Below are 108,828 nucleotides of genomic sequence, written 5' to 3' on the forward strand. Positions count from 1 at the left end.
TTGGTTCAGAGGGACAGGTGCAGAGGTCAGCACTTAACAACATGCTGCTGCTAATCACCCTGCCTCTAGAGTTCCTGTATGTGCCATGTTTGTGATAGAAAGGCATTGAAAATATAGAGAGGACCCGCAAGGCTTTGAATGAGTAGGAAGGGGCAAAACAAAACTTAGGGGCTTTACTCCAAGCCAGTGTGTGTGTGCCTCAAGTTCTGTAGTGTCCATAGATCTCACTTCCAGAGTCACGTTATTTGCATGCCTAAAAGAGGTGTGTTTTTTACTGTCAGTGAATGTTTTCTGCTTTCTTCTAAATCTCGAACTACTGAGTGAGGCTGTTCAAGCAGAAAATTAGAAAAGTTAATTCCTATAGCAAATAGAAGGCACACCAGTGCAGGCTGAGTTTGTAACACAGGGCAGCAGCAAAGAAATGTCATTATTTTTATTTCCTTAGCAATACTCATCACTTTCCCTTTTACGAGGAAGGTGAGAGTTCCACAAATGCTGTTTCCACCTTCACATCTTCTGATCCGTATGTAACATTAACCATTTCTGTGCTCATTCAGAGGAGTTCCCCCACAGAAAGGGATGTGTTGACTGGCATATGATACACTCAGCAGCAACTACCTCTAAGCATGTTGAAATCACAGCAAATTTTAGTTATGTTGAGCTTGGAACAAAATGAATATACATACAACTGGATTTCCTATCAGAACACAATGAGAAATACCAACAGAAATGCTCTTGGAAAGAAGACAACTGGAAAATTTGCTAGCCATGTGGCTGCCTTCCCAAGATTGCAAATTGAAAGATCATGTCCTCCTCTAAGCTGGCACCAGGGCTCTGACTGTGCTCAACTGATTCCCACAGAGCTTCTTCCCACTGAGCCATGAAATAAAGGAACAAAAGTAGGCAAAGTGCCATAAGTGAAAGCTACCACCACTCATTCATCCCCTCTACCTTCCTTTGAAGCCCCACTTTTCTACAGGATGCATATTTGGATCAAGGCAAATCACAATCTCATAATGTGCATCATGGCAATAAAGTTCTAGCTACAGATTAACAGCAGTACCACAAACCCACACTTCACACCAACTCTCAGCAAATGAAACAAACCAGCCTTTCCAGTTTCCTTGAATGAGGCAACCCTAAAGGGAAACTTACCTTAATTCGAGGCATAGTCACGGTGAGTGGCTTTGCTTCAGCAATGAAATGATCCAGAAAGCCAAGGTGCAAATGGAAGTGAACTTGGTGAAGGATGTGAAAAAAAACACAGGTCGGAAGAGACAGATCCATCCCCTCTGATGAATGAGAAGGGAGAAATTTCAACAGGACATAGAAAAGGCTAAGGTACTCAACTAACTCCTACCCTCAGCAGCCTCCAGTGGCAGACAGCTTCCCATGTCCCTCATGTGCCTCAACCTGTAAGAAGAGATTGAGGAAGCAAAATCCCTCCCACTGTAAGAAAAGAGCAGGTCTGAGACCACCTGATGAGCTTGAATGCAAACAAGCCTGATGACATGCATCTCAGAGTACTGAAAGAAGTGCTTGGTGAGGTTGCCAATACACTCACCATCGTAGCAGAACAGTCATGCAGTCAGCAGACATGCTCCCACATCACACTGTTAACTCATTTAAAAAGGAATTAGCTTCAAAACCAGCTGCAGGTGCCTGGTGTTCAGTAACTGTCTTTGGTTAACTTGAAGGATATTTATCCATAGTTAAACACCACACTGCATATGTTAAAAAATAGCAGTGTATAATGTAAGCACACCTTGCTTTAGAAACAAGACTCTTCTCTGACAGCACTTATCACAAATACACATTTCCAGGAGGGAAGTCTTTATGCGCTGCTTTTCACTGCTGGCAGATAGCTTGCTGATCCAAGCTGGCATCAGAAAACTGCTCATCTTAACACTCAGACCTGATTGAACCATTTAGATTAAAATTATATAAGTGAGAAAGGCAAGCAGACGTAAGGAGTGCAGGCTCTTTGTCTATTCATGCTTTGTTTATCAAGTCTGACACAGAATAGCCAAACTGTCACCAAAGGAGAAGCTGAAAGAAAGATCCTTGCTCATATCTGTCAGTGGCTGCAGGGAGGTCAGGAAGTACATTATCATGCAGATACAGCAAAGAACTAAGTGTCGGAGGGTAGAACTGGTGGTGGGGAGGACACAGTAACTTGATTGCCTTCTAGTCTTGCAAGGAACATAATGAGCACTGTGGCATCAATACACCGTCAGAGAAGATAGCAAGCACTATACTTTTAGGATAAATCTCGTCTGATGCCCAGTAGCTAAAAGTTGTTGTCTTGCTAGCTTCATCACCAATTAGCAGCATGCTAAGCCAGTGTCCCTGCTTCTTTGTAGGAAAAGAAGAGATGGTTGTCCATGTACCAGCCAGTGAGCGAGACGCATTCTGTGTTGGGCCTGAGCCTACTCCCATCCGTGCTCTAAAGCAGCCAAGATTCCAAGACCATTGCTGTGAGTGCTGCTTGTGTTCAAGAAACTTTTAGATGTTGTTCTGAGGGACATGGTTTAGTGGAAAATATTGATAAAAGTGGACATTTGGACTGGATATTCTTGGAGGTCTTTTCCAACCTTGGTGATTCTATGATTCTATGATTCCCAGCTTGCCTCTGCCATGGCAGGGTGCTGTGTCTTCCATGGGGTGAAGCTGAAGGCCAGCAGGTGCCCTGGGAGGAGAACAGGCTGAACATGGGAACTTAGCATGGGTTGGATGGTTGCAGAGACTGGCATGTTGTGGGTTCATCTCATGGAAACCAGCCTCCAAAACAGATTGCTTGTAGCACCTCGTATGAGTTACCCAGTTTGCTTCTGGAGGAGAACATGGGAGCGAATCAAATACATGCAAATTCAGACTATCTAGCATGAAGATATGGGAGCTGAGTTTTGATCAGTGCAGACGTTCCTGAGCATGGTGCCTGGATAAGGATTGCCCCAGCTTCTGTCCTCCCATTCATTCCTGTCCATCACTGCCCTGCTGAGAAAACAATAGATTGCCAAGCGAAGTAATGAAACCATCCAATTTGTCTACAGTTTCACTTAATCATAGAATCATAGAATGGCCTGGGTGGAAAAGGACCACAATGACCATCCAAGTTTCAACCCCCCTGCTAATGTGCAGGGTCACCAACCACCAGACCAGGCTGCCCAGAGCCACATCCAGCCTGGCCTTGAATGCCTCCAGGGATGGGGCATCCACAGCCTCCTTGGGCAACCTGCTGCAGTGCGTCACCACTCTCTGAGTGAAAAACTTCCTCCTAATATCTAACCTAAACCTACCCTTAGTTTAAGACCATTCCTCCTTGTCATATCACTATCCACCCTTGTAAACAGCCATTCTCCCTCCTGTTTATACACCTCTTTCAAATATTGGAAGGCCACAATGAAGTCACCCTGTAGCCTCCTCTTCTTCAGGCTAAACAAGCTCAGTTCCCTCAGTCTTTCTTCATGGGAGAGGTGCTCCAGCCCTCTGCTCATCTTAGTGGCCCTCCTCTGGACCTGTTCCAAGAGCTCTGGACGCAGTGCTGCAGATGGAGCCTCACAAGAGCTGAGTAGAGGGGGACAATCACCTCCCTCTCCCTGCTGGCCACCCCTCCTTTAACACAGCCCAGAACACAGCTGGCCTTCCAGGCTGCAGACTCACACTGCTGGCTCATGTGCAGCTTCTTGTTCACCAGACCCCCAAGTCCTTTTCCGCAGGGCTGTGCTCAAGGTGCTCTTCTCCCAGTCTGTATAAACACCTGGGATTCCCAAGTCCAAGTGCAGCACCCTGCACTTGGCCTTGTTGAACCTTATTAGGTTCTCATGGGCCCACTTCTCTGGCCTGTCCACATCCCTCTGGATGGATTCCCTTCCTTCCAGTGTATCAACTGCACTGCTCAGCTTGGTGTCATCCACAAACTTTCTGAGGGTGCACTCAATGCCATCGTCTGTGTTACTGATGAAGATGTTAAAGAGCACCGGTCCCAAGACTGACCTCTGAGGGACAGACACCACCTCTGACCAGCCTCCACCCTGACACAGAAACACTGATCACAACTCTTTGGCTGTGTCCAGCCAAACAGTTCTTAATCCATTAAGCAGTCCATCCTTCAAATCCATACCCCTCCCATTTAGAGAAGGGTGTGGTAAGGGACCGTGTTAAAGGCTTTGCACTATTCCAGGTAGATTACATCCATTGCCATTCCTCCATCCATCGAAGCTGTCACTCCTTCATAGAAGGCCACCAGATTGGTCAGGCAAGATCTGCCCTTGGTGAAGCCATGCTGGCTGTCTCGAATCAGCTCTTTATCTCTTACGTGCCATAACAAAGCTTGTTAAGCTTTCCTGGGCACAGAGGTGAGGCTCACCAGCCTGTTTTTCCCCAGGTCTTCCTTTCTCCCTTTGTTAAAAATGGGAGCAATATCTCCCTTTTTTCAGTCATCGTGGACTTCACCAGGCAGCCAAGATTTTTCAGAAATGATGTAGAGTGGCTTGGCAACCACATCAGATTAATGAGATGTCTAGAGCTCTTGCTTTTTCTGCTGTAAGAGGTGAGGTATTTATGGAGTCTCATGAATTTCCAAACCTAATGAGACAGAAGTTTGTTCTACTGCTTCCAGCCTTAATGAGCTTCTCCCCACTTTACTAGCCACCAGTTTCCTCAAGACAAGTGGATTATGAAACTGAAGTGAATTGATGTGGATACATACAGATGCTGGGAACCTGTGCCTTATTTCTAGAGGATATCAGGCAGAGTCGTTACATCTGATGGCAGGCTGCTAAGCTTACCTGCTTTTGTAACTGACAAAGTTTCCTTGTCTGAGTTTTCCTTTCATTTCTAAGACAGCTTCTGGAATAGCCAACAAGTGAAGCAAAGCTTAAGCTCTCTCTTATTTTGGTTATTCATAATGACTATTTTCTCCAACTGAAGATGGAGAATTAGACTTGGATCACAGCAACAAAGAAATTGGCTGAGCTTTTAGAACATTTTTTAAGGTTGCCAATTTCTCTGATATCGGGGGGAAAAAAAAGCTGGAAGTATTTTGTGATCTTTCCAATTACCTCTGAAACTTTTCAGTAAGGACAAGAATTACTCCAACTAGGAATTGAGAATTGTCAAGGAAGTTGAAGTTTCTATGTAGTCCTTAATAAAAATTTTTTTTCATTTCCTAAATACCTTTATGAATAGGACAGGCATCTGAGTGTTTTCTTCTATTGATACCTAAGTCTTCCATTGCCCACTTCACTTAATACTGCAGCAAACAACTATGAGTTTAATTATCAGCATATCCAAATAGCTACTGTTGCAAGGAGGCAAGATACTTCTTTCCACCCCCCTTTTTTGTTTGTTTGTTTTTACTTATTGTAATGATTAAGCTAAGCCCCCAAAACTATCTGATTCATAGAATCATGAAAATACAAAAGTTGGAAAAGACCTCTAAGTCCAGCAGTCAGCCCATCATAACCATGCCCACTGCACCCTAAGTTCCACTGCTACGTGTGTCTTGAGCACCTCAAAGAGCACTGACTCCACCACCTCCCTGGGCAGATTGTTCCAATACACTGTCACTCCTTCTAAGAAGACATTTTCCTAATATCCAAACTGAACCTCTCCTGGCCCAGCCTGAGGCCATTCCCTCTCATCCTATCTCCGGTTACATGGAAGAAGACCCCCACCTCACCACAACCTCATTTCAGGTCACTGTACTGAGCAATAAGGTCTCACCTGAGTCCCCCCCTCTCCAGACTGAACAATCCCAGCTCCCTCAGCTGCTCCTCATAATACTTGTGCTCCAGACCTTTCACCAGCTTTGTTACCCTTCTCTGGACACATTCCAGGGCTTTAATGTCTTTCTTATATTGAAGGGCCCAAAACTGAACACTACTCAAGGTGCAGCCTTGCCAGCGTTGAATATAGGGGGTGATCACTCTTCTAGTTCTGCTGGAGACATTAATTCTGATACAAGACAGCATGATGATAGGCCTCAGCCCATTGATCCAGTCTTGTCCAGATTGCTCTGTATTGCCTTCATGCCCTCAGACAGATAAGCACTTCCCCCCACTCTGGTGTCATCTGCAAACTGAGCGTGCATTCAATTCCATCATCCAAGATTATCAATAAAGATGTTAAACAGGACTGGTCCCAGTACTCACCCCTGTGGAACATCACTCATGACTGATCAGCAGCTGGATTTAAATCCCGTCATCACTACTGTCAGGGCTCAGCCATCCAGATGCTTTTGTACCCAGCAAATAATATTTGTCTAAGCCATGAGCTGCCAGGAGAATACTGTGGGTGACAATAACAAAGATTTTCTTAAGGGCTAGGTAGACTGTGTCTACAGCCTTTCTCTCATCCAGCTTACATCTCTTTTTTCTCAAGTTCAAAACTGCATATGGAGAGGGCAACCCCTCAGTCACCGGAGTTATACCTTTCCCATCATGTTATATTTTCCATAAACTTGTCACATTGCATCTTGTTATTTGGGCTACTTAGACTATTTGAAGAAGATGGCTTGCAGTTGCTAGAAAGCAACAATTTCCCCCCAAAGCATATTGGTGATCTCTTGTTCATGTGCCAGCACAACATGTCATCCAGCTTAGCTCATCTCACTCCCAGCTGTTTTTCCTTCCCTCAGCAAGGATTCCTTTAAAGAAGGCACTGTCACTGCACATTATGCTGCACCTGCCATGATCATGATTCGTCATGCTGGGCCACATTCTGACACTGCAAGTGACCCTTCAATGCACATTGTGTTTCAAAGGAGGGCTCAGTAAATGGTTCTTTCTGCTGAGAGTGGCTGTGACGTAAATGAAAAGCTTCTTTCCACCTGTGCCCCACCAGTAGTCTGATCATCACGTAATTGTTATGGTATCACTTGTTCTGTTACTCCTGCATCATCTATAACTCAATTCCAGGTGATTGCAAGGATTTCTGCTGCTGGTTCTCAAGAGCATTATCTTGCCACTTTGTTACTGACACTATATCATCATTCTCATCTTTTTAAGTAATCCAGCTCCAATTATTGCACCAAAATAAGTAATAAAAAGGCAACTGAATATGCTATCACAGTCAGTGCCCACCACCTCTTTCTCCTCTGCTTTAGGAGCAAGTATTCTTCAGAATCTAAACCAGGTAGTGCCTTCCTCATTTTGTTGCTTTAAAGTGACTTTCAATCCAAACTTCAACACTTCCCCCCTTACTAGATGGTGAAAAAAAAAAGATGATAATTACTAAGGAAGATATCAGGCTGCATTATGCTACAGAATATACCACCAGTACATGTACAGTTACTTCTTGCTATTAGTGTCTTGTTGCCTGCAAAAAATGAGGAGTGTTCACTGTGTGAGAAGAGACTATTTGTTACAGGAAAAGGGGGTTTGAGGAGGGTAGAGAATAGTTAAACATTGATATTCAGAAAGAATGGAACCATTTCTCTCCTGAGATTCCAAAAGCACCAGGAAATTATCAAGTCAGTCAACAAGGCCTAGTTCCTAGGAAGCAGGTCTTTCTTATATATGAAAAAATACAGCATTTCTTCAAAGATTGTACACTACTATAAACTTAAAAGGAAAGGGGAAAAAAGAAAAAAAAAAAAAAAAGAAAAAAGAAAAAAAAGAAAAAAGAAACCAACAAGGCTTATATAAAACGGCCAAACAGTGCCATCTGGGGACTGCTGCTATATCATAGGATGAGAAAAAGACAAAGTTAACCAAGACCAGTTTTTCTCACGGTGAGCAGAACTTTGTTCTTTTGGAAGTCAGTTGATCTTCATGGAGCCAGTCTTGGAGCTGGGTCTGACTGGCAGTCAGAGCTGCTGCAGGAAGTCCATACCAGTGTGCCTCTGGATGCAAAACAGCAGTCAGCAGAAGGTCTGTTAGGTATTCTCAGTACAGATAATTGTGTTCATTTGAAGTTTGTAGGAAAGAGAAGTCAAGGGAAAGACAACATGGCAAGCAACCAAGGTAGAAATTTTCAGACATTTCCTTTTTACTGCATTATCTAACATTTTATTTTACAAAGTCTCCAATGAACAGTGTCCTACACTTAAACCAAATATTTTAAAACAAATCCATGAGATTTTGCACTGAAATGGAAGCAGCTGACAGGCACTTTCATTTACTGAAAAAAAAGTAAGTATCTGCTGAAAGCCATATTTTCTTAGAAATCCTGCACTCTTTTAACTGGGAGAAGCTGCATTGATTTGGGTCTACTTCTTGCACAGTGTATCACCATTTTGCAAGATAAGATTGTTTTTTAGGCTAGCACAGCTGCAGGGATCACTTGGAAGAACAGCTGTGATTTTATGCCTGGCACAGGGGCAAAGGACAGTGGAGGAGCAAACCACCAGGCCAGCTGGAGAGCCCACGTTGCTGGAGGCAAGAGCACAGCCTGACTGCAGCCCAAGAAACCCTGGGGAAGCTTGCAGGCTGCTCAGCAGAATGTTGAGACCCTGGAGATGGGCCAGCTCTGCTGAACTGATGTGCAAACGCAACACAGATTGGCTATTCTTATCCTGGAGGAATTTTTTGTTCAAGAAGTGGAAAAGCAGTGAAGACAATCCTTTAGGGGCCTTTGATTTTTCTGAAAGAGTATAAGTATTCTGTTAAGACTTTCAGCCTAACATAGATCAAAGAGGATAGAGGAACCAGAGGACATGCTCTTCAGCAAGAAGCTGTAGAAGTAATGCAGGCTTTTTATGTGTTTGATTTCCCATACAGTAGCTCAAACTGACTGCAAGATGTAGAACCAGGCTAGACCATGTAGAAACAGTGACAAAACGAGGCTGCATCAGAAGTTTGTGCTATGCCTGGCTACACATCTGTGGTATTGTAACATCTTCTAGTTTTCAAAATGTTCAATACAACTATTCCCTTCTATAATGTTTATATAATTTAAAACATGTGATATTATTTCTGTTTAATATCTATATAGCATTCATTTAAATTAATGTGCTACACTACAGTTTGTATTGTATATGTAGCTTCTAATTTCCATTCCTTTCAAATACCTGCCATCTAGCAAGCTAAAACCTGGAAGTAATCTTAAAACCAGGAACTGAGAAATTAGCTTGAACAATAGTGCCTTGTCTGTCGCTTTCTCAATCTACCTGACATTTAGGATCACTGCAGAGCTGGTATTACATTGCTGGGTCTGGAGGGAAACAAAAAGCACCAAATTCTTTCCCTCTTACCTGTCGAAAAGGAGCAGAATACAACATCCTAACTTTGCTGCTGGAGTGAGCCCTGCCTTTAAGTCTGCTTTGCTGTATCCTTATCTCTGATTTGTGTTTTCCTGCACATACCTCTGCAAGCTCTGCTTCTCTGGGCTCCTCCAGTATGCAGTACAACAAAACCGCTGCAGCCAGAGCCCCCTCAGTCTATGGGGAGAGTTTTTCACACTGCATCCTTGCTGAGGCTGAGCTATGGGCCTTTCCACAGCCCATACCTGAGCCCACCTGTGCAGCTTCTTTGGCCCTTCTTTGTTCTAGGGGTCTTATCCCATCACACTCTAATAAGCAGATCCTTGAAAAGGCCAGAGCCTTTTCAAGACCTGTCAATGAGTCCCAATAATTCTTCAGCTAATATCCTCTTACCCCTCAGGGACAGGCTGCTTGCATCAGCAGCCAACATGCCAGGTGCTGTGTAAATTGCCCCATGGTCAAAAAAGCCAAAATTCTTGTGTCTGCACCGGCTCTTAAGCCATCTATTTAAGAGTAGGGTTTTTTGGATCCTCCCTGTACCTTTCCCTGACATCACGGGCATAGAAGAAAAGACCACCTGCACCCCAGCTCCTTCAAGTATTTGCCCCATTCCCCTGAAATCTTTCTTGATAGACCTCAGGCTTTCCTTATCAACTTCCTCGCCGCCAGCCTGAATTATTAAAAGTGGGTAATAATCCAAAAGCTGAATCAACCCAAGAATTATCTTTGAAATGTCCCTGGCCTGTGCCCCAGGAAGGCAGCACACCTCTCTGCGGGTAGGGTCGGGCCGGCATATAGGGCCTTCTGTTCCTTGCAGAAAGGAGTCACCTATGACAATCACCCTTCTGTCCTTACGGGTAGAAGCAGTCTTGAGGCTTGGGGTCGACCGCTTCGCCTGAGGCAACCTCATGGGTGAACCTGTCTCCACACTCTCACTCGTTCCCCCCTCAAATTCCAGGGCCTCAAACCTGTTTCGCAGAGGCACCTGGGGAGCCGAGGATGGTTGGGATGGGGGATGCCCCCTCTGCTGAGCAGGTACAAGTTTCCACTCCTCCTCCCTTCTCAAGTTGCTGCTGGGGGGAAGAGAGGACAGGGGGCTCGTTGCAGCGCTGCCAGCTGGCTAGTTCCCCTTTACCACCTGTTTGTGAGGTGGCAGGGGCTGACATGCTCCATTAGGAGCCTCGGCTGTGTGCTGAGAACCTGAGGCTGAGAGGGACTGACACCACCAGTCAGTCTCCCTCTCACACTCTTCTATAGTCCTCAGCCTCTCCACTTCCTCCTTCAGGTCAACTACGAGGCTGAGCAAGTAGTTCACCTGGTCGCAGCGAACACAATCACTGCCTCCCTCACCCAGCACTGCAAGGGCCAGGCTCTGGCACTCAGTACAGCCAGAGACCTGCACACCAGCATCTCGGGTTGGGGGCTCAGTCTGAGTCTTCTCAGACTTTCTGGCAGCAGAATTCCTATCAGGCATGTGCAGGACCTCAGTCTGGGTCTCTGCAGTACTCTTGGTTGCTGCCTCCCGTTTCTGAGAGCATGGGACCCTTGTCGGGGCCTCCTCAGTATTTCTGGCAGCAGCCTTCCGCCGGGGAGCACCCATGTCGAAGCAGAAGACTTATCAGCACTGAAACAGGAAGACACGAGGTGCACGTGCACGGACCCGGACCCGGACCCCTCGTGTCCGTCCCTGGTGGAGTCGCTGCCCTCCCTGTGCCCGTTTAAATCTCCCGCCCTTGCCAGGCACCGCCCACGTCACGTCTCTCCCGTCAGTCCCGTCAGTCACGTCACGTAGCCGCTCCCGCTCAGCTGCCGGCCTTCTCCTCAGGCTGGGGGTTCCCTGCTCGAAGGAACCGCCCGAGATCCCCCTCGAACCACGCCGTCAGTCGCTGCTGATCGGTCCGGGACGGCTCCGAGTCAGGCGACTTCAGCGATCAAAAGGCAAAGTGTTGTTCCTTTCAATAGTTTATTGTCCAGTTCTGATACCAAAGACCATCAGCAGCACCTGGAAGGAGCTGCACACTGAATGCCATCACTCCTTCCCATCCAAAACAGCCTTTTCAAGCTGTTTCAAGCCTGGGAGAAGTACTGCTAATGGGGGTGCACCTCTGCACTTCAGCATCAGCAATTCTGGGGTCCTGCTATCTGTGACTCCGTCAACTCCCACCCCAGTGGCTGTTGCAGTGCTGTCATGAGCCTCAGTGTACTTTTAACCACGTTGTTCGCTCTGGGGAGAGTGGAGGGGACCCAGGAGGCCAGAGACAGACTCTAAAGTACCAAAAACAGAGAAGCACTTACTGGTTTCGCTTTAGAAAAGAACTTTAGGTTTTTACTATCAATATTCTGCGTTGTTCCTTTCAATAGTTTGTTGTCCAGTTCCGATACCAAAGTCCTCAGCAGCACCTGGAAGGAGCTGCATTAGTACTCCTTCCCATCCAAAACAGCCTTTTGCTTCTCCAGTGGAAAGCTGCCTCTCAACCTTCTCTGGCACTGCCTGGGAGCTGCAGGAGCTTGAGGCTGTCTGCTGCATTCCTCCTGATCCCGACGCAGCCGCTGAGAGGAAACCAGTCCCAGTCCTGCCCTCTTCCTCAGGACTTGCCTGGAGGCCTCAGGAGCTTGGGGCCATCTGCTGGACTCCTCCTGTTGTCCCGGTGCAGAAGCATAGAGGACAGCAATCCACAGTCCTTCCATTTGCCTCAGAGTTTGGGAAAGAAGAGGTGGGAGGCCTTGGATAAGGATGAGGATGGGGACAGGGAAGAAGGGGTTACAGAGAGCAGCAGCTGGCCCAGGGGCTCTCTGGCAGACGATGACTCTTCAACGCCAGGATGGAAACCGAGAGCCCCTGCTGCGCTGCCAATGGATGGAGTGACGTCTCCAGGCAAGCATGATGTTATATTGCTTGCCCGGGCCCAAGGGAGGTGGATCCATTTCCATTGCTTTGTCCTCTGGAGGTGGGTCCACCTCCATGGGCTCCACATCACTCTTTGGAGGATCTACATCCATTGGCTCCGGCTCACTGCTGCTCTTGAGAAGCCAAGGCTTCTTTGGTGGAGGAGGATCCATCCTGCTCCACAAATGCTCCACAATGGGAGAGAAGGCTCTCTCTGCAGCTCCTGCTCACAGATGGGTGCTTCCTCAACACAAGTCGGTCAGCGATTGGCATTCTGTTGTCAGGGTCCCCGTATCTATAGTGGTCAGCAGGAAGGTGGCTTGTGACACCACATGGCCACGGTGCTGTGACCCTGAGTGTCCTGTGACAAGCAAACCATGGTGTTGTTGGGTGAAGGCAGGCTGTGTTGCCTACTTGCCTCCAGTGAGATTCTGCAGGGCTCCATTTTAGGGCCCGTTCCCTTTTGTGTTTTCACTGTTGATTCCAATAAAGAGCTGGAAGTTATGTGAAGTAAATTTGTGGATGATGCTAAACTGGGAGGGGCCCTGACTCCCTCGAGGGTAGAATTGCCTTGCAGCAAGATCTGGCCAAATTTGAGCATGGTCACCATCTACGCGAAGAAGAGCAGCCGCTGGGTTCTGCAGCTGGGATGGGCAGCCCTGGCTCTGTGTACAGTCTGGGGGAGCAATGGGTTGGAGAGCAGCCCCAGAGAAAGGGATCAGGGCGTTCTGGTCGGTGGCAAATTGAACCTGAGGAGGACATAAAGCTATTGGAGAGTCCAAAGGAAGGCTACAAAGATGGGGAAGGTTTGAGGGAATGGTCTGTGGGAAGTGGGTGAGGTCGCCGGGTGTGCTCAGAGCAGAGCAGAGGAGCTGAGGGGAGCCCTCATGGCGGCTGCAGCTCCTCACAGGGAGCGGAGGGCAGCGCTGAGCTCTGCTCTGTATGACAGCGACAGGGCCCGAGGGAACAGCATGGAGCTGTGCCGGGGGGGTGTGGGGGGGTGGATGGGGGTGAGGGAAAGGGGCTGCACCAGAGGGAGGTGGGCATGGAACGGGCTGCACAGGGCTGTGGGCACGGCCCTGAGCTGCCAGAGCTGAGGGAATGTTTGGACACCACTGTCAGACATAGGGTTTGAGTTTTGAGAGGTGCTGTGTGGAGCTGGGGGTTGGACTCAGTGATCCTTGTGGGTTCCCTCCAACTCAGGATATTCTGTGATTCTAAACAACTTTGCAAATTGCCCAGTTCATCAGAAATGTTGCACTCAGGCTGACAAAACTGTGGGGGCTGAGTTCCATATCCCAGGTTGCATTTAGAGAATATTCCCTCCTCTGTAACTGTTGTTTACCTCCTTTCTGTTCATCATAACAGACGCTTGTATGAAAGGTCTTGGTTACCCTTGAGGTCAGTTTCCTGAATAAATTTCAAGTACTCCTATGGTAATGTTAGCTACAGGTAGCCAGCAAACAGCATATCTCAAGGCACATCTGTGTTTCTATTCAGCACCAAAAGCCTGTGCATCTCTCTCCCACCTACCAGCATCTTACTGATCAACATGCCATGCAGGTGTACCCAGGATGGCAGTGTGTCATGTAAGCTGCTGTCTTCTTACATCAAAATCAGTCAAGGAACCACTGGGATTTTGGTTTCCGTGCAACTTACTCCTACCTAGAAACCTACTTAAAGGAGAGGGAAAAAAGCACATTTATTCCTACCAGCAGAAAGGAAATTTTGTGAGCTACTAGGTAACAGGTGTGAGGGGGTGGTGAGGAGTTAGTGAGTTCATAGGATTGTTTTTAAGAGCTGCTTGGCTTGTAGTGTCTGCTAGCAACAACTGAACATAAGTGTCATCTCTGCTCCTTGGGGCTTCCCATGATCAATCCACACACCAGGACTGAGAGAAAAGCTAAAGACTTGTCAAAGAGCTTTAGGCTTTTCCTATACAATGAGTAGGAACTAAAAGGAATTTCATCTTATGGGCTATCGTGCTATCAGCATAGTGCAAGACTACTGAGCTGTGCACAGGCCCTCAAAGAAATCTTCTGGTTATAAACAGGCTGCAACACTCAAGGGAAAAGCTGCCCAAGTGAACAAGGGAGTCTCTGTAGGAGGGCTGATGGGTCTGTGTCATTCAGCTCTCCTCCTCTCTGGTGCAGAGAGAATCTCTTCCTGAGAAGAACCTGTCTGTGTCTGATTAATGCAGTGACTGTGGCCCTTAGCCCACTGCAGTTCAAGCAGCATTTGGACAATGCTCTCAGGCATAGGATTTGAATTTTGTGTGATCCTGTGTGGATCTAGGAGTTGGAATCAGCTATCATCATGGGACTCAGGATATTCTATGGTTCTGCAATTCAAACAGCGTTTTAGGCATGTGGTGAGAAACATGCTGCCTTGTGTTGGCCAAAAGAAAACCTGCTGTTGCTTGGTTGTTATAAAGAAATCCAAATCCCTTTGTCAAACACTCCTCATCAAGCAGGGAGGATGAGGAAGCAGTGTATTTTCCCTGTTCTATTTGCTCCACCAGCCTGAAGAAAAAGCCTTCTAGAGGAACCAGTTCCCAGCAGTGGAGGAGAGGGGCGGCACATCTCTGAGAAATACTGCTGTGCAGCACTCAGTAGCATAAGGTTCATCACTGATTACCTGCCTTCCTCCTCAGCTGAGCTACACTGAGATGTGGAACTTAGAGAAACAGTAATAGCAGAGAGGACAGTGACTGCATGGGTTTAAGAGTATCAGAAAGACCAAATGTGCATATAGAGTTAGCAAAACTGCAACCAGTGGAGAAGAAGTTAGGAGTGAGTTGTTTTATGTGGGAGGGTATCAAGCTAGGAAAGGGGAGGATGAGGCAGCAAAAAGATCCTGAAACAGGAGTACTATTGTATGTGATCATACATACAGAGACAACCACCATGCAGCTCTGCACCTGACCACTGCAGTCTGGTGCAGAGAAATAAACCAGATCTTGTTCATATCACATGTAACTGACTGCAGCCAGGAAGACAAGGAGCAGAGCAGGCAGCAGAGACCCAACAGCCTCAGCGTCTGCTGGATTCCTAATGTTATAGCCTTTGGTCTCCACTTTTTTACTGAAGGCACATCCACATATGAGGGCAAGCATGCTTTGAACCTCCGCATTAATATGTAGTCCCATGTCAGCTTCAAATGCATGCGCAGGGAAGCAGGGAGACCTTCACTGTGTGAGATGCTTCTCAAAGAGCTCTGGTTAGGTTGAATATGTTGAACATTTCCATGATAGAAAACCATTCCTCTCATGTGAAACTTCAAACTGAAGCTCTAAAAAGGGATAAGAAGAAAAACATTCATCTTTGTCAAACTCAGCAGGAAAGTTTAAACACAAAGACAGATAGAAGAGTTTTCTTTGCACTAAGCAGAAGGTGCAGGTAACCAGAAAGAAACCTGAAGTCAAAGGCATTTTCTGAGAGGTGAGACTGAAGTGGATCAAAATGAAAACTGAACTGTTAGCAGCCATGAGTGCCTCTTTAAGTTGCCTTCAAACATTCCTATTTTCATACAGTTAGCCCCACTAGAGCAGCAAGTGCTGCCTGAAGTCCCCTTCATTTAATCACTGCTTGTGGGAATTTTCTCTTGCCTCTCTGTTGTGGTTTCTCACACAATATTTCTCTCTGGATTTGTGAACATGGAGTGGGAGTAAACATCTGGATTTATCTGGTTCAGTTAAAGTGCTTTGTTGCAGATGAAGAACGTATCATTTTCTGTTCATCTTGTTGTATTTCTCACTTTCATCTGAAATAAGAGCACACTTGGAGATGCTAATTATTTCATGAGCCATCTAACATCATACTTAATATATCTTGTTTTTGTTATGCAGAACCCTTACTCCCCCTTTATTTGTCCACCTATAACAATATAGAGCTGCTTGGCTTATCTTACTTTGCAGCTGTCAAAACTCTCCTTGCAGTGTAGCAGACGATGCAGCAGGCAACACACCCCACATATTCCAACCATCCTGTTAGCAAATTCAGTCTCTGTGTGCTTCCAGGTGCAGTCACAGAATGTGGGAAGACACTCCTGCTGCAGTACCAGCAAGTCCTGAAGCACACTGCAGCAAGAAGTACCCCCTGCAAGTTGCTGAGCTAGCTCTGTGCCAGATGCGAGTGCTGAGCCCACAGCAGCAGTAGAGGTGCCAGTCCTGCACAAAAGAATTTCTGCACTTCCAGCACCACTCTGCACAGCTGCAGCCCCTCAGGCTTGTGCAAAGCCCCATGGTTTAACCAGCCATCAATATGTACCTAGTCCTGATGACTCTGCAGATGCTCCAAGGAGAGGGAAGAGCTCGTGCCACCTCATCCACAGAGCCCCTAGAGCTGAAAGGTCCATTTCAACAAATGTGAGAACAGGAAAGATGCTTAAATGAATGTTATTTGCCAGGGATCAGTTATGATGCTGTGTAAACAGCTGATCTACTGAAATCATTTACTTGTTACATAATATTAGAAGATTATTCAGGCAGCTCAGCTGTATCTTTTTAGCTCTACAATATTTATTCTTCTCTTCAGTGGAAAGGAGAAGTGCAAAGCACACGTTTCCGACTTGTTCCTCCTACTGTGAGGAGACCCTCACTCCTTCCTCTGCCTCACATCGCCACCAGGGCTCGGCCACACTTCTAACAGGCCCTGAGCTTTAAAACAGTGATTTACTACACTAACTGCACCAGTCCTGAGTGTTTGTCAGGCCTTGAACATAGCTTGGCTTGATTTCAGCCATACCTACAACATGAGTTCTGATATGTCACCCACATCTCTTTCACCTTAGGATGAGGGAATCATGTCCCATTTTTCCTACCTCTGACAGTAACACTGCTCTTTGTCCTGTGGTCCTGAGCTTCTTTTGATTGCCTTATTGCCCACCTTCTTTAGCTTAAGTGTTGTTTATCTCTTGCACTTGTGGTTCTCCCTTCCTAAGAAATCATGCCATATGCAAAGAAACAGCAAACCTAAACATTTGTTCTAACCCCCAAGCTCCTCAGATGAGACACAGTCTTTTACCAAATCCTTCCTTGTATGCTTCTGAACAAATAGCAAACACTTGTGCTAAGAAGAAAAAAAAAAAAAAAAAGCCTTTAGGATAAAAATTTGCATGTCAGTGTCTCTGTAGTGAAGAGTAAGTATTAAATATCATTATGGATCATGGTAGCAGATTTTTTCCAGCCGATGCTCATCTTCCAGCACATCACTGATCTTCCAGCATCGGGGGCAATCTTCTAATAGTATTTGCACAGCACTGAAATTAAAGAAGAGCATTTATCATTTCTCAGTAAAAGCCGCTACTTTATACTTGACGGCAACAGAATTAGAGGTTGAAGCTCCTCTAATTTTATTCACCATACACAAGATTTTTTATCACATTAATGATTCATTTTCTAGACATTTCTGCAAGTAAATCTCAAATTTAGCTGGTATCAACTTCCCATGAACTGCTGTCACTTTTACACCTTCTTGCATAGAGGCAAACAAATCCTTTCTAACAGGTCCTTCTTCAGACAGAACTAAATTCAGCAGTTAAGTACTTCAAGTTCTGAGAGGATGAATTTCATGGCATTCATGATGGGGCATAGGAACAATGGGAGGATATTGGTCTTTACTATGGACGTGCACAGTGCTTGCAACTACCTGGGAAAAGGTCACGCTAAGAAGCCTCACCAGGCCACCCCCACCACGTCCACCAACAACATCGCTCAGTGCCACATCCATGTGGTCCATGAGCACCTCCAGGGGCAGTGACTCCACTACCTCTCTGTGCAGCCTGTGTTGCTGCCCCACCACTCAGTTGTTTTTCCCAATATCCAGCCTGACCCCAAACAACCTCTGGTGCAACTTAAGGCTATTTCCTCTCATTCTATTGCAGTTATGCTGGATGAGAGGCCAAACCCCACCTCACCACAAACTCCTTTGAGGAGTCACAGAGAGCAACAAGGCCTCCCCTGAGCCTCCTCTTCTCCAGGCTGAACAATCCCAGCTCCCTCAGCCGCTCCTCATAAGGCCTGTGCTCCAGACCCCTCACAGGTCTTTTGCCCTTGTCTGAACACACTCCAGGGCTTCAGTGTCTTTCTTGCAGTGAGGGGCCCAGAACTGAATGCAGTACTCAAGTTGCGGCCTCACCAGTGCTGAGTACAGAGGAAGAGTCACCTCCCTGTTCCTGCTGGCTTGCTCTATGTCTAATATAAGCCAGGATGCCATTGGCCTTCTTGGCCACCTGGGCACACTGCTGGCTCTTGTTTTAGTGTGACACTGCTTAGTCTGCAAAGCACCACACGGCACAGCTCGAAATGGCCATGCAAGTCCTTCACTGGAATGCACTGCCCAGGGAGGTGGTGGAGTCACCGACCCTGGGGGTGTTCAAGGAAAGACTGGATGTTGTGTTGAGGGGACATGGTTTAGTAGGAGCTATTAGTAAGAGGTGAACAGTTGGACTGGATGATCTTTTAGGTCTTTTCCAACCTTGGTGATTCTATGATTCTACCAGCAGGTGGCAATCAAAAAGCACAGTTCCTTCTGAGAATCAACTCCAGCCCTCAGTAAAGCCTGCCCCGGGCAGCTCCTGCCCTGCCACCCCCCTTCTGACCACTATGGGGCCTGAAGTGGCAAGTACAGACAGGAGGCCTGCACCAGGAAAGCAGAGTGAGGTCCCTACAACCGCCCTGCTATAGGTACGAGCACCTTCCACTACACCAGGTTACTTGAAGCCAATCCAGCCTGGCCTTCAGTGCCCCACAGGAGATTGGTAACCACAACCTCTCTGGGCTATTGGTTCCAGTGTCTCACCACCCCAGCCCTTTATAGCTGAAGATTCATCTCCAGCTCAGAGGTATGACTATAAGGAGCTGAGGATGCAAGCCTTGCACATAGGGAAAAGAAGCAGCAATCTGAAGGCAGCCCCTCAGCCTTGCACACCTGTTCTAATGCTGATGTAGAAACATAGAATGGCTTATGTTGGAGAGAACCTTAATAATCATCCAGTTCCACACTTCTGCTGCGTGCAGGGCTGCCCCCACCAGCTCAGCTGCCCAGGGCCTCATCCAGCCTGGCCTTGAGCACCTCCAGGGATGGGGAACCACAGCTTCCCTACGCAGCTGTGCCAGGGCCTCACTGCCTTCTGAGTAAAGATTTTCCTCCTGTCATCTGTTTGGGTTCTGCTTTGCTGAAGAACAGTTTTCCTGTGAGGCCTGGTCAATCCTTTGCTTTAGAAATTCCAGAAGCCCAGGGGAAGCTGATATCTTGGAACCAAATATGACAAAAAAGGCTCAGGGTCAAACACCTCATTAAACATACTAGGGAAGACTGCAACATCACACAAGATTTTTGGGTGTTTTTTGACAGGAGCTCGCTAGCAGGGAGGAGCGGAGAAAGGGAAGCTGTTAGGAGCCCTGTGGAAGCATTGAGCTCAAATGTTAAGCTAGAGAACACCGAGCAATTCACTGTCCACAACACGCTTTCACTAACTCTGGGCAGCCTGTTCTAGTGGCTGGTGAACCTGCCTACAGCAGGAAGGTTGAAACCAGATGATCTTTGAGATCCTTTTCAAGCCAGACTCACCAAACACAATCAGAAGTTCACTGATGGTAACCTTATTCACATGAGCCCCAAAATCGCTAATTTTCTGGACTGCTATAAGCGTTACAGACCAGAGAACATCCCAGCCATTATTTTGTTTACATCCAAAACTTCATTTAGGAGCATAGGCCACTCCTAGAAGGCAGTCAGCCCTGTCCTAGAGATGACAAGAGATGTCAGACAAGTTGAGCTTGGGAGGGACCTTTCAAGGACACCTGTTAAACCTCCCCCTGCTTCTGCAGGCTGAACAGCATTTTCTCACTGGAAAGCTGCTCCTCTTTTAGCCTTTCCTGGCTGGAAAGCTGCTCCAACCCCTTTGTCGTTTTCATGCCTATACAGTTGGGCCTGTTCTGTTGCATCTGTTTATTGGCGTCCTACTGAACTTTGCACCACTTACTACTATGCTCTGCACCTCACAGTCCTGCTAGATTTTGACACTCCTTGCTGTCTGCTCATTCAGCCCATACTTCAGCAGCTTCTCTGTGAGGATCTTATGAGGAGCAGTGTCCACCTGGACTCCAGTAAGGCCTTCACAACAGTCACTGCTCTCCCCTCAGCTGTCAGCTGGGCACTTTACAGAAGTCTGTCCATATAGTCAGGCATGACTTTCCCTTTGTGAATCCATGGTGACTACTCCTGGTGATTTTCTTGTCCTTTGTGTGCCTGGAAACATACTCTCAGGATTAGCTGTTCCAACACCTCACCAGAGCTTGAGGTGAGGCTGACAAAGGAAGAACCTCTTGCAGTATATACTGCATACCACCTTACTACTATGGCAGGCTTCTGGGAACCCTGCTAGTACCATGCTAGCCCAGTTCTCCCTTCTCCGGTATTCCAGCCACCCACAGTGCTTCACCACAACCCACCCACCCAACTCCCTCCCCACATGCTGCTCCATTCCTGTCCCTTTGTTCCTGGTCCCATCCCAATTACTGCCCTGCCTATGCACTGCACGGGCTCCTTGTCACAGCCCAGCACAGATGTAGTCAAACTGCAGGAGATGCTGCAGGGACTCCTCTATCAAGAGAGATAAAACCTTCTGAAGACGACATTTCTCCTTTGCTAAAGAATGAAACAAGTCTTTTTTAAATTTTTGTTTGATGTTTTTTTTTAATTGATCACTGATTAAGTCATAATACATTTCAAAGCAAAATATTCTGTTCAGGAACATTGTGCCAAACATGAAATCTATTTTTCAACAATGTTTGATTATATTGCCTTTATATACATACAGGTATATAGATTTTTGTTTTTACTAGTAGCAAAATTACTCAGTACATTGCGTTTCCTGAAAGATGGCAAAAAATAGGACTTCGGTATCTGTTCTGTCCTTCCACACAAACCAAACCGGAAAAATCACAGGTATAGAAAGTACAATCACAAGTACATGTAACTACAGCAAGGACCTCGGAGCAAGCTAAGTCCTCACAGAGAGAAATGCTTCTAGAAGTCTACATTGCAAAAATACAGTACATTCCACTAAAGAGTTTCAGGAGTCTCTCACAATGCCTCTTAATCCTCTTTTGGTAATAAAAGCTTCTATGTCACAATGTATCCTTCATAAAAACGACTGGATGAAAATCTCTGGAGTGTACGTCTGAAGTCTGATGCAGTCTAAACTGCAGCTAACAATAATGAGCTCACCCCAACAGAGCAAGCAAACACTGAGATTCACCAAGGTGGGAACCACAGCTCAGCTGAGTCCTCCCCTGCTCCCAGTCACCACACACTGGTAGCTGGAGCTGCTCTGCACCAGGGACAGACTCAGGTGATGGGAATTCATACATTCCTTCAACAGCTTCTGCAGGTCAACCACCCGCAAGTTCTTGACAGAAAGTGTCAGATTCAGAGAACAGGCAACTGTACAGAACTATTCTGAATCTATTTACAAAGCATTCATCGCAACTGTTAAGACAAAGAGCTAAGGAGCAACAAAGTTCCACAGTTATGTATCCCCTGAAATTTTCTTGTGAGCAGCAAAGAAAATGATGGCCAATAACCACCAAGGTGTATTGACACTGCTGAGAAACTGCAGCCTGGCTGTGGGAGCTGCGTGCTCTGAGCAGCCCAGTGATCCCAAAGGGCAGCTGAGATTGCAGTTACGCTCAACCTCTGCTTTGGTTCATGCAAAACATTAACCCCTTGCATACAGCTTAGAGATGGTGTGCATTCAGGAAGGAGCTGCTACTTTGTGCTTGGCAAACAACTTTAGAAGGACTTTCTACAATCAGCATGAAAATGGAGGTAAAACAAGGCATTTTTCCATGCACACTTAATTACCTTCACAGGTGTAGCGCCAAAGACCTTGCCACTGCTCCAAGGAAATGTTAACACATACGGAATGGAGAGGCTACAACAGTGCTATGACTAATGAGCAAACTGGGCTTTAAGTGATAACAATGAAGAGGAACTTCTCCTCCCAACCTTGATGCCTGGAAATCCATATCCGCACTCAACACTGAGCTCAACTCTGTGATTTTAATAGCAATGTTAATGCTTAACCTCTTGCTTTCTTTTCCCTTCCCTGCTGTTAAGTTCAGAGAAATCTGACAGCACTAGGAAGCACAAGACAGGCATGCACAATGTTAAAGACACCAAGTGATTTCCCCAACACGCACAAAACATTACCCTTCCCCATTTGGCAGGTCCCTGCCACATGCACTCTCCACTCCAACTCCCTTCTTTGCAGATTTCTATTCTAAAAGAGAAGTTGCCAGATTCTCCAGACCTAACAACAATATAACACAAGCAACTTAATTCAGAAATAACTAGTGGAAAACTACCCTAATTCAGAAATAACTAGTGGAAAACTACCCTGCCATTTCATAGGCCCTACTTCATAGAACCTTCTGCAAAAACCCCAAGCACCTGGTTAATGCCACCTATCCATAACCAGTCAGGAACACTTCTGAAAGAGCTGGAATTGCAGGCAACAGACCTACTACCCTAAAAACACAGGGACAGGTCAGTAAAGGGAGAACTAGAACACATTTGTGACACAGTACAGTTATAGTCCAGGTGTCTTTCTCTACTCCTCCCTTAATTTCTGTGGCACGCTTTTCCTTTGCTCTCAATACTACCACGTGAAGCTACTCAATTTTAGGAACTGGATCTGGGAAGACTGCAAAGAATGAACTGTAGCAACAGTCTGTCATTACGAAGTAACAACAAACGTGGGCCAGAGGCATCAGGACCTGCTGGAAGAATTCAGGAGATGCTTCACAATACCATTCAGCATTCCCACAATACCAGGATTTACCTCAAACCTTGCAATCAGCAGCAGCAGGCAAAAGGCCTCGCTTTTGAGACTCACACCACGCAGCTCTCAACTAATAACGAGCTTGAGGAAGGGAAAAGCCCTCACTGCCTGTCTGAGTTGTGGGTTTTGTTGGTTTTTTTTTGGCTTTTTTTATTTTGTTTTGTCTTTAACCATTTTTAATTACTGTTTCAAGATAAATTTAAAAAAGAATTCTTAGACATCCTTCTTCCAAATTACCTTCTCATTTAAAACTAGTATCAGAAGCCAGTGTAAGCCTACATACAATTTTGAAGTTCCTTCTTCCCACATTCACTTAACTCAGAACACTTAGTTTAGGCTCTAACTATGAGGCTCCTTTTCTGGTCTTCCTTCTCCTTTATCTTACACTGAAAACACAATTTCACTTTACTGCATTCATCACTTAAATCTTGGCAATTTAAACATTTTTATTTACTTTTTAACTGTGCCATTTAACTGAATTGAATACAAGGACGCAAAAGAACCATATTTCAGTAAAACCCAAACTTCAAAAGTTTACTGAACTCTGAGCCTCTCCCAGATCCCTCACACCAGAACTTCAGCAGAAAGGAACAGGGCAGAAGAACCAGACAGCTCCTTCACTGAAGATGGGAGCTGAGTAAGTGGTAATTTAAGGGTTTCTGTACAAATGGCTGTGGATCATTCCAAGAGCCAAATCTCATGAGTTTCCATAATATTTAAAAGGGGGAAACCAATTTGCAGAAACCCTCAGTTCCATATAAAAACACTCACACTCTTTTTTCCCTGCTCAATTGAAAGCCTAAAGTTCTTCCTTGATGTTCAAGAAAGCTTTTGCAAACAGGAGTTGACAAAAAAAAAACCAGAGAAATGTAGTCACCATACAAAAAAAAACCACTGCCAAGCAAACAAAGCAGAGGAAGATACTTTCCTCCAAAACTTTAGTTGTTTTTAATTGTGCACAGTTCAAGAAGAGCACAAAAATGCCTCAGTTTAGATTCTCGTATGTGTTGAAAGTGATCTGGACTTTTAAAGTACACTTCACATCTTTTCCTTTACAATGAAGCAGCTCTTTAGAAAGATTTTCTCTCAGATGAGCACAGCAGTGCAGACATTACATGCCTGTTTTGTAACTTATTACTATATATGGTTTACCTTAGAACTGTAAAAAAAAAAAAACCCACGCAGGTCTCTGACATTCATCTTGCCACAAGCCTTTGATTTCTAATGATGCAGACAACCAGGGAGAAAAAAAAAAATCCTAAATCTCATCAGATTTCTTGCTTTTTGGCTGTGTCAAAGCCACAACTGAACTACAGCTGATACTGTGAATAACATACAACCTTCCTGATCCATTGTGGTTCCAGGTTTCCAACTCCAAAAAAATTACAGTAGCGGAACATATATATGCAAATATACATAACTCTGTTGACAAAAGACTGTGCAAGTAGTTAAATGTGTCAGAGCTTAGAGACTGAATTGTACCCTGCATTCACAGTCTAAGTCACTGGCTTGGCAGTAGAAAACTGCATCCAACACACTATCCAGGTGGCATTAGAATATTCTTTTCTCCTGTTCAGATGCTGCTCAGCTGATTTTACCATAGGTTGTTACAGCTTCCCTCTCAGTTAAGCATGAACAACAGCTAAAATGTCAAGATTAAATGACTTTTACCATCTGAATGCCAAGCTTCACTGTTTTGAGAGACTGCTACCAAGCCTTAATACAACAGTACTGATCTTTTCAGTACTGACATTTTCAAAGTTGATTTGAGGATTGCATTCTGTTATGGTACAGAGCATAACAGTCACTGGTCAACTGTATTCACCTACCCCAAACCAAGTGAGCAGCTGCTATCCAAATGCAGATGAAGAAAACCATGGCAAGTTCTGTTGTCAAGCTGAACTAGATCATCTTGTATTAGCTGGTGCATGGAAGGGGATGAGCAGAAATACAACACTACCAATACATCCCTGTTTGCACATACACTGATGTCATGCATATCTCCAAACACAGAAATCCAGACATGCAGCAAAATACAAAATACTTTCTACATGACAACAAGTAATGTAGCTTTCTCGTAAGAAATCAAAGCAGAGCAAAATGTTCTGTGCTTCCACATCAAGTCTCAAAAAAACATTTCTATCAGAGTATCTTAAGCCCAATGGAAGCCACGTGCCACTGAAATCAGAAGAAAATGATACTTAAAGAACTAGTAACAAAAGCACTGGTAAGAGTAATGCCTCCCAAAGGTTCACAATAAATAACAAAACAGCAAGAGCATGCAGACGTTAAAGCCAAGATTTGTTTCTAGCTTCATAATGTAAAGAATAATTAAAAAAACTAAAAAAACAAACAAACAAAAAAAAACCAACAAGAACAACCCTGGTTGACTTTCCCCACAATTGAGTTCTTTTTGGCTAACCTATTAATTTATTGTAAAGAACACAGGTATTGTCAGAAAATATTTACAGAATGATTATCAGATTGATTACATAAAACACAGATGAAAATATACATCTTCAGGTTTGAAACAAGCCAAAGAAATTCACTGTTGATAACTAAAGCACTTCAAATAAGGCGACAGGCACAAAACAAAACTGAATCTCAAAAACTACTGAAAAAAAAAAATAAAAGGAAGTGTAAAGGGAAAGGTAAAGCAAAGATCAATAGAATTGGAATGATTTAGAATTGATCCAAGTGTGCCAGAGACCACGGAAAAAATTCTGTTTTGCTATATATAAAATCTGAAAGAAAACGTTTATCCCCAGACCATGATTTCTTCAAGTACTGAGCAGCTGTTTTCTTAATGCATCTACGTAATGCTTTGTACTTTACGCCTTACAAAATAAGTCACCACATTTAAGTGCGTACTGCAAACCGTGCTGAAATCATGGAAAAGCACTTCATAAATCATAGGCGAACAGATCGCAGCAATGCTCAGCTCCAGTTTTTGGAAGTAGTTCAAAAAGCGATGAACTTTAGAAGAGGGACTTAGACCCCTGGTTTTCAAATTCCGACCACGCATCACTCAGTTCCATGAAGATCATTTTGGCATACTGCTCATAAGGTTGTCCTGTTGCCTGAAAACAAAGAGAACATTAAAACCATAAATATACCAGGGATCTGTGCCTTGTGAAGCATCTCAACCTTTTTTTTTTTCCCCCTCACTTGCTATCATAGTAAACAACACCAGACTGCAGCGTGAGTAGCATTTTCAGGCACACAGCACTGCCTCCTTTTACCCAACATTGCTATGAGTGCTTCAAAGCCTTGTTTTCCTAACATTACTTCAAACTTCAGTGCTCCCCCGAAGTAATTCAGACTTAAAGATTATTTACAAGAAGAAGAGCTTAGAAAATGTTTCAGCTAACAGCTCAAAACCCAAAATCCAGTCATTTTAGAAATAGCTTCCTGACAGTCCTTGTAGTATCATACAGTAATGCAGTCAGCATTAACTACACATAACTGCCTGTTTGTTTGTCCCAGTGCTTGACAGAAGAGAGACAGCACATTCCTGATTCCCTGCTTCTGGGCCAGCCCAACCCCGTGGTAATTAAAGATGTATTTCCACATGACACAAAGAGCAACAAGGCTCTTTACAACACTGAAGAACAGCCTCAAAGGCACCTCTCCATGCCTCTGCCCTTCTGCTGCTTGGCTCTTGCTACACACAACACACTGATGCTTTTGTGTGCTGCTGTAACTCTGGATGTCTGAAAGAAAAATAAGGCCAAAAACAAGAATGCTTCAGAAAGGCCTTGCAGAAAGCACCAAGAATGGCACTAAGTTGGATGGAACCACACAGCCAGGAACAGGAAAGAGGGAAGGAAAGAAACGTCCTGTTTCTTTATTATGGATGCAACAGACACAGGACTTTGACAGCTACTCACTAAACCATCAGAGGTAACCTTGAAAATTCAAACTAGGTATTATTCAACACTTACCCTTAATACATAAAACACAGCCTAGAGGAATAACTCAAAGCAAGAAACTATCTTCTTGTGCTGAAATACAGCAGGAAAGTGTACTAAATACTTAAAAAAAAAAACAAAAAAACAAGTAAAATATTATGTTTAGTGCACTTTTTTTTTCAGTTGGCGAGTAATTTCCAAGAAGGATGTTTCATGGGTTTCCCTACCAGTTTTGCTGTGGCAGTCCCTTGGTCTTCATGCACTGGCAAAAGCCCTAGAAAACCTAAATGCACAGATGGCAGAAATAAAGCAGGATCTATTTGTTACCACTAGATCTGCCAGAAGCCAGACAAGATCACCTGATTTCAGTGGCTAATTACCTTCCAGAGATATTTTACTTGATAAAATTTTATCCGGTGAATTTTGTGCTGTGTCAGGGTGACATAAAAATCATGCACAACATGGATACAGCACTTGAGAAGACAATGGGATTGAAGCCAAGAGCACCTAGGATCCCTGACAAGATGGACACTGCAGCATCCATCAAGGACTTGTACAGCACAGTAAAAAGAGTTTCTGTTCCTTCTGTCTACAAACACCAGAGGAAAACACTTACCTTATCTGGATGAACTACAAGCACTGCTTTCCTGTAGTACTTCTTCACTTGTTCGGGAGTTACTAGATCTGCCATGCTAACTGGTTTCCATTTATTTTCCCCTTCCCAAAGGACTGTATGAAGAGTAGATATTAATGCTCTGATATTCCTCTCCTTTCCTTCAATCCATTCCAGGATCTGGGAAAAACAGAATGCAAAAGAACTGAATGCAGCAGTGCAAGCATTATCTGCCTGTTTAGAGATGCAGCTCTCATGCTGCACAAGATTAAGACCCAAGTACAGTAGTGTTGTTGTATTCAACACCCCAGTTCAGTTGTCTCACTACATTCATTCTTGAATCCAGATATTAGCAACCAGAAGTGATACATTCGCTATTACGTTAACTTGTGCTTATCAGCTTAGTATAGAAATTATCATTAGAAAAGAAACTGAAACAGTTGCACATTATAAAACCCTGTACAATTAATGACAAGATAACTGAAAGGAGTAATTAAAAACATCTGTTGATTACACTACCTCCCTGCCAGGGCAAAATATTTGTTTCCTAAGATTCTCTCCTGATTTGTACAGAACTTTCAGTTCATGTTTGCCAATAGTTAATACTTACTTAACCCTTTGCACCCCTGCAGATTACTTCTTTCAGACATCCCCACAAAACTCAGAATAACTATTCACTCCAGTGACTTCACAACAACACTAAAAACATATTATACGTAATATTATCAACAAAAAATCCAAACAGGCGATCACCCCTCATTCTGGCACCTATTTCTACCAACAGAAGCAGCACTGGCTAACTGTCCAGTGCAGGTGGTCACCCTCAAGAAAGCTATTCTCATTTGTCCTTTAAAAGTTTTGTGTTACTTGTTAAGTCCATCTTTGTTTGCTAAGGGGATGCTTGGGAACACTGAAGACAAAGAACAGTTCGGACATCAGAAAGTGTACAAGGTACATTCTTATGTTTGCCAGGCTCAGTTGAAAGAGGAACTTGCATTCCTTTCACACACTTGTTGCTCTTGTTCCTACTGCTTTATTACAAGCTGACGCTTGTTCATGCTAATTAACTTACTACTGTGTAAGATACAGTTATTTAAATATAAACAAAACTTTCCCCCCTCTGCTTTACTATATTTTGTCTTTCAATGTATCCTTCTACTTTGAACAAAGTATCTTAGACATACACTTAAGTATGTCTTAAGTCTGTTTTAACAAACCTTCAGTTTTAAGGGGTCCATATCTTTAGACATTTCTTGTTTCCTCATCTCAGCAATAGTTTTTGGCCCCTTTTTATCAGATTTTGCTGAAAAGCCTTGATTAGATAAGAGATCCTCAAAGTCATTGGCTGAAACTTTTGGCTTTTGACCTGTGAGAGGAGAAAAATGGTAAATAAAATTAGGTGGGAGAACACATTAGCTGTGGAAACACACTGCACTCAGATATGCCTGCATGACATTTATTACTACCAGAAATATTCCTCAGCTTAACAAACTCCATAAGGTAACAGAAGGACAGAAATAAAAAGTCATTGAGAAGTTTTCAGTCCAGTAAAACAGGTAATCTCCAATGCATATTTGTGACTAAATGCTCGCATGTTCTGTTCTCTCAAAAACTGAGTAGATCTGAGGGAATACACATTTGTCTATTAGTGAGTTTGGAAACAGTTTTGTTATTCTACTATGCAGTAACTTTAAATGTTGTGCTGCAGTTTTTCAGATGACTGAATACTTAATGGTTTAGTCAGAAATGTCAGTGAATTTAAGTACGTTGAAATTTATGCAGAATAACAAACAACCAACAAGGACAGTTATGGCACTGCTATAGAACACACATTTTAGAGAACTGCAGGACTGAAGTTGGGTGAGATCTCTGCATGTTACCTCGCACAATCCTGATTCAGAACAGGGACAACTCAATGAATTGCTCAGAATTGTATCATGCTTATGTTCACCTGTTTTTGAGGTATTAATCACCTGCTAAATCATTTAATGTGACTGGGGCAAATAAGTGTCTCCTGCAGAGGCCTGGTGTCACGATGGGGCAAGCACCAAGTGCTCTAAGGGCATTTGGTCAGGCCCTGGTGCAATGCTCCCTGGAACAGGTGTGTGGGGCAACCTGCAGAGCACCAATGAGGTTGGAGGGCATGCCATGGTATTCTGGGGGCATGGTAGGATATATCAGGGCATGATGTGGTACAATGGAGCATTCTGAGGGCTCATGGCCCCATTCTGAGAACTCACAGCCCAACTGCCAGGAGTTGGACACATGATCCCTAAGAGTACCTTCTAACTTGGGATATTCTGATTCTGCAAGTAATTGCCACATTCCCAGGACAGTTTCAGCTTTCGACCTTGCTAATTGCACTTCCTTCCCCATTCTCTAATTGCATTTTCCTGTGCTGCAAACTGTGCCCACCAGTCTCACTCTGTCACCTCCTCCCAGACCTAGATCAGTATAGTTTCAACTTATGGAAGTACTTGCTCACCTATGTGCCAATGAAAGGACAGAACAATCCCAGCATCAGTATATCTGGGATTTATTCCCACCCCTGACAAAGGCTAATACAGAAAGAGAAAACACCCATTCTAAGAAATTTATTCCAAAAACAAATTTATTTGCTCCCCTTCCCATATGTTTGAAACAAAGGGAATCCTAGTAAGTTTAAGCTTATTTATGACCTATTATTCTTCAGGTAAGAAAAAGAGGTGCATCCTTTTGTCTATAAGCAACGCTATCAATCATTTCTCCTCACTACACTCATGCAAATTTACATTCTCAATCTACAAAAACTACTACCCGATTGGATAAGAGATTTTTCTGGCTTACGCCCAAACTTGCTAATATTTGGTCCATGGTCAGCTTGTCTATGATATTCTAGCATAGCTTTGCACCAGATTTGTCAAACATCCTCCTGACTTACACTAGATATGATCTAAAAGTAAACAAAGAAAAAGACCAAGGTACAAAAGTTTGAGGCTAACAGTGAATCTGACTTTGCACAAGCCATTGTAAGTAATGCTCTAAGAAAACTTACCAAAGCCTGGGGTTCTGACTCCTCTTTCTTCTCGTCCTCCAATAACACTAAAGTTGACTGTGTAGTTAGGTTTAGCTTGCGTACTAGGTTTAGTCTGGGACTGCCATGAAGTAGTTTGTGGTTTTGTGGGTTTCTGCCATTGACCTCCTGACTTCTGCGATGGAGCAGTTTTCTGAGCAAACCCACTAGTGGAGAATCCACCTGCAGAGGAACCTAAAGATAAGAACTAAATTAGTTGCTTAGCTTGATATCTGTCACTTGTTTAACGCAAATAAGACACTATGGCCTTAACATCGAACCATACAGTTTAGAGTGAATGCACTGCACAACAGAAAGCATTAAAAGATTCTCATTAACAACCTGGGTACCGGGAGCTAGAGCCATTATTAAAAGTCTTCCAGTCTTACACTAAGTTCCCAAGTGTTAGTTTATTCCAGAAGCATTCACTCCGTCTGAATGTGTACTTGCCAGAAAATAGCTCAGTAGTGACAGCAGTTCCGCCTTCAAATTTACTATACTTCAATGTCTGTTAATAGTGGATGCCCCATCCCTGGAGGCATTCAAGGCCAGGCTGGATGTGGCTCTGGGCAGCCTGGTCTGGTGGTTGATGGCCCTGCACATAGCAGGTTGAAACAAGATGATCTTTGAAGTCCTTTACAGCCCAGGCCATTCTATGATCCTATTATAAAAGACATTGAAAACTAATTGTTTTTACATCTATCAAGAAGATGCAATATATTGAGGATATTTTCACATGAATGCTTTCAAAGCCTCCTTAGTGGTCTCTCACACATCTGCTTGAGAAAGATATGTTTATATTACAGTAGCATTACCAACAAATGCTACACAGAACATAAAAAAACCCTGAATCCTGTACAAGACAATGTAATGAACCATCTGTAAACTATAAGCCCATGTCTTATCAACTTAATACTGACCTGATTTTTTAGGACTTCATTTCCCTTCTTTTAGGGTGGTACAGAGACAGCTGCTTAGCAGCTTCATCAGCTACACACTTTGGGAAGAACATCCAAGACCTCTTTTCCTGTCCACAATACTCATTATAAACAAACTAAGCTAAATAAAAAGCTCCAACCTTTTAAATTAATTATTTAGCTTTTTGCCTAACTGATGAGAATGAATTCTAGGTACATTCTCAGCCATGCTGCCATTAGATTGCTCTTCACTGAAAGATTTCAGGAAATTCAGTTCCTTTGATAAGGTGCAGCATGAAACTTCCTGGCATACACCCACAAGAGGGAGAAAAAATAGTATGACTGCAGAATTTAGACACATCTGGATTTTCCTGCAAGGGGAACATTCCACATTCACACTTATGGTACTCCAAAGCAGAAAGCAACTTCTATCTGAACAGTTTCCTAAAAATTACAAGACAAATTCCAGATCAGTGGTCAAATACAATATTCATACAATAGAAAGCCAGCGATGAAGTTCAATACAAAATAAATACTAATGCTTGAAAGATGGAAAGCCTTCTTTGATCACTCAGTACTCAATGGCAAACTTACAATCCAGTCTCATTTGCTGGAAGAAGGTAAATGTTTATTTCCATCTCTACTTGTCTTCTTATCTGGCTGCTGCTGACTAGAACTGAACTTTCAGTACAAACTAATCCCAGGCCAGTTTAAATTGACTTGTTCTTGTTTCTATCCTTTTCCCCCTTTATTCACCCTAAAAATTCAGAAAAAACACCTCAGGTTCTCTGTTTGAGCACAGCAATGTAAACTTATCTTCCCAATGATTCCCCACACCTCCCCTCTCTGATAACACACTACAGCGACTAACAGCTACAAGGAACAGCTCATAGAAATAATGTCTCCCCAGAGCCAAATAAGAAATACCATCCTATAGCTCTGAATAGTTCAACTGGTAAAACCTATTACAGTAACACATCACCTGACAAAATTCCCTCCAGAAGAAGCAGAACTGCTTCCAGTCACTCCAATCTTCAATCGCTTTACCTTGTGAAATTTACAGAAAACAAGCCCTGCAACTATCAAAGCTCATGACCTCGCACACTAAAAAGTAATCTCATTCTACTGCTCTTTCAAAGCATTCCATGTTACTTCAGTCTTCAAGGCCAACCAATTCTTCCTATACTGCAAGCCAAAGGCCAACATCTGACTCTCAGCAAAACTTTTTAACAGCACATTCCAACTCTCTGATGGAACATCATTACAAGAAATAGAGTGCGTTAAGACCAGTTATCACAGATCACTACTCATGACTTACTACTAAGAGAACACTATAATCACCCTTAGCTACACACAGCACTACCAACTACTGAGTGTTCACTTGCATAACAACTCTTACAGAATAATTACTTGCAAGTCCAAAAACTCCTATAAAAAGACAATGAGTCCAAACTGCAGGCCTATGCCTCCTAAAAAACTCATTTCAAGCTTAAGATCAACTAGCCCTGTTACATCTGGTCATCTTTGTACGCAGTCATTCACATCTAGCCTGATAGCAAGTTCATATTTATCTGAAATTGCTGAACCAGAATACTCTTGCAAACTGTTTAACGTAGAGCAGCCTTAAGGATAATGCTTCAAGTTTAGAGTTTTGCAAGGCAGCAGAAAAGCCAAATACTGTACATTACCTTGTACTTAAATAAGGTGATTTCACCAAGAGCTGACTTAATATGCAATACTACCAGCCACAGCAACAGAAGTCTGTCACCTTCAAATTAACAAAAAGCGTATTTATGCAACTCAGCAACTACTACAGCCTGTACCAAACCATTTCTTGGATTCTCAATTGCCCATTAGCAGTGGCAGCATGATAACGAAAACCGAGGACTTCAGCTCTTTTTATTGCCTTTACTTTTTCTGCTGCTCATGCATATCCCTGGGCTAATTCATGAGTTTGTGAATACAACATCCTAGGACAGGTAGTACTGTGTGATATGCTTCACCTTGTACACAGCTGCAAATTGCCAAGTGTTTATAATGCTGATGGAATTGTGTAGAAGTGCTTATGATAAGCACAAGTCAGGCCCAAACATAACAGATGTGAGCAGCAGAGCTATGAAAGCCTACTGAATTCAAACGCAAGTACTGAACTGACCATTCTTTTTTTTTCTCAGTTAGGACCAAAATAAAAGGAATTTAATTCAGCTTTCCAATTTATATCCTTCACAGCACACTAACCACAATGTCAAATAAGAAAGCCTGTGATCAGTTACTGAATCAGGGACACGTGGTTTCTGCTACCTTCTCAACTAGATCTCACAAACAAGCTGCATCCTTTTTTGAAATCACAGCTGCAGTTACATCCTGATATACAATTCTATAAGTTTCACACCATCCCTGTAAAGGCTCCCTCTTTTCCTATTACCTATCTGCTCTCAGCAACTGCATAAAGCTTGTTGTTACCACTCAAAAGGAAACCTTATATAAGCTATCTTCATACAAGCTGTCAGTTATACTTATTGGAACAAGAGAAACATTAAGTTCAGACTTACAAAAGTAAGATCTTACCTGGAAGACTAGATCCAAGATTGCCCAGATCAGCAAAAGGATCAAAGTTCTGAGATTTAGCCTGGCTGAAAGACGAACCTGAAGACACACTGGACTGGCTCCCTGTGGTAAAAACTTGACCTGTAAAGTATGAAAACACATAATTAAGAGTACTTGGAAAGTGAGAAAACGAATAGAAGTACTATTTCATCAACTCCTCATGTACACCTCAGCAATCTGATGAAATTTCTTCTAATGAGAGGAATGACCATTGCTACAGACAATGAAGAGATTTGGTTCCTATGTCTTTAAACTCTGAAAATCTGAAGTGCCTCTACTTAAAGAGAGGCTTCAAGCACAAAGGCAATGACTTCTTTCTCAAAGAAACCAACCAAAAGGTGTGCAGACACGTTTGGCATTTCCATTTGCTAAAGTGATTAAGTTTGGAGTGTTCCTTCTTCCACTAGAGGGAATAATTTAAGTCATTGTACCTTCAAAAAGAGACTTCACTTGTGGTGATGCTACATTGCTGGCTGTTGAAGAATCTGCCCAAGAATCCCATCCACCTAAGAGATCCGGGTGGCTCGTAGAGGACGATATTTTAGGTGGCTCTGGTGTCAAATTGCCTACAGAAAAAATATCCATTTTTATTCTTTTAAGAAAGCTGCCACAAAAATGAATACTTTGCTAATAGCAACAGAGCTTAACACATGTTCAGCTGGTCAACTATAAAGCCAGCTTAAAATTTCCCCGTAACAAATCACGTGTTCTCAAACAGGACTAAGGAGCGTTTTGCAACTGAATTACTTTAACTGAAATTCAAACATCCCACCAACTTCACAGAGAACTAAATTTGAGGCAATGCCATGTTTAACAGCACAGGTGTGTGGGATGGCTTCAGAGCACACTCCTGTTTCTACCAACACAGTAGGAAACCAAAAAGCAGCAATGCCTTGTGAAACAATGTTCTGTTTACTGAATGGTCTAGGCGTAACACAGGTGGTGCCAGACCACTGCAATTAGTGGATCTGCTTACACCACGCCTCACATGACAAAGCATATTTCCCTCCCCCCCAAAGAAAGCCAACTAAGGGGTCAGTATATTCATGAATGCATTGAATTAATCATCAGGATTCAGCAAGTGTCCTCTTCCAAAGAAAGAATAGGAGAATCTTTAGTTCAGTGAATAAAATGAACTTTCCTATGTGCAAAGCTAAACAACATATCAGCTGAAAACAGAACACTTGTTGTATGCAATGGTGCTATCATTAACTAGTAAAAAGGTACTCCTTCAACACAGCTTTGTAACTGCCATGCTGGCCCTTGCAAGTGATCACTCCCTTTCTCACACACAATATGCAAAGCGAGCCATAAAGAGTATTTGAAGCTGAGCACACCCCCTTTTGAAGCACACCTTGTAGACAGCCACAGTAGCAGCTTAGATATTGATTTTACTTCTACATCAACAGTCAGTGCTACAGCAAGAAGTGGTATTTCTGTAAAGCATTCCAAATACCTACAGTTTAGAACATTAACCCAGACTTTCTCACCCGAGTAGGAACATTTAGATACTTCAGATGTTTTGACTACTATTTTATGGCTTTTCTACTTCTCTCAGCTTCTCAACACTGCATCCTGAATACCGATATCAAATCACCCAAGCTAGTTGACCTTATTTGAGGAAATACTTGGAAGCTTGTTAAGTAGCACTTTCACCACTACAATTCACTGTCTAATTCAATTAGAAGGTAACACTTCTAGTTACCTTCCAGTTTATGCAACCTTCCAGTTGCATAAAGAGCAAACCAGATGCTCAGCAAGAAGTATCTGCTGACAGCCTCCATTAAAGCCCTTTGCAGGTGCATGTAAGAGACATTAAAACAGAAGACACCACACAGCTGGGAAAGTCTGCTGAAGGGACAGCAGAATTTTCTGCCCTCCCCAGACTTTAAAGTCATCCGCCTCTAATACCAACAGAGAAATAATATTTGCCTCTCAGTACTCAGAACACTAGCTATCTGCTACACAATGGGCTAAAAAAGTTGAAGTATCTAATTGTCTATTCATCAGTTCGGACATCTTACGAACTACATGCCATTCCCAGACACTAAATGGGCCTGAAATTATTAGCTACCCTTGATTTTTAAGCTAGAGACAGTTTTGGCTTATGACCTCTACATTTAGATATTTTTCACATGGAGATGAAAAAGCTTTCAGCCACTTACTGAATAACGTTGTCCTGTGATAAAACTGTCCTGAAGGGGTATGACCAGACCACACACTGAATCCCTTATTTTTGTAGCCTAACACACTAGAATTTGTACAGATACATCAACATAAAGGATCAGCACAAAGAGTAAAATATGCTGTGCAGTTAAATGCAACAAAAGCTTAAGTACTTCAGAGCAGAACAAGCAGATCCACAGCAGCTTGGTTCCCTTAAGTTATTCTCTAAGAAGTGTCTTTGAAATCCTTTGTCATACAGCAGTAGCCACTGTAGGTGACAGCATGGTTGTTACTTACACAGCTCAAACTGTGCTAAGGTAGTAATCAGATCACGCTTTCCAGCTTCCCAAAATAAGAGATCTACCTTTTATTATAAACTACTCAACTATACATTAGGTTTTCTTTATTTAACTTGTCTACACAGGAAATCCTTTAATCACTGACAACAGGATTTCATATGAACCAAGGGCCTTGCTTTTATCTTGCACATTTAAGCTTGCTTAGAGCATGACCAAGATCACAATCACCATAGAAACTTCAGGAGAAAGCCACATTGATCACATACGTTTATTTTGATCACTTTCCATCCCTGATTTATTTTTTTCATCTGACCAGCTCATACTCACAGAAGTCAGACTTCCATAAGCCACCTACTTTTGTACCCAAACAAACCAATTCAGTTCTCAAAAATTCTCACTGAACCTCAAGGAAAAATGGACACTCATTGTTCTACTGAAAATAGTTTGGTTTCATAAGTGTGGCCACTCAAGAACTGATAACCTGCTCTTAAATTTAAGTGAACAGCCATCTCATACCCCACCTTCTCTGTCAAGTGAAGAAAGATTTACACAGAAAATCCCATTTCCTTTTGACACACTGATGTGTGTAGTAAGTGATCAATATTTTTTTATATTATGGGACAGAACACTTTAACTGACCATATATTCTATTGAAAGTATCAGAATTAGTGCAGCCAGCAGGATCGGGGAAGTGACTGTCCCCCCGTACTCAGCACCAGGGAGGCTGCACCTCAAGTGACATGCTCGGTTTTGGGCTCCTCACTGCAAGACAGACATCAATATCCTGGAGTGTATCCAGAGAAGGGCAACAAAGCTCTGAGGGGTCTGGAGCACAGGCCTCATGGGGAGAGGTTGAGGGGCTGAGATTGTTCAGTCCAGAGAAAAGGAGGCTCAGGGGTGACCTTATTGCTGTCTACAACTGCTTGAAGGGAGGTTGTGGTGAGGCTGGAGTTGGCCTTTTCAACCATGTAACTAGCAGTAGGATGAGAGACAATGGCCTCAAGTTGTGCCAGCAGAGATTCAGGTTGGATGTAAGGAAAAGCTTCTCCAACAGAGAAGGCACTGGAACGAGCTGCCCATGGAGTGGTGGAGTCACCATCCCAGACGGTGTTCAAGAAATGCTTGGATGTGGTACTGAGGGACATGGCTTAGTGGGAAATACTGGTGACAGGAGAATGGTCAGACTGGATGGTCTTCTTGGAGGTCCTTTACAACCTTGGTAATTCTATGATTCTAGGTACATCTCCTACAAATTAAGATTACATTTTAAAGCTCTTTAAACTTTCATGACACATTGAGAAATAAGTCAAAAATCTTAGTTCTAGAACTACTGTTCATTGATTAGTTTTTCTCCTGATAACTATAGAAATTCAGTAATTGTTTACTACTAAAGAAAGCTTATCCACTGATCTATAATTCTAGACAACTACAACTACTCCAAGGAGACTCACCATATCCAGCAGTGACATTACTGATCTATTTCTAATGTGTTTAGTTCTCTCACCAACCAGCATTTGCACCTTCCTCTACTCTCTCCACACAGTTTTTCCAGGCCTGTCATTTAAGTGAACACTCTCCTTTGTATTTTTTCAGTGCTAACTAGCAATTATCTCCTCACTCATTCATATTAAAAGCAAAAACTATCAGGATTCCTCATTTTCTTGTCAAAATTAATACCTGTGACAGTACCCATGACTGGGTAGAGTGTTAAGGGCTCAAATACATACTCATTTTCAGCTTAAAACACAGAAGGGCTGTCATTTGAAAGGTAAACTTAAAGAAAATGAATTTCTATCACAATTTCTTAACTTCCACATGAGTTTTGAAAGCCTGCATAGCAACAGTTTCAGTAACTCAATATTTGTAAATTTATAACAGTAAACTGAAGATGAGAGCATTTTTAGCATATTTTGCATATGTTGACAGAAACCTCTAGTGACTACATTAAAATAGTGGACAGGCTAATGCATTTTTCAGGGTAAAAGTAATCGAAGTCAGAAAAACAAAACATAAAACATTTAGCATGGAAGGTGAGTATCTCAAAATATTTTCTTCCTTCCATACTTGCACAAACATTACAGACAGTGAAACACACTGATGGTCTCCTTTGGTCCACAGATTAATATTAAGAGTGCAGAAATCACCACTTGTGTATTTTTTCCACCTTAAATTTTGCATGAAAGGGGGTTCTGCCAGTTAGGGCTTGAAAGACCTATCTCTGAAGAATGGCTGGTTGTACTGGCATCACTTCATCATAAGAGGATTAGGGGTGAGGGGTTTCAGAAGAAAAAGACAGACTCAACACTGCCCAACTGAAAGGCCAAGCGGCAAATAGGCACAGACTGAGAAACAAAGCTCAATTTAAACAGTGCTGTCTTTCCTGTAAAAGCAGTCACACACAAGCATGAGATGCACAGACAGGCTGTGGAGTCAGCAACCTCAGAGATTAAAAAATATAAATCAGAAAGGACACTGTTATGGGCAGCTTGTTCTACTTAACTTTGTTTTGAGCAGGTCAGTTAGGCAATCTCCAGAAGAGAGGGCTTCTGAAGTGAAATATAGTAGACACTATGTTTCACATACCACAAGAAGATTTGTTGATCAAATCTTTTAACAGTTAAAAGAAATTATCATGTTTGGTAACTACAATCAACTGTGACCATGCCGTCAGAAGTGACAACCATACAACTAAAACATGCATCTACTGCTTTCTTCATAGGAATGAACACTTTGCAAATGAAGCAGCAAGAGGGGTCTTCTTGGCAGAATCCATCACAAAAGCAGCATAACTCCTAAATTTATGGTAGAGACAGTATTTGCATTGCTAGTCTTTTACCTAAAAGAGAAAGCCTTTACCAAAGCCAAGCAAATCCTGTATCTTTTTATCCAGTTCTTCTGTAGCTAAAACTCAAGACTACAACAGACGTAGAGCCAACTACGTGTATTCTTTTAGGAAGGGCAACTCAAAACTGCATACAAGCTCTACGAAGAAAATGCTCTCAGTGTCAGGACAGAGCAATGTGATACCACTGTTCCTAAATACAACTTCATTAAGAGCACAGCAACACAGTTCTGAAGAAAATTATAACTGGTAAGTGATCTCCCTTTATCTCAATCACTAATTTTTTCACCTTTTCTTCCGCTGTTTTGAGGACAAGGGGGAACAAGAGCAAAGTTACGGACACCTGGCAGACAGCCATCGTTAACCACAGTGTCCTATCACAGTATCTTCTGTAAATGAAAGAAAGTTAATCCTAAGCAGTTAAGAAGATACTTTAGAAATCAGCGCCATCTAAGAGTTATGTGTTTCTGAAGAATAACAACTGAAAAAATCATAGAGGATGATTCTTCTATTCTTATTTGAAATGCCATCAAATCTTAACCACTTACAACTCCTTTACATATGATGCCATCCTTCTGAAAACCCCTGTTCAAACCTGTAGCCCTTCGCTTTCATTGTGTTCCTATCCTCTTGTTTCTAATAGTGATGGATAAAAGAATAGTTTTACAAATTCTATTTTTGTTAATTTGGATAAATACTGGCTAACAAGTCACAGAGTAACCCTGTACTTGCATCTTTTCTTTCAAAAGAAGATGAAAAAACTAACACCTCCAGCTCTGTGACACCATCATTTTTATAATGGCATATTTCTTTAAAGAATGAGCATGCTTAGCTGCTCTGTTAAACAACATTTCAGACATACAGGCGTAGGATGGAAATATAGAAAGAAGCAACAGATTACAAAGCTTTTTGTTTAAGGATAAAAAGGATAAATAGATTTCAAAATAACTACATGAATAAAAGGCTTTCTCAAGAATACATCAGAAATCAAAGGAAGCAAACAAGATTAGAGCATTACATAATGTATTCTAGAAGTATTATCAGGATACACACAGGTCAAGAAGGTTCCAGCTAGCTCCAGCCAGTGTATTTTAAAACCTGGCTATACTCTAGCTTTCTTGAACCATTCAGTTCTTTTCAAAGGCTTTCAGAAAGACTGAAATCTGAATACATTCAAAATGCTATCTAGATGATAGAACACTATAATTTGCAAGCGCTTAAAACCCTTAGTTTTAAGAGCTCTTGGAGGAAAATCCAGCACACAGCAGAAGGACGGCAATTCTAGAAATCCCCTTGCATCATAAATATTACAATCATATTATACAAGAAAACCTTGCTGCTTGGTACATGTGTGTCTGCTACAAGAACGTGGAGATAATGTTCACAGTAATCAGATCTATCAAAACACTAAACCACCCTGACTACAGCAAAAGACATGCACAGAGCAGCTGAAACTCCTGCAGAACAGAACACTGGAAGCACACTTACCTAAATTTAGGAAATCTGAGCTGGAAGAAGGTGGAAGTGAACTATGTGTAGAAGGAAACGTATTAGTTGTAGATGTTGTGCTTGGATTAAGGAAGTCCCCAAAAAGGTCTGGGCCTGACAGCGCTGAATTCTCAGAACTGGATGACATTGTAAATGGGTCAAAAGGATCAGCTAGGAAAGAAGAAAAAAATGAAATTACAACAAATTTTAGGAAAAACAAAATAGAAGTAGTACTTTGCTCCTTGAGGTGCAAAGACAGAAAGCATGACTATACCAGCAACAAAAGAAGCCCCAACTGAGTTTCTGTGTTGAACAGTCACCATTCTGTCTTTGCTACTGGACACTGACAGCTTCTACAGCAACATGAAAGCTGTTTTTACTGTGCATGGCTGAGATACTATGTTCTCAAAAATCCTTAGTAAAGCTGCTGCATTCAATCACCTCATTACTTTCCTCCATGCAAGACATACTCACATACAAGCAATCAGTTGCATATAAACTGTTATATTTGTTTAAAAAGTTAAATATAATGCCAAATTTCTAAAAAAAAAAAAATTAAACAGAACAGACTATTATACTACTGAAAATAAGTCAAGAAAAGCATTCATACTACCATTCTGACTTGAAGGCATTGGTAGCTTTAGGGCAGAAAGTACATCAACGCAAGAACGAAAGCCAATAAGAAGCAACACTTTCAATAAGTCTTCAGCAATCACAGTGAAGAAAAATCTAACGGGAAGGGTATTTATAGTCAGCATGGGACAACATGTGACAGTCAGCTGGAATCACAGCTTAAGTTCTTGCTGCTACTGCTGCCCTCTAGGGTCAAAATCCTCAGGAGCCCAGGGACTCCTGCCAGGTTTACTCAGTGACCAATGAGGAAGAATAATCCTGCCACAGAGTCCTGGGGCATCCCGAAGCAATGACTGTCTTAAGGGACTCAGTAACACTTCAAAAAACAAAGCACAACAACAAATATGTGAAGTTTCACATAAGAGTTTGATGTACTAGATGAAACAAGGGGTCAAATACTCTCTCTTCTGTAAGGTTACTTTTCTTCTTAACCAATTCAATTGTAGAATGAGAATCATGTCTGATTCATGTTTGCAGAGTTAATATAAAGAAAGGCAGAAGTCTATGAAAGAAGCTAAGTAAAAAAGGTAAACTGATTCCTCTCTGACCACAATAACAATTCAAGAAAAAACTAAAGAAGAAATATTTGAAATATTCCTCTGCACAACTAAATCTCGTAACAGCTACTCTGAATGCATAATACTCCTAGAAGTCTTACAGCAAATTTAGGCTGCAAGTTGCTACTCTCAAAAATTCAATCAAGTGTCAAAGCCTTAAGCCAGTGTCTTAATAAAGCTTTGGTAAGACAAACACTGCTTTAAATACAGGTTAGGTAAGAGTAACATTATTCTTCCTGATACAAACCTGCTAACAACATCAGGAAAAGCAACAAGAAAGCAGCTTTTAGCAGTAGCATTATGATACTTGCTTGAACAGTAAGCTACAGGATTTCCAGTTGCCCGGCGGTCTTATCTGATTAACATTCAAAAATACCACACAGCCTTTTGACCTATGCAGAACAGCTCTATTACATATAATGCTACCACTCTACATAGAGTACAAGAAAGCTGCTGGTTTCTACAACTTACGCCTAGAAAGAAGCTACTTACATTATGAATCTAGAAAAAGATCTATCACGTAACATTTGCACAGGAAAGTTATTGATCTTTAAGACTGGTGGATCTGCTTTAAACTCAAAAAGTTATACTCTTCTGTTCATATTAAAGCCGATAAGATATTAGCAGCACAACATACACAGATAATGTAAAGCATCTGTCAGCTCCAAGTAGTAAAAACACCAGTTTTTGGCAGATTTTTGCTACAGATCACTCCACACATCAAATATGGTAATCACTTCGTAAGCACAACGGTGGCAGTACTTATTATCAGGTGACCAGCAGAATATTAATGTTAAATTTATATACCTGAAGACACAGCTGCTGCCGAAGTCTTCTGCGTAGCAGCTGGATGTTGAGACTGACCGCTGAAAAAGAAATCTGTTCCTTGTCCAAGGAGATCTCCAGTGGGCTCTTCTGAAACCTGTGATGCACCACTCACAAAAAGATTGTTCAACAAGGCTGCATTACTTGATGAGTTTATTTCTGAGATAGGTTGTTTCTGTTCTGGTGAAGTATCAGAATTCAGTCCCAGTAAATCTACATTCTCTTCGGTGAGAGATTTTTGTAATACTGTAGGTGGAGCTTCAAAACCAGCTTCAAGAAGCATCTCTCCTTCTGGGGTAACAGAGTCTCTCTCATCAAGAGTTACTGCCCTTTCTTCACCTGGAAACGCAGGGAACTCCTCATCTGAAGGATCACTCTCTTCTCTCTCATCAGACAGTTGAACATGATCATTTTTAGATGAGTTATCATCTACTCCACTTTCTGGACTTTTTCCGTCTTGAATAAAATGAAATAACAGTGCCAGATTACTAGAATTCTTCTGCCAAAGGTATGTCAGACTTACATGGCAAGAACACATGAAATCAATCCTTATGTAAGCAGTGCTCACAAAGGAGAGGAAAAAAATGTCGGGTACCATCTCTTTGCACAGGACAGAGAAAGGAGCACCTTGTACTCTTCAGTTCAGATTAACAGTTAACAGATGAGCTCTCTAGCTACAAAGAACTAGAAAAGTGTGATGCATACTTAAAAAAAAAGAGAAAAACTCTACTACATGCTTACCACTATGTAAGGTAAGTCATTATTCATGCTTTCAGAACAGTAACTGCTGCTCTAGTCTTTGACAGCATTCGATGGTGACACAAGCAGTTACTGTCTGCCAGCAGTGGAGAGCCCAAAAAATGGACTTACATATGCACTATAGAGTTACACTTCCTCAGTCTATACATGCTTATCTACTTATACTATGCTTATCATGCTTATCACTGTCTAGTCTTCGTTTCTTGTGCTTCTCAGACAGCCTAAACTGAAGCTGTGGGAATACAAATGTTTCCTTGCAGGCCTTTAAGGTTAAAATTCTCACACAGAAAAACAGGTCAGCACTTAAGTAATGTGCAACACAAAAAAACCATGTTTTGCGTCTACCCAAAAGAAACTGAATTTGTGCAAACGTGCACAGTTCACTCTTCAAGTAGCTTTTTCCTCTTTGTCTGACAAAACAGTGAACTTCACTGCAAAAGAAGGCTTAAGGAACAACTGCAGTGCTCACTGGAAGGTATACAAGAAAACAGTGGTGGTAATTTCAGAGATCAACACATACCTTTCCAATCCAGAGAATGAAAGAAGTTATTTCCATCTGTACCACTGCTGTGAGGGGATTCTGTCTCAGTCAGGGCACTTTCTGAGGACAGATCCAGTTGGGATGCTTCTGCTTCATACTGTGCAGTTGAACCTGGCTGCCTTGGTAGCTCCGGTTTCCCTAAGAGATAGATTTTAAGCCAGGATCTTTAGAGAGAAACTTCTAAAACGCAGCCTTGGTTGTAGTTGCTGGTATCTGACATCTAGGCTCTGATTGCTATTGCAGAACAAAGACCAAGTCTTCCAAGTTTGAATACAACATTACTAACCTTACTTCAAATGCAAAAATCAATAAGCCCCTATTTCAAACTACAGTATTAATAAATCAAACTTACAGCAAAATAAGCATTCTTTTACATCTGTAATAAGAGAATCATATTTTCTAAGCAATGAACAACATACTTGTATCACCTACTACCCCCTAAAACAAGCAAGAGCTATGAATTCTTGCAATATCATTACCTGCAATAACTTACACGATAGCCTCTACACTTTTTATACTGGAAGCACAGATTATTATTGAAGGATAAATTATAAACCTTCATATACTGCAAGCCTTTTGAAACTGTATTTAAAGGAATGTCAGAAACTAATCAGAATACATGCTCAACCACTATGTTATTATCAACTTTATCTGTTTCTCTAAATATTTAGGGGATCCCTTACCAAATTTTGATAAAACTTCCTGCTGTTCCTCACGAGTGGAGAAAAGGATCTTGGGATTCAGTCCCTTTATATTCATGTTATCCCATGGCAGCTGCACAGAGCTAGGCCTATCTCTGGGCCCCACCTCCACCTCCAGATTGACTTGAAATAAATCAGGATATTTTTCTTGAATGTCGCAGGCATCCAGATCATATCTGTAAAAACATGGACAGGTTAACTTATGAGGCTAATGAGCAGATGACAGAACTTCAAGGCACTCAGTACAAGGCTAAGAAGTGTGCTGTACTTAATTACATGTTTCTGTAGATCTTTGTAGATTTGAACAGCTAGTATATAGAAAGATCTTGTATTGTGAAGAAAATCTTCAGCTTCCTTGAGATAAGAAAGCAGAAGAACTCATAGAATCACAGAATCACAAGGTTTGAAAAGACCTACAAGATCCCCTAGTCCAAATGTCCTCCCACTACCCTTGCTACTACAAGCCAAATTCATTGTATCGCAAAAGAAGTAATCTATTCCCTCTCTCCATCCCCACCTGCTGGTTTGGAAGGCTAAGTCTGAAAGAAGGCTTCTTCCAAATTCCCCACAAAAAAGACATCAACTTACTTTGCAAATTTCACTGTGGTGGCATTTCGAGGTACAAAACCTGTGTGGAACTGAATCTGAAACATCTTCATAGAAGCCATCTGTTGGAAACAAATAACAGGGAGACTACATAAAAACACATGCAGAGACACCATGTTTTGTAGTTAACCTGAAGCCAAGGATATTCAGAAGTTACTTTAGCATCCATTTTTCCACCTTGTATACTATACTCTGCACTAGCTTCAGATTGTCACAGTTTGTCCAATATTTCTAGACATTATCGTAAAGGTTGAAAGGCTATGACCTCCATTACACTTTACAGAAAAACACGCTCAAAGAAAGTCAACGTGAAATACACCAACCAAGAAATACTTGTCAAAGACACAGTTCTGCTCAATACAATTTTAGAAGTAACGTATTTAGAAGGACACTGTAAGAGTGCCCTTTTCCTCTGCATCAGTGAGCACTTATTTGCTGAGCAGGTGCCAGAGCAATGGCACAAGTTGCCCAAAAAGACTGTGTAATCTCCCTTGGAGATACTCAGAAGCTGCCTGAACAGCCTGCTCTTGTGCCCCATTAAGCAAGGGACAGGATTATTTGACCGGACCCAGAGAGCTTCAGGAAAGAAGTTACTGTACGTAAAACAAAGAACATACTAAATGCTGTTGCATTAAAGCTCCAAACCAAGCTTATCACAAACACTGTTGGTGTATCAAGTGTTATAACAGACAATACTTAAATTTCCAATTAGTGAATAATTGCCAGAAAAAAAATCCCAATAAATAGATGTTAATGTTATTAGCCATGAAACTGACGCTGAGGCTGAACTAAAACAAGCTAACTTAGGCTGAATTTTTCACCCACCTCCAATCTCTGCAAATGATTTTGTATTCCTACACATAAAGTTAAAGGAAAAATGTAGAGAAATGTTTCTATTGCAGTAATAACTTGTCTGTCCCATGTGTTTTCCAGCTGTAGTACTGACTGAAATCCTCTGGATCAATTCCCACAATGCTCCAGGTTATCTTAAGCTTCCCACTGCACCTTTCTATCTTTTACAACAGGTTTAATTTCTGAGAGAAGCCTAGGATTCGTTTTTAGTGATGCAAAGACAGAGTTTGTTTCCAAGTTGCTGTTTTTTGTTATCTTCTAATAAATTAGCTTTTTTCTTTTTTGTATTAAAAGTGAAACACGCACTATTTCTGGAAGAGTGCGTAAGACCAGTAAGAAAATAGGCTATAAAACTTAACCTGGCTCTAGGAATAGGGTACAATAGTAGAAACTTTTTTTTTTTAATTAAAAAGACTGTTCCATATGAACAGTCCCTGGCACTCCACTTCCATACTGAGCAGCATTTTTCCTTTGGTTGTGTTGAAGCTTGTTTATACAGTATTAAGAAGTTCTGTCCTACTGTACACCTTTCTGGATGAGATTGGATAAGTTTACAAAATGGCTACAGACTCTCCCCCACAAATGTAGTAACTACCACCGCAAATCTGATTTCTAGAAATTCTTACCAACAGAGATCAATATCACAACAATATCACAACAGAGAGCGTTATGAAGAAAATGGACATATATATTCAGGCCTGTTAAAGCAAATTCCCAAGTACAAGAACATATCATACACTTATTTGAACAACAAAAAAAGGAGTAAATAAAGTTATGTACTTACTGAGATTCCAAATAAACCTACAACACACACTGAACAAAGGAAAAACAAGCCCTTGACACAGGCTGTTAAATTTGCCATTACCTTGGCTTGTAGTCGGCCTCCTAGTGTTGACCTGGCATGATAGATGGCAATGAGAACATCTCCTTGAACTGTTATACCCAATGGAATTACTGCTTTCCCATCTTCAATTTTAAACTCCCTGAGGAAAAAGCATATCCTCTGTTAGTCTTGATTCAGCGATATAATCTGCATTTCCTTATGTTTAATTTGCTTTCTCCAAGACCTTTAACACCAACCTATGAATTCCACACAAAATTCTTACTGTCAACAAAGGGATTCACTCTAAGTAACTTAAAAAAACCCCAAACAAACAAAAACCTGCTCTAAAAGCCAGCAGCTAGCAAACAGCAGCCACCCACGGCAGGGGAGACATGTTTTGAAGAAGCTGCTGGAAAATACAAGAGCACAGCTAGAGAAAAGGACAAGACAAACAGGGTATCGTGAATATGACTGTTCCAAGGAAAGGTGCAAAGAAACTGCAGCTGTCCTACGTCATGATACTGCTACTACTAAGGATTCTCACTTAGGAACAAAGGTAGGAATAAAGAAGGTGAAAATACCCCACAGCAGTTTCATTCTCACTCTTTTCAAGTTTCAAGCTCTTTACTGGGCTTAAAATTACCAGAAATATAGGAGGACTTGGGTATTCTCCCATCTTTCCTCCGTGACTGTTACACAGAATTGCTCAGCATCGTTTGCACTTGCAGTGATGCACTGCAACTGAAGAGCTGTACTTTCCTTAGATCTCCTACAGCTGATGGATGCTCCATGTTTTTTATGGCAGCACTGTGAAGTTCAGTTTCAGTGGTGCTGGTATATCCCCCCAGCAACTACATGCAAAATAGGAAGACTGATCCCTGCAGGACAATACATAAAGGTCTTGTTCCATTCTTCCTCCTAAAGCCCACAGTGCAATATGTCACCTTGCTGTCGCTCACCCATTCTGTGGAGATACCTCCATGCTTCTACTATAGCCACATGATTTTTTTTTAAATAACCACGATTTACCTTTCAAAATAAACTAAAATGGAACATAGGAGCTTTTCCAGAAGCTTCATGATCAATTGGCACATCCAAAGCTGTATTTCTCCTCATAGTAAAGACCTACTTAACTCACTACAGGAAAACAAAACATACAGTTCTCCATAACCTCTACTTACTTCATTTTGTCATATTCTTGGGAGGTAGTGGTTACTCTCTCATCCCCTATATAAACTTCACAAAAAGGCCTGCAGCCATTACGCTGCTTGCTGAAAAGAGGAACTGGAGTCATGATGATGGATCTGATCAGGATTGGCTTGCTGTGAGGAATAATGGGCTCTTCAGCCATCATGTCGCACATGTATTCAATGTATCTGTCAAAAGCAAGAAATAACCATTAAACAAAAGAATCAAATTCTACACTTGGGTACACAGCTTACTTTTGTTAATACTGTGCCACTGAGCAGTAAAAAACAACAACAAAACATTGAGAACATTTAACAGCACTGCTGGGAAACACAGTTTTTCAAAATCTGATACAGTACCACAAAAGGAGAACTAAATAGAAACACGGACAAATATTAATGATCCTTGACTGGTCTTTCTAAATAAGGACAGAAACACAATTCCTGAACAAAGGCACAATGGCTGCACTACAACAATATTAAACACAGAAAACTCAATACTGTCCCATGCAAAAAATCATCTGTACCTGTGTTCTACCTCACAGACAACTCTAGTCTCTGCCTTGGATAACAATTACCTAACAACTACCCACTTGTAAAACAAACTAGCCACTCTTTCCAAAAGCCTCATTTACAGTATCCCAGTAGGAAAACAATCTACATTTTACACAAAATGAATTAAAGTTACAAGAGTTCTGAAGCTAGCTACTCCGAGCTTCCTAACAGCACTTTACAGTCTGGGCTGTAACACAACCATGCCCTAGCTGAGTTTCTGATCTTGAGGAATAATGTCCTGCCAAAAAGATGTCAAGATCCTGGATGAGATCTGGGAAACTGTCTTTAGGGACCCAGAAACAGAACAGAGATGGCAACTCCTTAAGGACAAGAGCTCTCCATCCCCCAGCAATTCTCTTGCTAAGACAGGTTGAGGTAGCTTGGCTTGTTTTCAGCGTGGAGAAGGAATGGCTTCAGTGAGACCTCTCTGAGGCCCTCCAGTATTTAATAGAGCTAATAGACATGGCAGGAACCATCTTTTTACATCATCCAATAACAAAGAAAAGGATTTGGGGGTGTTTATTGATGAAAGACCCAACATGAGCTGGCAGTGTGTACTTGCAGCCCAGAAGGCCAACCCTATCCTGGACTGTATCAGTAGAAACATGATCAGCAGGTCAAGGGAGGTGATTCTGCCCCTCTACTCATGAGAACCCATCTAGAGTACTGCACCAATTGTGGGACCTGCAACACAAGAAGGATACTGAGCTGATGGAGTGACTGTAGCGGGGGGCCATGAAAATGATCAGAGGGCTGGAGCACCTCACCTACAAGGACAGACTGAGAGAGCTGAGGACCTTCAGCCTGGAAAAGGCTCCAGGGAGACTTTACTGAGGCCCTCTAGTACCAGATGGGGGCCTACAGGAAAGCTGGAGAGAGGTTTTCTATAAGAGCAAGTAGCAACAGGATAAGGGGAAATAGTTTTAAACTGGAAGAAGGCAGATTTAGACCAGTTACTAGGAAGAAATTCTTTACTGTAAACAGTGGTGACACACTGGAACACGTTGCCCAGCGAGGTTGCAGACACCCCCTTGCTGGAGACATTCGAGGTGCATGGGGCCCTGGGCAGCCTGACCTGGTGAGTGGCAACTCTGTTCAAGACATGGGGTTAAAACTGAGTGTGCTTTAAGGGCTCTTTTAAATCCAAGACATTCAGTGATTCTATGATACACTAATATAAGTTACTCAGTAAAACTCTACAACAGCATAACCTGTCATTTACTCTTCACAGATCCCACATACTTCTCACATTTCTATATCTAATTCCTCTTCTAGGAAACACCTTTACAACCACTGTTACTTACTACTGGCTTCATCATTACACGATCTATTACATTAAATGATTGAAACATTTTGACAAATATTTTTAAGCCATCTCTGCTTTCACATCTATTTAAAAAAACAAACAAACAAAAAGCATTTTTATCCAAACATGAAAAAGAATCATTAGTCTTTCCACCAACTCATGGTGCTCTGACACAGTACAATCAACAGAAGTAAGGCAGTAAACATGGAATATGATGCCTTCTACACAAGGAAGATTTTACACTTCAGACAGCAAATACAGCATACTCTTATTTTTGTTCTTAACACCACTTTACTACAGATCATATTTAATTCAGCTGTGCTAAGAACACCATGGGCGATTAAGGTCTTACCAAATTCAGAACTACTTAACTTGTGTCACGTGTTTTTCCAAGTATTTTGCTGCTCCAACACAGACACTACTGAAATAATTTATCCTAAAAACCACCCTGTAAGAATAGTAACTTATTAACAGTTGCACAGATACTTGCTTCAGTAGTACACTACAAGCAGACTGATACCATACCTTTTATGAGAAGGCCATATGCCAGGAGGACAGCGTTTCATACTGAACATATAAACTGCAGCCTCAGCAGTAGTGAAGAGACGACAGAAACACAGAAAAGAACAAACTACAACAGCAGATGCTGCTCTTCCATCCTACAAAAAAAATTGTGATTTTATTATTAAACCTAGTGGAAAAAGCATTACAGAAGATACTGAAGAACATAATATCTATCTGTAATGTGTAATGAAGCTCAAGTTCTAGTGTGATCATTAGATTTGAAGACTGCATCTGAACAAAGTGTTTTCATTCTATTTCCACATGATACATTTTTTACACAAATTATCTGCTTGATCAGATACAAAAAAATTGTGGTTTTGCTTAAAGTTTTCAGGGTGTTTTTTTTCTTTAGATTAAGCTTCCAGTTCAATGTTTATCATCTTACTATTACTTACATCTGTTTTATAGTCTGTTTCTTGGCTGTTGCCATAAAGTTTTGTTTGATCACTATGGACATCCAGTAAAAGACATGCCAGACATACCAGAAAAGTCTGAAGAACAGAGCCATACTATATACTTTAACCTTTTGTCTAGAATTGCCCAAGATCAATATTTGCCAGGATACTAACAGAAGGGAAGCAAAACAACGAATCTACCTGCAAAAACTGCAGGGATATACTATATTCCTCCCTAAAAATAAAATACTGAGTATTTGGAAGTTGAGGCAATGGTTGGCAGAAACTGGTGTGGCTGGTGTAACTAGCATGCCCTCATCAAGGGCATCTTGCACTAACATGGAGATTAGCTCAGCTTTGAGCAGAAGACACAGCCTCATGATCTCTGATTTTATGGCCTAGACCAGGTCTTTCTGTGAAGTTTCACGGATCAATAAAACCTCAGTCCCTACACTGAGAAGCCTGTGCTTAGGACAAAACATGAATGAGTAAAGGGAAGAAAAACACCACCAATCAGCACGACAAGAAGTGAGTTATGTACACCAGCACTACAAAGCCATTTCAAAAAATAAAAGTATCACATTGAGGGAAAAAAATCATTGTACAAACAGGCTGACAAACAACAGCTAGCCCTTTCCAACTACGTAATGAAACTAGAGCAAACAAACAAGATTTTAAGGATTGTCATAAACAGAATGACAACATTCAAAATACAGAATATTTTATTAGTAAACAAACCTGATGACAGATCTTCAGAAAGAAGCCTGACAATTTCCATAACAGAAACAAAAGGAATTCTTAATGCAGAGATGGGACATTAGGAATTTCAGGTTTTCCTTTCATGTTTTAAAAGGATGTATGGTTTGGTTACAGAGAAACTATCCTTGGGCTAAGCAATTATTAATGTAGCAATAAAAACAAAAACAACTATTATCAGAAAATGCTAAGGTTCTAGAAGTTGGTATTTGACCTAATATACTTGTACCTTGACAAGAGGTTATCAGATTTCTAACGACAGCATTTTGAAAATAAATATACTTTAGCTTTTCCTGGCAATTGTCTTAATGAGTTTTATTTAAACATGGGTCAAATACAGATATGCATAAGAACACTTCAGCACCTTCCTAATCTCTGGAGGCACTCAAGGTCAGGCCGGATGCAGCTCTGGGCAGCCTGATCTAGTGGGTAACAACTCTGCTGGAAGTAAGGGTGGCTTCAGACTGGGTGATCTTTAAGGCCCCTTCCGACCCAAGCCACTCCAGGACTCCATCATTTAAAAAGCTGAAGCATATTAAGTTTCAGATCTGCTTGCCATCAACTTTAATCAAGATGATCTTGTACTAACATGTCCCTATAACTATGAGAATCAAAGGATGACTAACACTGAATGACCTCAAGATTGTTTTGCAGAACAAAATGCTACTGTAGACGTCCAGGATCTACTCAAGACCCTGGCATATATGGATTTTACATTCAGTCTTCATACGGAAACATGACAATAAGCTCATGTGCTCAAGCTCTGCAAACATGAACTACTCTTTAAAACTGTTCTTCTCTCATGTTTAACATAAGGCAGCTTTTTATGCACAGTTAACTTGCATTTTTTGAGGCTACTTCAAAGCTAGTGACACATTAAAGAACAGTGGAAGTTACAAGGCAACCTGATGCCAGCAAAATCAAGTTCCACTAGCGCTCTGTAGTCAGTCTCTGCAGTCCTCTATCTACTCTTCTCCAAAGTGCTTCATCAGAAGAGTAGAATGAAAAGCACAGCAAACACTAAAATAACACAATATTCTTTTTCTCCCAAAGGTTATTTTGTCTTACACTATCCATATATTTTCAATATTCCATGCAAGCTACGTTACCCTACCATCTAAACGGAAAGTACATAGAAATTACTTTTCTAAATACCTTGCAGGATGGAATTGACCTCTGGGTCCTACAGTGAAGAAAACCACTGAAACTCCCCAAGCAATACTAGCATCCTTGATCACAATCTGATGTTGACAAGAGCAAATTGCTTGGGGTAATATCTAGCTACTTACTAGGCAGTGCACAATGCAAACATTTTTCTGGTCCTGTTTCAGCCATAAATGCATGTTCTTGCATATACTATAAAGATTCTGAAGATTTGGTGCTCGTCTTGCTGGCCAGCCACATTCAGAAACCTAAAAGGAGACAAAACAGGTGGAACAGGTGGGAAACAACATTATACTTGCACACATCTGCAGAAAAGGATACTTTACAGTTTAATGCCATCTTCAGGTCAAAATTAAGAAAATAAAATGTAGTCTCAAAAATATGAGTAACACTCTATAAGATCAATAATAGTAGACCTCTAATCTGTTGCACTGAAGTACCAGCAACTCAGATTACTGACTTTTAATCAAGGCTAACAAAGTCTTTTAGAATTTACCAATAGATTTGTTTATACAAAAAATCAAGAAAACAAAATTTCTTAAGCATTTTAAAAGCTGTTTTACTTTGATCAAGTTTAAGGCAATGCAGAATCACCTCCTGCAGAACTAAAAAAACCTAGACTGTTTTTTTTTTTTTTAGCTTACTGCATAGCTGCTCCAGCTCAGTACTGAACAACAAAGTTAAGAATTTAGGAAGCATTTCTCATTATCTGGCTTTCAAAGATAGACATAAAAAATTTCCCTATCATAAGGACTTTTTTGACAAGATTTGAGTTACTATTTCTTTCCAGATACAGAAGAGCAAAGAACATACAATAAAATTAATGTCACTAAGATAAACATAGGTCAGAAAATGTTCAGATTACCGGTAGACTTAACTGTGTTTATATTACCATTTACAGTATTATTACATCAGGAATATCAGTGTATAATTGCATCAGACTTGCATAACCAAGCATAACCAAAAAAAGCCATCTCCAAAATAGACAACTTTCTGAACATAGAACATATCATTTCACAAATGAAGACTGATAGCTTTGTCAGAATATGTAATAAAACTGCTCACTTTGGCTAAACCTCAAACTCACTAAACTCAGCAAAATATTGATCTTGAATATGATCCTCCAACCAAAGAGGCAATAACTGTTTTTCTGATTGGACATACTTTGTCTTGTCTACAGATTTGTGAAGATGCAAAAAGGCAAGAGACAAGCACTGGATAAAACACACTGTCCACTTCCCAGCCTGATGAAGTTTAAGTGAACTCAGATAACTAAAGCAATGCTAAGAATGGCTGTCTGCAGGATAAGGTCTAAAAGGAGTTTCACATAACAAACAGTGTTTTTACACTGTCAGCTGGACAGTCAGTACCAGGGGAGGATCATTACCACATTGGACAGTTTAGATATGGTCAAACATGGTCACTGCTAGAAAGCTTAAAACACAGTAACAATCTATACAGTTGAACTAGTTACAGGACAGCTAAAGTGTATTTAGGAACAGAGAAAGAAGTCCAGTATTCACAAAAATACCCAGGAAAGTTACTGAAGGCTCAGCTGTTAGAACAATATTTCAGTCAGGCGCAACAACCAGTCACCTACACCTCTCAGGAAAAAGCAGCACCCCAAAAGTGCTATATCTGAAAGTAAAAACCTCTGAACAGAAAGGAATTGAAATATTATTAAGATTTTTAATTACATTACATATTCTCCATACATATTCAAAACATAAGGACACTGGTACACTTCTTCAAAAGGTACCACCAGCCTAGCAGTCTTCAGTCAGAAAGAATGAAGATTAGCCTTTAATTAGTAAGTCTGAAGTGGAAATCAAGGCAAGCAGAGAAGAGGTTACTCTTTGACCTTATGTTAATTATAAACTGCTGTCATCTTTTTGATTAAGCAGCATGCTTTAAAGTATCACGTCACAATAAGCTGAAGGTATAAATCAATATATTGCACTGAAATACCTTTTACAAAAACAATACACACCCTATTATGGAACCGTGAAGGTCTGTATGTCCTTGTAGAAATATTATACACAGCATAGTGCCCAGGATGTTTGGAGTCCAGACATAATCGTACATCTTCTATGTTATTTTTGATGGCAGATTCTACACCTTCAGCTGGAAAGGACATCACTGAAAAAAGAAGATCAGCAGGTGAGGCATTTACTTTTTTCCATGTATTAAGCAGAATCAGAAGTTATTTGTGAGACCTAGCAATCATACCTGCAATTCTTGAAGTGATGTATGATATATCCAAGTCTCCTTTCGCATAACTGAAACAGAACACATTGAAGTTGATGCTGAGAAATAGAACAATTCATGTCATAAATCTAAAATCTTGTCATAGGCTCCATTCACTACCATGAATAGCTTTCTACTCTTTTCATCTGAACTGTTTCCTCAGACCTCCAAGGTTTTCAGAATAGATGGTGTACCCACACTGGCTGCAACAAAACCATCTTTGGGAACCTTATACAGATACTCTCAATGTTTAACTCGCTCTACAGCTGATACCATTACTGATAAACCTAGGAAACATCACGAGGAAAGCTGAGAACCTCACCAGCCAAAGCAGTAAAAACCTCAACCCTGAAAAACACTGCATGAAGAATGGCCACATAAATACTATTTCAAAGACATTTTTGGAAGACCATTAACTTCATCAGGTAGCTGAGGTGGTAATATACTGCTGCAGACAAACTGATCAAGGCAGAAATTTATATTCAGTACCAACTATAAATACTAATAGAAACAGTCATTTCTGATTGTGAGGTGTTATTTGTCACTTACACCTGCCATAACTTCAAGTTAAAAAAACAAACATGCAGATCATTTTAATGATTTGAACTTTTCCAGTTATCAACACAAAGAACCACCTAATACAATAGCCTGAAAAGAACTATCAAGTCTTCAGTACCATAAGTTAAACAGCAGCACAAAATGAATACATACCACTACAGTAAGCAAAAAATCCTGAAATCTTCACATCCATTCCTTCAGCAATATTTTCAGATATTGACCCTTTACTAGCAACACCATCCTACACATTTTCTATTTTTACATTTGTCTAAATTGAAATGCAAAATTATTAGTAGAGTGAATCACACCACACACACTTGCAGAAAAGTTCCATGCACATTAGAACTGAAAAACTTGCTGAAAAAGAGTAGTTTGGTATGTTAATAACAGCAGGGACAGGGTAAGTTTGCTGTTTGGCAGGAAAAAGTCTGCATGCCTGTTATCACAGAATCACCAAGGTTGGAAAAGACCTAAAAGATCATCCAGTCCAACCATTCACCTATTACTAATAGCTCCCACTAAACCATGTCCCTCAACACAACATCCAATCATTCCTTGGAATCAGGAATAATCAGAGAAGTTTCAGAATTGTCCTGCTGTGTGAACAGAGCATAGCTGGTACACAAACTACAGAATTAACCCCTGCCTCATAAAATGTGAGACTATCCTTTGAATTCCTATTCTGTGTTTTCCTTGAACTTTTTTCCTGACTATTCCAGAGCTATTTCAGTATAAGGACTGGAACATCAGGTGTTCTTTTTTAGTACAGTGTTTCATGTCAGACTGGCAATAAAAAATTACTGTGAATGAAGGTAAAAAACTTGTACACAATTGTGGAGTTTACCCTTCATAAACAGTGATACACATTTCAAGCCAACTCTGCAACAAAGTACCAGGTAGCTAGCTGCTAACAACTGTACATATACTGTAGTATTGCTGACAGGTGATGAATACAGCAACAATAAAGAAGTCAAGATACTACATGTAGAGTTTCTACCTTGTGACCAACATGGAAAAAATTCCACAAAATTCCATAACAAATGTGCTTCTTTAAGGCTTCAGTAAAGTTAGATAGGAAAGTATGTTGCCATATCAATATCTAGTCCTTTTTCTGATAGTAACAGGATACTCCTGTACTTTCACAGTGAAATATCTAGATGGAAATGTATCGACTAAGATGTAAACTCTCACTCTGCAGCATAAGCATCTGAACATCAGGCATCCTTATTACATTTTTAAAACTTCTCAGTGTAAAGGGTTAGCATTATTGGTCTCATCAGAGAACAGCTGCACTAATGATGGCACAGTTTGCTGAAAGGTTAAAAAATAAAATTAACTTTCAAAAAAGCTAGACAGCATACAGCACAAACTTCTACAACAACACACAGTTACCTTGTGTTGCTGACAGCTGAAGTTGGGAAAGAAAAAAGACATTCTAGTCAATTTAGCTACAGTGTGAGCAAGCAAAGCATGGCCTTCAGTCAAACAATGCTCTAACGCTAAGCAGTCTTCCTCTAGAGGTCTACACAAAATTAAGACAAAAAAAAATCTCATTATTAACTGAGTAATGTTGGTCTTGAAGTTCATTAAAAGCCATGAGGAAGAGCAGCACTGAAATTCTTATCAATCTCCTCCCACTTGGTTTCGCTTTGTAAAACTGAATTAATCATTCAACTACGCAGTGTAACATGAAGCAAAGTAACATTCCTATGAAATGAACCATTAATGCAGCACCAAGAAATGAAATTACCCTAGAAGCAAAGAAAGGCAGCAACGAAAGGCACTGAAATCATAGATCAGTCTCTTCATCATTAGACACTGGTCTGGCAAATCAGGAAGATTGGTCAAAAGTTTTGCAGAAAGGTTTGATGCCAGCAGATGCTGGATGCTTATCAAATTCATTGAACTCTTACATAACCTAGAAGATAACCAGTAAATGTTATCTGTTTTGTGTTGTTTTTGACAAGGCATCTGTATCTTGCATGGAAGCAAGCCTTGGTAAGCAAAGAAGCTGAACAGCATTATCACAACTGAGGGACAGGAGAGATGGACAGAGAAATTACACCAAGGTTACATGGCTGATCCTGAGATAGCGGGCACACATGGGTATATGTGGCAGAACAAACTTCCTTTCAGTGCAGATGCTGCCATGCAGTAGCATACATTAAGTCAGTTTGTGACAACAAAAGGGCTGAACCGTAACAGCTAAAGAGAGACAGCCCAGTGACAAAGAAATTGCTTCTGCCTCACTTGAACCTAAACACAATCTATGTTTACTCCAGCTATAAATATGGCAGCACAAGGACAATCAAGATGGCCCTGATACATTTGTATTCGTAGTAGATCATTACACATATTTTAGTGCTCAGACTTTTATCACTTATTGCAACAAACAGCAAAGCTTTATAGGCTGCCATGGGAAAAAAATATCTTTTTGTAGGAAGTACTAAACACCAACTCTTCAATTGTGGCATTTCCTTGTGATTTAATGATGAAGAGTCTCTGCCTGCAGATAAAGGAAATAATTCTAAAACTCAGAAAAGCAGCAATAAACAGGATGGAGACAGCCCACCTAGAGAGATGACAGACTCGGAGCAGAGATGAAAATGGATGGTAAGGAGGAAACATTTTAGTTTGTCCAGAAAGTCTGCTTGTCATGTTCATTGACTTTTAGAATGGTAATCAATGCTATTAGCATAACAAATTTAAGAATACCGTTTCAACTACAATCAGCTGTAGCCACAAATTTGTGAAGGTAGAGAACTGCCATAGCAGAAAACAAACACCCTACAGCAGACTCAAAGAAAGAAGAAGCAGTTCAGCTCAGTTAAAGCTGAAGTAGTTCAAAGATGCACAAAGCCTATTGGTGGGATTCTCCTAAGAATAGTGATGTATGTACATGCTGAAGAATCTCAGACTATCTCCGGTCCTGTATAGCATTAACTACAGCCCATATTAATTTACACGTTGCCATGCCAGTGGATTGTTAAATGAAGCCAAGGTTCAAAAAGCACGCAAGTCTTAGAAAACAAAACTTGCAGCACTAAGAGCCACTAACAACACTGACAAATTACAAGTGGAAATTATAAGCGGTTCTCTGTATCTGTTAAATATTACCTGGAAAACAAGTATTGATGTAACTGGTTCCCACTAGCACTTTCATATAGTTGGCGCAATCTCTCACTGTCTTTCAGTTCCCAAACTGCTGACCAAATTTACACAGTTAACTGGAGACCTAGAAGGGATGCCAAAACAGATGGCCAAAATTTGTTTTTGCTATTGTACATCTTCAATTTGACAACTTTGTGTTCCCTATCAACAGAAACAATAGTTTAAAGTGACTACACACACAGGCCTCTCCAAAATATCTGAGTGGGATTCATATCCTCATGAGAAAGCCTGAGATTTAATGGTCAGATAGTTTATAGTGAAAACAGCAGCTTGTAGAAAGCAACCTGCCATTAAGACATGGCACAACACTGTCTGTCAAAGCTCTCTCAATTTGTTATAGCCCTTGGAAGTGTTGTATTTTCCTCTAGATTGGAAACAACAATAAAAAAATAATAATAAAAAAAAATTTCTCCAATTTGATTATGGCAACACTTACATCTATTAAGCCCTAAAAAGCCAAACCACACTGAACAACCACACTCTCAAGATGATCTATTGTAATTAACATTCACATCTATTATTTTTGCAATTAATATGAGATGGAAAAGTGAATTCAAGAATCTTTAACAAGTTCCATAATGCATATGCAATAACACGCCTCCAAGAGCATGAAGATTCCTAATAGAGGCTCAGGTACTATCATAGTCCATCAATAAGTAATTCTAACTTGAAATGCTATGTATAAAGTTCAGCCACAGAACAGTAACTGGTCATTAAGAATGAGAACAGTGACTCTAAAAAAGATGAAAACTTCTTCTGGGCAATCTCTATACTTGTATCGAATGATTTCATGTACAAGCATGTGAACTGAACAGCACATTTTAAGACAGCAAGTACTCACTGTCCTGTATCTGGCAGCTTCTCATGTGAGCCTAGATATTCAGATAATATTTAATTCCTCCCATCCTACACATAGTATGGAGCCAAATGAAAATATATGGAGCAGAAAGCCCCACAAACTTGTTAGGTAAGAGAAACAAAAATGAAGTAAGGATGCAGCACAAGACATTCCATACTAAGAAACCACTTGTAGACTGTTCTTATCCCTTACCACTGCAAAAGAGGAAAATGGCACAAGATCAAACTGTAAGAAATAATCAAACTTCCAGTGGCCATTAAGGAAAAGCTGTTTGCAAGAGCAGGAAGAGAAACTTCTTCAAATACACCCAGATGTACAACAGCAGAGAACATCTTAGGGAAAACTGCACAAGAAGTGGAGTGCAAGAGTTCTGCAGAAGCAGCAGCAGCAAGTGACAAAACTGCAGAGTGGAAGAGTGAAATCTAATGGAGAATAAAAAACACATGAATCACAGCTCACAACTTCAGAGGAAGACAATAATTCAACTACTGTCTGTCACTAAGGGGAAAAGCAGTAATTGCTCTATTGCAAAACTTGAAAAATAAGCAAAAGACAAAGAATTAAGTACCTTCAGGCTGTAAGTAAGAGAGCTGTCGAAGGCAAGCAATCCACAGAATATTTCCATGTATTATTACACAGAAAATTCTCCTTAAAAAGATACCACAAAGGCAACAGAAATGACACTGAGTAGAAGGGCTGAGAAAGATTACTTCCCCAGAACGTATCAAAGAGGTAAAAAACAGAGGTATGTATGACAGCACATGCCGAAGAAATAGAAGAGTTGCTTAAAAGTTAAGAGCTGCCCCACATACTTCCCTTTCTCTTCACTTGAGTCTGTGTGATTCCATAACGGCAGAAAATTTGATGCTGTGTCAATTGCTTTTATCTGCAGAAAGCTTTTAAGGACAGACCAAAGCTGCACAGTTTTTGTGACCTTTAAGAAACTGAAAATCTGGCCTTTTTGAACACTACATGGGAAGTTTAAAGCAGCACAATAAATACTACGTTACAGGATGTGTAACAGAAAAGCATGTTGCAAATAAAAGATGTCACAGCATTCCTAATTACAGGGTCAAGAAGTCTACAAAAAAGAAATATCGTAACTGGTCTGAAGGAGGCTCCAGCTCTACCACAACACTGACTTGCCTTCTCTCCCTAAAACTAAGAAAAAGCTTTTTATGCTGCATAAAACTCCTTAAGAAAAAACTGAAAAGGACAAGTCCATATTCGGATCACTGATCATATAGAGACAATGAAAAACATTTGCTGTGGGTCTGGAAAACTCATTAAAATATATTGAGAATACATACATCAAATCAGGACAGTTCTCTCTCATGTAATTCAGGGCTAAGGAGGAAGACAGTGTTGAATTTCTCATTTTGCCTCAAGTCTCTGCCTTCCATCACTTATACCAAACACAGGATTCAATCTGAAAACTAAACTGGACAGAAGAGCTCATGCACCACTTCCCTGTAGTTTTTCCTCCCACTTCCATTCCCTTAAACTTTCACCACTCTGTTCTATTATTATTATTATTCACTGAAGCCATATCTTGTAGCTGAATTTATTTATTTTGATCTGTGACAGCTCTTTCATACTATTCCTTCTAGCTCCAGTCTCCACCAACTCACATCTACCAGGTTTTCAGTATGTGCAGAACACAGCAGACAGCATCAAGGAAGGCAGTACTTATAGACAGACTTTTCCCCTCCTAGCATTCTTATTTCTATACCATTGCTTCTTCAGCTTTTGTATTAGAATCACTTAAAGTCTCAGAAGTAATTACCAGTTGCTAGAGCTCATATCTGGAAAATGATTGGGCTGAGTTGGACTCCTTCTGGAATAAACTCCTTACTTATGTAATGGAATTATTACCGACAATTTTTTTTTTTTTTAATTTTTTACTCACTTGGCCACGGACTGGATAACTTTAGAGGATGTATCCTTAATATTAGTGAAAAATCGCTCCGTTCCACCTCTCAGAATATCAAAGAACCCTCCATAAGTCTGGTCACATTCTGCAACGGTCAGGCCTAGAGTAGTTGAATAAAAATAATTGTACTCGAAGTCACATCCAAGAATGGCCTCCAAACTACAGTAAATTACCTACAAAGCTGTAAAGTGAAAGCATATACAGGCTAAGCTTTGCTGTAAGGCTCACAGTTCCAGTGATCTCCTTAATCACAACTACACAAAAAATGACACCTGTGTGCTGAAGAGCTACTACTAAATCACTTAACTAATCGTTTAAATGACTGTTTGCATTTAAGGAGAAAGCAGAGCACAAGCTTTGTACTGGTAAAGCATTTGTTTCATATTGTCTCTGCAAGAAAACACTTGTTTAGTATCAGTCTCAACGAGCAATATTTCATTAGCAAGCCACCTTAAGCATCTCCAATAAAAAGAGATTTTAAAGCAGGACTACAAAAGCAAGCTGGCATAATTAAGTTAACATTTTAAGCATGCAGTCCCAGCTAGTAACATTCCATAACAGCAAACAGTACTGCATTCTGAACAAAACAGATAGCTGGACAGGATTTTGATGTCCCAAAAGTAGGTTATATTGGAAAGCACTGGTACAGAATATCTCCAAAGACGACAACTTCACAGCCTCCCTGGGCAGCCTGTTTCAATGCTCTGTCACCTTCATAGTAAAGACGACTTTCCTTATGCTCATATGGAACTTCCTGTGTTCCAGTTTGTGCCACTGCTCCTTTTTCTGTCACTGGGCACAGCTGCAAAAAGTGTTCCTAATAGGAAGATGGATTCTTCCACAGCAATTTATACGCATACAAAATTACCACAATAAGCATTACCCAAACTTTCCTCTTGAACTTTAATACCTTCTTACTGTCAATTCAGTATATAGAATAAAAACAAGCAAAACTGAATACATCATGAAATACCCCGTTGGTATGTTTAACATCATAATGTTAAGCTCCAAATTCACATGTAATATATGAAAAGGTGGTTGCTGAAACTGCTTTATATTACAAAAGCAAATGCAGGCAAGCCTATCCACCTTTTGTTTTCTTTATTACACCAAGTGTAAGCATTTCTAAGTAAATGAACCCTAGAACACTTGCATTCCTAGAAAGAACATTCCAGCTTTTAAGTAATTTTGGAGACAGATTTTGGTTGAGTCAAGTAAGTACTGTTATTCTAACTACTGTTTTTCTTCAGATGATGCCACAGCTTCTTCTCACCACTGAAGTTTTTTGGCACAACCCAGCATAATTGTTCCTTAATTAGCTGGTATCAAGCCAGCACCAGCAATGGCTGTCTCTGAATATAATGACTATAGTGCCAGTGAACCGTTCAGTGACTTCTGCCAAATGTACCAAGGTTTTCATACAACCAAACTCTGAGGAAAAAGAAAACAGAAGCTTAGAAATACCAATACAACTTCAAAGTAGTCTGTGTTTGTGCAAAATGCTTAGAATAACTGAATTCTTCCTTTCCTGCAGTGCAAAATACAGATTTGGTACACTGAGATGTCTTTTTTTGCACATACCTGCATTGTAAATATTATTGAGCTGTCCTGCAGGCTTGGGGCTCTGTGAAACAGAGGTCACAGATATTCGAGGCTGAGCATTGTTTCCATAGCCTCCATTTTGTTCCAAAAGCTGTGGAGATTAATAATCACTGAAGATTTTCTTCCTCATTTCACCAACTGATAAAAGCAACTAACAAAGTGTAACTTGGTGAAAACAAGCATGCAATCAATTTCTGAGGCTCAGGAGAAAGTCAGGCAGCTCAAATATGCTACACTTACTCAATTACACTGTGGTCTAAATAACGTATCAAACAAGAGACACTTCAAAGAGTTTCCTCTCAAGAGGGTTTCAAGTTAATGAAGGCAGAACCTTCATGCACTAGAGTTTCTTGCGCACATTAATTATGATTAAATGCAGCATGTAGAACAGAGCACTTTTCTACTAAAGAACGATTCAGGAACAAGACAATCTTGTCAATAAACAGTAAGAACTACAGCTAGTTTCTTTTAAAGTCATGTGAGTTCTGTGTGGGTTTTCTTTTTAAAGTATATTTTCTGAAGAGACTACATATTAGTCATATAGATCAATTCAATTTCAAAAGAAGCTAGTGTGAAGTTTTCAAAAGACTGATAAATGAAGGACCTGCTCTGACATTTGTTTCTAAATTCATATCAGATAAGAAATGAGACCTAGTCAATAATACTCTTTTATAAGATTCCTTTACCTCTGTGATGGGGGATTTAGGATTCACATTCCTAGCTGCTGCAATCTCCTGCAGTTGATTCACAAGTTCTGTGATTGACAGCCTCTCCTCTGGGTTCACCTTCAAAGTGGAGCCTAGAAGACATGGTTCAGACAATGCAACAGGTGCCCTTCTGAGGCCTTCTTCCAGAAAAGGCAACTTCTTCGCTGCAGTCTCAAACACGGTGCCCTCATATATACAGAATAGTGTACGGCAAATACTGAACTCATACGGAATCATCACTGTTTTTATAAATAACCTTCAAGAAATACGTTTAGGGTTAAGAATGTATCACAGAACATACTTCAGGGGTGCATTCATGAACAACTTCAGAAGTAATGCTGTATTTAATGTTGTTTGAGCTGGAATCATACTTCCAGCACTGCAACCGAAGGTTTTGGTAATCTATTTAAAACTTAAGGAAAAAGGTATTTGCAAAATAAATTCAAAGAAGTAAGTCAAAACACTAGTCATTCCTACAGCACGCCTCACACCCTAAGCATGATGGGTGACAGCCCTAAAGAACAAAAGGTTCATTTAAAGGGTTATTTTGTCCTTAAGTATAAATTAAAATCTTGAATAAAATGAGAAGTTGTAACAGTTATCCTTTTCACTGTAGAGTAGTTAAGTAGAAGTCAACAAGATTTTAATCCTTGAAATATAAAGTAAACACAAAGATGCATTAACAAAAAACCGAAAGCAAATAACATCATAAACTTACGGATGAGATCATGAAACACAGAGTAGCGAGTGTCGTTCTGTGGAATGGCATATTTTCCATTGACTATGCGAAGTTTAGCTCCATCCTCAAAGGGATGTTGCCTAAAGCACAGCAGATACAGGATACAGCCCAAAGCCTAAAAAGAGATAAAAGGCAGAAGTATTTAATTTAGGCAGTGATAATTAAAGCTGAATTTTAGGTTGTGATTAAGCTTCCTAATAGTGCTTGCAAACCACACTGCTGACTCATGAAACCCTTTACATATTTACAGTACTTTCAAGGTCAGCTTCAGACTCCTTCTGAAACAGTCCTGATGTTACTCTGAGGACAGAAACAGAGACATTCACTTGAATTGTCAGTTAGAGCACTCCTGCTAGCAAACTTGTCTCTAAATAAAATCATGGTTTGTTTTTAACCCTTCAGTAAAGTTTTCAGATAAAAGAATTCTTGTATTTATATATTTTTAAAAATCATATGTCCATTTTATGAATGTTGCTGCATACATCAAAGTGAATACTTGAAACACTGAGCGTGTTCAAGAATTACAGTTGGAAAAGACCTCCAAGACCATTTAAGTCCAACCCTGCACCTACCACTAATCTTGCCCACAAAACAATGTCTCTAAGTACCATATCCACATGTTTCTCAAACAATTCCAGAGACAGTGCCTCAATCACCTCCCTGGGCAGCCTACTTCAGTGCCTCTACCGCTCTTTTTGATAAGATGTTTTTCTGATTTTCAACCTGAACCTCCCCGGCACAACTTGAGGTGATTCCCTCTAGTCCAATCACTGTTACCTGGGAGAAGAAGCCAACCACCACCTCATCACACCCTCCTTTTAGGCAGCTGTAGAGAGCAATATACTGTATTGTAGAGAACAATAGCATCTCTCCTGAGCATCCTCTTCTCTGGACTGAACAATCCCAGTTCCCTCTGCCCATCTCATAAAACTTGTGCTTCAGACCCTTCACAGCTTCACTGCCCTTCTCTGGACACACTCCAAGGCCTTTGTTGTAGTGAGGGGCCCAAAACTGAACACAGCACTTGAAGTGTGGCCTCACCAGAACTGAGTATAGGGGGACGATCACTTCCCTGTTCCTATTGGCTATGCTATTTCTGATACAAGTCAGGATGCCAGTGGCCTTCTTGGACACTTAGGAACACTGCTGGGTCACGTTCAACAACACCAAAACATTCCCCCCTACGCGGTCTTTCAGTCACTCTGCCCCAAGCCTGTAGTACTGCATGGGGTTGTTGTGCAGGACCCAGCACTTGGACTTGTTGAACTTCACCTCACTGGTGTTAACTCATTGATACAGCCTACTCAGAATTCACTATAGGGCCTTCCTTCTCTCAGGCAGATAAATACTTCCCCCCAACTTGATGTCATGAGCAAACTTGCTGAGTGTGTGCTCCATCTCACTATCTATGTCACTTTCAAAGATATTGAAGAACACGAGCCTGAAGATGGACCCCACAGAACTTCACTCACAAACAGCCTATTCATGCACACAAAATCATTGACCATATGGCCATACCAATTTCCCGTCTTATGAAAGGAGCTTATTCAGAATTTACTAAAATAGTAATTCCAACTATTTTTCCATCCTCAACAAAAAGCAGTGTTTCCTTCAGACAACGTTTTTGTTAGCACACAAAGAACCATTTCTCTTGCCATCTGCACGAAGGAGTAGAAATAACTGCAGCGCATACTGCTGGTGTTTCAGGATGCAGTGCCAAAACTAAGACTATAACAATGCTCTTGAATTAATGTGCTGAGCAATACATCTTCATAATTTACCCTTCGGTGACATCTGAAATATTAATAAAATTCTCAGCAACACAGAAAACGTGATCGTATATAATTAGGCAATATTTCTAAAGGGTTTCTTTAAATGCCTGCCTCTCAAGTAGGTTCCTGAAGTACATTATAATCCAGATGCTTTTAAAATTGATGGTGTTATTTTCACATCATTTTTCTAGCATATTACTACCCCACATAGTCAAGCTTTCCCAAAAAGCTCAGTCAGATCTTTTTTCCCCCCACTGCAACACAATTTTTTGCATTTAGATAGTTTTCCCAAAACTAATGTTGCAGTAAGAGCAGGTTGTCCAATGTTTAAACAGATTTCCAGACTGACAGCAGATGTACATAAAACAGGATGTGTTCATCCAGCTTATCCAAACAAACATGCTTCTAATATACTCTAAGTCAGTGACAATCAATAACCAAAACCACAGTTACTTAACACTAAAATACTAACAACCTGTCCCTTTCAATATTTTGCCTGGCATTGAAAACAAGCATTCAGCACAACCCACAGCATATCTCAGCTTCTTGAAGAGCACTAAGGGAGAAACACAACACCTGTTAAAATGCCAGAAACTACTATAGTCCAGGTTATTGCTGGAAATCTGGAAAGATGTATTTATTCAGAGTCTGCTCTAGTCAGAGTTTCTCACTGCCACTATTTCTGAAAAATTTAAATTCAGAAGACTTCATTCAAGACAGGATTGTTGTTAATAAACGGTCATGCTAGGAAAGAGTTAATGTTTGACAAATTCAGAACATGATTTTAAAAGAATTAAGTGAAGTGGGGTATGACAGCCACCCCTCATGAATTTTTATTAATATACACATTCTGTGTTTGGAATCAGCGTGGCAAATAAATTCTATGAAATAAATGAAGATCAACGCCTCATAAACAGTATACTGAATGCTCCTGAATTTAATAGCTATGTTTTACTGAACATCCCCCTTTTTTGCCCCTAACAAATTCAAAGTAGTCTGGCAGGCAAAAAAGAAATGAAAACAAAGTGGGGTGGGAAAAAAAAAAAAGAAAGAAAAAAAAAAAGAAAAAAAAAAAAGAAGCCTTGTAATTACATCACCATTGTGTGTTTTAGACCTCACAAAGGCATCCTGATTCACTTGAATGGAAGAAAGCTCACTGAACCTGGGGATACTGACATTAACTAATACTGACTCTCAGCAGAAAGGACAGCCATAAATTGAAAAGAGGAAGGTTGGTTTTTGATTTGTGATGCGTTTTTGCTTGGTTTGGTCATGTTGGGATTTTTTTTGTTGTTTTTTTTTTGAAGGGGGAGGGAAAATATTTTTTGAAACAAGTTACTGTTATTTACTATTTACTGTTTTTTATTTATTCCTAAGATCAGCTTCAGGCAGTAAGAGATACTCTGAAATGACTGAAGGTTTTATACTATAGTTGCATGAATAAAGGAGTCCAAAACAAATTCTGAGGAAAAAAAAAACAAACTTATGAAAACTACACATATTAAAAATACAAGACCTGGAAGATGCCTTACACAGCCGAGAAAAGCTTCTTAGCAGAACCCAAGCTTGAAACTTTACTCCTTAATGAGGAGCCCACTAACTTACATTTCCAAAAGCATTACATAACGGAAACATACGAAGCAGCTTACAAGCCAAAGGGTAATTTCAACACAAAAATATTTATGACAAAGCTGATTTCAGTAGAATTGAGTTTAACTTCAGTTCAAGAGATGACATCAAATAAGCACAATTAATACCTGCCTTGACTTTTAACTCCTTTCCAGTTAATGTGCTCATTTTAAAAATAAAATACAAGGAAATACAAAAAGACAAACAAACAAACTGAGCCTGCAAACCTAATCTACCAAGCACCTGATCACAATCCATGTAGTTGATAACTAATACTTCTTCTAAGCTGTTGTTTTAAGCATAGCATCTATTCTGCCTTTATGCTTTTAAGCTCACCCTACAAATAACTATGAATGTCACCTGATCCATGCACTTTTCTCGTAAAAACCATCATCCAGTTCACTAACCACAAACTAAAAGTCAGTCACACTTTCTGAGACTACCATATTGTTCTGCTGAACAATGTGCATGTTTCCATTGAAACCAGAGTGTAAAGTTAAAAAAAAAACAAAACAAATCAACATAGAACAAGTTCCAAAGAGGGCATGGTAAATGCAACAGACCTTCCAAAGACATAGCAGAAGGCAGACAGCATGTTAATACCAAAAGATACACTTCCTTAAACAAAAGAAATGCATCTGCCCTTTTCAGTTAAGGCTTCTGTTAACTGATGTTCCTGCTGTGTTTAACAGGATGTAATCTTAGCTCAGACTGCCAGCATTTAAGGCATGTGAAGTGACCAAGCAGTCAGAAAAGCAGTGTTTGCTGTTGTGTTGGGGTTTTTTTTTTGTTTGTTTGTTTTGGTTTTTTTCACCTGGCACGTAAAGAAATAAATCACTGACAGCAGAGATGTTAAACTATGAAACTAAGTTCTGAAATCCCAGCTGAAATATTAAGAGCTATTACTATAATCTCTCAATTAACTTTCAACACGTGCTAGATACAGTTGAAAAACTTGACACTGCCTCTTTAAAAAGAGGCCCAATAAACTAAAGGATTCCTTAACACAAAGTTTCTGGGTAGTATCTCTGTACTGTGGCAATATTGCATAATTAGAATGTAAAAGATTTAATGTTCACTGAATAAGCTGTTGAAAGTATTAACAGCTTATATTCTTTGCTACACAAAACATGAACAACTCAACTTTATTGACATCTTTGCTACACAGATCCAGGGATTACATGCATAGTATAAAAGGAAAATTCAAATTTAAAGAACTTTAAAGACTCTGTGGTGGTAGCCTCCACCAAAGCAATAGTTCTATGGAATATAGCATCTAATTATTGTCTTTCACAGTGGAAGACAAGATAGAACTGTTGGGGGGGGGGGGGGGGAAATAAAATCACATGAATTCAATATTTCACTGCTTAAATATTTCAATACATTGTTCACACTACTTAAGTTTGTTCTGACAAACAGTTTAACCCCCCTTTTATTTTTGTGTTTTTTGTAAAAACTGAAATACAAACTACAAAGTCAGTTTAATCATGAGCTAAATCATTATGACACGAAAGAATAATTTCTTACCCAAATGTCCTGCTTTTCACTGATTGGAAAATTTGAATATAAATCTATCATCTCTGGTGTCCTGTACATTGGCGTTGTATTCCTGGTGATCTGCAGAAGACAAAATCTCTTGAAGCAGGAACCTGAACAAGCTTTAATAACAGTCAACAAAGGAAACAGAATGCTATCTACTGTGCACAGAAAGCTAACTTTGAAATTTCAGATGCACTTGTCAATGAAGAAGGCATTAACTGAGTCATAGACTAGTCACAGGGGCTTTGACAGAACAATGGGCAAAGGTTGAAGGACTCAGAGTAACACAACTTTCCAAAATGCAAAAGATTTTAAATGGAGACAAACACAAATCAAGAAAATCAGCAACAAAACAGGAAGTGAATTCATGCTCCAGTGTATATATACCTTGTTTCTTCATCACACTTAATGACAGCACAGACAAACCCAAATATTTACAGATGTTACAAGGATCCACTGAGAAAAGAATTTTGCATACACTATATAAAGCAATGGTACGCAATTACCTTTCCTTCTCTGGAAACCAAAGGATTGCTCTACAACAGCAATGGTTTCCAAAACAGTGGGAGGTTAAAAGATGCATGACAGCAGAGGTTGTATTCATGGATTTTAAATGTCAGTGTATTTCTTCATACTTAAAGTCTAAGACCAATTGATGAATTATATTAAATTTACCAGCATTACTCTCACCTCAAAACTGAGTGCAATTCGGAAAAAATCAAGTGTGCAGCAATTGTTTTTAAGGAATGGACAAAAATTCCCTATTCTGACCGCAGTTAGAAGAGACCCTTTCCCTGTCAGATCACGGAATGGACGTTACTCAAATTGAAGCAGTGTTTACAGGCAGCTAGAGAAAACAAGCAGTGATTTTAACTGCAAGCCACCTATGACCTCTGGCAAAATGAATAGCCCTGCAAGAATCTTCACTTATCTTAGAAGTTGCACAAATTAATAGCAAATTACTAACAGAAAATGAAGTCCACTGTCAACATTAACAACAATAATATATTCTTACCTCTTCTTCAACCAGTGCTCTCTTTTGTGCAGACCAGCTGTAGTCAGGATAGTAAGATACTGTTGTAGCACTACCAAAGTCACAAAGTTTTATTGTCCCTTGGTTACTAATAAGCAAGTTCTCCACCTTAAAAAAAAACAAAAAACCAAAAAAAAACGTAGAACAAACTGAACACATCTCTTTCTGAAGGGTGAAACAATTTAAACACCAAATTGTGTGTGTGTATACACAGAAAAATATATCACTGCATTCTATAACATTTTTGTTCACAAGAAAATGATAATTTCAGACAACACTAAGTGTATATGGTAGCAATACAGACAATCGTTAAGAGGAATCATGAAACAAGTGTTACAAATAACAAACTGACATCCAAGGAACAGGAAATAAAGCCAGGGGGAAACAAATATCTATTAGCAACCAAGAATAGATCAGTTTCTCCAAGTGACCACTTGTATAAGCAGCATCTTGAAATCCAAATGTTTCCATCTATAAAACTTAACACAGTTAAGGCAGTGGTAGTAGAACAGGGGTGCTAACCACAGTACATAAAAAACAGAGTAACAGAAGAGAAGAAGGCTGCCAGGGGATGCCCAGCAAGATGCAGACATGACATTTAAAGGAAACAGAAACCAGCTATTTGAGAACTATGTGCCTGAACATTTAACCCTTTCTTTTCTCATTAAAAATCCAGCTTTCTTGGATAGCTATATGAAACCAGGATGAAAATAAAAAGGGAATAGAAGAGTAGGTACAGAGTATGTGTGTCATGTGGTCACAACCACAGAAGAGCTGGAAAAGAACTTTTATTTCTACATAAAGTCAGGAAAGGGAACTAACATGCCTTTTAACTTCTCCAACATTAGAATGCCATGCTTCAATAGCCAGATCTGGCTTACCTTTCCCACTGACACTACTACATCTCTGGATACCATTTCTAAATGCCTTAGCTTTCAGAACTAGTCTTCCTGAGATGTTCCCACATCATTATTGACTATCCCGCAGGAGGACACTGAGCTGGTTGTACCCATCTCAACACAAACTGAATTCCTTTCTGCTGAAAAACTATTTGCTTACTTCTCTGTACAATGACAAGGGATGGCAATAACGAGGGGTAATGGCTTAAAACTAAAAGATGAAGATTTAGATGAAACACAAGGAAAAAATTCTTTACTCAAGGAATGGTGAAGCACTGGCACAGGCTGCCCAGAGAAGCTGAGGATGCCCCATGCCCAGGGGTGTTCAAGGCCAGGTTGGACAGGGCTTTGAGCAATGTGATCTAGTGGAAGGTACCCCTACCCATGACAGTAAGGTTGCAACTAGACAATCTTTAAGGTCTCTTCCAATTCAAACCATTATTTGATTCCACGATTCAATATCAAATGTAACAAATAATAAAAATAGTTACAGTAACACAAGGAAAAAAAAAATTAAAAAAAATCAGGCTTTTGTGAGCGTATGCCCTGTTGTGTGCTTTGAAGGTTGCTAGTAATTTAGAGTATTTCGGCTGGTTATTGAAATTGGCTCTATGACCTCTGCTACACAGACTAGCTGTGACCTACAGCTGCAAAGTTCAAGTTCTGATAATTAAAATATCAGATAAAGACTGATGGCTTACTGATCACACTGCTTGGAATTTTTCCGAACCAGTTACTACCTGGATTTTCACAATGCTGTACATGCACATTTTAAGAACAAAGGTGTTCAGGGAAAAAAAAAAATGGACAAACAAGAGAAGAACACTAAGAACACAGAAACAAACTTTTCTAAATGAAGTTGAACTTTAAGCTGTACTGCAGAAACTTCACAAATCCTAATACATTTTGTCAAAATAACTTCGACAGTCTTCTTAGATTCTAGCTTCTCCCCTAAAAACCATATTTCAGTCACAGACTTCATTTGAAGGTTAGGTCAAAACTTCCATCGACAATTTTATGCTGCTTTCCAGAAAATACAGCACAGCTAAGTGAACCCTATTTGACACTTGATTTCAGTCAGGTCCTTGCCCAACTATCAACTAAGGTGGGTCTAATTAAGGGCTCCCCCAGCTATCATTTCCTCTTGCTCTACGGTCTCTTAATAGAAAGCCAGCAGGAACAAAACTGTTGGCTCTATGTTTTATCTCTGACAAGATCATCTCTTGTTAAAAAACTGGTCAAACATAGCACTGGCTCAGCTATAAAACACTTGAGATAAAAAAACTTGCACTTTTGTCACACAAGTACTGTACACAAGTACAGTAAATACTAACACCACATACAGAAGGAAAAATGCTGCTTGAAAAGATACAAGTATTTCAGTGATGATCTTCATTATACAGTATTGTTGGCAACACAATCCATCTAAACACTGTATACACACATGCACATACACATTTTCAAGATTGCCCACTGTAGTTGATCAACAGCCTAAACACCAGATCACCTTTACAGGTTCTTTCTGTTATTTAAAAACTCTACCTTTATGTAAATACTCACCTTCAAATCTCTATGTATAATAGGTGGCTTCTGTTTATGCATATGCTGCACAGCTCGACAGGTCTGGTAAAAGATCTTCAGAACTGTGTCACAGGAGATCGGCCCTTTGGGTTCCACTTTCTTTAAGAATTCCACCAGTTGTCCTGGAGAAAAAAATCAAACAAATTCACATAAGCACACACCAAACACCATAAATTCTGAAAGCTTCTCATGTATAGAAAAACTCTTGTCAACAAGGAAGACTTAGAGTATTGAGCTGTGGATAGATATTCTGAAAATGGCAAACCCATGAAGGCTGCAGTGCCACAGAAAACTGCACTCTTAGGAAATACTCCTGCTGTTCCTTCCCTGACTATTATCAAATACAAAGAACTTCCCAATTATACCGTATTTATGATAAAACTTAACTGTCTGAAAGAATACAATGCTCCTTCTTTGAAGGTGAACACTCGTTCCACCCAATTAAGAGGTCTTCAGAACTTTCATGCTCTGAAGTAATGTTTGCAAAACAGCTTTAAGAAGCAATGTGCAGTGCTAAGAGAAGAAATAAAATTTACCTTTACACAGTTCTGTAAGCAGAAGGAACTCTCCTTGTCCTGTGTCTGATTCTTCTTTCCCTATAGATGCAGCAGAGCAGAACTGGACAATGTTGGGGTGACCTGAAAGCTTTTTCTGGAGGCAATGTGTTCAAGGAAGTAAACTTGACAAGACTGTAGATAGTTCTGTATACAGCAGTTCACAGACAACTCATCTGAAATGTTAGCTCAACCCAAATATCATTATAGCCAGACTTAAAATACTCAGCAGAACAAGTAAATTCAAGTCCAGCCACAGAAACAGACTTCAAGGCAAGCCATTAAGTATAACGTGAGAGAAGTTAAAATAAAAGATTCCAAAAATACCTTTATGATGAAGGCTGCAAGGAAATCAGACTTTGTAACAGATCCAGGTACTAATTTTTCTCTTTGACAGTGACATCGAGACATCAACACAAGGGTCAGAAAGACTGCTGCTCTAGCTAACTTACCAGGAAACGCCTACTGCATCAACCCCTGCCTTTTCACACAGAGTGGCCCCCAAATTTATGCCTCCTATTTATTTCAGTGGAGAAGACAGTGAAGAGCACAATAACACTACTTCATAGAGCAAATTCTCAGCTACAAAGCACTATTTTGCAGAAGTCACCACCATTAGCTAAGTATTTTCAGTAGCAAAGAAAAAAAGTAGCCCGTATGCCATGTTGTAAAAGTCTGCACCAGTGGAGATGACCCACTGCCAAAACACAACACCACCAATGCATCACAGCATGACATCCAGTGTTTGGCCTCCATAAACATTCAGCAAGTACTGATGAATGTCAGTAGGCACCACTTTTTCCTCACAAAGAAATTCAAAGACATCTCTTTGCTTCAACCACACTCCCATATCAGACTGCCCCTCTGCTGCCAGCTGTCAAACAGCAAAGATATCCAATGGAATATCAGGGAGAAGGTTTGGCCTCTACTGCCACATCACCAGCAGACATTTCTGATGTCATGGACCCACAGCATGTAACAGGAGGCATTATTTCCAGAGCAGCCCTTGTAACTTCACAATGCTTAATTCAAAATCAGCACAATAAACTTCAAAAATAAACAGAAGTTTCAGTGAAAATAATAATAATTTTTAAAAAAAGCTATCTTAATTCAAATGACAACCTATATTTTTCACTAGCTACTCAAAAATTTACATCATCATTTATTATGTATATTAAAGTGAAGAGAAAAAAAAAGTCTAAGAGAGCTCAATGGAGGTTTACATCACATTGTGCCCATTTGTGTTGGTTCTGATGTGCACCACACCAGCCAAACACTGAGAATTACACCTACATGACAAACACATTATTTACAAGATGCATTCATCAACTCTAGAAAGAAGAAAAAAGTAAAGATGGCCTAAGAACAACAAAGTTGTAAAACAAAGGGCAATATGAGTTCGCCATTTAGAATGAACACAAAGTGCTATTTTTAGTTCTTATTTTTAAAAAAGAAAATCATATTTCTTTTCAGATCTCCCTGCTCAGAGCTGTACGAAGTACTTTCATTTCAGTCACATCTCAAAGCAAGAAACTGTTAGCCCTATTAAAATATTCACACAACACGAGTAAGTAAGCTGCGAGAAGACATCCAAATCATTATCAGTTCTTCCTGGAAAGATGTAATCAAAGTAGCTAGAAAATACACAGCATTAGGATATTCAGTTCTTGCATGTGTCCTGTTCAAGGTTTTGATAAACACTGATAATCATACAAAAACATCTGAGCAGCTTAAGATCAGTGGTTTTGCTTGCTAATCCTAATGCAACTGAATACTCAGCGGTAGCCAAAAAAGAGCAGCATTAATACAGCTATTCAGTAACTCTTGAAACAAACAAAGAGTCTTAGAGTAGATGGTGGAGTGCAAGTATTGAGTTTACTTAAAGCCAAACACTGAAAGCATTATTTTGACTGAGAAGTAGAACATGAGATAACATCACACACTACTAGTTGACAAAATTGAAAGTGAAAACTGTATCAAACACACTGGCAGTACAGCTTCTAGTTTCTGCTGGATACACTCTACCAAAATCATGACAAATCAAACTTACATCTTCTTTAAATGTCAGTACTCCTGAACAGTGTAAGGCATGGAAGAAATCTGTAGGCAGTCTCTTAGAAATGTTTAATACCAGGCAATTAAACAGAAACATTTAAACACATTCAGAAAAGGATACCATAAAACAAACTTCCTGAATGATAGCTTTGTTCTTTTCTTCCTCGTTGGACAACAAACGCTGTCAGAAAACAGAATATTTTAGAAGATTTATGTATTAAAACTTACAGAAAAGCAACACACACTGACTTTACATACTTTTCTTAGAACACAAAGGGATCAGACACAGTCAGAAAGCCAGAGGGAACTGCAATGGGATAGTAAGCAAAATAATATTACTGCACTGAACATACTACTACAAATCTAATGGTCAGTTTTCCAACCATCAGTTCTGCTAATGCTTAGGGACAACTAAGTACCGCTAACCTCTGCCACTTGGAAAGGAACTGCTCGGAGTTTTCTGATGTATGAAGCACTCAAGTCTCCTGGTTCCATCATTACGTACTTTACAAGTAAAGATTTAACTTCCGTTTCTCATCTTTAAAAACAACCTTTACCCAACTCCATCAAAACTTCTCCAAACGTATAGCGCAGCTCCTATGTACTAGAGTACTGAGTAACAAAATCAAACAGCACTTTTAGTATTATTTTCATTTGGAATCAACATTTGAACAGGATCGACCTGAGAACTTGTTACTAGTTCCACAAAGCAGAGGAAGTACAGTTGCTGTACTGCTGTGAAGAAGTGAATAGACTGCAAAGGGATGCCACTGAGAAACAGCCATGAACAAGCTAAGAGCTTGTGAGTTAAAATTTGGAACCAGATCAATAAAAGACATCTAGTGGTCAGAGTCTACCACAGGCTCATTTTTCAAAGGGAGGCTGCTAACAAGGCTGTTACTTCAGCCGCAAGAGGCATTGAGATCACAGGCTCCTATCCTGATGGGAGATTTCAGTAAACCAGACATCTGCTGAGAAAACAACTTTGTGAGCTACAAGCAACCCAGAAGACTCCTGGAGTCCACTGGGGACAACCTCCTGGCCCAGGTATTGGACAGACCCACCAGAGGTGAAGCATTAACTCGACCTGGTGTTCACCAGCACAGAGGAGAACACTAAAGAAGTAAAGACTGGAGGCAGTCTCCTGAGAGGACCCGTGGGTTCAGGTGGACAAAAAGCTGGATATGAGCCTGTGGCCCACACAGATGTTTTTCAGGTGCATCAAAGGAGGATTGGCCAGCAGAGCAAGGGAAGTGACTAAACCCCTCTAGTCTGTCCTCACGAGGCCCCACCTGGAGTACTGCATCAAAGACCAGTGCCCCAGAAACAACAGATACAGAGTTGTTGGAGCAGGTTCAGTGGAGGGCCACAAAGATGATCAGCGGGGTGGAGCGCCATTCTTACAAAAGGGAGATTGTGGGAGGTGGACTCGTTTAGCTGGGAGACATCATTACAGCCTTACAGTACTTAAAGGTAGCTCACAAGCAGGAGGCATATCAACTTTTCACATGGGCATAGTGATAACAATAGGATAAAAGAGAATGGCTTTGAATTAAATGAAGGGTGGTTTAGATGTTAGGAAAACTTCTTTCCTAAAAGGATCAGGAGGAAGTGAAACAGGCTGCCCAAACAAATTGTGAACACCCCATCCCATTCAAGGCCAGAGTGGATAGGGCTGCAGGCAGCATAACCTAGTGGTTGGCATCCCAGCAATACTGCAACTCTATCATCCTTAAAATCACTTCCAACCAAAGTTGTTCTATGGATTTCATGATACTTAAAAGGGGCTAATTCTATATGACATTTTGAACACACAAACTGCACAAGTTCTGCAGTAATAAAACATGTTACTAAGGCATGCTTATAGTCACAAATTTTGTTATTCTAGGATGTGGTATGAAAAAGGAGCAAGTTCCTTTTAGTGACATAATGCCAACTTACTACTCTCACCTCTTACACTATCTTTTTCCCCTCCCCTTCCCAAGACATTGTTTTTCTCATTCAGCCACACCATCCCAAGTCATTTTGTAGTAAGCATAAACAACTACTGTTTTGTTTTTTGTTTTTTTTTTTTAAATATATGTGCAATAAAGCAAATGACTTTACTTTATTGTCTTCTCCATAAAACTTGTTTTTAAGCTAGCACATTATTCAAGGCCCTCAGAACTTGAGAATCCAGAGGAATCTGAGAAACACTCAGCTGAAAGTTCTAATGAATAAATCAAAACATGGAGGTTTTAAACATTTTTAGAATTTTTAATAAGAAACTATTTGCACTAAGCAAACACAGGCTTTACAAACCTGTAGTGAAGCAAATTCATTTACCTTTAAGGCATAATCTTTGCCACTTCCAAGATCCTGAGCTTCATAGACAAATGCAAAACCACCTGCAAGAAAACAACACTAAGTCACTACTGATTTACAGCACTTGGGTAAACCAATTTTTTATATGAATAGAGATAACACACAGAAATAGAAGCTCTTCTGAATTTAAGAAATACACACATTGTTTGGTACCAACACTATACATAAACTACATATAAGAGCTGAAATATTCTTGACAATATTTGCTTTCTTTTTCACATGTCAAAGCCACATCAGCTTGATTAATTTCCTCTACTTGGTCAGCCTGCACATATAGATCTTAATTTTTTAATTTTTTTTTTTAAAGCATGCATATAAAAAACCAAGATTCAATACTGCAAATATGATTTAAAGATTTTCATTAAACTATTGTTTGTGGAGCTTTTTGTTTGTTTGTTGCTGTTAGCCTCTCCGTAGAAAGGCAATAATGAAAGGAGAAAAACAAAAATGAAAAATAAATACCAGCCTGTATGTTTAAGATAAATTGCCACATTCCAGGCTTACTAAAAGCCATAACAAAAGATGATGTTGTTTCTAAACTGAAGTTTATCATTCCATATGCCATTTCCACTTCTCCAGTGAATGCCCTCCTTGTGCTTACATAAACAGTGCAGCTGTACACTTCAGAGCATCCCTGGTAGACTAACAGCCAAAGTGACTAACTTATGTCAAGTTGCCTTCCTGTTGTACTAGTAACAGTAGCTTGCACAGTAAGAACAGGTGTCAGCATCCTAGAAGACCTCACTGGTCAAAAGGACTAAGAACTAGATAAGGAATGAAAATAGATAAGAAACAATTTAACAAGATACTTTATTAACAGATGCAGGATCTAAATTGGTACAGTCATATTAGTGCCCATTACCTTTTCTCTGTGCATGAGGTAGACTAACACGAGGTCAATGTTATTTACTCTGTGCAATTCAGTGAGATACAAGGTTTTCAAAGAACATCAGAAAGCATCACATGGGAATCAGCCCTTACATTCTCTTTTCCTGCACAACACTTAGATGTCACCACCCACACATATCCTGTTACTTTGCCACTAGCATCAACAGCGTGATCTGCATGAATGACAGGGCTCTAGATACTGTGTTTTCTTTAGAGAAATTCCATATTAAAACAGCAAAACCAAGACACACCAGTAGCAAAGAGAGAAAGCAGAACACTACAGAAGAGTCAGACCATCAGTGATAGCTGAGATAACAGCAGCCCCTGCTACAGAAAGTCAGTCCTGTCATACACCACCCATGTTTGTATTGTGTTCACCATTTACTTTGATTCATTTTCTAAAAGCAGCTTTGCTACACTTTACAGTAGCAATGTCAGCATTCCTAATGCCCTCAGTGCAAGTGTTTTGGTTAGCAATTACAAACATGCACCTCCATTTTGAGTGCTGATGGAGCAGGGGATAAAGCACACCATCTGTACACCACAGATGGAAGTACACAACACCACAGAGAGTACTCTTCAGACAGGGTACTATCTGAAACAATATTGCTCCCTTTTGAATAAGAACATGTGCAAGAGAACCACAGCTCTGCATGGCATTGACCGGCCATGGCTATTAATAACAGATTTGAAAGCACTGGCTTCAAGATAACCCAGTCGTCCTCAGAATTAAGCTCAGTGTTGAGAAGCCACCATGTTTTATTAGACTTCCTAATCAGCTTCCTTCTCACACTGAGAGGTATGATTCAGGTTCAGAGACAATTACCAAAACGTGATTCAATGGCAGACAAGTTTCACTTCATTGGAATGATGCCTTGAGCAAGTCACTTATGTGGCTTTAACATACGATAGCTTCTTGAACGTAAGAAACTGAGGTCAGTATTACTACCTTTTTCATTACTAAAGATCTCTTTCCTCATGGTGAAATTCTGAGACTCACATCAAGCAGTCTCAGTAACACATACCTTGTCTCATCATGGTTCTCTCCTGTAGTCTTACTCTTCTACTCATAGGAAGCTTCAGACATCATGCTACAGAATTTGCTCGTTCCCTGCTTTTTCACATAACCACTGACCTGGTCTACTCTCAGCCGTTTAATCTCCCATGTAAAACAAGCAACAAAAACATTCTAAAGTTGTGAAGACTACAAAGAGGAACCAGAAGTACTTTGTTTTCAGTTTAGATACATATCAATATAAGAGAGAGATTTTTCAGGAAATCTCCTTCTCTCTCATGAATCCTGATTTTCGTTGGCTTTTTCTCCTTGCACATGGGAAGCCAACCACAACCATCGTAAATTTCCTTCTACTGGCAGCACAGTTGGACAAGTTGCCTCCCCTGTGATGTGCCAACTTACTTGCCTTATTTACAAAATGCTGTTGTATTAAAGAGACCCCATATTTAAAAAACTATTATAAATATTATCCATACCAAAGAACGTTAAAGACTCAAATGTGCAAGAAGTCAGTCCCATCTCCACCAGAGGAATTAAAATGCATGCCTCTTTCTAAAGCATTCCTTTCTAAACTGATGGAAAAGCACAAATAAAACAATGTCTTCACCTTCTCACTGCAGCATCTGGAAGAAGGCTACATGGATGTTTAGCCTTAGCAAATTACAAATTTGTAATTCAAGAGAAGTTCTTTTCTTTCTTCCAGTATCTCTATCTACACAGTTTGAAAAGCAATTTCCTGGAACTTCCCTCAGATATCTCATAGAAAAATCAGCACTAAGAAGTCTATGTGTTTTGTGAGATGTAAAGTAGCCAGGCACCCCACAAACTTCTCATTAGGCTATTGATATAAACAGTGAAATCTCCATCTTCTTTTGATTATTCATTAGAGGACATGCTTTTGCTAAAGAATGCATTGCCACTCTTAATTCTATCATTTATGTCCAGCTTTTATTACATATTTGTCAGGCCAAGGAATGTGTCACTAAAGCAGAAGCACAAGCTTCATACATATCACAATTAACTTATATTAGCAGACAGTACTTTTCTCACTATACTTTGAAAGACAAATATTGCTTATTACATACCATCAACTCCTGTCACTGAGGAGAGCAATTTACTTTTAGTGAAATGGTTTAAGTTAAATGAACTGCCACAGCTCAAATGAAGTCAACAACTTAGTCCACACTTCATAGAACAGCAATTATATACTCAAGAATAATGAGAAAGCCACTAAAGCATTCAGGTGTAATTAGTCTGCAGTTGAATTAGTTATTAACGAAAACTAATTTTAAACAGCAATTATGATATAAAACATTTTTCCTGATGCACCTATCTTCAGCATGGTAACTCTAAAAAGTACTTTAAAAAAAGATTTCAAGAACGCTGATAGATGACAGTTTTGTATATGGATTATCTAACTTAGCTTATCAGAAGAAAAACACTCTAATTCATTTATAGATTACTTTTCCCTTACTGTGATCTCTGCTCCAGAAAAAATTTCAAGATGAAATAACTGATAACTTATTATTTAACCCATAAAACTAGACCGCAGTTTTTAAGTTCACATTTCACTGGTAATGAAACATTCAGAGGAATATTTTATTTTGCATTGAGAGGCAACAGGAATTACTAGTGAATTTGTCAGTGGATCTTTAACGCAGTATGAAAGCCCTTAGAAGCACTGCCTAATCTAATCACATAAAACTTCAGAAGTTTATCTTTGCAAACTAAGGAGACATTGAAAAGTATCTGTTTATGTTTAGTGGATCAACTCAAGCTTCTATTTACAGCTAGAAAGCAACTTTAAGTTCTCTACACTTAATATATTTCTTCTTCATCAGTAAAAGATGAAATAACTTCTGAACTCTTGTAATTGTTTCTGCTACCCCACCACACATACACCACAAACTGCTTTTACAAATTAGACTCACTAGAAACACTGAAGGAATATGATTATATTTAAACAGTGCATAATTTTTAAATACATAAGTTTTGTCAGTATCTTACCTTAACATCATCATCCCATCTTTCAGATACACGTTCTAAAAGTTAAAGTTGTTTTACTACATACTCATTCAGCGCACAGTAAATGGGTCTCTCCCTCTTCAGTTATGCTGAATAATACCAATACAATACTGAATCTATTACAGCTGTCACAGAAGAAAAAAACAACTGTGTTTTTCTCATGACAGTGTATGCAGTGGGACACACTGTTCTCATTTAATTTACCCTCCCCTTGCAGTTGCATTCCTGAATGGAATAAAGGCATGAGACCAAAACAAGTTCCTCTAATTCACTGATAGTCTTACAACTCAATATTTTGACAGCTAAGTGACCAGGTTTTATTCCTCCTACGGTATAGGTGGAGATAATGAAATTTCCCTACTAATCACCACTAGCAGGCAAGCAAGCATAAGGTTTATTGTAAGCAATTCATTATCCAGGATGGGGAAAATGGAAAGCCAGCAACACCCAGCATTTAGAAAACAAACTTGCAGGGTTACTACACAAATACAGCAACTTTCAGGATTGAGAATTAAGATATTATTTTTGAGGACTACTGTCCAGCCTGCTCTGATCACCTATTCCTCACCACTCTCACAAGGTCAAATATGCAGGTGTATTGATAGCTGAACCAGCCACAACAGCCTCAGTTCCTCAGATATCTGCTACAGAATGACACAGGAATCCAGGCATTCCTGAACCATGGGGAAGGACACAGCACTGTAAAACTCAAAGATAAAAGAAAGCATCAGAAAGGTTCTGCTGCAAGTAATTGGACTACATGCATCCAGACTACCTGGTAAGAACAGATGTTCATGTGGTGACAGAAAAAAGTACAAAATATTGAGACTTGTGAGTGATGTGTGGGCATGAAAGACTGCCCACATGAAAACATGCAAAACAGTTACAATGACTAATATGGTACTAACCAGATGTGCAATCAATACTTAATTAGAATTTCACAGCAGTATGAGCAGTTAACTGGAAGACCCCAAAGAACCATAACAACTACTGAAGCCAGCACTACGTGAAGGGCAAGTAGTGAGTAGATGTAAAGACACTGAGTCACTTCCTCTAACACTACTTAGACGCAATTAGCTATTGAAATGTTTAAGTAAAAAACACAGGAGGCTAACCAGTTCCTTCAAGTTACTTTACTTTTAAAAGCAAACATCTGATCTGTCTGATGCCATAAAGGAAAACACCAAGGAAGAAACTGAAGAGAGAAAAGGTGATTCTGAACAAGAAGATCCATAAATATCAAGGAATCAGTAGCTGGAATGAAGTAAATAACAACTCAAATGCACAGTGTGGAGCTGGTAACAGAGATGGAAATTTATAAAGATTATTATTATTTATGAAGATTATTAACCTTAATACAGATTGTGAAATAAATAACTGATCTGGCACTATCCTAAGGACTGAAGAAAGTCTTCTGCACTGGATCACTTTAACAGGGAGGATGACAAAGATACCGACTGATCTACCTCCCTCAAGGTGAAAAATGGTGTGGTTGAAGTAAGAGCAAGTGAAGATTCCAAACCTAGTCACAGAAGCAGCCCAGGCAGTGTCACAGGAGACACTGAGTTTGAGCAGAAGATTGACAGGCTCATAGCTGCAAAGCAGAAACTTCAGCTCACAGGGCAGCAAGGCAGTGGCACAGGCTGCCTAGAGAAGCTGGGGCTGCACATACAATGAGCTCAGTCCTACTCCTACGGTGGCATTTCTGCAGAACAAAGAGGGAAACACACTTATATGAACTGTATAATTAGCATCTTGGTTTACCATGTGGGTGCACATATATTTACACCAATGTGGACATGCAGCACAATATAGACCTAAAAAGAGCTGTGGGAACAAACTAACCCCTGCCACACCAAACTCCATAAATGCCAACCCACATACTGCACTCACATCGACTAAAAGCAAAGGAAATGGTATTGCCTTACCGAAAAGGTCATCTCCCCACACTTCCTATACATTTCAGCGAAGATTTGAAATGTCAGTTCTGAAAGCCCCACTTGAATTTTCCTTACGGAATCTGCCATGAAAACTCATTTAAAAGAAAAGGACTTTCAATGTGTTTAGTGCTGAAGGGACTGCTCTTAAGTCACAGAGAAATCACCAAGCACAAGGCTCAGGGAGAGATGAAAAGTTTAATTTCAGCAAGAAATCACACTAAATCTAATACACAAACATTCCTGATCTAAAACTAAAAGCAGCAGAAGAGACTGCAACATTTAGACCACCACATGTAAGTTTCCTACTGAAAAATAATTGAGGTTTTTTGTTGTTTTTTTTTTGCATTATGTTTTTTTTTGTTTTTATGGGGTTTTTTTTGCTAGTTGTTTGTTTTGAGAATGTGATTAACAAAGAAGACTCTTGCAACACCTGCTCCATAAGTTGTCCCCATAAGATTTCCAAGTGTCAGCACAGGTTCACTACTGCAGTCTGCATCTGCATGAATACGAAATATACCAAAAGACAGTTTTATCACAGCTGTGTTGGGTAGAAAGCCTTACCTCTTGGCATACACAAGCTGTTAGGAGTGGTTTCAGTCAGTGAAAGTAAAACCTGTAGTACCAAGGCAAACAAAGAACACCAGAAACTGTGGTGACAAGTAACATACCTTATGAGGGTTAGACTTAAAGTGAATCTCTATATGCTTGAAATCATCTAACTGGCATATCTGCTCTGACATTTTAGAAGGCCTGTGAGCAGAAAGCAGCTGCTCGGGTATTACAAACTTGCCTCAGAACCAAGAAAATCTTTCTCTTGATAGTAGCTGCCTGGACAGCTTTTCCTTTGTTGTCCCCTGGAAACTGCGCTGAATACCCCCTGCTAGAACATCAGGTTACTAGCAGAAACAGCCATTCATTAGTTCAGCATTCACTCTGCAGTGACATAATATTCATTGCTTACATTGTACTTACAATTTTGACCGTATGTTTTGAAAAGAAGCTGTAAGTAAGGGCTGATGGCAGAATAAGGCTAACATCTATGTTTTACATGCTGCCCACCAACTAAGATCATGTTCTTCTATATGAATCTGCGAGGTCTTGCCTGAGATCACTTCTCAAAAGTGACTGAGAGTTAAAGCAATACTTGCTTTGCCTTTTAGGAAGGAATAACAGCAGTGAAAACTGATGTCCTGCTTTATACAGCAAGTTACTTCTGAGTTCAACTACAGAAATTAATCTTAAAGAAGCAGAGTTTTCTTTCAGCCTGGTCACTACAAGATTCCAGGAAAACTAAGCTGGAACAAACAGTGTAATTATCAATAGAATTACTTCAGTAGAATACAATGTCGAGAGATACCCACAGAAAGCAATTTCAACAATTAAAAGCTCTGAATAGAGCTTTGGGATGTTAGCCTAAAAAACATAGCAACATAACATGCAAAGTACACAAATTATGTATCAATAACAACAAATTCCCCTTTTTCATCTCAAGACAATCCTTAAACATTTCTTTTGGTTGTAGATACAAAAAAAATCCTCTGAATATAAACATATTATCCTAATTTCTACTAAAATCTAACTAGCACACACACACCAAACACTGCACCTATTTCAAAATAGGCTACCAAGCAGTACGCTATAATGTCTAACCAAAAATATTCACCGAAAGTGAAAATTGCCCCAAAGCAGCCCAGTGTAAGGTAGGTGCATTTGGAGACCTTCCTGTACTTCAACTCTCTCCTTGTTGACAGAAGCTTGATACAGTTGAGACATCTGCATTCAAGGAAATTCCAAGCCTCCCACCTTTGATTGCAGAAATCATTTCTTTTATAAGTTATGTTTTCATTTCCTCCCTGACTGCAGAGCCCTAAGTGATGTGTCCTGCATTTTGTGTAGCAAAGATCTCTGAAATCTCACATTCAGTACTTCAATAACACACAGGTCTTTGAGGCCAGCCAGCTGGTCAAAAATCACTAATGCAGTTTTACAAGCATAAGGATTGGGAAAGACCTCTAAAATGACCTAGTCCAGTGGTCCACCCACCATTAAGTTGGCCACCTCACCATATCTCTAATCACCATTCAGGGGGAAGCTCCTTAGTATGAGAGTGGTGCTGGAACAGGCTTCTTAGAGAGGCTGTGGATGCCCCATCCCTGGAAGTGTTCAAGGCCAGATCAGAAGGAGCCCTGGGCAGCCTGGTCTATTAAATATAGAGGTTGGTGGCCCTGCCTGTGGTGGGGGGTTGGAGACCCATGATCCTCGAGGACCCCTCCAACCCAGGCCATTCTGCAATTCCGTGATCACAACCGTATGAATCCTGAACACCTCCAGAGATAGTAGTTCCACCACCCCACTATGCAGCCTGTTCAACTGAATCACCACTCTGAGAATAAATTTATCTTGATATCCAGCCTGAGCCCCCCCAGTGCAAAGTAAAGCTATTCCATCTTGCCCTATTGTTGTTATCTGGGAGAAGAGGCCAAACCCCGCCTCACCACAACCTCCTGTCAGGCAGTTGTAGAGAGCGGTAACAACTCCCCTGACCCTCCTCCTCTCCAGTCTGCACAATCCCAGTTCCCTTAGCTGTTCCTCATAAGACCCCTGTTTGATATAGGATGCCACTGGTCTAGAAAGCTTTTTTTTACTATGTTAAATTTGTTTAATATGATGGTATTTACATAACACAACTTCTTTTTCAAAATGTTCGAGTGCTAAGAGATACTAGTCTTCTTCCCCAGCAGTAATCAGTTGTGCTGCTGAACATACAGAGCACGGAGCTGTGCAAGGGGAGGGGCAGCTGGGGGTCAAGGCAGTGGGCATGGAGTGGGCTGCCCAGGGCTGTAGTTTAGCAACTTCAGGGAGTGCCTGGAGGCTGCTCTCAGACACAGGGTTTGAGTTCTGCGCGGTGCTACGTGGAGCCGGGAGTTGACAGTCATGATCCCCGTGCGTCCTTTCCAACTCAGGTACTGCGTTTTAACTCCTGTCCCTGTGACAAGACGCTCCCACAGGCCCCACAGGCACACGAGGAAACGGAGACGGCAGTGGCAGCCCCCGCCCGAGGCAGGCCCCGCAGCTGGGGGCAGCGGCCCGCGGGAAGGCCTCCCTCAGCGCAGCGCGGCCCCGCCCGGCAGCCGCCATCGCGCCCCACTCTTACCCTCCGCGATGACCCGCTTGATGCGCAGCTTCATCTCTCCCATCTCCACCGTCTGCCCCACGAAGTCGTTCTGATCGCGGCTGGCGGCCCCCAGGGTGCCGGGGCCCGCCAGAAAGTCCAGGGCGGACTGGAGAAGCGACATGGCTCCGCCTGGCTTCAAGCCCCCGCTGCTCGGCGGCACCGGGCGAAGAAGAAGAAGAAGGGGGGGGAAGAGAGTTTAGTGCGGGCGGCTCCGCCGAGCTACCGACCGCAGAGCACGGCCTGCTCAGCCACCGTACCCTCCGCTCCGGCCTGCTTCCGGGAACGCTACGTCACGCCGCCATCCGCCCCCTCCGATAAACCACACCCATCGATAAACCACGCCCGTTCCATTAGCCTCGCCCCCCAGTAGGTGTAGCTGACTTTGTCCTTCGGCGGAGGGCCGAAGGTTGGTGTGGCGGAATAGGGTGTTGCTGCAGTGAGGCTGCTTGCTAAGGGCACATCACTTTGACCCTTGAGGGCTCAGATGGCCATGCTGGTTCTGTCCCGCACTGATGATGAGTTATTAAAGTGGTGTTTCTCAGTTAGCCTCCACAAACTGACGACTTGCTGTTCTTCATAGCACTGTCAGCACTTTGAGAGCAGCAGGCGCTGAGTTCACATCAGGAGCACCCTGCCTTCAGTCTGCTTTTGTTTCTGACTTCTCCAAATTTCTTTCTTTCAGGCAAAGGCTGGAACTATTTGTGACCAGCAGACGCTGTTAGATAGGCTTACTACACCACCCCCTTCTACTCATTTTGCCCTTGTACTAATTTAACCTGCATATTCCTCTCTGAAGAATTGTTCACACAAGGCCACCACTGGAAAAGGAACAGGATTTTTGTAAGGAACCAGAGGTTGAATTTTTCTGCACGTGAAGGTTTGAATTTTGTTAGCACCTTTCTTATTCCCAAAAGAACTGTACCAGAGGGGGAATACAAAACAACTGGAATTCAGACTTAAGCTTCAGTGAACACCAAGACTTCTTCCTTATCTTCAGTAACAGACTGAATGACCCAGGCTACAGTGACCAACTTTCTATTTTCTTCTGTCAGTTCTCTTGAGCAGTTCCTGATGGATTCTCTACTAAGTGTCACATTTACCCCAGGAAAAAAGACACAGCTCAAAGGCTTGAAGAAACCACTGAGCAAGACAAGACAGAAGAGGTATTTCTTTCAGCAGCAGTACAGGCTTGTGCCTGTTTGAAATGCGCTTCTCCTGTCAGTATATATGTGCATTTTTGAAGTTTTAAAAGTAGCAAAAAGTAGCAAAAATAAATAAATAAATAGATAAATAAATAAATAAATAAATAAATTTGATTTTGTTTAATTTTTCATTTTGTACCTCATCATCTAGAAAAGTGATTTGATGTGACTATTAAGAAAGGATCTTGGCACAAGGAGTAAACAACTCAAAATTTCAGTGGAAAAATTTGCATGCAGATAAGCACTAAATGTGGCATCTAACCCTAAAAGCTCTGCCCAGCCATTTGTGCAGTCCCTCTCATTCCTTCAAATTGCTCTAGTAATACAGTGACAGACTACACTGGGAGTTTGTTATAAGAATGATTGCGGGAAAGTAACCATGTTGCATATAAAGGAATTATAAGGGAAAAAAAAAATGTAGGATAAGAAGCAAGAATGCAACATTTGGAAAAGTTACTTCCCATCTTTCTATTCACCTCATCTTTCTATTATCAAGCAGACCACTAAGTGGGATAGGGTTTGAAATATATGCAACTGATTGAAACTCTCTGCAGCAATGAAGCTGAGCTTTTTTCTTTTCCTTCCTCCCTTCCTCCCTTCCTTCTTTCTTCCTTTCTTTCCTCTCTTTCCTTCCTTCCTTTGTTCCTTCCTTCCTTCCTTCCTTGCATCCAGCACAGACTGCTGCAGGATTGTTGAGAACCTGATGAGAAAGTTATGCTCTGGTCTTCCCATTTTTACTGTTATCCACTCCTCTTCCTTCTACAGCCTCACCCAGAATAAGCCAAGAGTACTTAGACAAAAAATCCTGGGTGGGGAGGGCAGTAAAGAAGAGATTTCCTTTTGCATGATAAAGTCAAGGCAGCGGAGAGCTATAAATTGAGGTACTATTAAATGACAAGTTTTTTCTGTTTACTAGCACTTAGTAATGATATGCACTTCTATTTCCATATCAGTAATTGCTTTCAGCTCATTAGGAATTAAATGTATTGAAGAGTAATGAATTAGCATTCCATTTTGCATCTTTCTGTAGCATTAAGCATAATACAGCTAGCAAAATGAGATGCATAATGCGTGTGTGGCCCTGGATAGGATTTATTAGGCTCAGCACAGCCTGAAAATCCATTTCAGAAGTACTTCTTAGAAGGAAGATTAAATATTTCTATGTTTGTATTTTTTGATGCAGCAGCTCTTGTGATATACTCTGAAAGCATGACTCATTAAGCTGACTCCAACACAAAGCAAACAGAACAGGTTTTGACCTTTCTTAGTATTAATGTCTTAATTTTGCCCGCAGAGATTCCTTATCTCTTATGAGACCAGAAAGATAGGCACCTTCACAGCTGAGTTGGCACTTCTGTTTCATTCTGTAATTGGCTTGTCTAAGTTTGAGTGAAACTATGCCCATTTGAAAGCTTTAGATTTAATTCTGCCTCAGGGACACTCATGAGAGCCATTAGATTTTGGAAGCGCACATCTAAATTAATTATTTATTTTTTCCCTAGAACAGCAACTAATGCCTCTACATGTCATAATGAGTGTTATACACAAATAATTTTACTATAACATGGTTTTTAATTCATGCAACTTTATTAGCAGAATATCCATACAGCTTGCTTCTCTGTATGAAGTCATAAAATACAATGCACAAACTATTATGTGTTTCTGGTGTGTAATTATAGTTTATTTCTTACATAGATTATGAGCCACTATATTTTGAGAGATTTACACAATATATTGTAGCCATGAATTTCAAAGAAGAGCCTGCTTATTTGATACTAAATTAACAATGTATAATAAAGCAGCAGTTGCAACATTTGGAAATAAAAATATTTTAATTTATCCTTCCACATAGGCAACATTTTAATTTAGCTAAATTTTCAGCAGTCTTGCTGCTCATGTCTGCTCTGGGCATCATTTTTCATTTCTGAAGCCACAGTTTAAGTAATTCATTTCTAGAATGATAATGGGAACATTTGAAAAGATGTTCATTGATTTTGTGGAGCAATTGCTTCGTCTTTGGTATTGTATTAAGCACAACAAAATTTAGCAGAGGTGTAGCATCTTTTCTGTTTGCTTTAAACAAAACAATTCTACACTGGGCAAATTAGCCACCACATGTAAATAGTTATTAGAAAATCTGCTAAAATATTTGGATAGAAGACGTGGAGATTAGACATGTAGTACAGCTTCCTGTGCATGAGACCTTTCATATTTTCCAGTACTTAAAAAAAAAACCTGAATGTCTTTGATTTTTTTCTTCAATTTGTGCTTCCAGCTAGAGAATTCGAAAGAAGGTAATGCCCTCCAATTAGTTTTTACAAAAAGCCTCCATATTTCATTCAGTGGCTCAGTGAAACTTAACCAAATCATTTCCAGCTCACACAGACATGGAAAACTGCAGTTTTAAAGGAGTAACAATAAACAAGTAAAAGAATTACAACACTCAAAGCTGATTACAAAATCACCACATTCCAAGCAAATACAACACTAACTCAGATCTTACTTCATTGAGAATTAAGGTGACTGTGTTCTGAAATAAGTATTTCTACTAACTCACCTGTACCAAAGGAAACGGTAGTTGTAGAAGTCACTGCTCAAAGCATTAAGACAAGCAGATCTATTGCTGTTTTCCTTTTGCAGAGGGCTGTTGGAAGGTACCTCACCCACTTCAACACAAAGTTAACTGGGTAAGCAGCAGCCAGCTTCCCTGGCAGTACTGCGCTGACTTTATTTCCCATAATCATCTGTGCACTTAAATTCTGGTCACAGCCGAAGGCCTAAATTGGTCATGTTACCAAAGACAAAGCTGGACTATGTTAGACAGAGCTGCATGCATTTGAAGCATGCCCCTATGAAAGTTAGAATTTGAATACTTACGATTTTTAGCACATCTATTAGCTACGGGGTGTCATTGTGAAACAAAAGGAGGTGCAGTCTTTATATGAACAGCTTGGAGTGGTACCTGATTGTTAAACCACCTGTCAGTGATCTGAAGCATTCCAAAAAGCTTAGTAAACAAGCTTTTTGGGTATTTCCCATGTAAATTCTTCTCTCCCAAAGTGCCCATAGCATGCTGTTTTTTGATAGATTGGCCTCTTCAAATCCAGCTCCCTAAATGAAAAGAAAAAAATATATATTCCAATGTGTTTTGCTATGTATCAGAGGGACAATTAGCATTATCCCTGGAAGAAAGATGAGTTAGTTGTTGTTTCCTTGCGCAACCACACACATTTATAGCAGCAAAAGTAGTAAGATGATGGCTTCAATTTAGAGTGATTACAGTCAGCTTTCCTCAGATCTATCAAAGTCAAATTAATAAGGCTTTTTAAACTTTATGGTGCAGAAGCACTGCATTCAGAATAAAGTTTAGGTGCAATTGTGCTAGCATTAATGTGTTCTGTGTTATTTTAAGTGTACTACAGCATATTTTCTGATGCTACTGCGCTATAGAGACAATGGTGATCTCAAAAGAAGCAAAGATGCATGAAATGATTAGAATAGGGTTGATTGTCATGATTATTGCTTTTCAGTCTGCACTATGTAGCAGATTGCAGCTATGCTAAATAGTTAGTCACAAGTATCCACACAGATGTTTATCTTTATTTTAGACAAGGCCTGATACATTTTATTCTATCTGTGCTTTCTTATATTTACTATTGTATTTAATTATTTTTGAAAGCATGTTTAAAATAGATTGTTCACACCTTGAAAACTGTATTAGGCATAGCAGAGTAAGGAAAGAAGAACATATACTATCAGCATAGCTAATCTACTTCAGATGGTGAAGATATTATATATTCTCACACTTGAGGGATCATTTTGTTGATCTCATGATGTACAGCAGCTAAGTCTTGTTTCAAATAACATTTTCTGTGATATGATCACATGCTCCAGGAGCTAATGCAGACATTTGTACTTGACCCTAATAGAAAAGCCATCAAAATATGTGCTCTGACTGGAGGAAAAGTAAGGCAGCATAAAGTATTTTGATGCTTTGCTGCTCAGAACAGATAACCAGCACTGTTTAAATAACTTTGAAGGTCATGGGGTAAAGTTTAACATGGAAATATTCACTACAGAGTATTCTTGTTTTCCTTTGCTTTCTTCTCCTTTTCTATTGTTTTCACCACTTTAGGGCTAGGAAAATGTACTATAAAAATGTAGATTTTTTGAACATATTCAATCAAGGAAAGTGTCTGATAGCTACTGAAGGTGATGAACTAACATAATTACAAAAGCAAAGAGGAGCTCTAAGAAACACTTAGAAAATGTTGCCTAGCAACTTGAGTTGCTAAAATGCTTTTCATTATCTCAGAATATCTGGGGGGAGGGGGGAGGGTTGGAAAGTTAGCTCTATTGTCACTTTATATGTTCGGGAAAGTTCTAAAATGAAGTGCAAAAGGTTGGCCAATCCAGAAAAACGTGTTAGTACTGCTTGATTCTGAGAGCTGGCTCTCATTTCAATGAACAAAAGAACCCCCCTGGTCATTCAGATGTTGACATTTTTCCCCTTGGAATGAAATACAGTAAAGATTCCTATAGAATATATAGACTAAAATGATAGGAATAGCTCCAGATGGAAAAGAGAAACAAATCATTTAAGGTTCACTCAAACAAATGTGCATATATGTTAACGTTTAACTAGCATTGCTGAAAGTGTTTGAGTGGTTCCCTGTTTCCCAGACTCTGCTGGTACCTAACTTAGACTTAAGCTCCAATGCTGAATTTTATGAAGCTTAATAAGGTATGAATTTACAGTGTGGTAGCTTCCTTAATAGGAAAAAAAGAAAAAGAGGTGAAAATCAATGGGGAGATTCAGAAGCTTTTCAGGACTGAGAAGTGGAACCTCTAGCATGAGTTCCGTGGAAGACTGACTGCGAACTTGCAACAACCTCTACCTCCTAAGGGTTCACCTAAAGAATCATGAGTTAATCAGGAAAAGAACAAACACATAAAAAATATTAAGATCAAATTACAGCTACACTGGATGGAGGTTAATTCATATGCTGGAAAATACAGATGCTGAATCTACTTCCCTCTTCCGGCCCTTTATCTGAAAGAACAGGATGATTCCCATGCTTCTCTAAGCATAAGGACTAATATCTGTCTAAAACACCTGCTTGCTCAGGCCCAGAAATATTACAGAAAGGCGTATGGCTGGGTTAGCTGCAGGGGGTTTCCTTGTCCTCAGTGTCTATATGATAGCCTTAATGACTCATGCTTCTGAACACATCGAAATTTTCACTTTAAGACAGCCCATTTCATGGTGGGCTTTTTTTATTTTATTTTATTTTTTTTTTAACACAAGATATTTCAATCTCTTATGAAGGCTTAAAAAAGCATTTAAGAAATCTGTGTTCCTTTTAAATCAAATTCAGTTGACTTCAAGCAGGCTATGTATGTATGACAACTAGTGACAAGGTTTTGTTGCTCAGATTTTCTGATGCAGAATGCAGGCCTGAAGAAGCTAGTAACTTAGAAGTGTTATTTTCTCTTCTGGGCTAATGGCCAGTATTCTTAGAAAAGCAGCAGCAAATGCTAAAACATCCCACTCATTTCAAAGGGACTGTTTGTGAAGTGAGGACAACAGAATCTTGCCATCTTGTGGCGACTGTCTCACAAACTGATACCGTCTAAAGATTAAAGGCAGGGAGACTGTACTGAATTTTCTTCAGTAAAAGCCAGTCTTTCTGATGCCTTCCAGATAAATCTGTGGCTGGGAGGCTTACACGCCCTTTAAGCAGACTGTTTGAAAAGCCCATCTACATCTAATATTAAATCTTAATTCTACTTTATCAAGCATGTTATCACCTGGCTAATAAGCTGCTACACAACACACTACCACAGTTACTGGGAGATGTAACATTAAATAATTGACACAAGTCTTACTCAGTACATATTGTGACCAGATTTAAGAACTGGCCTTTGTATATCACACTGAGTGTGTAGGAGGGGCAACAACAGAAATTACAGCAATATTAGACATATGATGAAGGTGATTTTGGGGAGGTTAGGAGCCAGAAACTGTAATATTAACCTGTTAAAAGAATGTTAGGAATATGATTTCTTTCAGCAAATACAGCACACAAACCTTATTATAGCTCCAAGGCGTAGATCAAAGTTTTTCTGTACAATCTCAAGCAGCTCTTCTTCAGATCTGTCTGAGGTTCCATAATGAAACACTGAGATCGCAAGAGGATGACTCAGACCAATAGCATACGATAGCTGTAGAAGACATGCATATAACCCAGATGCAGTTAAAACACTCCCTCCTACATTTTGCCTCAGAGAAAGGAAATGGCCATCTTATTTATCAAGGGAAGTTTGTATGTACTTTTACATAAACATAAAGCTAGGGAATATGTTTCTGCTATTTGTCCTTTTAATTAAGACTAATGTTAGGAGTAAAGCCAGGTTTCTTTTTCATTAGCAAATAAGCCAATATGTTTATGTCACACTAAATAAAACATATGTAATATTTGTGATATTATCCAGCTGATCAGTCTGTAGTTCCCACCATTATGAATTTTGACTTTTTGGTATTACAGCCTGGCTAGCAAGAAAGCAATGTCCATAGCAAAGCCAGCTCATCTTCAGACAATCTGAAGACCAGCAAGATCTTTCCATAGCATACAGTCACAACTGGGCTGAAAACATGTCTGTATTTCCCCTTGATACGCTTTTCTTTTCATTGTCTTTAATCCAGACTCCAGTGACTTTACAAGACCTTTGCTCTTTTGCTCTCATTCTTTCTCTCCTCCTTTCTTACTTTCACTGTTAATATCTGACCCCTCCAAGTTTGCTGTTAACAAAATTAGTCTTGCCATATCTAAAGTTAGGCTTGGGAATTTAAGGAGGATCTCTCAGAGTTATGAAACAACAACATTCCCATCTGAATGAAGAATTAAAAAAATGGTGCATGTGTTCCAAAATACTACTAAAAATGAGCATACCAGGAAGTCAGATGTCTTCAGTCCCCTCAGGGAAAACAACTAAATAAATAAACCAAAGTGATTTTCTAACTATCACTATCTGTGCTCTCCCTACTCTGCCTGCCCTTAATTTGCTTTACTGCACACTTTAAGTTTGATCAAATATCAAACACATACACATCTAAAGCAAGGGCTCCTGTTCCTAACTGAGATGTCTGGTGTTATGTCACTGATTTTAAGCACATTCAGAGGACTTCTCCTCTGACCTGTATGCTTCTTAAACACCTTTCTCCAGAAAAATAGCAGCAGGATCACTTCTACATTTCAACATCCTAACTTGCTGCACTGAGTTAAAGCTACTATGGGGCAGCTACTTGGAATAAATACATATATAAATATTACAAAATGCCTAGACAAATCTTAATGCTTTAGCTTCGGTTTGGATTCCAACCAATAGCAGAACTGTCTAAGTGTCAATAAAACCCCTCTTCCAGCTGCTGAGACTTAGGAGTCCCAAGAATTCACACCCAAAAAAGGAAATGCTTTTCTTCTGATGATGAAAGTTCTTCTTGTTTAAAGCCTTTAGAAACAAATAATCATATGATTGAATTTTGTTTTTAGAGACCATAGCAGAATCCACAATAGAGAACTCATGGTAACTTTAGGGTATTTTCAAATGTAGCTTTGTGTGCTTTAAGATACAAATAATTTGGCTACTCAGAAGTGCAGATTACCATGTCTAGACACTGATAACATAACTGTGATGTGCAGTACAGCCCAGTTTGAAGTGCTGGGAATATCCATTCCCATGGAATATGCAGAGCATCAGCTGAGCTGCTGAAGTAAAAGCAGTGACAATGCAAAGTGGTACTGGGAGCAGAGGCAGCAACACAGCTGGAGAAAGAACATTATTAAGAACACTCCTCATTCCAGGTGCTTCCTGGCCTGTATCTTGGCTTCTCTAATAGGACTGACCCCTTAATACTTATCCTGTGGAATGACCCATTCTAGTACAAAACATCTAATTCTTAGACTAAAGTGGGACTGAGATTGCAAGCATGTACTCTGAGGGAATGGCCACACAAGGGACAGATTGTCTGTGGTGCTATATTAATTTCACAGTTGCTCTTACCTGGATTAATACTCTTTTACAGAGACCAGCTTTCACCAGAGACTTTGCTACCCATCGAGCTGCGTATGCGGCAGAACGATCAACTTTGGAAGGGTCTTTTCCAGAGAAAGCACCTCCACCATGGGCTCCCCAACCTCCATAGGTATCAACAATGATCTTCCTGCCAGTCAGACCAGCATCACTCTGCAGAACAGGTAATTGATTACTCATGAAACACAACAGTCTATCTATTCCATACTAAGTTATTGGGCATGGTCTTGTTTTGTCGTATTTTCCACAAATACAACTTAATGTTCAGCATATCTGTTTTTACTTGTGCAGCTTTTCTGAATAATTCAGATGTGGAAAATATACACATATATAAAAAAATATAGAAAGTGTTGTTATTTCTGGGTCCTTTTGTTCATTTCCTTGTTTTTGTGTGTGTTTGTTCATTTGTTTTACTGTGAAAGCACAGATAAACTTCTTGTCAGATATTTTAACATGTATCTTAAATGCTGACTTTCAGTCATTTAAAATTACCTTCTGGGACCAATACGCAGATTTTTACATTTAGTTTTCACAGAATCACAGAATCACAGAATCACAGAATTACCCGGGTTGGAAGGGACCTCAAGGATCATGTAGTTCCAACCCCCCTGCCTAGCAGGGCCACCAAACATACGCATTTACTAGATCAGGTTGCCCAGGGCCCCGTCCAACCTGGTCTTGAACACCTCCAAGGACGGGGCATCCACAACCTCACTGGGCAGCCTGTTCCAGGACCTAACCACCCTTCTAGTAAAGAACTTACCCCTAACATCCAACCTAAATCTTCCCTCCTTCAACTTAAAACCATTTCCCCTAGTCCTGCTATTATCAGCCCTTTCGAAGAGTTTACTCCCCTCCTGGGAGTAAGTTCCCTTCAGGTACTGAAAGGCTGCAATGAGGTCACCCCGCAACCTTCTCTTCTCCAGGCTGAACAAACCCAACTCCCTCAGCCTGTCCTCATAGGGGAGGTGCTCCAGCCCCCTGATCATCTTTGTGGCCCTCCTCTGGACCCTTTCCAAAATCTCCATATCTTTTTTGTACTGAGGGCTCCACACCTGGACACAGTACTCCAGATGGGGCCTCACAAGAGCAGAGTAGAGAGGGACGATCACCTCCCTATCCCTGCTGACCACCCCTCTCCTGATGGAGCCCAGGATCCCATTTGCTTTCTGGGCTGCCAGAGCGCACTGCTGGCTCATGTTAAGTTTCTCATCTATCAGGACCCCTAGGTCTTTTTCAGCCGAGCTGCTCTCAAGGACAACTCCTCCCAGCCTGTACAGGTGCCTGGGGTTCTTCCGGCCCAAGTGCAAAACCTTGCACTTTGCCGTGTTGAACCTCATTAGGTTCACCCGAGCCCAGCTTTCCAGCCTGTCAAGGTCCCTCTGAATGGCATCTGTTCCCTCCTCCGTATCAACTGCACCACTCAGCTTGGTGTCATCAGCAAACTTGCTGAGGGTGCACTCCATTCCCTCATCGATGTCATTAATAAAGATGTTAAAGAGCACCGGTCCCAAGACAGACCCTTGAGGGACGCCGCTCGTTACCGGCCTCCACCTGGACATAGAGCCATTGACCACCACCCTCTGTCTCCGGCCTTTCAACCAATTGCTTATCCATCTAGTTGTCCACCCATCAAATCCACCTCCCTCCAATTTGGAGATGAGGATGTGATGGGGGACCATGTCAAAGGCCTTGCTCAGGTCCAGGTAAATGACATCGGTCGCCTTCCCTTCATCCACCAACGCCGTCACTCCATCATAGAAGGCCACAAGATTAGTTAAGCATGACCTTCCCCTGGTGAAGCCGTGCTGGCTGTCTCGGATCACATGCTTGTTCTTTATGTGATCAAGCATGTTGTCCAGGAGGATCTGTTCCATAATCTTCCCAGGCACGGAGGTGAGACTCACCGGCCTGTAGTTACCCGGGTCGTCCCTGCTCCCCTTCTTGTAAATGGGAGTGACGTGACCCTTCCTCCAATCATCCGGGACCTCACCTGACAGCCACGACTTCTCAAATATGATGGATGTTTTCCAAGCACATAAAGCTCAGTTTCAATGCAAGCTGTCCAGTACAAAAACTTCAGTAGCAGTGACTGAAGATTCCTTAAAAACATTTATACTTTATTCATTAGAAGTATACAACTGCAGGAGAACATTTAGAAACACATGGCAAGGTTTGTTCAGGCTCTCTGAATCCAAGTCACTTTATCTTGTCTACTTTTAAAGTACCATACCTTAGGACCACCTTCTACAAACTTCTCACTTGGAAGGAGATGATAAATTGTGCCTTCATCGAGATACTTCTCTGGAATGACTTCTTTAACAACTTTCTCCATTAGCTCCTTCTGTATGTGTTGTAAAGGTACATCTGGGGCATGATGTACTGAGATCACAACTGTATGCACTCGGATGGGTTCCACTGCTCCATCACTCTCCTTGTATTCCATAGTGACCTGGAAAGAAAAAAAGGTACTGAATCAAAGGCAGGAGTGCCCCTAGAGAACACTTCTTCATGTGGAACACTAGTCTGAAACTTTGGAAAGAACTTCATAGTTCTTTTCTACAGCAAAATTATTATTATTATTATTATATATTAGTATATTAATAATAATAATAATAAGTGAAGAGAAAGGGGAAGAAAAACAGTATGTTATTGCCGGTATTTAGTATCACTGTAGGAAAAGAATGTAGAAAGTGCTAAAGCACCACAACAAAAAGTAATGCATATTACCTGTATTTCCACCTAGATAAAAAAATAAAATAAAAAAGAACCATGCAGATGCCTGGGGTTGTTCCTGGCAGAAGCTGAACTCATTCCATTTTGTATGTTAACATAACTTCAACTAGTGAGGCCTCAAAGTTGAAGAACCATGTAGAAATGTGTAACTGTGGTTGAAGATATGTTGATCTGTATTCTTTGCTACTCTTTGAATGGAACATAGGTGTTTATGCAAGAAATAAAAACAAAAATAAACAAACAAACAAAACTTGTTTGTAATTTGTTAACCTTCCTAATCTCCAGAGGGAAAAGATATTAATTTGAAGAAAACTGTAAAGACAATGTCAGAACAGATTAAACATTGCATGTGTGTTACACAAAAAAGCGCACAATGAAATCCACCTCGCCTTGGAACATGAAAATGACACTATCATTTTTAAAATATGTATGTATATATATGCATTATTTAAATGTCACATATATCTATGTTCCAGTTTAGTAGCAGACAGGGTAAGTGACTCCTGTTCTTATTCACTGTGAAAGTTTGTAAACAAATATCTATGCATTTATTTACAAACCTGTGTTTTTCCATCTGGTCTAACCCAGGGCCAGGTTCCATTCCGTTCCAGGTCCTTTATCCTTGCAGTGAGCTTGTGTGCCAGGAGGATTGTTAAGGGCATGCATTCCTCAGTTTCATCAGTAGCATAGCCAAACATCAGACCCTGCATTGAAATACAGGGAATTAAGCCACCCATTTCCAGGTCCTCTTCTTGTTTCTGCACCTGTCTTTGCTACAAAGTACTTTAAAACCAACCAAACCTAGAAACAGATAGCAGTAACTTGCAGAGTTACTTGGATGCATAACCAGCCTGAAATGACACTTAATGTATCTGAATTGCACGAGAATGAGAGTTACAGAAGAGTCTGGTTCCCAAGAGTGACTGAAGCATCCACAAGAATTCACTGCAAGGGCTTAACAGACATGATGCTCATAAAGTCTGGCCTACCTTCACCCCATCCATGACAACTGAAATAACGCAGCCTGAGAAGCAAATCCGGGCTTGCTGCAAGACTTGAAAGACCAGCACTGCCATCTACTGGCCAAAAGCTTAATTGTAGCTCTAACCAGTAGCGCCACTGGTCACAGGAAAAGCCAGTGAAGCTAGTGACGGCTGTGTCATTTATTGTTCTTGTGTGGTTGGCTGGTTTGCTTTAGTTTTGGCAGATTATGGTTTTGGTTGGTTTTAGTGGTCTTTTTCTTGTTTGTTCTGTTTATTTATTTATTTATTTATTTGCATTTCTGATGATTAAGAGAATACAAAGTAATTGGCATTAGCTCTTACACTTTAATTTCTGCAGTGTTCATAAGGGAAAGTGTCTGGTCCAGCACAAATCTGTTTGTGTGTATGCTCTATTTCAGTGTCTAGAATAAAATCCCATTACCTGATCCCCTGCTCCAATGTCATCATCACTCTTGCCATGGGAGACAGCATGCTTGATCTCTTTACACTGTTGCTCCAAGGCCACTAGAACTGTACAAGTCTTATGGTCCAGTCCTGGTGAAGGATATTTGGGGAAGTGAGGTCATATATTCTTGAGAGTTTACTATCCACTAAAGAAGCTTTTGGGGATTATCTAGTTACCTTGGCTAAGACTTCAATAAATCAAAGTATGCAACTTTCCTATACCATCATGGCTTTGTACTGCTAACAAAAGCAGACAATATTAGTCTATTGTTTTTACAGTATTATGAGCTGGGCAAACTGCAGTTGAAACGAACTCTTTAAGCGGAAAGGTCAAGTGTAACCCTAGCTGCCCCACAAAAGCTTGTGATAGTGCTTATATACAGACACCTAGGGTTCAGATCATATGTGGAAAATGTTATCAGAAATTGTTACTCTTTTGTTGTTGTTTTTGCTACAGGTTCTAGAATTGGAGAAAAACTATGCAAGTAATAAATGAAAAGGGAAGACTGAAAGAAAGTATTTGTGTAGGGGGTTAAATTGCTGAAATGAAGCTACCACAAGAAAATATTTTATGAAGTCATAAAGAATTCCCTAGGGGATTAAATTCAACTTTTGTGGGATTACTCACCCCACGGACAAGGATCATTGAGGTTTAAGCTTTTACTATATAGACCTGTGAGGTAACTACTTTTGGATAATTGAGTAAACACTAGCTTTTCTGCATCAGAGGAGAAAGGAGCAGATAGTATTTTGAAGAATGAGTGTTTTATGAATATACTACCTTCAAGTAGCTTCTTCAGCATCAGCACAAATATATGTACTGACATCTGTGCAGTTTCCTTTTAGGTCTGGACACATATTTTGTTTCATTGTTAAGCAGATCATAAAAACGAGACTTTGGCTACATGCAGAGCAGATCCAACAATGCATGAAAAAAGGATCTCACTCACCTTTAGAAGAGTCATCATACCCTATCCTCTTAAGGGTCTCTCTTACTATTTGTTGGTAATCTACAATAGCCCGGGATGTGATCTCTCCACAAAGCAAAATCATTCCAGTTTTCGCCACACATTCTGCAAGGAAAAAAAAAAAAGAGAGAGAGAAGGATAGAGAAAGGAGGAGAAGGAAAGAGGGAAGAAGGTAAGAAAGAGAGAGAGAGAGAGAGAGAAAGAGAGGGAGGAAGGAAGGAAGGAAGGAAGGAAGGAAGGAAGGAAGGAAGGAAGGAAGGAAGGAAGGAAGGAAGGAAGGAAGGAAGGAAGGAAGGAAGGAAGGAAGGAAGGAAGGAAGGAAGGAAGGAAGGAAGGAAGGAAGGAAGGAAGGAAGGAAGGAAGGAAGGAAGGAAGGAAGGAAGGAAGGAAGGAAGGAAGGAAGGAAGGAAGGAAGGAAGGAAGGAAGGAAGGAAGGAAGGAAGGAAGGAAGGAAGGAGGGAAGGAAGGAAGGAAGGAAGGAAGGAAGGAAGGAAGGAAGGAAGGAAGGAAGGAAGGAAGGAAGGAAGGAATTTACTGTACAAACTCAGAGAAATGCCTTAGCTTAAGCATATATCTGTGTGCCATTACTCTCCTCTTCAACTGACACTAACATAAAAATCACTTCAAGGTGGGTTCATTCAACGCAATTATCCTATCTCCACAGTAGTCAGCAGCAAACATCTGTAAGGACAGGTTTCCATGTTTTCCTGGTCTCCACCAATTTCATCTCAGGGACCTTCTGAAGCTAGAGGGACATAACCTATTAACAGATAGCATTACTAATCCTTGACAGATTTCTGCTACACTAATTCTCCCAGTTGCCCTTGGAAACCAAAAAAACTTCTAGCATCTACAGCAGCCCGAAGTGGGAAGCTCCACAACTACATTACCAATACTATGCAGAATCATTTCATATTCCAGGCATCATTGTGGCCTTCAGATTTCACAGAATCAGTTCAGTTGGAAAGAACCCTTAAAGGTCTCCTAGTCCAATTCCTCTGCAGTAAACAGGGATATCTTCTCCATGTGGTGTTAAACGTATAGCAATCAATCACAACATGCTCGCCACAGCAATACAATCTACAATTATGTAGCTTTATTTCACATCCCATTCAATCCTCCCTTAAGGAATGTAGAAAAGTAGTCTAAACTATTCACTGACAGACATTGCATGGCAGTGTTATAAAACTGTACAGCCATGGACTGCAGTTATCACAGGAAGGTGATCAAGCTAACTTTAATTGACAGTTTAGGTTAGGTAATCCATACATGCAGTTAAGAATGTAGTACAGGGCAACCTTTCTCTGTTTGCAAGAAGAATAATGAACTGTACTGAACTACCAAGCCATATATATCTCACATGGTATCTGTGGATGACACCACAACCAGAGCATGGTGGTCTCCAGCAATAGTCCATGATAATACAGTAGCCCTGAATGAATACAGTGCATCAAACCTTTTGATACCACAACAGCACAGAGTATTCTGGTACCATTGTTTTCACACTCAGTTCTGTGCTCATTGACCAGCAATCATTCTCCCATCTTCCTCACTGTAGCAGACCACTTATGCATGTGAGACATGTATTGTACTATGATTCCTCTGCTGGGAGAAGAGACCTTGTATTTCAGGTGCGAGGAGAACCACTTTCAGCTCATTCTATGTGATCCCTACCTAAAAGGAAAACCTTACTGGTAGAACACGAAGCTGTGGATCTTGGGGCTGAGAAATGGCAAAATAAGGCCCTGCTCATCATCGGTACTCCCTACAAATTCTTCTAGGCCCATTGCAGCCCAGCAAAGCTTGATAATGATGAAAGCCTTCACAGCATGAAGATGCTGTTATAGAATCAGAATAGGAATGGTTCATCTTGCTAAATTTGATTGATTGCTTTTCATTCTGACCAAAATGTAATGCAACCAAAAGAAAATGTGGCTCAGGAACTGCATTCTACCAGCAGCAAATACCTGAGCCCCAGCAACACCGCCATCTGCTCTATCCGAGAGAAGTTTACCTTATACAGTTTGGAGCTCTTCAAGATGGGATGGATTTTTTAAATGTTTAGGCCTCCCCAAAACAGCATTTTGAACTTAACTACTAGCCAGAAATTTCCATTTTCTCTTTTTTACTGTCATGGTTTGTAATTAGCAAAGTTTCTCTCTGATTTGTTGGATGCATTGGGAAGGATCTTTTACTCTCATGAAACCATTTAGCTTCACTTCATCAGAGAGGAAGCAGAATACTGATTTTGCAATTTTCTACATTTTATCATTTTTAATTTGTAGTGAAATACTCTGTATTCTTTTTCCTGGTTATGTCTTGCAGTCTTCTGCTCTCCCTTCTCCCCATAGTATGTCAGTGCTGGCCATTGGCTAACTGAGGAAGAAAGGGCTGCCAGCCAACCACTGTAAGAATTTTGACAGGACATTTTTAGCAGCATGGATTAGTTATTGCACTTCATTAATCTGTTTTTATGTCCGCATTGTACTTACCACAGGCAACCTTGGCATCTGGATCAATACTGAGATGAGCATCTAGAACAGCATCACTTATCTGATCACACATTTTGTCTAGAAGACAGAAATAAAGATGCAACATTTCTATTTTGTGGTAAAAACTGAAAAGTGATTTCTTAACAATATTTAATGTCCAGTAGCCAATAGGTCACTGTTTACTGAGCATCTGCCAAGAGGCAATTTCAGCAACTTAAAAGTCTGAATCTGTCCTATCCTGTTTTCACACTTCTCCTCAGATTAATCCAAACAAACATATTACTGTCATCTGCAAGGACAAAAAGCCTGCCAAGTGAGGGCACAAAGACAAAGCTCATGAAGGCATTCTGGAATATTCATTTCAGGAGAAGGTGTACAAAGTATCTCCCGAATACATATTTAACATATGCTCTTTCAGTAGTTCTTAATCCCTATACCGCACGCTAGTAACTGTTAGAGATTTGCATTTAGGATATCATCTATCTCTTCACTACCTCTAGTGAGGGCTTCTGAGATCTCATGTATTTACATTTTTTAAGGGACACTACAAAAAGGTGTTTTAGATTGAAGCCCACTCTAGCAATTATGCACAGCTATCCAGTTTGTTTGAGTTTAGAAAGCAGTGGTGAAAAATGTTTTTACCTGCTCTGCCTATAGTACCTACTACTTAATAAAGAAGTAAAATCTGAATGTGCCGTAATTTTCTTTTTACTAGGACAACTGTGTCGTTTAAATTAATTGAATAGATTAAGGGACAAATTGAGATTCTTGTCTCCTTGGGGTAACTGAACCAGAAAAAAAGCAAATTATGTTACTTCTGAAGAAGTTCACATTTAAAATATTACATGTCTGCCGAATCAGTGTGAGGAATATTCATTAATCTTGACCCACTATCATTAAAAAATACCTTCAGCAGTACAGCTACGCATCTGGATCTACAGTATTATATCAGTGAACCGGATATCTTTATTGTTAGCAAGAACTTATAGAATTATCTATTCAATTATCAGTCTGAAATAACTTTTCAAGTGAGAATAACATTACATGTTCTGGTAAACTAGAGGGCCCAAAGACAAAGTAATGAAGGAACATAATTGAATGCACTCCTTAAATTACTTTTTGCTTTTAATCTACTCTGGAAGCAAGCAAGCATCTGAATTAAATTAGAAAATAAGAGCGGAGTTATTCTATACCCCAAAACATCACAGAATCACAGAACCATAGGAGTTGGAAGGGACCTCTGAAGATCACCATGTCCAACTCCCTGCCAAAGCAAATTCCATAGCATAGGAAACAAGAAATGAGAACTCTTCAATTTCATGGTCACTCTGCCCAATTCAGCTCCCAAGCTTCACATCTCTCATGAGTCCTTCACTGCCTGTGAAAAGCAGATCTAGTGGGGCACCTCACCAGGTATGTTCTCTTGCCAGTTGTGTCACGAAGTTACCTTCCATACACTGTAGAAACCGCCTAGACTGCTTCTTCTGCACTGTATGGTATTTCCAACGTATATCTTGTTCTCAAGAGCTGGCGATCATGCAACTTCTATCAGCTGCTTGTAGAACACCTCATCTGTCTCTTCATCCGGGTTAGGCAGTCTACAGTAGACCACCACCTGGATGTCTGCCTCGTTAGTCCTCCCCCGATTCTTACCCATAGAGATTCAACCTTATCCTTCCCAACCCCAAGCTCAACAATGTCAAAGCACTCTAACACAGAGAGCTACATCATCACCTCTCCTTGCCTGTCCCTTCTGAAGAGCTTCTAGCCATTCATTGCACCACTCCAGTCATGGAAGTGATCCCACCATTTTCCATAATGGCAACTAAATCATAGTTTGCCTGCACCATGGCCTCCAGGCTCAGGAGACTGGGAGGCTAACATCAACCTCTTGGTCTGCCTCTGAGAAAATAAACAAATAAATAAATAAGAAAAAAAATGTCATTCAATGCAAAGTTCAAGGCTCACATTGAAATTAGCACAGGAACCATAGACCAGTATCTTCCAAGATATTCTAAGAGCAAATAAATATGAAAAATGCCAACCTGTAACTTTGAATGTACAAATCCTTGTGCCTCCAATACCACATCACTGAGGTATAAACTAAACTATAAAACTGAGGTATAAACTAAACTAAAAACTGGCTTAGATTAGAGCACAGAGATAGTTTCTGCCTGTACTGGATTCTTCGGTCATGTCATTCCAGATGCAGAACCTTGAACTTGTCTTTATTAAATTTCATGCAGCTCTTGATTGACCACACTTCCAGCCTGTCCAGGTCTCTGTAAGACAGCTCTCCCTTCTGGCATGGTCACTTTATCATCATTAGTAATTTCATTGTCCAGACCTTTTTTGCAGATATTCTACAGCATGGGGCTGAGAATCCCTGGCAGATTCCATTTGCGCCAGCCTGCATGAAAACAACTGATCACTGCCCTCTGAGTAATGTCTGTTGTCCAATTTCCATTTCCTGGACCACAAATCCCCTCTACATCTTGCCAGTTTGGCTAGTATGAGACAGTGGTTAAATAGTGTTGTGCAGGATCTTCCCAGACACTTGCTTTGCTTACTTATAATATTCTTTAAGTAGATTCACTCCATTACTTCCACAGGGTTTGAAGTAGGAATAATGGCCTCATAGTTTCTTGGATCCCCTTTTGGGCCCCTCTTGTAGATGGGTGTGACACATGCCCTCTAACCTTACTGAAATTTCTTGCTAATATGTTTACTTATGGGATCAGAAACATGGTCAGTTACGTAAGTATATTGTACCATCATAAAAACTGACCACAGTTTGAAGACCCAAGGGCACAAGATGAAAGACAGAAACATCAAGTAGTCATAATTTCAGACCCAGAAATTATTTTTACAATCCAGCATAGAATCAGTAATGTCAAATTCCAAAGTTTATTAATCAATAGCCCTGAGGAAAACAAAGTCCTGCAAGTGTGGAAGGGATTCAAAACACGGGGTTTGATACTCAAGCAGGAATGGCATATCCTGGAAGAACTGATAAGTTTTATTGCCTTCAGTTACTTGCCCCATTACAACATACAGAATAATGTTCAAAAGCAAACAAGTGGTTGCAGTCATTCTTGATATAATGCTACATGCTGCAGTGGTCTTGCAGCTCTTGGGCTGTTCACTAAAGGACTGAGCAGACATGTGATACTATAATAAATGGCCTCACGCTATGCAATTCCCACATAAGGAACAGGATTCCTAAGAACAAACATACACAAGAAAAACCATTTGCAATTATTCAGTGTTCAACTTATGTACTCACTCTTAGGCTTTTTGTCATTTATTTTATTATGAAAAAATGAAAAGGTAGTGTTACTTTTAGTCTTAACATTAAACCCCTCCATTTGGAGGTTAAAATAAACATTTATAAATGTTGCTGCCCTTACTATAAATTTAAATCACTACTATTTATGATGGAAGCCTGAGCTTTCTCTGCTCTAATAGTTAATACAGCTTCTAGATGCACGTTTGTCTAAATAACGTAGTGTGAAAAACACCTGAATTTAAAGAGCAGCAATTAGAGCTGCAGTCGGTCCCAGAAAAATACAATGGTTTTTTGCAGCACCTACAGAATATGTAGACTTGCACTGAAGAGAGCAGTTTGGCAAAACAGCCATATTTAGTATTTACAGAAGTATCTGGAAGGCAGCTCTAATGAAAATCAATTCTTAGTATTTCAAACATCTTAGAAAGTATGTAATACTTAGAAAGAGTAAAAGGTGTGAAAGACATTTTTTCACTGCAGAACTGTAATTACAATCAATGTCCAGTATACTTAGCAGCTCTAAGTCTACTGTAGAAGACACCTCCATGCTTCTTCCTCTCAAGTAAAAATTCTAAGTCATCTACAGCAGACTATACTGCATATTACATAAATAAAACAAATTCTTGTCAAGGAAGTAAAAACACTAATCACAATAACTAATTGATTCTTTCTTTATTACGGGAGACAGGACTCAACTTTCATCACACAGCATTCTTCAGTGCAAGCATTAACAAATGCAAAAATTTAGTCAGTATTTTGACTTACCAGAATGTCCTTCTGCAACAGATTCTGAGGTAAAAAGAAACCGCTTTTCTTTTTTTGAGGTATGGCTTGACATACTTAGTATTTTCAGTGAGCCTGCAAATAGGAAACACCCAAAGCAACTACAGAACAAGCCCAGACAGAAGACAAAGTGGAAAAGTTAATGTATATATGAAAGCAGCTGACGTAATGGCTTCCGCATGTTTGTTCCTCAGAAGATTAAGACTGATCTTTGTGAATTTTAAAACACACCACTATAGAAACTCGTAAGACTTTAATGTTTGGATAACCTTAGTCCTGTTAAACTCTGCAGAAGTATTATTGTTAAGTTAAATGCAAAGATAGCTAAGCCAGAGTTGAACACCTCTGCACGTGTGCCAAATCCTTCATTCCTCCCTTCTTCTAACTGCTAAGCTAAAAGCATTTCACGATAGCAAAAAGCAATGAGATTTATTTGTAAGGGTAAACGAAGTTTTCTCTTAGGCATATTGCC

At 40.4% G+C, this 108,828-nt stretch overlaps 2 protein-coding genes, 1 long non-coding RNA gene and 1 pseudogene across 8 annotated transcripts; 1 reads left to right on the plus strand and 3 right to left on the minus strand.

Moving 5' to 3' along the window:
• Window positions 1-11,007: 11,007 nt before the first annotated feature.
• On the minus strand, window positions 11,008-19,830 carry LOC146753872 (uncharacterized; annotated as a pseudogene). The gene is made up of 2 exons (XR_014939792.1): window positions 11,674-19,830; window positions 11,008-11,127 (listed from the first exon to the last, which is right to left on the minus strand). The product of XR_014939792.1 is annotated as an uncharacterized LOC146753872 (transcript).
• A 932-nt stretch (window positions 19,831-20,762) lies between these two features.
• Window positions 20,763-87,670, minus strand: GAK (cyclin G associated kinase). Of its 4 annotated transcripts, XM_015849558.3 has the most exons (29): window positions 87,602-87,670; window positions 87,324-87,490; window positions 78,263-78,324; window positions 76,059-76,118; window positions 73,865-73,979; window positions 73,308-73,450; window positions 70,831-70,956; window positions 69,804-69,893; window positions 64,855-64,990; window positions 64,116-64,228; window positions 63,409-63,520; window positions 61,804-61,927; window positions 55,289-55,338; window positions 55,050-55,198; window positions 53,185-53,307; window positions 50,706-50,839; window positions 48,314-48,508; window positions 47,175-47,292; window positions 45,440-45,519; window positions 44,834-45,027; window positions 44,130-44,288; window positions 42,833-43,306; window positions 40,836-41,006; window positions 34,472-34,606; window positions 34,002-34,121; window positions 30,499-30,711; window positions 28,682-28,830; window positions 27,468-27,644; window positions 20,763-26,020 (listed from the first exon to the last, which is right to left on the minus strand). In XM_015849558.3, exons 2-29 carry the CDS (start codon window positions 87,463-87,465, stop codon window positions 25,919-25,921), a joined length of 3,966 nt encoding a protein of 1,321 aa, XP_015705044.2. In that variant the 5' UTR covers window positions 87,466-87,490; window positions 87,602-87,670; the 3' UTR covers window positions 20,763-25,918. The 4 variants fall into 4 exon arrangements, with proteins under 4 accessions (XP_015705044.2, XP_085386407.1, XP_085386408.1 ...); XM_085530281.1 differs by having other exon boundaries at window positions 87,324-87,622; XM_085530282.1 differs by lacking the exons at window positions 61,804-61,927; window positions 64,116-64,228; window positions 64,855-64,990; ... (6 more) ...; window positions 87,324-87,490; window positions 87,602-87,670 and having other exon boundaries at window positions 63,409-63,432.
• On the plus strand, window positions 87,662-88,660 carry LOC146753873 (uncharacterized). The gene is made up of 2 exons (XR_014939871.1): window positions 87,662-87,750; window positions 88,027-88,660. It is a non-coding gene; the product is annotated as an uncharacterized LOC146753873 (long non-coding RNA).
• A 1,454-nt stretch (window positions 88,661-90,114) lies between these two features.
• On the minus strand, window positions 90,115-108,470 carry LOC107306415 (S-adenosylmethionine synthase-like). Of its 2 annotated transcripts, XM_015849559.3 has the most exons (9): window positions 108,339-108,470; window positions 104,285-104,362; window positions 101,775-101,897; window positions 100,802-100,914; window positions 99,937-100,080; window positions 98,874-99,092; window positions 96,611-96,793; window positions 94,638-94,771; window positions 90,115-91,657 (listed from the first exon to the last, which is right to left on the minus strand). In XM_015849559.3, exons 1-9 carry the CDS (start codon window positions 108,409-108,411, stop codon window positions 91,555-91,557), a joined length of 1,170 nt encoding a protein of 389 aa, XP_015705045.1. In that variant the 5' UTR covers window positions 108,412-108,470; the 3' UTR covers window positions 90,115-91,554. The 2 variants fall into 2 exon arrangements, with proteins under 2 accessions (XP_015705045.1, XP_085386410.1); XM_085530284.1 differs by lacking the exons at window positions 100,802-100,914; window positions 101,775-101,897; window positions 104,285-104,362; window positions 108,339-108,470 and adding an exon at window positions 100,366-100,467.
• Window positions 108,471-108,828: the final 358 nt, after the last annotated feature.

This window comes from Coturnix japonica, chromosome Z, assembly GCF_054131305.1.
Source record: "Coturnix japonica strain WE chromosome Z, WE-NBRP24, whole genome shotgun sequence".
Classification (NCBI taxonomy): Eukaryota; Metazoa; Chordata; class Aves; order Galliformes; family Phasianidae; genus Coturnix; species Coturnix japonica.

Coding starts and splice junctions, on each gene's coding strand:
- GAK (XM_015849558.3), bottom strand. CDS start 87,465: ATGTCGCTTCTCCAGTCCGCCCTGGACTTTCTGGCGGGCCCCGGCACC. Junction 76,119..78,262: donor GCAAAGATTATGCCTTAAAG/GTAAATGAATTT, acceptor GTTTTCTGACAG/CGTTTGTTGTCCAACGAGGA. Junction 73,980..76,058: donor TTCAGGAAGTTTGTTTTATG/GTATCCTTTTCT, acceptor CATTGCCTCCAG/AAAAAGCTTTCAGGTCACCC.
- LOC107306415 (XM_015849559.3), bottom strand. CDS start 108,411: ATGTCAAGCCATACCTCAAAAAAAGAAAAGCGGTTTCTTTTTACCTCA. Junction 100,915..101,774: donor GTATGATGACTCTTCTAAAG/GTGAGTGAGATC, acceptor ATCCTTCACCAG/GACTGGACCATAAGACTTGT. Junction 96,794..98,873: donor TTGTAGAAGGTGGTCCTAAG/GTATGGTACTTT, acceptor CCTGTTCTGCAG/AGTGATGCTGGTCTGACTGG.